This window comes from Macaca mulatta, chromosome 4 (assembly GCF_049350105.2).
Source record: "Macaca mulatta isolate MMU2019108-1 chromosome 4, T2T-MMU8v2.0, whole genome shotgun sequence".
Classification (NCBI taxonomy): Eukaryota; Metazoa; Chordata; class Mammalia; order Primates; family Cercopithecidae; genus Macaca; species Macaca mulatta.
Window position 1 is genome coordinate 141,025,812 of NC_133409.1, and position 140,593 is coordinate 141,166,404.

At 43.6% G+C, this 140,593-nt stretch overlaps 8 protein-coding genes across 63 annotated transcripts; 4 read left to right on the top strand and 4 right to left on the bottom strand.

Moving 5' to 3' along the window:
* Positions 1-2,013: 2,013 nt before the first annotated feature.
* TREM2 (triggering receptor expressed on myeloid cells 2) lies at positions 2,014-8,524 on the top strand. Of its 4 annotated transcripts, none has more exons than XR_013416403.1 (6): positions 2,014-2,087; positions 3,540-3,890; positions 5,175-5,358; positions 6,094-6,287; positions 6,381-6,572; positions 6,692-8,524. XR_013416403.1 is itself a non-coding variant. In XM_077999993.1 (5 exons), exons 1-5 carry the CDS (start codon positions 2,048-2,050, stop codon positions 6,395-6,397), a joined length of 786 nt encoding a protein of 261 aa, XP_077856119.1. In that variant the 5' UTR covers positions 2,014-2,047; the 3' UTR covers positions 6,398-6,650. The 4 variants fall into 4 exon arrangements, 2 of the variants coding, with proteins under 2 accessions (XP_077856119.1, XP_001117305.3); XR_013416404.1 differs by having other exon boundaries at positions 5,268-5,358; XM_077999993.1 differs by lacking the exon at positions 6,692-8,524 and having other exon boundaries at positions 6,381-6,650.
* Positions 8,525-10,873: 2,349 nt separating this feature from the next.
* TREML1 (triggering receptor expressed on myeloid cells like 1) lies at positions 10,874-15,962 on the top strand. 2 transcript variants are annotated; one of them, NM_001194729.2, is given in 6 exon segments: positions 10,882-10,962; positions 11,118-11,450; positions 13,842-13,944; positions 14,318-14,406; positions 14,912-14,964; positions 15,307-15,962. In NM_001194729.2, coding segments are annotated over 6 exon segments (936 nt in total). In that variant the 5' UTR covers positions 10,882-10,919; the 3' UTR covers positions 15,622-15,962.
* Positions 15,963-24,992: 9,030 nt separating this feature from the next.
* On the bottom strand, positions 24,993-67,198 carry LOC719662 (adenylate cyclase type 10). Of its 20 annotated transcripts, none has more exons than XR_003728982.2 (33): positions 65,556-67,198; positions 63,572-64,320; positions 62,639-62,743; positions 59,623-59,661; positions 58,739-58,882; positions 56,301-56,506; positions 55,951-56,041; positions 55,773-55,861; positions 54,946-55,137; positions 53,849-53,970; positions 47,527-47,603; positions 47,244-47,433; positions 46,727-46,782; positions 45,805-45,958; positions 45,453-45,642; positions 44,187-44,273; positions 42,696-42,967; positions 42,028-42,161; positions 41,214-41,342; positions 39,442-39,714; positions 38,150-38,485; positions 35,395-35,458; positions 33,331-33,550; positions 32,846-32,971; positions 31,109-31,281; positions 30,484-30,640; positions 28,287-28,491; positions 28,101-28,197; positions 27,492-27,610; positions 27,108-27,225; positions 26,496-26,694; positions 25,618-25,967; positions 24,993-25,223 (listed from the first exon to the last, which is right to left on the bottom strand). XR_003728982.2 is itself a non-coding variant. In XM_028847587.2 (33 exons), the coding sequence occupies exons 2-32, from the start codon at positions 64,275-64,277 to the stop codon at positions 25,776-25,778; spliced, it is 5,262 nt and encodes a 1,753-aa protein (XP_028703420.2). In that variant the 5' UTR covers positions 64,278-64,320; positions 65,556-67,198; the 3' UTR covers positions 24,993-25,223; positions 25,754-25,775. The 20 variants fall into 20 exon arrangements, 11 of the variants coding, with proteins under 11 accessions (XP_028703420.2, XP_077856126.1, XP_077856121.1 ...); XM_028847587.2 differs by having other exon boundaries at positions 25,754-25,967; XM_078000000.1 differs by lacking the exon at positions 65,556-67,198 and adding an exon at positions 56,983-57,102 and having other exon boundaries at positions 25,754-25,967; positions 63,572-63,747.
* Positions 64,532-91,914, bottom strand: NFYA (nuclear transcription factor Y subunit alpha). 24 transcript variants are annotated; one of them, XM_077999101.1, is made up of 11 exons: positions 90,928-91,316; positions 89,133-89,309; positions 85,370-85,505; positions 83,631-83,714; positions 80,669-80,815; positions 75,121-75,252; positions 74,525-74,630; positions 73,132-73,298; positions 71,753-71,926; positions 70,339-70,440; positions 64,763-67,375 (listed from the first exon to the last, which is right to left on the bottom strand). In XM_077999101.1, the coding sequence occupies exons 3-11, from the start codon at positions 85,442-85,444 to the stop codon at positions 67,322-67,324; spliced, it is 1,041 nt and encodes a 346-aa protein (XP_077855227.1). In that variant the 5' UTR covers positions 85,445-85,505; positions 89,133-89,309; positions 90,928-91,316; the 3' UTR covers positions 64,763-67,321.
* On the top strand, positions 66,934-97,643 carry OARD1 (O-acyl-ADP-ribose deacylase 1). 7 transcript variants are annotated; one of them, NM_001194725.2, is given in 8 exon segments: positions 66,934-67,008; positions 88,821-89,042; positions 89,170-89,252; positions 92,828-92,907; positions 93,227-93,371; positions 94,367-94,425; positions 95,491-95,603; positions 96,998-97,631. In NM_001194725.2, coding segments are annotated over 5 exon segments (459 nt in total). In that variant the 5' UTR covers positions 66,934-67,008; positions 88,821-89,042; positions 89,170-89,252; positions 92,828-92,868; the 3' UTR covers positions 97,101-97,631.
* Positions 97,644-99,537: 1,894 nt separating this feature from the next.
* Positions 99,538-111,326, bottom strand: APOBEC2 (apolipoprotein B mRNA editing enzyme catalytic subunit 2). Its single transcript, XM_015136306.3, has 3 exons — positions 110,996-111,326; positions 102,729-103,293; positions 99,538-100,328 (listed from the first exon to the last, which is right to left on the bottom strand). The coding sequence occupies exons 1-2, from the start codon at positions 111,124-111,126 to the stop codon at positions 102,750-102,752; spliced, it is 675 nt and encodes a 224-aa protein (XP_014991792.1). The 5' UTR covers positions 111,127-111,326; the 3' UTR covers positions 99,538-100,328; positions 102,729-102,749.
* Positions 111,327-120,505: 9,179 nt separating this feature from the next.
* Positions 120,506-125,827, bottom strand: TSPO2 (translocator protein 2). 4 transcript variants are annotated; one of them, NM_001194867.2, is given in 4 exon segments: positions 120,506-120,904; positions 121,146-121,287; positions 121,676-121,868; positions 122,026-122,116. In NM_001194867.2, coding segments are annotated over 3 exon segments (513 nt in total). In that variant the 5' UTR covers positions 121,849-121,868; positions 122,026-122,116; the 3' UTR covers positions 120,506-120,706.
* On the top strand, positions 125,774-138,220 carry UNC5CL (unc-5 family C-terminal like). The gene is made up of 9 exons (XM_015136305.3): positions 125,774-125,910; positions 129,979-130,424; positions 130,934-131,234; positions 131,967-132,229; positions 132,967-133,068; positions 133,356-133,423; positions 134,352-134,452; positions 134,606-134,719; positions 136,512-138,220. The coding sequence occupies exons 2-9, from the start codon at positions 130,040-130,042 to the stop codon at positions 136,732-136,734; spliced, it is 1,557 nt and encodes a 518-aa protein (XP_014991791.2). The 5' UTR covers positions 125,774-125,910; positions 129,979-130,039; the 3' UTR covers positions 136,735-138,220.
* Positions 138,221-140,593: the final 2,373 nt, after the last annotated feature.

A 140,593-nucleotide genomic window follows, 5' to 3' on the forward strand; every position in this document is an offset into this window, starting at 1 on the left:
TTTAAAACCTGACAATATTAACTGTCGACAAGGAAGTAAAAATGGTACAGCCTCTTTGGAAAAGACTTTGGCAACTTTCATAGACTTAAACATACACTTACATGTGACCTAGCACTCCCATTCTTAGGATTTTATCCAAGGATAATAGAAACATACGTCCACACAAAATATATGTACATGAATGTCATAATTGTCCCAAACTGGAAAAAACCCAAATGTCCATCAGCAGGTGAATGAATACGCTACTTGTGGTACAACTATAGAATGAAAGATGGTTTAGCAATAAAAATGAATACATTCTTGAGAAATGCAACGTCACGCATGCTGAATTTATTCTGATGAGTGAAAGAAGACTGATCCAAGAGGCTACATACTGTTTAATTCCATGTCTATGACATTTTAGGAAGAGCAGGACGCTACAGACACAGATGTCAGCTCAGTAGTTGCCAGGCCCTGGATTAGAGAGAAAAAGACTGGCTAAAATGGGCACAAGGGCTCTCGCTTGAGTGAAATGAACCTTTCTATATTATGGTATTGTGTTACATAGACCTGGTGATTGTGGTGGTTGTTATAGAGATGCTTGAGTTTGTCAAAATTTATACAAGCAGACATTTAAAAGGGTTAAATTTTTGTATATGTAAATTATGGGCCAATAAACCTCACTTTTAGAAAAAGACCCTAGAAGAGTACCTACAGAGTGATCTTCAGCCCCCAGACCCTTGGGGCAAGGCTGGGCAGTTGACCCTTTGAGTGGAGGCCTGTCTTCTCCTCTCTATGAACTCCCCATCTCCAAGCACATTCCCTGTCCATAAGGTAGATGCACCGTAAATATGAGTAAATAAATGAATAAAAGAACAAAGAAGTGAGTGTTTGCAGGAAACTAAAGTAGACCCTGACAATCTACAGGCTCCTGCAGGCTTCTCCAGCCTCTTCTGCCACTCCCAGCACAACTCCATTTCCCACTCCTAGAATTGCCTCAAGCCTCCCCATCCAATCCCTGACTCACTGGGCCATTTCACACCTCTGTGCCTTTGCACATGTGGGTCCCTGTGCTTTGATCACCCTTCATGGGAACCTGTACCTGTAGGAAAACACACCCCTACCCCCAGAACTCTGGGAAATACCCTGTCCTTTCCTGTAGGATAGGATGATCAGGAGTTCAGGCAGGTGTGTGCACAAAATAAACACCAGTGTGAGCTTGTGTGCACAGGAGACACCCCACAGTTCCAAGAAGGCTAAACCTGGGCAGAAAACTCCAGGTGGGAGAGAAAATTCTCTGTCTTATAGACAGCCCATTTCCCTTTTCCCTGCTAACTAGGATAATGGTAATAGTTAATATTTGTTGAATGCTGTGTGTCAGGCCCTACTGGAAAGCACTTTACCTGTAGGAACCCATGTGGTGCTCCTGATAACCCTTTGCACTATCGTTATTCCCACTGTATGGATCAGGGAACAGACACAGGTAGGTTTTGGATGTGTGGTTACACACCCAGAAAGGCAGGAAGTCTGGCTCCAGAGCTGTGTACTGAACCGCTGCCACATTGCAGGAATGACGGCCCTGGAGGGAAGAACTAAGAGGGGCTGGGTGAGGGTCCTGGCTTCTGAGGGCACAGCTGTTCTCCAACTTTTGCAAGGCTGAAACCAGAAGACAGCAGGCATTGCAGCTGGTGGAGGGTCTGAATACTGCTGTGAGGATAGTGATTCCTGGGCTAGGCTCTGCAAGGAAACTGAGCAGTGCAGGGCCTTACCAGCCCCAGCCATCTGGGGGCCACCCTGGCTGGCACCAGCAGGAGGGTGGGCTGGCTTCTCAGAGGTCTGGGAGACTCAGGCTCCTTCTGCCAGGGCTGCAGTGGCCGACTCCTCCTCCCCCTCCCTCCCCACCCTGCACCGCCTCCAGACCCCAGTCCTGACTATTGCTTAATCCCCAGGAACCCAGTTCCTGTGGGCAGCGCCTGACATGCCTGATCCTCTCTTTTCTGCAGTTCAAGGGAAAGACAAGATCTTGCACAAGGCACTCTGCATCTGCCCTTGGCCAGGGAAGGGTGGCATGGAGCCTCTCCGGCTGCTCATCTTACTCTTTGCCACAGGTAGGATCTTCTCCGTGCCCTGTGATGCCTTCTTTCCCTCACTTTGAGTATGTGGTTAGGGAGCAGGTGGTGGGCCCTGGGGTGAATTACGAAGGCGGTGGCAGTCCTTGGCATGCCTGAGTGCCCTGTTCTACACTCCTCTCCTCCCCAACCTGCCCATATTCTTCACACCCTCCTTCCCTCCCCAGTATCAAAACCCACCCTCAGACTCTTCCTGCATGTGGACATGTAAGGGGCTGGTGGACTCTGGTTGCATTGGAAGGGAAGGAGTGCTAACAGTGGCATCCCAGGCACTAGCTGGCAGTTGGGGGAAGCTTTCGGGGGGCGCCAGCACTGATAATAGCCTCTGAAATTATAAGCCACTAATTATGAGCCCTTGCAGTTATAAAAGAGGAAAGAACATGAGGATGTTCACCTGCATCTTTGGGGCACTGTCTCCCCTGCTCTGAAGGTCCTCTTGTCCTCAGCTCTCGATGGGAGGTGAGGGGCCTGGAGATTTCCATCACTGAGTTGCGGCGAATTGACACACCAAATTTTTGTACACAACTGCTTCTTCCCACTGAGGGAAGTGAACCTTTTGCTCCCCCACAGCGTTGGACAAACCTGGGCAAGAGGAGAGATAGTGCCAAATGGAGTCTTGTTCCTGCAGCTTTAGATGGTGTGGGGGCGGGGAGGAAGGTGGGGTCCTGAGGCATGGATGGGAGGTGGTAAGGTGGGAGAGGGCCACTGCCCATATGGTCTCTCTAGTTCCAAAAGGCAGGCCACCAGCTTCCCAATCCTATCTTTCAAGCCTCTGTCACAGTAATGGTTGAAGATGGCAGGCAAGGGAGGACCAAGAGAGGAGAAGTCAAAGCAGGGGGCTCTGGGGGCTTCTGCTGCAGCCCCTGCCCCAGCAACAAGCTGGTGCTCTAAGCCCATCTCCCCCGCCCTAAGGAGGGTTCCCAAAATAGCAGCCTCATGTCTCCCCCAAAATATCTCCGAGACGGGTCCTTCCTGAAAGGGGAACAAAGCCACAGAAATAGGGAAGCTGGAAGCTAAAGGTCAGGAAAGTCGGTACCAGTGTGGGCGGCTGCAGAGCAAACAAGAGTGGCGGGGCAGGGAGAGCCAGCCCCAGGCCGAGAGGAGAGATCCTAGTCCCGTATGACAGCAAAGAGATGTGCAGAACAGAACTGGAGGGGATTTTAAGACCAAGTGTCTCCAGAATAGACCCAGGGAGGGTCAGTTACGTCTCCAAGGAGGCCCAGCAAGACCAACTGTGAGAAAACCAAACCCAGGTCCCAGGTTTCCTGGTTCCCAATTTCCCACAAACACATGCTGTGCCACCTGCTCCCAACTTGCATAAGAACCTAAGCTCCTTCAGGGCAGGGTTTTTGTCTGTTTAGGTCACTGCACAGGGCAAGTGTTCAATGCGTATTTGGTAAATGAAGGAGTGAATGAATGTCTCCTCCCCAGAGCTGTCTGGAGCCCACAACACCACGGTGTTCCAGGGCGTGGAGGGCCAGTCCCTACAGGTGTCCTGCCCCTATGACTCCATGAAGCACTGGGGGAGGCGCAAGGCCTGGTGCCGCCAGCTGGGCGAGAAGGGCCCATGCCAGCGCGTGGTCAGCACGCACAACTTGTGGCTGCTGTCCTTCCTGAGGAGGCGGAATGGGAGCACAGCCATCACAGATGATACCCTGGGCGGCACTCTCACCATTACACTGCGGAATCTACAACCCCACGATGCGGGCTTCTACCAGTGCCAAAGCCTCCATGGCAGTGAGGCTGACACCCTCAGGAAGGTTCTGGTGGAGGTGCTGGCAGGTGAGTGGGCAGTGGCTGCCTCTCTGGCCTGCCCCTGTTCCAAGCCTCATGTTTTGGGCATCTGTGTGCAGAACCACCCACTGGGCTCTCAGGAATCCTGGGAAAACCCATCGTGTGGGTCTCATCTCCCTACTCAGGGCTACCAAGGATAGTTGTGCAGGTTGCTCACTGCACAAGAGGGCCAAAATCCACTCCCCAGCCCGGACTCCTTTTGCCAGACTGTGTTCCCTGGTGCAGAGCTGCATCACCTGCAGGAAGGGCACCTTTCTCTACTTTGCATTAAGGCACTCTGTGAACTAGCCTGGCCTTGGCCCTGCTTGCCCAAACAGCTTTATCCATCTCCATCCAGTTAGCATGTGAACATGATGGGAGGTCCTTAAGGAGGAGGAGGAGATTAATTTATTCCCTCACCAACCAACCAGTGGTCCTATCAACGTAAGTGAAGCACCAACCTGGTACAGAAAATCACCCCTAGAAAAGTACACTGCTTGTGCTGGGCAATGTGCTTCCCTTCTCTGGGCCTCCATTCTCTCATCTGTAAATGGAGAGGGTGGTGTCTGTCCTGCTGACCCCACAGGGTTCCGGTGAGTTTGTGTTGTGGGGGAGGGCAGTTGCGGGCAGGGTGTGACATGTGCTCCAAGCCTCCTGCTACTGAACTGTCTTGGGATCGCCATTCCAGGTGGGAATAGGTGGGCCACGGTATCTCTTTCCATCCCCGAGCTTTGCGCAGGGACCACCCTCCAAGAAGGCTTTCTGCTTGAGTCTTCAGAACACAACTGTGTCCCCAAAGGAGAACAAATCTGGGACTACAGAGGCCATTTCTGACTCTCCTCTTTTCCAACCCCTTCTCCCAGTATGGCTCTTTAGCATGGAAATGAGGTCAGGAGTAGTATTTGCCTGATGTGGGGAGGTCAGGCGAGACTGCCAGTCCTAGACACAAACCCCACCTCCACCACTTTTCTAAGGATGGCAGGAGGCAGTGAACTCCCTTAGCCAACTCCCAAGAGGGAGACAGAAAAATGAAAGTAACCCATAGCTTGTGTAGATAGCTTGACAGTTTAGATAGGATTTTCAAGTACATCCATGATTGAATTCGCTCTTCTTAGCCCCTGTGCAGAAGGAGGGGGGAGTTGTAGTTACTGAGCTCCAATGAGGTGCTAGACACTGCCCAGAGGTGCCCTCATGGAATCCTGGTAACCCTGCTATTAAGGAAGTATTCCTAACTGCCCATTTTATAAGTGGGGAAATTGAGGCTTATGGAGTGTAATGACTTGATCCACATAGGACCAGTGCCCAGGGGACCTCACCCCACCCATAAAGGTTCCCCCCTGCCTCAAGGAGGAAGGGGCTGGAGGCTCATGGCTCTGCCTCCCATAGACCCCCTGGATCACCGGGATGCTGGAGATCTCTGGGTCCCCGGGGAGTCTGAGAGCTTCGAGGATGCCCATGTGGAGCACAGCATCTCCAGGTACAGCGATGATTCTTTCCTAAAACCCGTGGGCAGACTTCCACCCTGCAGAGCCCCACAGGGGATGGGGGTTGGGCATCCTGAACTACAAATTACAAGGCAACTAGAGCCTGAAGGGCCCTGGATGTGTCTTATCTAAACACCCCTCCACCAGCTGCTACATGTTAGTTAGTTAGTGTGATTGTGTCAGTTGTTCATTTATTGGAAGACTTCTATAATGGTTTGTAAAGAGCAGCTGCTCTAAGACTCCTGAATGCCAGCTCCCGCCCCTCCACTGGCAGCCCCAGACATCCCCATAATTCAGTAACAATGAAAGTTTTAGTACTTTAGTACAAAGCTAAGACCCCCGATCTCTGCTTCTTTGGTAGGACCAGAACCAGTCTGACTGGTCCATGCCTGTGTACTGGTGTTTAAACGTTGCTCATATAACCACTGAGCACACATGTGTGTACACACACACCCCCATGGCATAGCACTGTATACAGAAGAAAACTGCTCAGTGAGGGAAGGTGGTGTGTTTAAGTGCACTCAGCAGGTTAGTGGCAGAGCATGCCTAGAACTCAAGTCTCTTGACTATGGGCTCTCAAAGCCCCAAAAAGACCCATCCCAGGGATGGTGCTGGGTGGGGAGGTGTGCTGAGGTCCTAGAAGCTCCTGGTTTCTCCCCATTCCCTGAGAGAAGATTCTAATCTGTAGGCCATCTCAAGGCTCCCATCTGCCCTCTTGTCTCTCCAAGGAGCCTCTTGGAAGGAGAAATCCCCTTCCCACCCACTTCCGTCCTTCTCCTCCTGGCCTGCATCTTTCTCATCAAGATTCTAGCAGCCAGCGCCCTCTGGGCTGCAGCCTGGCATGGACAGAAGCCAGGGACACATCCACCTAGTGAACCGGACTGTGGCCATGACCCAGGGCACCAGCTCCAAACTCTGCCAGGTGAGCTTGGAGAGCACAGCCAATCGAAGGTGGACTTGGCAGGGATGGGAGGTGGTGCTGAGAGGGGCCACATGAGTCCTTGGACTATTGCAGGGCTGAGAGACACGTGAGGAAGACGATGGGAGGAAAAGCCCAGGAGAAGTCCCACCAGGGACCAGCCCAGCCTGCATACGTGCTACTTGGCCACCAGGACTCCTTGTTCTGCTCTGGCAAGAGACTGCTCTGCCTGGACACTGCTTCTCCTGGACTCTGGAAACAGGGAGTGTTTGAGGGAGCGGGGAGGTGGTAAGAACACCTGACAACTACTGAACACTGGACATTTTAAACACTCACAAATAAACCCAAGACTGTCCTATTTAACTGGATAGTTGTGGGCTTCATGAAAGTCTCATTTTCTTCCACAGGGGTAAGAAAATGAATCTGGATGAGAAAAAGATAAGAGATCTTGCTCCTTGAGGCCCAGGACCACAGGATACCACATCTCTCCATTCTCACAGGCTTCAATTGCCCAGTCAGTTTTTTTCTTCTCTCTCCTCCCTTCCCTAGATCTGATTGCCAAGTTCTGCCTCCTCCTCTGGGGTTTCTCTAGCATCCAGTCTTCCTCTGCTCTCCTCCCCCGCATTCACCCTCTCCATCAGCTTCCCCTGGATTATGGGACGTCCCTGCCTCAAGGCCCCCTCCAGCTGACTCTGTTCCTCCCCATCAAGGTCAACTCCTGGCAGACTCATCCATTCATCTCCTTAGAACTCTGTTTTTATCATGTCACTTCGCCTTTGGAGAAATGACAAGGGCTTCATAATGTACAGCATATCAAACTGGGAACTGATGGTTCAAGCCCCTCATCATATAGAAGGGAAACTGAGGCTCAACAAGGGAAAGGAACTTATCCAAAATCCCCAGCCAAAATCCCCAGTAGAGCCTGGAAATCCAAATTTCACTTGGCATTCAAGGTGGTCTTTCCTCTAACTCACTCCTACTTATTTATTCAACAAGTATTAGTTTGAGCAACTAGTCTGTGGCGAGTGCTATTCTGAACACTGGAAATACAACAGTGGATGAAGCAGGCGAGAGTTGTGCCCGCACAGAGCTCACTTTAGTGGGAGGAGAGGAGACAGACAATGCACACAGTAAATAAGTCAATCTGATCACCTGTTAGAGGCAAAACGTGCTGAAGAAAAAAATTAAAATCAAGCAGGGTTAGGAGTATGGGTGTGCAGGAGGCACAGGGGATGATACTATCTTAAATGCAGCAGCCAGAAGGTGAGGAACAGTTGAAGGAGGCCACGAAGTGAACCATGAGGACATCACAAGGAGGAGTATTCGGGGCGAGCGAACAGCCAGGGCAGCTCATGCAACCTCATCTCTCTCTTCAACACACACACCACCCTGGCCAAGACTCTGGGGGAAACTGGGAGGAGACTCCCCTGAGGGTGAGCTGCAGGGGAAAGAAGTGAGTCGGCCACATTCTTAGGCTCTCTGGACTGGGCCCAAGAGAAGTGGATGCCCAGGATCCCCTGTGGCCACCACTCACATGGCTGCTTTGCCACCTAACCTGGGCTTGGGCCCCTAAGGTTTAAATCACCAGGATGGAGCTCCCGGCATGGCCCTCATGTTCCAGCCTCACTTCAACATGTCACTCCCCTGGCTCCAGCTGTGCCCCAACCCTGCCTTGTCCACACCCAATGTAAGCTGCTCCATTGGCTCCCTGCCCTGGAGTCTTAGGATTCTGGTCCAGTCTGTGTTCCCATGGCCTGCCTGGCTCAGGGGCACATTAAACTTCCTTATTGTGTCCTGGGGCAGTGCCCCCTTCCTATAGATCCAGGGCACAGGTAGACACCAAGAATGAGCCGAGCCCAAATTGCACCTTCTCCACCTCCCTCCCACCCCAGTTGTGGGCACCAGTGCTGATGACATGGCCTGGGAGGCTCCCCGCAGCCTGCCTTGTGCTCGAGGGCAGTGGCTGCCATCAGCCCCAGCCCAGAATCAGGCTTTCCTCCTCATGGGAGCTTGGACTTTTCTCTTTCCTTCTCTGCCGTGTCAGAGACATTCCCCTCTGGATTGGAATCACCCAGGATCCCCTGCCTCAGACTCTCTGGGAGCACTCTGGACTGAAGGGGAGTGAGGCCATTTGGCCTCAAATTTCAACTCTGCCTCCTATTAAGACACCTTAGGCAACCTCCTCAATCCCTCTAAACCTCAGTGCCCTCTCTTGTAGAAATAAACAAACAAAACAACCACTTCCCCTACTTTGCAAGGTTTTTGTGGGGTTGAAAGAAATAACATTTGTGGCCGGACATGGTGGCTCACGCCTGTAATCCCAGCACCTTGGGAGGCTGAGGGGGGTGGATTACTTGAGGCCAGGAATTCAAGACCAGCCTGGCCAACATGGCAAAAACACTGTCTGTACAAAAAAAAGGAAAGACAAAAATTAGTCGGGCATGGTGGTGCGTGCCTGTAGTCCCAGCTATTTGGGAGGCTGAGGCAGAGAATCGCTTGAACCCAGGAGGCCAAGGTTGCAGTGAGCCAAGATTGTGCCACTGCACTCCAGCCTGGGTAACAGAGTGAGACTCTGTCTCAAAAGAAAAAAGAAAAAGAAAGAAATAATATTGTGAAGGTCCTTGGCCAGGTGACTGGCACATAGTAGGTCCTCAATAAACACTGGTTTCCTCCATCTAATGCCCAGCAACATGATGCCTCTGTGAAGGCCAGGAACTTGCCTGGTCACCTCTGTCCCAGCACCCAGCAGTGGACCATATTCAACACTTAGTCCAGCGTTGAATACAGTTCACCTCTTCATACAACATGCCCGGGTGGCTTGTTAGTATGAAAATAACTTCCCTATAAGGCAATCAGAGAAAGCCTGGTATGCATTGGCAAGACGGATGCAAGCACATCACCAACTAGGGTGACCCGTTCTGGTTTGTTCAGGACTTTTTCAGTTTTTGCACAGAAAGTCCCATGAAACCCCTCAGTCCCAAGCAAAAAGGGGAAGTTGGTCACCCAATCTTCCACTTCTACAAGGCCCAGTTTAACACATTAACTAGTTTTCTTAAGCTCCTGCTCCCAGTTTCCCATTCCTCACTCCCTTGTTCCCAAAGGAAGGAAGGAAAAAGAGGAAAAAAGGAGGTGAGAAGGGAGGAGATGGGAGTGAGGGAGAACGGCCTTTCCAGACCCTTTTCTAGGTCTTACCCTCCAGATTAGAGCAATACTCCCCTGTTAACCATCCCCAGCTGCTGTAGTCTCTTTGACCACTGGTGCTTCCCCTATGTCTGAGGTCAGATAGTTTATTAGGTTTATTACTCACACTTTGTCCCAGTTCCCTGAGCCCATTTCCACAGGGCAACATGAATGAGAGCCAGGAGTCTCCTGTGTAGGCAGTGAGCTTGGATCACAGGAGAGAAACCCCCAAATTATGAGACTTGGAGTTTATATAGAGAATTTGGTGTATCTCCCTCTCTGGAAGAAAGAGAGAGAGAGAGAGAGAGAGAGAGAGAGAGAGAGAGAGAGAGAGAGAAACCTTTACTGTGGAATGTAAACAAATCTCTGGTGAAGAAGAGGAAGAATGCAAGCAAATCTCTGGATGTTGCACTCAAGGCATGTTTGCTATTCAATCACCCGCCAACAAAACTTGGCCAGTACCCTTTGCACGGAAGGACTAGAACATGCAGCAATGTGAAAATATTCATGAAGAATTGTCTTCCAACAGAGAAGATAGAGCATTCATGAAACAAAAATAGTATGCCAGAATTTTAAAATGCTCAAAGAACGAGGAATATCTTGTCTTGTAAATTAAAAATATTTTAAAAAATAACATTTTAAAAGACAAAAATAGAAGGATGGAAGAAAAATGAGGACATCTCCTTGAAGGCAGAACAAAAGAGAGAAAAACATGGAAAATGAGAGAGAAAAGATATAAAAATGAAATGAACACACGACGTTCAATAACCAACTAGTTAAGGAGTTGCAGAAAAAGGGAGGGGGAGAAGAAAATGGACATGTAATTATGAAAGAAATAATTCGTTTCCTAGAACCGAAGAATGTGGATCCAGATGGAAGGGGTCTAGAGTGTCCAGGACAATAAATGAAGAAAGACCCAGTCCAGGGTACAGGATCAAGGTGAAACTTCCTGTTTGAGGTTGTACTGCATGCAAGGACAACCTCTTAAAAGCTTGGGTGGTGGGGCAGCACTCCCAAAGAATTGAGAGTGAGAATGGCATTGGGTGAGGTGCAGGGCACTCTACCTTCCTCCGTCACAGCTGTGCACCCTCAGATTCTGTATTAGGAAGATCCTGAAGATCATCTTTCCTCTTTCTCTCTTGTCCTCCAATTGTCACAATCCTCCCATCTCACCCCTTAGCTGGGCCCCAGCCACTGCAGGCTTCTAGCTTTCTTTGGGTCTTCTCATCCTTTCTTGCCCACCCTTACCCTCAGGGCAGTTCCTGAGCACTGAGCCAACCAGGGCTTGGAAGAACTCCCTTTCCCCACTCCTGGAGGTGCCCATCATTTCCTGTCTCCCACCCCATAGTCACTGAGAACCCCACGTGACTGTCTGAGGCAGATGTTTCCTGCCCTCAGGGGAATGCTGTGTCAGTCCCCAGGCAAGCCCAGGAGTTGACATTTCTCTGCCCAGCCATGGGCCCCAACCTGCTCTTGCTGCTGCTCCTGGGACTAGAAGGTAAGGTTCAGGAGGAGCTGCAGCTCCGGGCCCCATATGCTCAGCCCCATGCCCAGGAGTAAAGTGTTATTGTGAACGCCACACCCATACCAGCAGCTGGGCTGGGAGGTGCTCCCAGCTCCTGCCCACAATTCCCACCTCCTTTTCTTCCCCAGGTCAGGGCATAGTTGGCAGCCTCCCCGAGGTGCTGCAGGCACCTGTGGGAAGCTCCATTCTGGTGCAGTGCCACTACAGGCTCCAGGATGTCAAGGCTCAGAAGGTGTGGTGCCGGTTCTCGCCGGAGGGGTGCCAGCCCCTGGTGTCCTCAGCTGTGGATCGCAGAGCTCCAGCGGGCAGGCGTACGTTTCTCACAGACCTGGGTGGGGGTCTGCTGCAGGTGGAAATGGTTACCCTGCAGGAGGAGGATGCTGGCGAGTATGGCTGCATGGTGGATGGGGCCAGGGGGCCCCAGATTTTGCATAGAGTCTCTCTGAACATACTGCCCCCAGGTGAGTTATCCTAGGCCAGCTACCACCCCTTGGACCTACCCTCCCCACCCCCACCTATTGCCAGGGCTCTTGGGTTCTTGAGGAGTGGGGGCCCCTGGGGAGGAGGCATTCGGAGGAGATATCCTCTTGACAGCTCTGCAGGGAGCGGAAACCAAACTGGGTGGGAAGTCTGAGATAAATCAGCTAAAAACCATCCCCTTCCCCCTTCCACACTAGTGTGCTTCCCAACAGGAAGGCGTGTCCTTCCCACCCCAGGGACTTGGTCTCTTCTTCCAGTATTTTCAACATACTTGATGCTAATTTATTTTTTAATTAGAAATATTTTAAACAATGTTGAATCTGAGTATATAAAACCAGAATTAATTTTTGTAGCTTTCAGTGTTTTATTCCTGTAATAGTGGGCTTGGCGGCTTAAGAATTATGGAATGCATACCTTATTTAATTTTATAAGTCTTCACAGGGCATCTAGTATGTCTCACCTACAAGTGGGTACATTCAGTACCTGAACTACTTCAACTCCTTTCGTTTTAAAAATGGAAAAAGTGTCATTCATATTTTAAGCCAATATTCTTGACCCTATTTTCAGTATTAAAGACACTGTTTTTGCAGGTTTCATTCCCACAGCCCATAACTTTTCTAGTATACAAGCATTTATTAAAAGAAAATTTTAAAATATTAAAAAGTTGGGTTTTTTTAAAGAAAGATAGGATGTTCTAAAAATAAAGTTCTGGAGGGAAAATGGTCAGCTACCTCAAGCACAGACAGCCACTCCTTTTCTTTTATGGAACTGGCCATTTTTTCACCTTTAGGTCTTCCTTTTCTCAAGTATTTTATGCCCAATCCCCAAATAAAATTAAGTAGAACATTTTCCCTTCCCTTGTTTTTTGTTTTGTTTCATTTTGTTTTGTTTGAGACAGGGTCTCACTCTGTTGCCCAGGCTGGACTGCAATGGCAGTATTGGCTCACTGCAACCTTGGACTCCTGGGTTCAAGTGATTCTTGTGTCTCAGCCTCCCGAGTAGCTGGGACTACAGGTGCCCGCCACCATGCCCAGCTAATTTTTGTATTTTTAGTGGAGACGGGGTTTTATCATGTTGGCCAGGCTGGTCTTGAACTCCTGACCTCAAGTGATCTGCCCGCCTTGGCCTCCCAAAGTGCTGGGATTACAGGCATGAGCCACCGCCCCAGCCCCTTCCCTTGTTTTTTTCCCTCTAAATAAGAGGGTAGACTATGTTGTCATTAGAATCCTTCTCATCTCAAGCCCGTGGTTATTGTCTTATATTATAAATATATTGTTAATCCTTGTCATTCTTTGCCCTCCTCATTCCTTGACACTTTGAGTTACTAAATTCAGGTTCTAACTCCCTAAAAGGCAAATTGTGACAAGAGGAGACTCCCTGGGAGGAGGGTCAGGGAGGCAGGGAGCTGGGCCCCCAACCTGCTGCTATGGGGCAGGTGCTGTGGAGAATGATGTTCAGGCAGGCAGGTGGCACATAGCATCCAGAGATGATGTGGCTTGCAGCTCAGGCGAGCATTTAGCTTCAGAGAAGGTGGTCAAAGGCAGCCTAATAGGCACCAGGAGGGCAGGACATGTGCCACAGCAGCCCCAGTTCCTGGTGTGGCATAGGAAGGGGAGTAGGAATGGTAAATCTCTCAAGAACAAGGCAAGGCCCATTCCAGTCGGTCTGAAAGGACTGGCCACGTTCCTAAGACAAGTCTCCAGGCCCAGAGAAACCAACCCCAAGTCCTACAGCCAGAAGTCAAGCACATCCTATGGGTGACAGAAGCCTTGTCCTCAAACTGAGTCTCAGGATCCCAGCAAGCCTCTCAGCAAGGGTCAGTTAGTTAGTGTTGCATCACATGAGGACCCACCCAGATTTCCTTCAGTCCTGAGGGCAGAGCTTGGGCTGGGGTTGCAGGGTTGCAGGTATGTGAGGAGGCCCCATTTAAGACCCATGAGAGCCAGGAGCTATGTCACCCTGAGGATGAGAACTGGAGAAACCTATTCGGGTGGGAAGGAGAGGTGGGTATAGATCATCCAGTAGGTGTTTTTACACAGACTGAACAGCTTGATAAGGCCAGAAGGGTGAGGGGTAGAGCAAGTAAAAGGGAAGAAATGCAGCGGGAGGATGGGGGGAGCTGGTGGTACAGGGAAAAGTGGGTGTAGTCACAACCAGGTAAAGACATAAAAAGCCAGTGCCATTTCCTGACCTGTGGAATGACAGGCCCCTAAAGAACATCCCATCCTCCCCTTTCTGTGTTTCTTCCTGGGGTCCTCTCCTTCCTTGGCTCCACTCCTCCAGTCCCTATAACTCAACAGGATATTGAAGCCTGCCCACATGGGCATGCACTCATTAAATGTTTCCTTCTGACTCCGTTCCTGGCCTGACAGAGGATGAAGAAGAGATCCATAAGATTGGCAGTCTGGCTGAGAACGCATTCTCAGACCCTGCAGGCAGTGCCAACCCTTTGGAACCCAGCCAGGATGAGAAGAGGTACTGACAAGATTGGATTTGGGAGGCCAGGAAAAGGGTGGTAGTGGAGACAATGACTTGTTTAGAGCTCCCAACTAAATCGAAGGGGAAAACCTATGATTCTTCCCACCTCTGGGGAACTTCTGGACAGACGACAGACAGATACATACTTCTCTGTCCTGGTTCAGCAATGGTCCCTTCATGCTGGTGAATCTTCAGCCAGGACACCTTAATGAGTCCCTCTTCTGCCCTGCCTCAGTCAGCCCTCCTCATTCTATTCCATCTCCCTCTCCCAATCGAGAACGTAACCCTTCTGTCGCTGCTGCAGGGCTCCTGGCCAGCAGCTCCCCACAGGCTTCAGGTCTAAGCCTACCTATCCCTTTCTGTTCCTCAGCATCCCCTTGATCTGGGGTGCTGTGCTCCTGGTAGGCCTGCTGGTGGCAGCGGTGGTGCTGTTTGCTGTGATGGCCAAGAGGAAAAAAGGTAGGTGGCTATCTTCCTATCTCAGCCTGGCCCTACCATTCCTGTATCAACCAGTTGTGTAGATAAGGCCAGGAGTCTAGGTCCAATCCCCCTACAAATGGATTTACCTGGGCTTAAGTCTCAAGGCCCCCATATCCTAGAATTTCCAGGGCTGAGGGATGGAGGGGAGGGAAGGAGATTCAACGGGAGCAGCCTGCAGAAAGACAGGAATTAGAAACGGTGGGGCAATGCAATGGGAGGAAAGGCATTGGAGAAGGTGGGGAAAGGGTTTCGGGAGGTAGGCTGAGTGCTGAGGTGAGTTGAAGGGAGCTCTGGAAACCATAAGTGGGTGAGGAGATTTCCAGCAGGCTGGGGAGATGGAAGGGGTAAAGATTTGGTGGTGGGAGTGGGGAAGGTGAGTCTGCAGTAGTGAAGAGGTTTCAGAGGCTTCTGAAGGAAGAGAGTGAGGGAAGGGCTCTGAGCTAGCCCCGGAAGCAGACTATGCTGCTGTTGTCTGTTCTGCCAGGGAACAGGCTTGGTGTCAGTGGCCGATTCCTGAGCAGCAGAGTTTCAGGCATGGTAAGAAGCCTCTGCAGGCCCGCAGCCAAATTCCCCAGACTTTCTATTCATCACACTCACTGAGAGGTCCTAGGATGATGGGGTGGAGAAAGGACTGGGACCTAGCTGGGGTCGAAACCCTCTTCGTAAATGCTGTAAACTTGACACTAATGGTCTCCCTTGGCATCCCACCCTCCCAGACTTGGGGAGAAACTTGGGGCTGGAAAATCTTCACAATGAAGCCCTCTTGCCCACTGACATACTCAGGATTCAAGAGATAGATCTAGTGTGGTCCTGGGCTTCCCACCAAAGGGAGATCTGGGGCAGAGGGAGGCATTCCTGATTTGCCTGCTTTTGTTTCAGAATCCCTCCTCAGTGGTCCACCATGTCAGTGACTCTGGACTGGCTGCTGAATTGCCTTTGGATGTACCACACGTTAGACTTGACTCACCACCTTCATTTGACAATACTACCTACACCAGCCTACCTCTTGATCCCCCATCGGGAAAACCATCACTCCCAGCTCCATCCTCATTGCCCCCTCTACCTCCTAAGGTCCTGGTCTGCTCCAAGCCTGTGACATATGCCACAGTCATCTTCCCGGGAGGGAACAAGGGTGGAGGGGCCTCTTGTGGGCCAGCCCAGAATCCACCTAACAATCAGACTCCATCCAGCTAAACTCATCACACTGTAAACTCATGAGGACCATCCCTAGGGGTTCTATGCATCCATCCAGCCAGCTCATGCCCTAGGATCCTTAGGATATCTGAGCAACCAGGGACTTTAAGATCTAATCCAATGTCCTAACTTTACTGTCAGGGAAAGTGATGCTCAGATATGACTGAGATGTCTTGGGGAAGACCTCCCTGTACCCCACTCCCCCACTGGTTCTTCTGCCATTACACACTGGGCTAAATAAATCCTAATAATGATGTGCAAACTCTTAATGGCTGAATGGGAAAGGAAACTGCCCAAGTTTGACTAATTGCTTGGCCTGTGAACGGAAAAGACTCTGGTCTGAATTTTGTGCTGTATGATCTCCTGTCTCTCGTCAGTGGGGAAATGGTTTCCTTCCCTGGTCAGAACACTACAATGCAGTTTGATTCAAGGGATGCTGAAAAGTCTTCCTCAAAAGTATTTTTTGCTTCTCTCATGATGCCTCCAAGTACAGATTCATTTGCGTGAGTCAAGGAAGTTCTTCTCCTTTCTGCTCTGCACCTTGTGAATATGTGACATGATGCAACACCATATGATGGGGTGGGGGTGGTGATAGGTTAATGATAGTTAAAAGAGACCCAGGACAAATGGTGTATGAGAAATGGGACTGAAAGGAAACAGGAGCAAGGACAGAAATGGAAATAGACACCAAGTCTGTTCCTTGGCAGGACACAGGATTTTCAAGCACTAGAAGACCTTTACAGACATCAGTCTTACCAGAGCTGGCTGTCTCTTAACTAGGTGGTCATCTAGTAACACTGTTTCCCTTGGTCTAAACTCTGGAGCCTGGGAAGGGCCCCATGGAGAAATGAACTGAGGGGAGGGAAAAGGGAATGGTAAAGGAATGGCCATGGTCAAGTGTGAATGAAAGCTAGTTCAGGCTAGGGGTGAAAGAGCCTTTAAGGACTTGCCAGAATTTCTTCTGAAACTGTTCAATTTGAAAATATAGTCATCCCTCCATATCCATGGGTTTTGTATCCACAGATTTAAGTGTGGATCAAAAATACTGAAAAAAAAAAATTAGATATTTCTTTAAATATTAGAAAAAAATGGTTATGTCTGTACTTAACATGTACAGACTTTTTCCTTGTCATTATTCCCTATACAATACAGTATAACAACTATTTACATAATATTTATATTGTATTAGGTATTTTAAGTAATCTAGAGATGATTTAAAGTATATGAGGAGATGTGTGGTTATATGCAAATACTACACCATTTTATATAAGGGACTTGAGCATCCACGGATTTTGGTATCTACAGGGGTCCTAGAACTAATCCCCCCCAGATACTGAGGGGTGTATGTATTTGCCCATATTGGGATGAAATGCTCAGTAACCCAGTCTTGTTACAATCACAAATAGCTAGGCATAAAGAGGTTTTTGCCATCTGGAGGGGCCCTAAGCTTGGCCTAAGCACCTCAGGAAGAAGGACAAGTGGTGTGCCCTGGGCTCCAATTTGCCCACCAATCAACTAATGACTAGGGACTGCCTGCTGGGGAGTGGACAGGTGGCAGAAAAAAGGGCAGAATAAAGACTAAAAAGAACCCTCTGGAAAAACTCACCATGGTCTGAATATATTTAGAACTTTTTAGAACATGTCAGAAGTAAAAAGTGTATTTTTACTTTTGAGTATAAAGGAAAATACTAAGAAAAATAACAATCAATTGAGTGGTAAGGAAGAGGAAATATAAAAATTCCATCATTGATCATGATAGGAAGTCTATGAATACCAACCAAAGTCATAGTTATAAAAGTAACTTCTAAGATGAAAATACTGCCATGCTAAATTTTATAAGAAGAAACACACATGCAATATAAAGCAAAGTAAATGCAGGCAACATGGTGAGATGACCTCCTCATATCAGAACCTTTGGAATTCAGTTAAAGAAGTACTCAGAGGAAAATTCACACTCTTAACAATTAAGCATCTTACTCAAAAAGTTAATTTTATCTTATTTATTTATTTATTTATTTTTGACACGGAGTCTTGCTCTGTTGCCCAGGCTGGAGTGCAGTGGCCGGATCTCAGCTCACTGCAAGCTCCGCCTCCTGGGTTCACGCCATTCTCCTGCCTCAGCCTCCCGAGTAGCTGGGACTACAGGCGCCCACCACCTCGCCTGGCTCATTTTTTGTATATTTTTAGTGGAGACGGGGCTTTACCGTGTTAGCCAGGATGGTCTCGATCTCCTGACCTCGTGATCCGCCCATTTCGGCCGCCCAAAGTGCTGGGATTACAGGCTTAGGCCACCGAAGTTAATTTTAAAAGAGAAAAATGATATAACTAATACATAAAAGAACAGATTCTTTAAAATAAAATGAAAGAGACACTGTTAGGCAACTTAAGACTGAAATAAAAAATGACAAAGGAGAAATAACACAAAGACAATGAAAAATATAATGAGAGTATTTTGTGTCGAAGCTGGGAGTATTGATGGAATGGGAATGATGACAAAGGGACCTGAAATAACTTTTTTGGTTGAAATGTTCTCTATCATGATTGTGCTAGTGATTACATAGGTATATATATTTGTCAAAAACCTATCGCTAAAATGGGTACATTTTCCTAAATGTAAATACTATTTTGATAAAATTGGCCTAAAAAATAGTTGAAAGACTGTTGAGGAATAGTTAAAATAATTTTAGAGAGAAAAGAGCCCTTTCAAGAATGAACCAAACTCAGAAGCCATAAAAGAACTCATACATTAAAACTGATACATGCCAGAGTAAGAACCTGTGAAAACTCTCCTCCAAAAAGCAACAAGAAGGCCGGGCGTGGTGGCTCATGCCTGGAATCCCAGCACTTTGGGAGGCTGGGACAGGTGGGTCACCTGAGGTCAGGAGCTTGAGACCAGCCTGGCCAATATGGTGAAACCCCATCTCTACTAAAAATACAAAGATTTGCCGGGTGTGGTGATACATGCCTGTAATTCCAGCTATTCAGGAGGCTGAGGCAGGAAAATTGCATGAACCTGGGCAGTGGAGGTTGCAGTGAGCTGAGATTGTGCCATTGCACTCCAGCCTGGGTGACAGAGCAAGACTGTCAAAAAAAAACAAAAAAACAAAACAACAACAACAACAAAAAAAACAGCAACAAGAAACAAGAAAACTGGCAAATATATTCAGAATCAACTTTTTCAGAACTCTGGAAATTAACCAAAGACTTGCATCAATAGAGGGAATGTTTACTTAGGAAAAATGTCTTTCTCCCTATCTATTTGATTTAAAAGAGAACTTCATAGATTAACAATTATAAAGCTAAAGTTAAAATTATCTATTTAACACAACATTTAACACAACAGAAGGCAGTTGATGAAGAGAGGCAAAAAGACATAAGACAAATAGAAAACAAATAAAATGGCAGGCATAAATCTAACTTTATAGTAATTACATTAAATGTAAATGGATTAAACATTCTAAAAGGCAGAAATTGGCAGAATGCATTAAAAATACATGATCCGGCCGGGCGCGGTGGCTCACGCCTGTAATCCCAGCACTTTGGGAGGCCGAGGCGGGCGGCTCACAAGGTCAGGAGATCGAGACCACGGTGAAACCCCGTCTCTACTAAAAATACAAAAAATTAGCCGGGCGCGGTTGTGGGCGCCTGTAGTCCCAGCTACTCGGGAGGCTGAGGCAGGAGAATGGTGTGAACCCGGGAGGCGGAGCTTGCAGTGAGCCGAGATCGCGCCACTGCACTCCAGCCTGGGCGACAGAGCGAGACTCCGTCTCAAAAAAAACAAAAAAAAACAAAAAAAAAACATGATCCAACTACATGCTGCCTATAGGAGAAAAACTTTAGATTAAAAAACACAAGCTGGTTGAAAGTGAAAGAATGTAAAAACATATACCATGAAAACTAGCTAAAGAGAGCTGGAATGACTATACAAATATCAGGCAAAATATAGAGTTAAGACTTAAAATTGTTACTAGAGATAAAAAGGACATCATAATGACAAGAAGGTCAATCCGTCAAGAAGATACTACAATTATAAATATATATGCACCTAACTATAGGGTTTCAAAAAATGTGAGGCAAAAACTGACAATTAAAGTAAGAAATAGAAAAGTAAAGAGTAATAGTTGGAGACTTCAATATCTCACTTTAAAAAATGGATAGAACAAGTAGACAGAAAATCAGCAAGGAAACAGTAGACATGAACAACTCTATAAATCAACTAGACCTAACAGACAGTTATAAAACACTCTACCCAACAGCAGTAGAATACATATTCCTCTCAAGTGTACACGCAGCATTCTCTAGGATACACTATATATTAGACCATAAACAAGTATCCATAAATTTAAAAGGACTGAAATTAGACAAAGTATGTTCTCTTACCATAATGGAAAAAAATTAGAAATTAGTAACAGAGGTAAATTTTGGAAATGCATAAATACGTAGAAATTAAACAACATACTTCTAAATGACAGCTGTGTTAAAGAAGAAATCACAAGGGAAATTAGAAACACTTTGAGATAAAAATATAAACACAATATACCAAAACTTATGGGATGTAGCAAAATCAGTGCTTAGAATGAAAGTTATAGCTTTAATCACCTACATTAAAGAAGAAGATCTCAAAACAGCAACCTAATCTTTTACTTGAAGCAACTAGACTGAAGAGTAAGCTAAAATCAAAGCAAGCAGAAGGAAGAAAATAATAAAAATTAGAACAGAAATGAATGAAATGAAATAGAGAGCAGAAAAATAATAGAGAAAAATCAACACCAAGAGTTGGTTCTTTGAAAAGATCAACAAAATTGATAAACCTTTTTAAGCTACACTAGCCAAGAAAAAAAAAAAAAGACTCAAATCACTAAAATACAGAATGAAATTGGAGGGACAACTACTGGCATTAAGATATGAAAAAGGATTATAAAGGAATACTATGAGCAATTGTATATCAACAAGTTAAGATAACCTAGGTGAAATGAACAAATTCCTAGGAAGACACAAATTACTGAAACTGACTCAAGAAGAAATAAAAAATTGAATAGATCTATAACAAGTAAAGAGGTTAAATTAGTAAAAAAAAAAAAAAAAAAAAACTCACAACGAGAAGCCCAGGCCCAGATGGCTTCACTGGTGAATGCTACTAAATATTTAAAGAATTTAAAAACCTACCCTTTACAAATTATTCTAAAAAATAAATGAGAAGGGAATTCTTCCTAACTCATTCTATGAGGCCAGTATTACCTTAATCCAAAAAACAGACAAAGAAATCACAAGAAAAAACAAAAACACTACAGACCAACATCCTTTATCAATGGAGATGTAAAAATCTTCAACAAAATACTAGCAAATAGAATATAGTAACAGATAAAAAGCATTATACACCATGACAAAGTGGGATTTATCCCAGGAATGCAAAGTTGATTTCACATATAAAAATCAGTCAATGTGATATTATACCATATCAATAGAACAAAGGACAAAAACCACATGGTCACCTCAACAGATGCCAAAAAAACATTTGACAAAATCTGACACCATATCATGTCAAAAATACTCAACAAATAGGAATAGAAGGGAATTTCCTCAAGATGATAAAGGCCATCTATCAAAAGCATACAGCACACTTAAAGGTGAAAGACTGAAATCTTTCCCCCAAGATTGGGAACAAGACAGGAATATTCACTCTTTGCCACGTTTATTCAACATTGTACTAAAGGTTCTAAGAAAGAGAAATTAGAAAGGAAAAAGAAATAAAAAGATTCCAGACTAGAAAGAAAGAAAAGCATCTATTTTTAAATGACATGATCTTGCATATGTAAAATCCTAAGGAATCTAAAAAAAAAAATTTAGAGCTAGTAAGTTCAGCAAAGTTCCAGGATGCAAAATCAATACACATTATCTAACTTGTCTGAGAAAAAAAGAAAACTATATATACACAAAAATCAGTTGTATTTCTATATATACTTGCAATGAACAATTCAAACATGAAATTTAGAAAACAATTCCATTTATAATAGTATCAAGAAGAATATGATATTTAGGCATAAATGTAACAAAAGAAGTCTAACATTTATACATTAAAATTATTAATGTATAAATGTATAATATTATTGAAATAAATTAAAGAAGACCTAAATATATGGAAAAGATATCCCAGTTTCATGGATCAGAGGACTTAGTATTGTTAAGATGGCAATTCTTCCCAAATTAATTATAGATTTGATGCAATCCCTATCAAAATTACAGTTGTCCTTTTGGCAGAAATCGATAAGCCAATCCTAAAATTCACATGTAAACACAAAGGACCCAGAATAGCCAAAACAATTTTGCAGAAGAAGAGTACAGTTGAAGGATTCACACTTCCTGATTGTAAAACTTACTATAAAGCTACAATAATCAAGACTGGATGGTACTAGCATAAGGATAGACATATAGACCAACAGAATAAATGGAGAGGCCAGAAATAAACCCATTCACTTAAGATCAACTGATTTTCAACAAGGGCGTCAAGACAATTAAATAAGTGAAAGAATATTTTGTTTAAAAACAAATGGTGCTAGGACAACTGGATAGCCACATGCAAAAGCATGATTTTGTAACATGACCTCACATGATATACAAAAAGTATCTCAAAATAAATTGAAGACCTACATGTAAAAGCCAAAATAAAAAGTCGATTTTTCTCTCCTGGAAGAAAACATGAGTAAATCTTTGTGACCTCAGATTAGTTGATAGTTTCTTAGATATGACACTTAAAGCACAAAGATCCAAACTAAAAAATAGATACATTGACTTCATCAAAATTAAAAACTTACATTTTGCAAAATGATTTCGTCATGAAAGTGGAAAGACAACTTACAGAATTGGAGAAAATATTTGCAAGTCAAACCCAATAAGGGTCCAGTATGCAGAATATATTTTTAAAACTTGTAATATGCAGCAATAAAAGGCAAAAACTCGAATTAAAAAATGGGCATATAATTTGAATAGACATTCTCCAAGAAGATATACTAGTGTCCAGTAAGCTCATGAAAAGATGCTCAACATCATTAGTTACTAAGGAAATATAAATCAACATCATAAGATACCACTTCATACCCACTAGGATAGCTATAATAAAAAAGACAAACAAAAGCAAGTGTTGGCTAGGCTATGGAAATTGCTGGTGAAAATGTAAAATGGTACAGAGGCTTTGGAGAACAGTTTGACAGTTCCTCAAAAAGTTAAACACAGAATTTCTGTATGACCTGGAAATTCCTGGAAATGCCAAGATAGGTATATACTCAAGATAATTGAAAGCCTATGTTCACACGAAAACTTGTACATGAATGTTTACCATAGCATTATTTATAACAATAGTTAAAAACTGGAAACAACCTAAGTGTCCACCAAATGATGAACAGATAAATAAAATGTGGCATCATGTGCCACAATGTGGTACAATGGAATGTTACCTGGCCATAAAGAGTAACCCTACACCATAAATAAACCATGAAAACATTATGCTAACTGAAAGAAAAAGCCATGTATAATAATTCCATTTATATGAAATGTCCAGAATAGGCCAATCTTTAAAGACAGAAAATATATTAGTGGTTACAAAGATTGGGGAAAGAGGAAATGGGGAGTGACTCCTAATGGGACCAGAGTTCCTTTCTGGGGTGATAAAAATGTTCTGGAATTAGATAGTGGTGATGATTGTACAGTCTTACAAATATACTATAAAGCACCGAATTGTATACCTTAAAAGGGTGAATTTTTTCTCAATAAAAAAAGTGCCAAAAGGGAATGCCAAAAAAAAAAAAAAAAAAAAAAAAAGGATGAAGTACTGCAGGGTATTATTACCTATCACCACCATTTGTGGGAAAGAAGGTTGCAGTAACTATATACTATTGCTTACATGTGCATAGAATAATTTTGCTAGGGTACACAAGGAAGTGGTAACACTGATTATCTCTGGGGAGGGCAACTGGTGTCTGGAAGACATAGATGGGAAAGAGTTTTTCACTGTTATACACTTGTTTCTTTTGAATTTTCTACCACATAAATGTAACATCTACTTTTAAATATAAAAGCTGAACCAATAATAATAGCTACCAGTCACTGAGTGCTTACTATATGCCAGGTGCTTTATAATCATTTAATCTTCACATTGACAGTCTTTTGTCCTATTTTTAGGACAAGAGGATATTTTATCTCCATCTACAGAAAAGGAAACTGAGGCATATAGAAGGATAAATTATATGCCCAAATGAATGCAGCTAATAAGCAGCAGAGTTAGAATTTCAACCGAGCCTATCTGGTTCCAGAGTCCTCGTCTGGATTGCTACTCTATATTACCTCCCAGAAATTTAAAGGAATGAGGGAGGAGGACAGAAAGTGGGTGAGAAGAAGAAAGGAAGGAGTAAGATGGGAGGAATGCAAGGGGGAAGATGAAGGGAATAGAGGGACAGGAAAAAGAAAGGTAGCAAGAGGGAGAAAAGTGGAAGGAGGAAATGTATAGATTAGATTGCATGATTTAAAGGGTAAGTGCAGGCCTCCCTTTCATAAACGTCTCCCTTCCTGTCCTTAAAGTTCTGATCTTGGCCATTTGAAGAGAATAGTAAAGCCTGGGTACAGGAAAGCCTAGTTCCCATGAAAGCCTGCATAGCCTAGCATAATCTCTGGAATCAAATCTGAGTTAGAAGCTCAGCTCTATCATTTTGTGGCTATGTTTGTTGGGGTAAACTCTTTCTAGGCTTCCATTTCTTCATCTGTAATATGGGATAATAATAGTACTTGACTCACAGAATTGATATAGGATTTAAACAATGTATTTCAAGCACAAGTAAGTAAATAACGAATTGCAGCTATCATAACATTAGCAAATTCACTCTATGGACACTAGATGATTGAGTTACAAAGTGTAAGAAATCAATGGGAAGATCATACTCAGTGGAAGAAACACCATCAAATAGATAAAGGCCAAAGATGGCAACTCCAAAGAGAAGAAAAAGGGAGAAAGCTAAAGTTACACATACTTTTGGCAACTTCGCAGTTTTACCTGGGAATGGCCAAATCACACAGCACAAAGGAGAAATGGATTCCCACAACCCTTTGTACCTCTCAAAAGACTCCTTGACTTCTTAGGAGCCCATCACCAAATCTGTGCCAAAAGAGGGCAACACGAAGGCACTCGCACTACCAGCCCTCCTTAAGTAATGGCAATTTCTTTATTAGGGTCATAGTTTTTCATCTGCTAATGGATCTCACCTTACAAAAGATGGAATCAGTTCATCTTAAAGCCTTCCAGGCCTCCTGTCTACTCCTGGTTTTAACTTCTGGTAGAGTTGTGCTAATGACTTTTAAGAGTTAAAAAAAATCTAAGCGGCACGTTTTAGAAAAAAATAGTCTTTTATTTTGATAAACATATAGATAGCAGTAACTATAAAGGCTAGTATACTTAATATGTACACTATATATTTAAAAGGAGAATCTGGGGCATTTCCTTGTGTTATATACAATAAGAGAATCATGGTCCCTTCAGCTTATTGTTCTTTTAACACATACATCTTGAGTTTCTTCTGCATCCTTGTTCTCCTTGACATCAGCCACTCTGTTAAATCCTGAAAGAAGGAACATAAAGAATGTGATAAATACAAAGAATGTCCTCAGCAATTACAAAGTTAATAGCGGCCCTGGGAAAGAAGGAGATTTGCAGGGCTCTGAGGAAAGGAACTATATTCTTTCCTCTCCTTTTCTTGCCTAATGTTATCATTCACCTTCACAGACATTACATTGTGACTTCTAAGACCTTTTTCTCTCCTTAGTGACCATCCAGTTATTCCAAGGAAACAACCCAATTGCTTTGGCTAAAAGCAAGGAAGAACTTTCTATGCCTAAGGGTTACCAATACTGAAACAAAGAGCTGAGAGAAGCTGAAGAAATTGCTGTTTAACAATAGAAGGGATTCCTATCTGTCCAGGCAGGGCCTAGCATTAGGAAGAGGATTATACTTACCTCTGGAGCAAGGACTAACTCCTTACATCTGTGTGTCCCTTTTTACTTCAGAAGTGCAGCCTTTGACTGCTCATGAGTAAGAATCTGAGACTGTCTTTATGTCTCTCACACAAGGGTTCCAGGAAGAAATGCTTACTCTGTATTCCTAAATTTCTTTTCTAAGAGTTATTTTCCTGCAGAAATTCTCCTTTTATCCAAATCCTGGTCAAGCAAGTGTCAAAAGGTCTGATGCTGTTAGTCAGGGACATGAATTCTCTCTTTTCACATCTCATTACAGAGGCCTTAAGCTCAGATACCCACTGGTGATAGACAGGGCAGGTCACACATCGAGAGAAGAACTCCTTAAAGTACTGAAAGGAAAGGAAGGTCCATTAGCTCTGGGATTAGTGCATCATTCTCCTAACATGCCACTTCATCAGAACTTACAAAGGTCCTCATTCAGCATATTCACTCATGGCTGAGGGAACAGGGAGGAGTTACTGATGGCAAAATAGGCCTGGAAAACTGGTTTTGGGATACAGAGGAATTGCAATGTGTTTTAGACTCAGAAGGGCTGTAGGGAGATGTGTCAAATTACAGACTGAACCATAGTGTACAGGTCCACTGAGCAAGGCTAAATGTTAATATTTTAATGATACTGGGTAGCAGCTGGCAAAGGTGGAAAGAAACCCAGTCCAGAACTAGATACAATAATATCTGGCAGGATACATAAGGTAGGTGGAAACTTTCTAGGTGGAGAAACAAAGGATTCAAAGAGTAAAGGAAGATAGAACCAGTAAAAGGGAAAACACGGAAGAGATGCAGCTGGTAGAAAGAGCATCACAGGGTAGAACTAAGTGAATTAGGTGTTAGTTGAAGGACAGCTGAGAAACAGGTACCTCAAGGGTTTGGCTGCGAAGCTCTAGAGGAATATGCATGAAGATACCCTCTGGTATTTTCTGTAACATTAGCACATGGCACTCTAGGAATCGGACAAAGCCATGTGCACCAAATAGCGAAGCATTGGTTCTTTTCACCAACTGGCAAGCCTTGGAGAAATAGTGCTCAAACAGGCCCCACTGTGATTCCTGGGCAAACCTGGAGGAAAAGAGTAATAGCTCTCAGCAATATCTGCTGCTTACCAACCATGACTTTTGCTTAAAATCGTCACTTCTTTAAGGCTCTAAGACCTTCTGGACAGTCAGAATTGTGATGCTAGAAAGTGATCAAGGCTACTAACTCACATACAAGGAAACTTAAAAAGAGACCAATTATATTCAGCCTTGCTATGGGTTACTCTAGCAGTTAAGTGTAACCCTAATTGTAACCCTTGACCTATAGGCCAAAACCTGTTAAAGGACAAAAGCCCTTTTAATAAGATGGGAGGGTATGGGAGGTGAATGGTCTTTAAAAGTTGGTTAGAGATGTTCAACAATCCTGTCAGGTGGGGAGAGACAGCTTAAATGACTTAAATGTCTATCCTTTTCCACAACCCTTGAGTAAGACATTACCACATGGCCAGGGAGGAGTGGACCCCCAGCATGACATTGCTCTGAGAGGTCAGAACACGGCTGTGCTCGTAGATTTGAACGAAACGCAGACACTCACTAAAGGGCCGAAACAGCAATCCTGTGGACAGAGAAGGTAACCATGCTAGTATATACTATCAGTGTAGGAACCAGGGTATAGAAGATATGTGATACGGGGAAGGAAACAAGACCCCAAAGGCAGACACCCCTGAATCACAACATGGTTCCCAGACTTTAAGGAGCCAGAGGTCAGGGGCAGAGGCCATGCCTGAGGGACAGGTTCATGACTGCCTGTATTCCAAACCTAGAGCCCCATCTGAGGTCTGAATCCCTCAGGAGTACAGCAGAGACCTGTGCAAGATTTACCTTTTCCGTAGAGCAGCAGATCTAAGCAAGCAGAGTAAAAGCAGGCCAGGCCAAGGACATCATAACCCTGAGAAATGAGCGCCCACTGACTCTCCAGTACATGGACACACAGGCCAAATCTGCCGAGAGACAGAGCCACTGGGACCAGCTAGGGAGTGAGGAGGATGGGTAGGAAAGGAAGGGGTCTTACACCTTCAAAGCAGCCTAACATCCTTTAGATCTCTTCATAGCTCTATTTATATAGAGAACATCTATGCCTGGGATCAGACCTATCTCTAGGCAAAGGAGGTGGGAGACTGCCTCTGAGGCAGTTTCCAGGGTCTTCAGCTGCTGCAATTCTCTATCTCCCTGCAGAGTTTTTTTTTTTTTTTTTTGAATAAAGTTTGTCCATGAGCCCCCAAGTGCTGAGGAATATATAGTAGCTCTGACTCTGCATTTCCACTCCTGATTCTTCCACACTTAAGATAATGTGGCTGGAGTGGCCAAGGGAAGGATATCCCGGGGTGTGGAAATGGAATAGCATCTCCCTCTCCACTCCAAACTTCTCTGGGAAAATATACACACCCCTCTTAGGAAACAAATACAAATGACAGAAAATGATCTTAATACTTCTTCTTCAGAAATGCAGATCTGAAGAGAACTGAGAGAACCAGATTCTCCAGAGCTGGTTTCTTGAGGTGTCTGCATATCTCACGAGCTTGAAAACCTGAGGAGGTTCAAGAGCACCGTGTGAGGTCCAGCTGTGAACATGTACTCTCTAAAAGCCCTAGACCCACCATCCCTAAGTCCCTTTACCCAGCTTGATGGAGAAGTCAAGATGGCCAAGGCAGAGCTTGGTGTAGGCCAGGGCCTGCATGAGCTGAGCTGTGGCCAACAATCCCTCCCTGGAGAACCAACATAAACTGCTTTTCTGAATGGCCATCTGCTCACAGTGCAGCCACTTGTCCTTGATGCCCATGCTCTGGGAGAACTGAGAGAGCTCCACATAGGTAGAGACAACCTGCAGGGAAACAAACACAGGGCAAAATATTCCCATTGTACATTCATGTAACATTTCCATTTTGTTCCTTTCCTATGTAAGAGCCTATTATGATGCCTTGCTGCTCACTCAGTCTAAACTCCTGGTATCCCACAACTTGCCTCCAACCCAGCTAGAAAAATATGCTCCTTCTCACCCCTACACTTCTAACTGGATCATTCTCACTGCCTGTTCTTTAAACAAACCACTTTCTCTACATGCTCCTGCTTTTCCTCTCCAATCCATGACTTTCCCTTTCAAAACACTGATTAAACTACCTCTTCTTTGTTTTCTAATTTAAGACCTCTGATATTTGCTCCATAGAGCTCTTCAAGGCTGCTGCCTAGATCTCTATGTAACTATGTGCACATCTGAAATAGTGTTCTATATAACTATGTGTGCACTTGAAATAGTGTTCTCTTCTTGGAACACTGTCTTCCCTAGCTTTCCAGCATGCCAGGCTCTGTTGGTTTTCCTCCTGTCTCCCTGGCAACTTATTCTCAGTTTCTTTTGCTGGTTTCTCCTCACCACTCTGACCTTTTAACACTGGAGCTGTTACAAAGTCCCTGGAACTTTTCTATACTAATTCCCTTGGTGTTCTCACACAGTCCTGTGACTTTAAACAGTATTTGCACACTAATGGTTCCCATATGTCTATTTCCAGCTCAGACCTCTCCCATGAATCCCAGACTTGAATATTCACCTGGACTCATATTCACCAGACTTGTCTCCACCTCGATGTCTAATGGGCATCTCAAATAAAATATGTCTAAAGCCTAGCTCCCAAATCTTCCCCCAAATCTGTTCTTCCTGCAGACTTCCCTATCCCAATTAAAAGCATCTCTGTCCCTCTAGAAGTTTGGGTCACAACTTTTTGGATTATCCTTGACTCTTCTTTCCGTCACATCCCAGAACTGATCCATGAGTGAATCCTATTGCCTCTAAACCCCCAACCTTTTTTCCCCACAATAATCAAAGCCATCATCATCTCTTGCTTAGATTACTGCATTAGCTTCCTAACTGGTCTCCCTGCTTCCTCCCTTGTCCCCTTCATGTTACTTTCAACACAGCAGACAGAATGATCTTATTAAAATATAAGTAGATACTGTTACCCCTCTTCTCAGAACCCATTAATGGCTTCCCATCTCTTTCAGAGTAAAAGCCAAAACTCCTACAGTGGCCTATCTAGGGTCTGCACCATTTGCCACCCCACCCCTTCCCGGTCCTTCTGACCTCATCTCTTGGTTCACCCTCCTTTTCCTCCCCTCCAGTCACACTGTCCTTCAAACACAGAGGATATGCCTTGAGCATTCACTGTGCCCTCTGCCTGGATACTCTACTCCCAGAAAGTCTGACTTTCTCGCCTCTTTCAGATATTTACTCCAATGTCACCTGCTCAGCAAAGCTTTCTCTGACCACCTTGTTCAAAACTATACCCCACCCCTCACCTCACAGAACTCCATATCCCCTTGCCTCCACTTTATTTTGCTCCACTGCATTGATTATCACCTAACATACTGTATATTTTACTTATTATATTTCCCTGGAGTCAAGATCAGTGCCTGGCATATAATAGGTGTTCACCAAATGGTTCATTGTTGAATATGTGGATAAGACAGAGAGAAAGGTAAGACACTAAAATGAGGAAGACACATTTCCTTTTGTTTTTTTCCTAAATCAGCAGTTTTAAATCTTTTTTAGATCACAGGCTTCTTTGAGAATCTGATGAAAGCAATGACCCCTTTTCTTCCTCCTGCCAGCCCCCAAAGGTTCTTTTGAATATACACATAAAATTCTGCATTCAGTTCTGGGAGTTCACAGATAATCTCATACCTGGAAACCCATCTATAAACTGCAAACTGAGAAACCTCACTTGAACACATGATCAGCGTTGTCTGGGTTATTGGAGAACCATGCTAAACCAGGAACTTGGTTTCTGAGTGAGGTCCAAAGGTAAAGCAAGGACCTGCTTACCTGGGCTTCATTTGCAAACTCCTCGGCTGAATTCTTCTGCATAAGAGTAGCCAGGCAGGCAAACCTGTAGCTACTGGCTGTGGCCTCCAGGTTATAGAGCTGCCAGAGTAGGGACAGGCAATGCAACTGCTGCTGCAGAACTGCCAAATTCTTCTTACTGTTGCAAGGCACAGGGTGGTTAGCACACCCTTATTCTTTACTAATGCCCAAAGTTCCCTCCCTACAAGAGCTCCAAGTCTACTCATCATGGGGCCATCTACAGATGTCCAAATTCAGAAATAGTCCTTGGTTCCCACTACTCCTAACTGCATATGCCATTTTAATTAATCCCCCTTGATCAGGAAAAGTTCAGAGAGAGGTTTCAAAAAAAGATTCATTCTTTAAATCCCTATTTGCTACATGTAATTGGCTGGGGGAGTAAGGTGGAAGAGTTAGAACTGTATGTTATATACTTATTTGTTACATGCATATATATATATATATGTATATATATGCTGACTGTTATATATCTTGTTATCTGCTTGTCTGTTAGATGCTTGAAGATTATTTGATAGAAAAAGAGTAGTTTTAGGTCAAAAAGGCAAAGCTCAGGCTAGTTAACTACAGTCTTAGGAAGCCTTCTCACTTCTCACTAGGGTTGTTTGGAGGTTGGCTCAGGGTACAGGGATGCCAATACTTTTCCAGGAATGTCTGGAAAAGGACACCAAACCAGGTCCAAGGGAAATTCCTTTTCAGCAGCCGAAGGGCTTTCCTAGCCAATTTTTTGGCTAAAGTGATGTGTCCCATGTTGAAACAGACCTGGAGATGGGAAAACAAGATGAATTAATGTAAATACAAGGTTTTGGATATAACACACTGGCTCTTTCATTTTGAGATGTGTAGTTGGGGTTACTGAGGTGCTAAGAGTGAGCTGAGCTAGAGCATAGCCTGGTTAGCAGTCACCCTAACAAGCACCAGTATGGCCATAAGTGAGTAAAGGGTTGAGAAAGTAGGATTATGGAGAAAGTATCCTCCTTTCTCATCTCCCACACATTTGTCAGTGGGCAGTAGAGGAAGGCTGTGATTTAAAATGTGATGCTGCTAGACTGAGAAGGGATCGTCATTTGAGTGGAGACTCAGATGCTCTCACATGACATAGAAAGCATCTATAATATCACCAAATCCTTTATCTCTCTTCCAAAATAGGTTGACTCACAGTAGATGTGGGGTGGGAGCTGGGGAACTACCTTGAAGTTATCCTATATCTTCACATTCTAAGGCTGAATCCCTCAAGAAAGTGATAAAGTCTATGTGATTCTAGAACAAAGCACAATCCTGGGAGGACTGTACAATAACTCTCACTTATAAAGGGAAAGAATAATTATTTAACTTTGCTCTGAAGACCTCTTGGTTGAAGCATAAATAATGCAACAATGTGACAACTCTAATACTCCCTTTGGCCTTCAAGACATTATGTACCTTAAGTTTACTATCCTAACCAAATTATCTTAAGGTTTACATTAAAATTAGTTTACATATACTCCAATGAGCAAATTAGTTTATATCTACTTCAATGAACATGAATGGATAATTCACAAAAAAATACAAATGACCAATAAACCTAGAAGAATGATGTACCTTATTAATTAAGAGAAACACATTAAAACAATATAACTTTGTCTAGGAATTAGCAAGGTTAGAAAAGACTGGTAGTATCTGATGTTAGTAAGGATATGAGGAAATGGGAAAAACTTGAGTTGATACAATATTTTTGTTTGGCAATTTGGTGATGTATTTATGAATTTTAAAATTGTGTCTTAGCATTGCCACCTTTGGAAATTTCTCTTACAAAAACACTCTCACAAGGAGAGAAAGAGATACTTAAGAATAATATTCACTGTAGCAATGTTTATAATAATCCCCAAAATAGAGATAACCTAAATGCACCTGAAGAAGGGAAGAGCTAAGCTATGATCTAGCCAATGGAGTACTTGGCAGTTGTAACTATGTGGTGGATCGGTATGCACACCAATATGTAAATAGGTTCTGTCTGTACTATTAAGAATAAAAGCAAACTGCAGGAACAAGAAAATGTAGAATATGATCCTGTTAAAAAATAATGGAAAACAATGATATGGCTGTGTGTGTACAGTTGGTGGAACATGCATACAATTATTAATTATGGTGGGGGGGTGTAGGATTAGTGGGAGCTCTTTCACTTTCTACCTATTATATATTTCTATATTTTAAATGTGAATAAACCTTTTATCACATTATCACATTTATAATCATACACAAAAAACAATGAAGAGATTTTAAAAGAAATAATAGGGTAACCCTCAAGGAGAAATAGCCAGCACTTCAAGGTCACCCCTGTCCTCACCTCTGACAGAAGACGGCAGAAAGTAGCCTCCTCAAACTGACAGATCTTCACTTTGTGTTTTTTCAAAAATGAAAATGCTGAGGGTTGGCCCAGAAGACTGCTTGCCTTCCTTAAATAAAAGAAGGCCTCCAAACAGGGCAAGGGATAAAGAAACCAGATTAGGATTAGGATGATGCTGGTGTGATTAGGGCAAAGGCTGGAGTAAGGTTATGATGAGGGTCAAGATCAGAATTTGAAACAGATTTGGACTTCAAGCTAGAAACAGGAGCTGGACTGCTTGTGCAAGAGTCAGGGGCAGTGCCAGCACGGGTTGGTGCTATTTCACTACCATATTCCCACTTCATGTTTTTTCCTAAATCCTTTCTAGCTCTTCTGTCTCTCCTACTTTCTTCCACTTTTCACTCATGGTTATGATTGTAAGAGATCTCAATCAAATTCTCAAAGTAAAAGGCTCAGCTGAAGGGCAGATTGCAGAGCCTGCTCACCATATAATTGTCTGACAGGTCCAAGGAGGCAGCCGCAGCCTCCAGCAGGTAATAAAATGCACAGGTCGTTTCTCCAATGACCAAGCAATGCTGGGTGAGGGGTGAGAGCACTAACTTCAGGATATCCTTACAGTGACAAGGCTTTGTGGTCAACAGGTCTTTCTCAGGGCTGGTCTGAGCCAGCTTCCTCTTCACTTGATCTAGGAACTCTTCCTCTGTTCTTTGTGGAAAGAAAATGAAAAACTGAGAGTGGCCACCTTTATTGGGGCATTACCAGGTCTCAAAGTCACTTTTTCCAGGAAGCTTTCCTGTATCATTCATTAATTATTTGTCTATCCTTCTCCTCAATTACTCCATAAAATTTTAAAAGTCAGGGACCAGAGCTGTAACTGCAAAGCTCTATTAGGAATTTTTAAAAGCTGAAAGCCAATCTAAACAGCTCAATCTAAATGGGGAAATACCACACTTGAATAGTTAAATAACAATCTAAATGTTAAATAAAACATAAAAAGGATACAAAGCAATAATAATACATTTTTTCTGATAGCATATTTGAATTTTCTAATACCACATTTTAATATTATTTTATATATCATCATCTAATCCTACAACTCTCTCGTTCAGGCAGGCAAAAATTACCTCTTTTAGGTCATTGAGGCTCAGAGAAATTACATATAGCTTCGTACTGAGAAGTAGAACCAAAACTAGAGCTTACCACTTTGACTTCTAATCTAGTGTACTTTTCACAGGCACGCTGAGCTCAAAAGTCAGATCTCTCTAAGCTATAATGATCTAAAAAAGTGGAGACTGAGGAGGGCCTTGAAGGATGGTCAACATACTGATAGGTGGAGAGATGTGGAGGTCACTCAGCATTTAACAAGGGAGAATTGTGTGAGCAAAGACACACAGGTTAGTGTGTCTTTTTGTTTGTTTGAAAACAGTAAGAAATTTTTTTTGATTTTTTTTTTGAAATTTTTGTTTCAAAACAGTTTTTTGTTTGAAAACAGTAAGAAATCAAGTTAGGTAAGTGGGATGGGAAACTGTATATAGAGTGGCTGGTGCACTCCAGGTAGGGACATTGAAACTGAAAAGCATTAGAGATCCAGGAGGTACATGGTTAGGAAATGTATGTTCATTTTAATATCATCTGGGCTAAAATAATTAAGAAGACAAATCTATAGCTGGAAATAAAAATGCTACCTATAAAATGCACTTAAAAGCTATTAAAAGGCTGGGTGTGGTGGTCCACGCCTGTAATCCCAGCACTTTGGGAGGCTGAAGCTGGTGGATCACCTGAGGTCAGGAGTTCAAGATCAGCCTGGCCAACATGGCGAAACGCCGTGTCTACTAAAAATACAAAAATTAGCCAGGCGTGGTGGCATGCACCTGTAACTCCAGCTACTTGGGAGGCTGAGGCAAAAGAATCGCTTGAACCTGGGAGGCAGAGGTTGCAGTGAGCCGAGATGGTGCCACTGCACTCCAGCCTGGGCGACAGAGACTCCATCTCAAAAAAAAAAAAAAAGGAAAGAAAAAAGTGTTTTTAAAAAGTTTTTCTCAACCAGGCGTGGTGGATCATGCCCGTAATCCCAGCACTTTGGGAGGCTGAGGCGGGCAGATCATGAGGTCAGAAGATTGAGAGCATCCTGGCTAACATGGAGAAACTCCATCTCTACTAAAAATACAAAAATTACTAGGGTGTGGTGGCACACGCCTATAGTCTCAGCTACTCAGGAGGCTGAGGCAGGAATCACTTTGACCTGGGAGGCAGAGGTTGCAGTGAGCCAAGATCACGCCGTTGCATTCTAGCCTGGGTAACAGAGTGAGACTCTGTCTCAAAAAAAAAAACAAAAAACAAAAAACAAAAACAAAAGAAAAAGAAAAAAATAATAATTTCCCTATAGAGAATCAAAAATTGCCTTTCCAAATATTCTCTGTTAACCTTAATACTGGGCTTAGTACAAGAGTCACCACTCCTCAACTGCAAGTGACATAAGTGGCTTAGTTTAATGGTCATCTTTCTGTCACTTTGGTCCCTCCATGTTCACCCTCAGCATTTCTGTCTACCTGCAGCATTCACTTGAGAAGGCCTCCTGAGTTCTGGATGGTTTCATCTGGAATGGAAAACTATCTGTAGGGAGAAAAAAAATATGATTAATTCTCCATGTTTGGATGAACTGAGGACATTTTAAATTCTTGACTACCTTTCTTCTGCAGTTTACAACACAAAATTAGGATGGTAGTTTGTAAATTCCTTCACAACTACTTGTGATCAAATAGTAACTCTCATCATTCCCAAACCTTCAAACTAGTTCTGATTTTGAAGGAGGCACTCAGTATTTTCAAGATGAAGGAAAAATAAAGAATGTGTCCATCCTGGTTTGCTGGCTATTTCTAGTAGTGGAAATCCCTGAATACATATGGATCAGGGTCATGACCAGATCAGAGTGAACTGTAAAGGCTAAAACCAAGTGAAGAAAATTGTGATAGTATAAGATACCACAGTTCCCTAGTCAGTGACCAAGAGAGCTTTCCAGCTTTATGTAGCAGGCTTAAATAGCCTTTATCCTACAGATTTGATTCTTCTTCTGAAGCTGCCTTCTAACAGATAACAGCAAATATTAGGAATGATGTTGAGATGTTACCCATTGCAACTCACAGCATGGATGGTGGGACTGATAAGGAGTCTAAGAGGACTGTTTTAGGGAGAACTTGGGTTAAGTAAAAGGACTGGCTTGCTGATGATAATGTTAAATCACAGCTAAGATAACTGAGGATATTGGCAGCTCTACTGCAGTACACAACTCCAAGAGGCACCCTCATATCATAGCCTCTGTAATAGTCCCCTCTGGAGTCAGGCAATGCCAGGTCTGCAATGGCAATGCACAAAGGCCTCGGGTCTGGGAAGCCTCCTCAGGGTTCTGCTGGGCTGAGAAGGTCTTGAGCCTTTTTCCTATGGATGGACCAGGCTGTCTAATCCAAAGCAAAAAAAAAAAAAAACTGACCTTTTTATTTATTTATTTATTTATTTTTTGAGACAGAGTCTTGCTCTGTTGCCCAGGCTGGAGTGCAGTGGCTGGATCTCAGCTCACTGCAAACTCTGCCTCCCAGGTCCACGTCATTCTCCTGCCTCAGCCTCCTGAGTAGCTGGGACTATAGGTGCCCGCCACCAGGCCTGGCTACTTTTTTGTATTTTTAGTAGAGACAGGATTTCACTGTGTTAGCCAGGATGGTCTCGATCTCCTGACCTTGTGATCTGCCACCTTGGCCTCCCAAAGTGCTGGGATTACAGGTGTGAGCCAACAGGCCGGGCCAAAACTGACCTCTTAAAAGCAAAAAAGTCACACAGGAAATATGAACAATAGCACAGTTTCTTCACAATACCAGACTTTGGAAAGCACAACAGGTACAAATGGACATAGAGCTCATCAACCAATGACTAATTGCTCCAAGTCATTGGTCCACCTTCACAGTCATGATGTTATACCTAGAAGAATTGTATCATACACCAAATCCCTCATTTTAGCCTTTTGCCGACAACTATCTACCATTTTCCACATACCATCACCCCAGCCCCAATACCAAACCAACTCCCTTTTATCAAAGTAGGGAAAGAGGATTTGGTTGGGTCTTGATAGCTATCTTCAAGTATGGAAGAGGGTATAACTATGAAAAATGGATGAAGCTACAAGGAGGCAGCTTACATCCTGATGAAATAAGAAACTTTCTGACAGCTGGAGACGATGAGTTGTTCTGTAAGGTAAGCTAACTGAAAAGGCTAAACAAAGAGGAATGACCTCATATGTTTAACAGGCTATGGTGAGTATCTATTAACCAATAAAACCTTCTTCAGGTAGCTAACTCCTACTTATCCCTCAAGACGCAATTCTGACATTATCTACTTCAAAGGAGAATCTTCACTGACATATTTCCCCAGCTGAGTTAATGGCCCCGTCTCATTTTCATTGCTTTTACCATGCCATACTAGAATTCTCTATCTATATGTGTGTAGTAACCCCCAAAACAGATAGCTTCAGAAGTGCAAAGAGCAAGGCTTATTCACACCATATTCCTTGGTGTGAATAGAATCTGACACACATAAGGACTCAATATGTGTGTACTGAGCTGAAAAATAATAGTAATAATCAAAACAATAGCTAAAGGGTATTGAGCAATCACCATATGTCTGGCACTGTTCAGAGCACACTACATATTTTAACTAATTTAATCCCCACAATGTCCCAGTAAAGTTGATATTATTATTAATTAATTTATTTATTTATTTTGAGACAGAGTCTTACTCTGTTGCCCAGGCTGGAGTGCAGTGGCATAATCTCGGCTCACTGCAACCTCTGGCTCCCGGGTTCAAGCGATTCTCCTGCCTCAGCCCCGCGAGTATCTGGGATTAGAGGCGCCCACCACCATACCTGGCTAATTTTTGTATTTGTAGTAGAGAGGGGGTTTCACCATGTTGGCCAGGCTGGTCTTGATCTCCTGACCTCAAGTGATCCGCCCGCTTCAGCCTCTCAAAATGCTGGGATTACAGGTGTAAGCCACCGCACCCGGCCCGTGAAGTTGGTATTGTTACTGTCCCCAATTGATTGAGGTTAAGTAACTTGCCCAAGATTGCCAATCAGAACAAATATGATCTCTAAGGTAGTCTTTAACTCTGAGATTACATTTTTTAAAATCTCTAGTACTTAAAGAATAAATAAGTGGTTCTTTCTACCTACTTTTCTCCTTTAATCTGATTTCAACTTTTTGATGAAGAATTCCAAGTACATGAATACCCATATATCCTCTTTCTGTCTCCTGGGTTTACCTTGGGGAGAAGGCAGCTGTAATTTTTCTGTGATCACTTGTGTTAGCACTGAGCCAGTATCTCTGTAAGGACAGAATCGAGAGGTCCCCTTGGAATTCTTAGTAGAACAAACTGCAAAACGGTGAAAGGGGACAAAGTCTCCTCCATGGCAGCTCCCACAGCGGCAGGCCAAAACTTGGAGAAAGCAGGCACATTCGAGGTGTAAAGCTATCTGTTGTTCCTTGGGCCAGAGCTCCCAAGCAGCTGCCCGTAGTAGAGGCACTCCAAATTCCAACACCTCAGTTTGAGGTAGGGATAATTCTTCTTTTAGCCTGAGAAGAGAGGCTGAACCACCATCTGAAATTTAGGAAAATCTAAGTGAGATTTTCCCTTATAATCCTTTGTGCTTCAATATGGCAAACTCTCAAGCACATGGCTGCTAGTGTGTAAGAAAATTCTATTTACAACCCTAGGCTAATATTACTGCCTCCTTTGTATAAAAAATTTTGTACCATTCTGAGAGTGATACTGACCATATCTTGTATAAAGTACAACAGAGAAGAAATGATCAGTAGTACAAAAAAATCCTGTACTTCTATACCACTGATTTCTTAATTGTTTCTCCTAAATTGAGATTTTACTTCAAATTATTATAAATGTCAAATCATAGGAAATGCTCTGTTCAAATATAGGGCCCAAACATATTTCAAAGTCAAAGGGAAAGTATTTGTGAATTATATGTGCTTTGGGTAGTCCATGTTACAATCTTATTCTTTCATATGGAGAATTTGAGATTGCAAACTATTTATATCTTGCTTTGTTCATGTCTGTTTCAATTCCACATGTGTTTGTCTTCCTTGTGAGTTTCTAAAATTAGGGATGGTTTATTCTTTTATCTCATTCTTTGTACCTAGAAGCCAATAAAAGATTATGTCAATATTTTCTGAACCAAAAATCAAAACACAAATACTAACACCTGGGTTAAAAAGGAGCTAGAATTCCTGAAATGAAGACAAGTCTGAAAAATACAGGATATTTTTTCACTACATCCATGTCTCCTTCATGGTTTAAATGATAATTTTCTTTCTGTTTCTTAGCCATAGGCTTTGAGAGAGAGACCCTCAAACTGGGTGTGGTGGTATGCACCCATTGAGCTCAGGAGTTACAGCCTGGGCAACATAACAAAACTCCATCTTTAAACAAACGAATGAGAGAACCCCTTGATATATGATATTGATGGTCTTTCTGAACACAGATACCCCCACAGGGACTCTTTGTTCAGACCTGAGTAAAAGGGAACAGCCCTTTCTTACCTAACTTTGTTTTCTTCTCTTTGGTTTCATCAATTATGTCGATAGAGGAAGGCACTAATATGGGTTCAGCAGGAAGCTCTTGGCTCTTGTCGGGCCAGCAGAGCACATGTATATCCACAAGAGCTCTCAACACCTGAAGTAGCTTATTTTTATCCCAGCCAGGCAGGAGGTGCTGCAGCAAATCTATATGGAAGGAGTGCCCAATGATTGCAGCACACTTGACCAGCAACTGTTCCTCTGGGCTCAGTTGATCCAGTTGGCTTACTGCTATTTCTGCCAAAATCAATCAGTCAATCAGTCAAGCAGCAGTGAACAAGATTTCTACAAATCTAGAATATATCATGTTGAAAGTCTGTACAGTTTTTTTAAAAACAAAGATGTGCTTTTCATCTACCCATGTCTACTGCCCCCACCTCAATCCTCCCTACTCTACTTAGCCAAACTTCTTTGCTTATGCTAAGAATAACCTCTGCTTGGGAAATTGAATTTGGACTGGTAAAACTGAATGAACTGGTGGTAAGCCACAGATTTGGGCTTCCTTGGGTATAATCATTCTTGTAAAAGGTCATGCCTCTTGCAGAGCCTGAAAGCGATGCCTGTTTGGGCCATTATAAGAGATACGGCCTTTAGTGGGTCCATGAGGCCTCTAAGCACCCATGAGTCATAGTTTCATTCCCCACAGCTGAGCTATTACTTGAGGCTCCAGAGAATAGCCCCTGGAGTGCTATGTAAACTCCTGTGAAAACTCTCACTGAAGAAGAGTACCTGCTGCTGTCCTGTTAGCATCCTGTATTTCCTTCTGAGTAAGAAAAGCCATTGCTAAGCATGGTCTATCACAGCTGTATCAGTGTAAACTGTCTAGTTGAACCTGAAACCTCCAGAGTAAAGAGCTTATAATATAATAGCTAACACTCATGGAATATTTATTATGTGCCATAATTTATTTAATTTAATCCTCAACTAGCCCCATGAGGCAGGGACTATTATTGTCCTCATTTGACTGATGAGAAGTTGACTAACTTATTCAAAGTTCCATAGCCAGTAAGTGCAGGAGTCCATGGTGCCCAGGGTTTTCTGACTCTAGAGCCCTGGCCCTTAACTACCATGGTGTCCTGAACTGCTGTTTCATGTGTGTGTCTTATTTTCTCAACAAGACCACACTGTACTTGAAGGTATGCTTGTTCATCACAATATTCCTCAAGAGGGCTTAGTATTAGTACCTTGCCCACCAAACACTTGAATAAAATATTAAAATAAGAAAAATTCATTTCTAAGAACATCCCCTCTCCAACTATGCCTACCCAATTCTGATAGCTTCGTTATTCTTTATGGCATCAGTCATTCTACTTTGCACTCTTCCTTTTTATTAAACTCTTGCTATGTGCGTAACACTGTATCTTCACTAACACCATAGATTTTCTTAAATCTTAGCAACATCATCTCCTTTGCTTACTGTCTACTCTGGAAGAAGAATATGCACAAAGGGAAACTCTGGACCTATTTTGTATTAAGTAATTGGAAAACTTTTCTGGGTCATCAGTTAGCCCCAAAGAGAACAATAAGCTCATTTAAGTAAAACTTTACTCAAGTAGCCTTACAAGTCTTCAAAGAGCTCTTCAGGCAATGCCAGAACTTATTTCTAGAAGGTAGATTTCTTTTTTAGAAGAAATGAAGCCAGAATGATAATGAGAGACCTACACTCAACTACTCACCAAATTACTAATTGCAATGATATCTGTAATTGGTTTACTTGAGGTCTTCAAGGGACTTACCTTTCAGAAAGGGTGGGAGAAGTACTGTATCCAAGTTCACATCATCCTTGACTGTGCAGACATAAAGTTCCTGGCCTTCTTCAGAGTTGGCAGGAAACATACTATACATTATGGATTTCATGGCATTGGCTATAAAGAAAACAGGCTATGACTGAGGAAAGCACCATTCTCAGTGACTGTAGTTCCAAAGGCACAAAAATATAATAATTTAGTCAAAAAAAAAAATCTAAAGGATGAAGATGACTGGAGTGTACCATGGTTTAAAGTGTTTTACCCCACCTGTCTGCCTGTTCTCTAATTTTCTCTTATAAACTAACAACATTCTCTGTACCAATCAGTATCTTACAACTAATCACTATTCCTGTTCACCTTATAACAGCTCTTGCTTCTATTACATCACAGCTCTGGGATGCCTTTCTGCTTTTATACATACTTCTACCCTTTATTCCTCTCCTAATTTCCTCCCTTCTCCCATCCCCCATCCAAATCCTCAAGTCAGCCTTCTCATCAATAGTGTACAATTCTTTTTTCTGGACTTTCATGTTTATAAATCCTAATTTCCTAGTCCCACCTCTTGGGCTGCTTATAAAATGAACTATTGTAGATTGATTGGATTAAGTTATCCAAAGCAAGTCTTGAGTATTTTCACCCTAATTGTATAAGATTTGTACAGTGTGCTTATGTGGGAAGGCCTAGTGTGGCCCACAATGTTAGCAAGGAAAAGGTATGTACCTCGTAAAGGCCAAGTGATGTCATGCTGGAGAATGAACTTCAGCAGCTGGACCAGCGTAGAACTCTGGGAAGCTAAGCTTACCTGAGAGGGTTTCCCACTTGCTGTTTTCCTCTTCCTCCTTTTGTAGGTCATGAAAGAGCAACATGTCCTTAGAGAGAAGGTCCTGGCATAGGACCTCGCAATAAAGGGGATTTCCAAAGCACCTGTGAAGGTAGCTGCAGGGAGGTAAGTAAGGGATTGCACATTAGAGATGACCACTTTAGGGGAGCCAAACGTAACGGTACTTCACTCTGAGGAATCTTCTTTTGTTAAAGTCAGCTCTTCATGACGTACACTAACAGAGGGGGACAGAGGCACAGAAATAGAAAAAAGTAATTTCTGATTGGCCTTGAAATGCATTTCGGCAATAACTTTTCTTTCTCAACTATTTTTCTTTAATTGATGTTGAAAGGAACTAACATTCCCTTGCTAAAGGGTCCGGCAGAAAGGGGCCTTATCACATATAACTGACACATAAAGCAAGCCACCCAAGTCCTAATTGTCTTGTGAAAACCTGGGTGGATAGCCCAGGGAGGCAGCCCCTTACTTGATTACAAGAAGACTGTCTCCCTTAAATCTAGTCTTGGGGCCTCATCATGGTTACTAATGCTATTCTCTCCCCCAACTCCAGTAAGACCTGTGCCTTCTCATTTATATTATGGCACTGGTTCCTCCCTTAATGAAGTGCTCAGTTAGTCCTAGCCACTCACATCTGCAGCTCTTGGGGGATGCTCACCACCCCTAGCTCCCAACATGCCATTCTCAACAGCGAGGTTGTTGCCAACTTCGTAATAGGCATAAGGATAGCTTGAGGGCTCTGCAGGAAATGCTGGGCCCAGCCACACAGGGTGAAGATAGGGGTCAACGTCATCACCATGATGATGGGCATACTGGAGAGCAATGTTTCCAAAAACTCCCAGGAAGCTGCATCCATATACTGGGCCTCATCAATGAGGAAAATCAGTGGTGTTTCCCTCGCTGCCTGGAAAGAACAGCAAAGAAACAATAACCTCTGATTAGAAATGAAGTCACCTGGTTTTCAAATCTACCATAAATTTCCCATCAATAATTTAAATAAAATGTTAACACAGGCTAGAGTTTTCGGAGTAAAATATATTCTAAATCCAGGTAATATTTTCCTTTATAAATATAAAATCTAGTTCCTAAAAAAAGTACTGGGTTTCTGTGGACAAGAAAATATTCTACCTGAAACATGAAATACGCATCAAAATATTCTCCAAATCAAACTTGAAGCTTTCAAATATTTCATTCTGGCAAAAGCTTCATTTGTGTGGGAACTCATAATACCTTAAAACAGCAATTTCCAAATCAGGCTATGCACTGGAATCACCTGGGAGTGCTTGCCAGCACTCCCAATCACCAGGCCCCACTCAAAGAGACTTTAAAGATCTATTTACTTTTAATCACATTTGGAACTCCCACTCCACTCTCCGCTACCTCAAGTGACCATTCTAATGTGTTCATTGCATAGTTCTTTGTTTCTATGGTGTTCTTATAAAACATGCATTGTTGTTTTGTCAAGTAATTGTTTTTAATGTAAATGCAACTGTATTACAGATCTCATTATTTCTCTCTCTCTTTCTAACCAGGACTGTGTTTTTAAGATCATTTCATATCACTATGTTTTTATATATTCTCCTGTTTCTAAATTCTGCATTTTATTCCATCATGTTCATGCATGCATTCATGCCGATACCTCCCTGGCCTCCACACTGTTAAGAACATACTTGTTGAGATATATACCCAGGAGTAGAATTGCTGGGTCTAGAGGATACATGTTATTAAAATTTGACTAGTTGCTTTTAGATTGCTTTCCAGAATGGTTATATCAGTTTCTACTCATACAGATTTTTGATTCCATAATCCTAGGTTAGAACATGAGTATCTGCATTTTTAACAAATACTAGATAAAATAGCTATATAATTGCATTTAGAAACTACTATTTTAAATTAAACTACTAAAATTTTATTTAGAAACAGGATCTGGAAGAGCAAAGATCTTTTCTTGTATGCCATGCTGTGTTGTAGGATGAATCTAAGCTTAAAAGTAGAAAATAACAATGAAGATATTGGCAAATAGGCAGGCCAAGAAATGCCTGAATCAAAGTGTGATGTGGACAGATTAAACATAAACTATCTCCACATATTAAGAGTTAGTGACATGTAGTGAAAGTACCCACCTCCTGAAGTACTTTAATAAAACATGCTTTAACCTTCTTTTGTCTGGCCACGTCATCCATGTGCGAAACTTTGAAGGACAAAGGAAACTGACCAGGAAAATTATTACATGTTAGCATTTAAAATGAAAATCCAATAAAAACATGCAGGTTCTCCAAAGGGAACACAAGACAATTCTATTTTGACTGAGAATGGGTTTCTGCAAGTTTGAGCACAGAGTTACAAGGGCCAATCCAACATTAATATATAGTTCAAAGGATGAGACAGAAAGTTCATGAAGGGTTAGAGACAGATATCTATCTCCTTTCCATACCAGACTCTAGTAAAACCCTTAAAGGGTTATGACTAAGGAGTAAATGACAGGTTGAACTTAGCAATGCCATTTTGGGCAGCTCCAGTATCCCAGTTATTCCAAGTATACCAGGATGAAATCTGTACATGAGACTTGTCAGAATAAGATGCAACAGACATCACGTAACATTGTTTCCTGTGCTAGGCTGAGGCACATGAACTACCAGGAACCTGAGAGCCAAAGTGAGATGACTGCTAATCTATGTAGGCAAGGGTTTAGAGACCCAAGCAAGGCCTGTCTTAAGAGAGCGGTATGTTGAGGGATTAGACAGATCTTAGGGTTCCATTCCAAAATACTCTGCAGGGTGGGTAGATTAGGAGAAGTGATAGAGGATAAATAAAACAAATTGTGGACCAGTGAATTTTTAGCTTGTTCACTACTGGATACCCCATAAATCCTAGACCTCTGAAAGCTTTTGAGATCCAGATGCTGGTTTCAAATGATATATTCTGTGGTAAGGGAACAGGAAGGTAGGGTTAAAAAATAAAGAAATTGTAACCAACTCAAGAACACATGGATATAATTCCTGGGGATATGCCACTGGTGAGGGCCACCTTAATGTATTTAGCACTTTAAAATATACAATGCAATCTCTTAGATACCATCTCCTTTAAAATTCACATAAAAACATACAGTACTATAATTGTTATTTCACAGATGAAAAAGCTATGACTCAGAGAGGCTAAGTGATTTGCTCTAGGACATACAACTACCAAGTGTCAGGTTCAATACTAGAATTCACTCTCTTCAAAAGGAGAAAGCCTGAGTTTTGGTGTCAAAGGAATTCCAAATCTTGGCTCTACCATATATATAAAATATGTATATCCTCAGGTTACTAGATTAGAAAACAATCCTAGGTCTGACTTTCCACAAAATATAACAGTAACCCAATTCAGAAAGCCACTGCCTTCATTACCTTCACAAATAAGAGGTCATTAAAAAGGCAGTGAAGTTGTTCTTCCACTATCCCACGAAGGTGTCTTTGTAGGCACTCTTGCCGGTAATAGGCTGGGCATGTATCAATTTCAAAGAAGATGGCCATGAGGGTCTGGATGGCATAGAAGCACTGCTTGGAATCTGCTTCCTTCAGCATCAATGGCAATACCCTGGTGAATATTACTATGGTCATCAAGAGTCCCCTGTATGACACGTAGGTTACTCACTTCACCAGTCCAAGAATGCTGAATCTAATGACATAAGAGTCTCGCTAACAAGGGAAAGAGGCCTCAAGAGAAGTAGGTTCTGACTAAGAAAACAGGAGTCTTTACCTATGCCCTTCCTTCTGTGTCAGGAAGTTTATTTCAGCCAACAGCTGGCTTTTTCCATAGCCTTTTCCACCTTCATACAGAACTGCTTGTCCCTTCTTCTGGTGCAAACACCTCTGCTGTGCCATTTGGAAGGCTTCCAATTCTTTCTCCCGGTCTGTAGAGAGACAGGGAGCACCTAACACTCCTGGATATCAATAATCAACATTATTGATTGTTGCAGGCTTTTTGGTAGATACTCTATTGATTTGAATCAATTTGCAAAGCTAACTCTCAGAATGGCTTTTTTTCTCCAGAATTCCTGGAAGAATCTCATTCATTGATGGGGCTTCATATCTCCTTCCAGAAAATCAATTCTGAGTTAATATATGCTGGTCTTGAGGGCTTATTCCAGAGCCTAAGTAGTAACATTCAGAAAAATTAGGCACCTTGTAGACACAGGTGTTTCTTAATTTTTTGTAAAAATTTTCTTAGTAACAATTTAGTCTTCAAAATCTGTCACTACTATGTAAAAATAATGGACTAATAAGTATAGACTAAATATAAAGATAGGGGATATACAGTGTGGGTGACAACAGTCTTGGTGCTATTTTCATTATTCTAAGGATTATGAATTTTTCTCTAAAGATGATCCACAATAAGCTGTCTGATCTTAATAACTAAACTCTAACTTACAAAGATTAAATATTACTAAATGTTGGTGTTTCTCAGGCAGTTATAGGACTTCACCTGAAATTTGAATACTTGACATGGAAAAGAAATAGTAAATCCTCTTCAAAATGAATATAATTTCACTAAGAAAGTTGCTCTCTATTTTTTAATAAAGCTTAAAAGCATTTAGTCTTACACTGTTTTGTTTTTTTAAATCACATTTAGCTGTCTATAGCTGAAACAAATATGATTTAAGTTACAAAAGAAAACATACCTAACAAAGGGCGATTTTTGTTTCTCTTTCTTGCCAAATGTCTTTTTCCAAACATTCTGGGAAAAAGAACAAAGTGAAATGTATCTGTTAAAAATAGATTAGGAACAACTATCTTCATAAACAAATACTTTCAGATAATTAAGAAAGTACAGAGTTCTGAATAAAAAGGTTTTTAAAAACTAAAAATCTGGGGGGAGAGGGAGTAAAGAGGGAATATTATTGATTGTTCCAGGCTCAGGGAAGTAAATGAATGGTGAAGTACACAAAGAAAAAAAGAACAAAGATCTGGATTAGTGACCTATTGCTATTCTCTTCCTGTTGGAGAACAGGATATTCACTGAAGAACTAGCTAAGAGCTAAACATAAAAGCTAAATCTCCCAGACACTAAACCCTCCTTTTGTGTGTCTTATTTTAGCATGCTAGTACTAGCAGTATCTTTTTTTTCCAATTTCATGTAATCAAAAACTTACTGTTCTGTAAGAGATGAGAATGAACCTATCACACAATGATACTCACATACATCTTCTGTGGCCAAGATATTCATATATCTTCCCTGGGTTGGAGATGTTTTTCATCATTTTCTCTGGTAGTTTCTTGAAGTTGTAAGCAGGTAGCATGGATCTTAGATATGTTATCTCATCACAGGACACCAAACCTGGATAAGCAGTTATCATTCTGGCCGCAAGACTCACTTTTGGACCAATAACTGTGTCAGAAAGACAGGTGGAGAATTTTTGGACCATGTCTTCCACCTTCCTCCCTTAACTCACAAAGATAACAGTCCAATGTCCTATTCTACCTGTATATTCGTGTCTTGCTACTGCTCCAACCACGCCACAGAATACTGGTCCATTGGTGATACTGATGGAAACAAGTCTAGGGATCAGAAAAGCAATAATGGATAAACATACAGTCAGAAGCCTCCAAGTCAGGCACTAGATCTGCCGCTCCCTAGATCCAGAAGTCTAGTTTTAGAGCTTAGAGCTTAGAATGGAAAATGCCAGAGGTTGCTGTTAGTCTATATAACATGAGGGGTACAAAGTACTGAATATTACGGAGAGAACCAAAAGAAACAGAATGGTTCCCCTAATTCAGGAGTTTTAGTTTTAGTTGGGGGTTATAATTAGTAAAATATTTTTTCTTTTTTTGACAGGGTCTTGCTCTATCACCCAGGCTGGAGCGCACTGGTGCAATCTCAGTTCACTGCAACCTCCGTTTCCTGGGCTCAAGTGATCCTCCCACCTCAGCGTCCCAAGTAGCTGAAACTACAGGCACACACCTCCACATCCAACTAAATTTTTTTTTAATTTTTGGGAGAGATGGGGTTTCATTAGTTGTCCAGGCTGGTCTCAAACTACTGGGCTCAGGCAATACACCCGTCTTGGTCTCCCAAAGCACTGGGATTACAGGTGTGAGCCACCACACCTGGCCAGTAAAAAATTTAAAAAAATTTTACATCTGGGCCAGGCGCAGTGGCTCATGCCTGTAATCCCAGGACTTTGGGAGGCCGAGGCAGGTGGATCACAAGGTCAGGAGATCGAGACCATCCTGGCTAACACTGTGAAACCCCATCTCTACTAAAAATACAAAAAATTAGCCAGGCGTGGTGGCAGATGCCTGTAGTCCCAGCTACGCAGGAGGATGGCATGAACCCAGGAGGCGGAGCTTGCAGTGAGTGGAGATCATGCCACTGCACTCCAGCCTGGGTGACAGAGCGAGACTCCATCTAAAAAAAAAAAAAAAAAAAAAAAAAAAAAAAAAAAAATTTACATCTGTGGTAAGGCAAATATTTAAATACCATTTGAGAAAAAAAAATTGAAGGGGTTAACTTTCCCAGAGTTATATAGCAAAAGCCAACAGTAAAGTCAGAATGAGAATCCAGGCCTCTTGCCTCTTAGACTGATATTATTTTTACTATACCATGTTGCCTCAGATAAAACTGAAAAATGAAAGTAGATCAAGAGATATCAATACAGGGTTAATGGATCAAATAATGCTAGAATGTCATAGTTAAGGAATAATCAGAATGTCAGGACTGCAGACAGAAGGCTTTCTGAAGTAAATTTACATTTGGAACAAAATTTTTCTAATAAGTAATATTTTAAAAATTCATTCATGCATACATACATTCATGTCATTCACTAAGCACTGAGAAGTGTGCAAAGTACTGAGTATTTGGCTGGATGTTTAAAATATCCTGCCCTAGAGAAGTTAAGTTTGGGAAGGAGGGTGGTAGGTTTGAGGGAGGTAAAGAGATACTTATATATTACCAAGACAAATGCTCCATATTAGAGACTGATATAGCACATTAGCAGAGCAAACAGAACAGATGCACTAATTCACACTGAAGAGTAGATACAGTATTCATAAAGGAGAGGACATTTGGTTGGACCTTGAAAGTTGAAAAAACCGATAAAGTGGGGGAATGGTACTATCTGGTGGGAAAAGGTAAAGGCTTTGAGATGCCTTGTATGGTCATGCAAAACTAAGTGCTTCAAGAGGGCTACAGCACAGACATGAACAGAGGTGTTTGGCGTAGAGAGAGGTAATGGGAGAAGCAGTCTTACCTCTGTAGGGACGAAAGAGTATTAGATAAATGAATTATTTTAAAAGAGGGCATATACTGTTCTAGGTGAGGCAAAAGCCCAAAGGTGGCAAGGAGTAATTCATACATAACAAAATAAGTAGATTTACTCACTGACATGAAAATTTCATGTGACAGGTAACAAGATATGCAGGTGGAGAAAGATATGCAATGACGCATAGTCTCATATTAAATCTATAAACAATTTTCAGTGGTTCAGAGAGAACATGAAAAGTAGCAATCATGTTAACACTATTATCTCCTAAGCCATCAAAATTATTTGTCTTCCTCAAAAGACAGGATTAAGGGCTCTTGGCTGGGTGCTGTGGTTCATGCCTGTAATCCTAGCACTTTGGGAGGCCAAGGTGGGCGGATCACTTGAGGTCAGAAGTTCGAGAGTCCAGTCTGGCCAACATGGTGAAACCCCATCTATACTAAAAATATAAAAATTAGTGGGCGTGGTGGTGTGTGCCTGTAATCCCAGTTGAGGGATTCTGAGGCAGGAGAATCGCTTGAACCCAGGAGGCAGAAGTTGCAGTGAGCCGAGATTGCACCACTGCACTCTAGCCTGGGCAACAGAGTGAGACTATGTCTCAAAAAAAAAAAAAAAGTATCTTACCATTCATTCACTCAGCTCACTGCCCCCAAGGTGAAAAAAAGAGACACTTAAGACAAGAAGACCATGCTGTCAGTTCTGCTGCCATATGAAGAGCAAGACTAAAAATTTTTTAGTATTTCATGATGCTTCCTCTGCCTAAATACCCTTTCCCATCTTCTCCATTTGCTGAACTACTTTTCTTCTCAACCTGTCTCAAAAGTCATCTTTATAGTCAAGATTTCTTTGGTGCCTCTGGGGAGAATTAACCATTTCTTCCCATAGCACATTGTTGTAACTCCTATAGCATTTTATTTCTGCACTTCAATTTCATTGTATTAAAGTTAGTTGTTTACTTAGCTGAACTGGTAAAATCTTACTTCTCTTTATGTCCATAGCACTAACACAGTGCCTGGCTCATAACTGTGTCCAAGGAATGCTTGTTGAATGAATGCATTTATGCATGCCAGAAATTCAGCTATTAACAAGTCAATCATGAACAAATAATACTTTTATCATTTAGTTATTTCTTATTTCTTTCTATTATACTTTATAATTCCTCCTTGCTTTTCTCAGCAATCCATATTCCTTCTTTCCTTTAAAACCTTTCTGCATTGATAAAGAATGTATTCTTTATTTGATACATGTAATTGTATATAAAGTATTTCTGGTACTGAAAAACCATAATAATGACATTCTGAGACTGCACTCCCTATATCTCAAAAATATCCTGAAGAAATACTCAGGGAATCATCTTTCCTCTAAATGAGCTAAAAGCTGAAGCTATTTCTCAGATTAGAAAGAGGAACTCAGAGGATGTCTCAAGGTGAACAGGGTCTTTGAAAAAGAAGACATGGAAAGTAGTTTTGGGTCTGAGAGCTGATGTGATGCAGAGAGAAATGAGCAATGGTATCTGCTACCGAGGCCATGTAGGAACCTCTGAAGCTTTAGCATCTGCTCAGCATTTCCAAAATTATCTTCCTTAGAACATTAGCTCCTCTGGATGTTTATAGGTCTTTCTGGAGAAAAGTGTTTGATGACCAAGTAAATTTGGGAAATGCTGACTAAAACTAAATATAACACATTTCTTTCCCATAACACTACTCAGAACCTTTGGTATGTTAATGTTCATTGTGAACCTTGAAGAAGGAAATATAATTTGCGACACTTCCCAGACATATTTGGTCATGAAAATCTTTTCTTTTTTCATGAGCATATTAAGGGATTAATAACATTCTAACAAACACACTTTGGGAGATACTGAATTAGTAATTATCTTCAAGGAAAAAAATCACTGACCTTGAAACTTAGCTTTGAGGCTTTGACATCTGTTTGACTTAGCAGCATAACCTTTCTGGATCTTAGTTTCTTTAAAGAGGTCAAATTTGATGAACTCTAATACCCCGTCTAGTTCTTTTTTTTTTTTTTTTTTTTTTTTTTTGAGACAGAGTCTCGCTCTGTCGCCCAGGCTGGAGTGCAGTGGCCGCATCTCAGCTCACTGCAAGCTCCGCCTCCCGGGTCTACGCCATTCTCCTGCCTCAGCCTCCCGAGTAGCTGGGACTACAGGCGCCCGCCACCTCACCCGGCTAGTTTTTTGTATTTTTTTAGTAGAGACGGGGTTTCACTGTATTAGCCAGGCTGGTCTCGATCTCCTGACCTTGTGATCCGCCCGTCTCGGCCTCCCAAAGTGCTGGGATTACAGGCTTGAGCCACCGCGCCCGGCCTAGTTCTTAACATCTATTATATTCTAAACTAAATAAGATGGAAATGACCAAGTTACAGCCTAAGAGTGACAGAAGACATTCTTAAGGGCATTGTAAGACAGTCTCTAAAGGCCAAAGAAATGACTCTTTTAAGAGTAAGGGCCAAGGGTGGGACCCTTGAAGGCCACAGGGCAATACAAACTTCAAGAACAGAACAGACCAGCACTGGAGGGGATGGCCCATGTGATGGTTAATACTGAGTGTCAACTTGATTGAAGGATTGAAAGTATTAATCCTGCATGTTTCTGTGAGGGTGTTGCCAAAAGAGATTAACATTTGAGTCAGTGGGCTGCGGAAGGCAGATCCACCTTTAATCTGGTGGGCACAATCTAATCAGCTGCCAACGAATATAAAGCAGGCAGAAAAATGTGAAATGAGGGAGACAGGCCTAGCCTTCCAGCCTACATCTTTCTCCCATGCTGGATGCTTCCTGCCCTCAAACATCGACCTCCAAGTTCTTCAGTTTTGGCATTCGGACTGGCTCTCCTTGCTCCTCAGCTTACAGACAGCCTATTGTGGGGCTTTGTGGTCGTGTAAGTTAATACTTAATAAACTCCCCTTTTTTAATATATATATATGTTCTATATAATATATAACATAATTATATGTAACTATATATATATATGTATTAGTTCTGTCCCTCTAAGAGAACCCTGACTAATACTGCCCAGCATATCCACACTAGAGACAAGACTGGGAGGTAGGATGTAGGAGTATCTGCAGATCCCACCAAACCTGAAAGAAGTGTTAACAGCGTTAACATGTATTTGCCTTGGGCAAAGAGTCTGAGCATCTATTAAGCAACTGTAGCATCTTTCTTGTTTCTAAAATACGGCTTGGATCAGATCATCTCTAAATTCCTTTCCAATATTAACATTCTATGAGTGTGTATCTATAATTATATCACATTAATAGCATATTTGATTCTTTTGGGGAGCATTTGCATTTTATAAGAGGCAGCTGGGGGATAAGTAATGAAACAACACAGGATTTGAAGACTGAAGATCTGGGTTTCATTAAAAGCTCTGCTATACGCTAGTAACTTCTCTTCTGTGACCTTAATTTCCTTAATGTATAAAAGAGGGGCATCACACCTATAGTCCCAGCACTTTGGGAGGCTGAGGTGGGAGATCACTTGCACTCAGGAGTTTGAAACCAGCCTGGGCAACATAGCAAGACCTTGTCTCTACTAAAAAAAAATAAAATAAAATAGCCCAGTGTGGGGCGTGTGCCTGTAGTCTGAGCTACTTGGAAGGATGAGGTTGAGGATGCAGTGAGCCGTGATTGTGCCACGGAACTTTAGCCTGGGAAACAGAGCAAGACTCTGTCTCTAAAAAACAGCAAAAAATAAAGAGGGATACAAATTTTCACATTGGTAGCATATACTAAAGTATTCTATAAATGTTAAAGCACTATTTACATGTTTGATACAATTTTTATCCATTTTGAATTAAGTTATGGCAAGCAAACCAATCTGATTCAATGTTAACACTGGAAGTAACTATTTTAAAAATTCATTCATGTACACACTTTCTCCATAGCTTTCTATTTTAAAAAGTCAATCGAAAACTTCCAACCAACTTTATCATAATGCAACTAGTGGGAAAATAGATTTTTCTATACCTTCATCTGGGTTAGGTTTTGTGAAAGGTGGTTCGGTGAGGGGTGGATGTGGAAGAGGGAGATCAGTTCAGTTTAAGGGCCAGAAAAGGCAATAAGATCTGTGAAAGACCCAGAATGAAAGCCAAGACAGCGCTAACCAGCTATGGTTCCTTACTATCTAGGTAATTTCTCCACAACTTCTCTCATACTCTCTCTTGTAGACAGGCAGCCTTTATTCTGTATCCTCTCCACAGGGATGTTATTTGCATCATATTAATTTACACATTTGCTTGTTCCTTTGCAGTGTTCTTGAATCTTGGTATGTTTGTTCTGTTTCTCTCCTTTTCCTGACCCGCTGAATGGGAATGTATCTTTATTTCCCCTGGGTATTCAGTACAGAGATCTGTATCTGGTGATTTCTTAATAGATCTTGTTTGCTCACTTTCCTTAGCATGTTCCCTTCACATTAGGCAAATTCTGGACTACTTGAATCCCTGCCACTTGTTACTGCCTCCTACCCTGCCTGAAGAGCCCCTGGGGCCTGAGAAGCTCCTCTCTGCCCCACCTTCCTCCTTACTTGGTCTTAGCAGGATTCTCCCAGCAGAAGCTAAAGATGCTGAAGGAGCTCTCCAGGGCATGTGCACACTCGTCTGGCTTCTTATCACCAGGAAGGCCGAAAACACAGAGGAACATGCAGCCCTGGGATAGATGACAAACAAAGAAATGAGACACTTACCTGGGAAAGGAATATGGCTTGCCTAAACTAAACCAGCTCCCCTGAATGAACCCAGACCCTATCCTTGAACACTCTCCTGTTGGAAATATAGGATTCTACATGATTCATAAAATGGAAACTCTGGGCCACAGCAACATAGACTTTTTTTTTTTTCTTTTTGAGATGGAGTCTCGCTCTGTAGCCCAGGTTGGAGTGTAGTGGTGCGATCTCGGCTCACTGCAAGCTCCGCCTCCTGGGTTCATGCCATTCTCCTGCCTTAGTCTCCCAAGTAGCTGGGACTACAGGCACCCGCCACCATGCCTGGCTAATTTTTTTGTATTTTTAGTAGAGACAGGGTTTCACCGTGTTAGCCAGGATGGTCTTGATCTCCTGACCTCGTGATCTGCCTGCCTTGGCCTCCCAAAGTGCTGGGATTACAGGCGTGAGCCACCGCACCTGGCCAGCAATGTAGACATTTAAAAAATCTTGATTTCACTATTCAAAGAGCTGAAATTTAAAACACAAGAAAAACTGCTATCAAGAACTTTTCAAAAATTTAATTTCTAGTATATACCTTGAGCTAAGTCTATCTGCCCACATTTTCATCACTTATAACGTCAAGTATTAAGATTCTGCTTTTTTTCAAGATCCTTAATTATCTGAGAAAGACCTGATTACATTTACTTTACTACTAGAACCAGAAAAACATTCTTTATGCTTCACAAGGATTCTTCAACAAGAATTCAATAAAAAATGACATGGAGAGTAACCCTCAGTAACCCTGAAAATTAAACTAACAAGAACATCCCATTTCTTAATTAGCATTAGTTGAAGTTTTAATGTAATATAGCTTGTTACAAAATAAGTAGCAGGGAATTTGACTTACACTTGTGTTATGTGGGAGGACATCACTCCTCACTCACCTTTAATGCTGATGGGTCAAGTTCCCTTGTACTTACTTTCTCAAACATAAAGATCCGACTCAGCTGGCCACCCCCTTTCTCAATGACTGTGGAGATGTATAAGGCAGACTCCTGGATAAGATGACACAAATGCAACATCCATGCTGTCTTGTGGAACTCCAGGCTGACCAAAACCAGAGTCACCGTACGGAATTCAGATACATACTCTACAGGCTGGCCTTCATCAATCTGCAAAGACACATTGAATTACCTACCTGTATTTTCAACTATCAGCATCATGTTCAGGCATTTTCATTATGTATTTCATGGTATATATGAGAAAATAACTTAAGGGTCTCAGCAAAAACTTAAAAGAAATTTCAGTATAGAAGATACACAACCCAATGCACTTGGAACTAAAACTGACTAGGCAGAATTCACTGATGAAATCTGTCAAGATTTATTCTCTAAGAGTTAATTTGACACATCCATTAGTCATTACACTCTTACTAAGGAATTCACATATATGCGTATATATATACAATCAGTCAACTTATATTTACCAAACATACACACTATACCCTTCTTACAGTGTACTAAATTGTTGAAGAACAAATTAAAAAACAAATATGGTTTCTACTTTCTAGGATTGAGAAATCTAGCTAAAGGTTTAAGACATGTTCATCACCGTATTATGTTGGCACAGATGGGTAAATCTGCTGGAATTACAATGGGGTGCTGGAGATTAACTGAGTAATACAAAAAAGTTGTCACTTACAATTGTACACCTAAGTTTATATGCACGCGTGCACACACACACACACACACACACACACACACACACACACACAGACTATACGAGGATTCAAGAACTAGGAAATAACCTTCTTCAAAAGGTTTTTCATTATGTGTTTCCGCAGCTTTTGGTCAAGATCAGAGTGTGGATCCAATTCCAGTGCAGTTCTTAGAGTCTCTGAGAAAAGAAAAATAAAAGGTCCCTGGCCATGTGGAAAATTAATGTTTAAAATTTGGGGCTTAGGTAGAAAGGACAAAGTAACTTACCAGCACTTGTACGGTAATGTGGTAGATAATCGAGGCACTTGTCAAAATGCTCATCAAAATCAAATGGGTCAATGATCCGCATATCTCTTAACTACAGAAAGGAAACTGCTTAATTCTGTGCCCCCACACAAGAAAGGCTGAGGATTCTATCACCCTTGTTTGCCTTTTATCTCCTCAGCCTCACTGTTCTACCTCATCCATCTTCATAGGAGAATATTCCCAACCTCCCTCCTAAATTGAGTTCCAATGGTCGTTGGTTTGGCCAGGCAATATGTGAACACTATCAGAGCATTGCCCTGTGTAATAGGAAGGCCTTTTCAGGATGTGAATAGATGAAGCTAGCCTCCTACCTTCACAGCTTCATCCTCCCTCATGATTTCCACTTCAAACATATACTGCTCGCAGAGCATCCAGCAGTTCCAGGATAGGACAATCTCATTTGCCTGAGCCAAACGCTGAGCTAACCGGACATCATCTACATCCCGCCCAATCACCAAGAGGTATTGCTGTCGCTCATCTCCAACAATAACCTGAGAAATCCGACCCGCAGACAGACCTATCCAGAAAAAATGAGATAAATGGAGAATAGTCAAACTCAATTGGGAAACTATGCAACAGGAGGGGTCTGGAATCCCCACATGGCTCTATGCATCATGCCAATCTTGTTACTGCCCTCAGCTGCAGAAGTCTTAGGTGAGCTAACCTTTAAAAATAATACCTTACGGGACAAAAAACCAAACACTGCATGTTCTCACTCATAGGTGGGAATTGAACAATGAGAACACTTGGACACAAGAAGGGGAACATTACACACTGGAGCCTGTTGTGGGGTGGGGGGAGGGGGAGGGATAGCATTATGAGATATACCTAATGTAAATGACGAGTTAATGGGTGCAGCACACCAACTTGGCACATGTACACATATGTAACAAATCTGCATGTTGTGCACATGTGTCCTAGAACTTAAAGTATATATATATATATAAAAAAAAAGAATGGAAAAACAAAAAACAAACAAAAAAATAACAATACCTTACGACCAGGTGCGGTGGCTCATGCCTGTAATCCCAGCACTTGGGGAGGCCGAGGCAGGCAGATGACCCGAGGTTGGGAGTTCGAGACCAGCCTGACCAACATGGTGAAACCCCGTCTCTACCAAAAATACAAAAAAAAATTAGCCAGGCATGGTGGTGCGTGCCTATAATCCCAGTTACTCAGGAGGCTGAGGCAGAAGAATCGCATGAACCCTGGAGGCAGAGGTTGCAGTGAGCTGAGATCGCGCCACTGTGTGCCAGTCTAGGTGACAGAGCGAGACTCCATCTCAAAAAAAAAAAAAAAAAAAATTCTTCCCCCAGATTTCCTTCTCTTATGTAATACACCTGGAGATGGACATTTTGTCTGTCTGAAGATGGTGAAGGAGAGTAGTGGAAGAAGAATGGACAAAGGGGCACAAGGAGACTTTTTGAGTGATAAGTATGTTCACTATCTTTATTGTGGTGATGGTTTCAAAAGTGTATAAATATGCCAATGTATAGTATCAATTATCCTTAATAAGACAAAAACCAAAAGAAATGAAAGATGGCAGGACAAAAGAGATGCCATATAAAACAGAATATAATTCTTTACCACTGCTCCTCAAAACATAAAAGAACAGCTGGAGCCAACTTTTGCCCTTAAAGAGGTTTCTGAACCCTTGTGAAGGAGCTTTGTGTATTGAACTTCCCCTCCAATCCTGACTCTGCCGTTGGTGAAACTTTGGCCTCTGTATATAGCTTTCTTTTATTATATTGTGTTATATTTTTGATTCTGTCAAGCACTAACATAGTTCAAAAACTAAACTATAAAGAATATATATTTTAAAATCTTGCTTTACCTACATGCCCATCTTTACTATTTTCCTGATATTAGTAATTTTATTAGTTTCTTGTATATTTTTCCAGTGTTTCTATTTTCCTCCTTACACAGATGGTAGCATACTAAACATGCTGTTTTGTATCTTACTTTTTTTCACTTAACTATATCTTGGAGATACTGCCATGTCAAGACATCTTATTTTTTTTAAAGTTGCAGATAATCTTATTGAGTATACATATTATTTACTTAACCAGTCTCCTATAAATAAGTTGTTTTCAATGTTTTAAAATTACAAACCATATTACAATCAATAACCTTGCATGCGCAACATTTCATATGTGTGTAGGCATACCTATAGGATAAATGTCCAGAAGGATTGTGAGGTTAAGGAATAAATGTACTTGTAAGAGTAAATAGTATAGATGGTATGTAAGTGAAAACAAGACTTTTTAATATATATTTTTATATGGTTTAGTTTTTCTTGACATAAAAAGTACAATAAAGACAATAAAAATAAATATAATAAAGATTGCCAAGTCACCCTTATACCATTGTTCACTCACAGTAAGAAAAAGCTCATTCCTCAGACTCACCAGAGTACATTGTCCAGCATCTGAAGTTTTGCCTATCTATAGGTAAGAAAGGTAGTCAGTGTACTTCCAATTGGCATTTTTCTTATTAAGAATGTTGATCATCTTTTGATGTGTTAAAAGACATGAGTTTCCTTGTCTATATACAATTTACTCATGGCCTTTGTCTATTTTTCTCTTAAGAATATTATTCTTGATTTCTAAGTGCTCTTTCCCTAGTAGAGCCATTCACCCTTTGTCTATATGAATTGCAAATATTTTTTTTCCCAGTTTATCATTTATCTTGAGGTTTTTATAGTGGGTTCCCCCTCGCCCAGTTGGATCACTCTTTTAGGAGGTACTACCTATCTTTAACTGCAGGTCCTGGCCTTCTCTGGTGTGATAGATCCCAAATTTCTCCTGTATCTCCAGACTGCATTTTGCCACCAAGGTAATGATGTCACTCAGTTGATTTTGTTCTACTCTCCAGAGTGCCAGGAGCATGTTCCCTGCAGAGACACAGGATAGGCTGACGGGGACCAAATATCTAGTCTTACTTGGTCCAGGGCAAAGTCCCAGTAACGTAGAAGATCAACTTGACCCAGTGTGGATATTATGTAAGTTATCAGGCAAGGTTTCTTGGTTATATACATTATGCTAGGTTAAAATACTGCTTCAGATCCTCAAAATCATCCAGTACATAAAAACATAACTAGGTAGAAGTTTAAATGATCCTAAGGATATTTTTGGTAATCTTCCTTCCACCAGTACACTAACAGAGGAGGAGAGGTACTAGCAAAAGGTTCATAAAAAGTGGGTTCAAGTTCATATCTAATTTGATGGCTGGTTTTATTATGTTTAAATAAGGAGACAGGCCAACTCCAGGGCATACAGCTGTTAGTGATCTTGAGTTCTCCAGATAGGACATGCTTGACTCCTCCCCATCTCATGCTTAGCTTCTGCTATTAATGACCAAGTTTCTCATTAGTTTTCTCAAGAATGCTTTATTGGCACTTATTTTGCTGTCCTTCAATCTAAACAAAAATGCAAAGCATGTGAGAGTTTAATTTGGGCAAAGCTTTTCCATTAGACTGGGGGATCCTTTGAGGCACAGACTATGTCTTCCTCATCTTGGTATCCAGTACCTTTTAATCAAACAATGCTGAATAAACCAATATGCTGAATTCCACCTAAATATAGTCCTCCTCACTCACAGTCTTTTATGTATTTAGAAAAACTGAAAAAATACCTGTGATATTTAGGATATCCCCTCCAAAACAGAGAACATCTGAAATCAAGTAAGAAAGAGAGAGGAAAATGAGTCAAAATCAGATATAAACCAGATCAGGGCAGAATCATATATGGTCAAAAGAATGGCCTACTGAGTTTATCCTCATGTCATTCTTGTCCATTTGCTCACTCCAAGACTCAGGTTCCTTCTTCCTTCTAGTCATTTTCTCCCCAAATCTATCTGCACCTACATACATCTTTTCTAAAATGGAAGTATTCCTGCTCTCTTCAAAGCCACCCCATTTGTGATAGGAATCTTATCCCCTTTTACCTTCTCGAGAACTTCACACTGTTCCTAATCTCTCTACTGAAACATTCTCATCAATAGCAAAAAACAAAACCAAAACACACAAAAATAACCCACATATTCTTGGCTCTACCTTCTCTTCTGCCTATTAGCTCCATTTTTTTTCCTGCTATATTCACAACAAACAAAACCCCAAATCTCAAAAAGTTGGCTACATATATTTTCCTCATAAATGTTTTCTCTGCCATTCTTTTTCTCAGCTTACTCCAATCTGACTTCCATCTCCACTACTTCAAATTATCAAGGTCATCAACAGCATTAATCTTGCTAAATTCAATACTTCTCTGACCTCACTGTACTTGACAGCTGTCATTTTCAACCCAGCTAGCTGCAGCTTTCTTCTAGAGACACTACCTCTCCTTTGGCTTCAGGAACACAATATCCTACCTCACTTGCTGTTTGTAGTCTCTTTTTCAGGTTCTTTCTCCCTTATCATAATCCTTCCCTGGAGTTCCTCAAGCCTCAGCCAAAGGCTCTTTCTCTTTATTTACGCTCTTCCAACATGAACTCAATCGGTTCTTAAGTCCCACTTTATGCCATCAACTCACATTTTCATCTCTAACAGGGATCTCTTCTCTGAGCTCCAGGCTCAATCATAGCTGGATTCTCCAATTGAATGGAGTCATTCCCCACTTGAAAGACTTACTGGCATCTCAAACTCAACATATTCAAAACAGAACTCTTGATTTTCTTTCTCAATGTTCAGTCTTTCCTGTCTTGGTAAATGACATGATCAATTCATTTATGAAAGCCAAAAAACTGAGTCCTTTTTCTCACCAGTTCCCACTGAAATTTAATGTATTAGCAACTCCTGTCTGTTGAACCTGCAAAATATATTTCAGGTTAATCTACCCCACGCAGCTCCCCTGCCATACCTCTACACCAACAATCTTCAGTCTTGACTGCACATTGGAATTGCCTATGAAACTTTAAAAGATCTTATTCCTGGGCCAACCTCAAGAAATTCTGATTTAAATGGCCTGGGGTGAAGCTTAGGCATTAAGATTTTTAGTTAGACAAGGTGGTACGGTACCTGTAGTCCCAGCTATTTGAGAGGTTGAGGCAGAAGAACCTTTTAAGCTCTAGAGTTCAAGACAAACTTGGCAACATACTGAGACCCCAGTCTCTTCCAAAAAAAACAAAAAACAAAATATAGAAAAAAGAATAAAACAATCAAAAAGCTCCTCAGGCAACCACAGCTGAGGTTGAGAACCACTGCTCTAGACCAAATCTCCATCATCTTTCCAGGATAATTGTCTCTTCCAGCTTCTATTCGTAAATTCACTCTCCACCAGCATTCAATCTCCACACAGTAGCCAAAATCAGTTTTAAAGTGTTAATCAGATCATATTACTCCCCTGCTAGACCTTTCCAGTTTTCCTTTATACAGAAATATATAATTCCAACTCTTTACTATGGACTACAGAGCTTGGTGATCTCATAGCTACCAACCCCCAACCTTGCCTCAAACCACTCTTCACCCTGCAAGCTACATTTTGGCCTGCACTGGCCTTCTGTTAGCTCCTGGAGTGTGCCGAGCTTTCTCCTGTCTCAGGACCTTTGCACTTGGTATTCTGTCGGAAATGCTTTACCCCTAGTTCTTCACAAGCTGTTCCCCTCATCCTTCATGTGTCAGCTTAAATAATACCTCCTCAGAGGAGACTTCTATGACCACCCTGTCTCATACACTCCCCTATCCTAAAATTATTTTGTTTTTTTTTATACCACTATACTATGTTTATTTCCTTAATAGAATGTAGAAGCTACAATTATTGTTTACTTATTGTCTGTCCCACTAAAATGGAAACTAAATGAAGGTACTCTGTCTTACTTTGCCCTGTATTTCTAGTACCCAGCAGTTGCTGGTATTAGAGTACATACGCGATACAGAATTTTTATCTTCCCCTTCATCCAAACCTATGAGAAAAAGCAAACACCCTTCCATATGTATTCCTTAAGGATAAGAGGTAAGTCAAATAATCAAATTCTTAATGGAGATGCCACAAAGTAATTATTCTGGTGAATCTCAGAATGATGGATAGAAACATATAGCGAGCTGTCAGTAAAGGATGAGAATGTTACCTAAGTACTAAAAGGTATAAGGTCAGAGTAATTTCTGTTGGGTAGGCCTAACCAAAAAGTCCAAGAGTGGGTTCTTGCCCCGCCTACACCTATTACAGTCCATGTCACAGAGTAGGTACTCAAAACATGGGTACTGCACAAATGAGTTTTCTTCCAGATACTGGAAATTTGGCAAATATCTAAAAGCTTAATATATGGCAGAAAATAAGAAAACATCCTATTCCTTCCTCACAGGATCAAAATATAATAATAGAACAAAAAGATGTTTTATAAATTTGGTCTAAATACACACTTGAGATACATTATTGTTAGAACACTTTATTTTGAAATAAAATACAAATGTGCAAAGTAAATTAGCTCCTCCTGCCCCACCTTTGAACAATGAGTCAATAGAATGTAAGACTGGGTAGAATGGCAGATAACAGGCAAAGGTCTAGCTTTTCAGTGGCAACTTGAAAAAACCAAAGATGAATGATGCTAAAGGAATGACCCTTTAGTACCTGTTTTAAAGTACTTCTGGTCACCTTCTTTTATAAACCCTCGGGAGCCCAGCACCACACCTTGTTACCCTACAATGATCACTCACGCTCCACGATGTCACTAATGTAGTAACTGAAGATGTGGGCCAGTTTGTCCATGTCACGTTCCGACTTGCAGGTCAGGCTGAACCTGTCCATTAATGCTGTAAACCCTGACCAACAAAGCAGAAATTACCATGTTAACTCCAAATCCTAACTTTTTGGCCCCTTTCTCCCCACACATCAGCCTGGTGTAAAGGAAACAGATCTCTTCAAGCTGAGTAATTCCTTTATCCATTAACATGGTGTAACTTAGAAACTACTAAGGGCCAGGTTGGTTGCCGCTGCCACTGGGAATCCAGAGGACCACCCTCTCTGCTTCCAGGAGCTGGAGATGGTGCCCTTTTCATCTGGAGCCAGCTCTTTCCCCCACCCTCTTAGGCAGCTGCCTGGCTATGGGAAACAACAGGATCCCTCCTCACGTCTGGCCAGAGAATCACTCACACGGTGAGGACAGGCACCTGGTATTACCCATCTTCATATCCCTGACACAGAATAAATATTTGTTAAATGAACAACTCTAGGAGTGGCTGCTAGATAGCTACGGCCAGAACAATGGCAAGCACATACTTAACGACGCCAAGAATGAATTAATTGAAAGAATAAAATAACTGAAACAGAATGCTTAATAGAAATTGCTCGGGGTTGGGAGACACGGGTTCACAGCCCGCTGCGTGGTCCTGTAAAAATCCTTTCCTCTGAGTTTCAATTTCATCATCTTTGAGGTGAGCTCAAGGGCTGGGCTGGTTCATCCCAAAAGATGTCTTCCCACGCTAAAACGAAGACCCTCAAAGTTTCCTGCGGAAGCCGCGGGACGAAGTTAAACTGTGCCTTAGCTCGCGGGAGGCTAGGTCTGTAACCGTCGCAGCCTCCAGGGGCTTAGACCCAACGGCCGCTTCTCCCGCAGGCCAGGAGGCTGAAGTGCCGGCCATCGCCCTCACCCGTCACATGGACGCCTAGGAGGACTCCCTGGGCCGTGGCGAGCTCGGGTTCCGATCCCCTGGGCTTCCGAAAGACCAGTAGGTCGGGAAGCAGTGCCGCCAAGCGGGCCTCCACCGGCCACACAGGCAGCTTCGCATCCCGCCTGCCAGTCACCATAGCTGCCCGCCCAGGTACCGGAAACAGGGTCCAGCAGCGTAGCAGCCAATCCGCATGGCAGGCTCTGTTGGGGGTCCTGCCGCCAACCAATCCGCGCAGGCTTCCTTGGGGCAACGCCAATCGGAAGCGGCTGCAGTCCCCGCCCCACCACCTTCCCACAACCATCGCGGGCCGAGTTCCGCGGGGAGAAGGGGCTGGAGGTGCTGCAGTCCGCGCTTTCAAAGGAGCAAAGCTGTCTTTTCTACAGGAAACGGGAGAGGTGTAGACGCTCCTGCGGTAAAGCCGTTGATGTGAGATAAATATCGAGAGGTCTTTCCCCCATACCACAGAGTAGAATCTTGGGTCATCTCTGAATTTGTTAAGGACAGGTTCTACTGGCATAAATCTAAGCCAAACCTCAAGCACAGTTTGACTAAATCTATCGAATACTGTCAGTCCTTTTCCTTCATTGTTGTGGTGAGTTTCTCCTTTTATCTGCCAGGGCAGGTCTCCTGCTCTCATCACGCATGCTACCCGGGGCTGTTTGTCTCTCGTGTGTGACAATGGCATATCGGAGGCTTCTAGTCTTTTGTTGCTTAGATTACCAGTGACCCTAAGGTAAAACAGTAACAAGGTGAGCATGCTGTGGATTTTTAACCATCAGAAAAGTACTTTTGTTTTGGTGTTCTGCCAAAACAAAATCTAACAAAATGTAAAAAGTATATCTTCACTACCTGTAATTCTAGAATACTTAATCAAGGCTGTTTTTGTGATAAGGGCCAATTTTCGTCACATTTTGATAAACACTTTCAGTAGTAGCATCAAATGTATGATCAGCCTGCAATTGACAGAAAATATCTCCTCAACAGGGTGGAAGGGCCAAAAGGGAAGAAATTAAGGGGAGATAAAGCTAAGAGGCCCAGACATTACAAGTTAGATACTGTTTACAGAGACACCGTCCATGCAGACATGTCTTGTTGGCAAAGGTCACAATTTCAACACTGGAAACACAACCTAGAACCCAGGAGTTGCAGATTCCCCAAAAGTCACATTACTTTTTGGTTATTTTTATAAATTTATTTTAAAAAATAACAATTGCAATGACATTAATGATCGATCACCTGTACACCCCCATACTGCTGGGGGAAAAACCTTCGATATAGTTGAGTCCCAAAGAAAAATCAAGACATTATTACCAGGCACCCTATAGCCACAAAATGCTCTGTTGGTCCAGTGGCATCGACACTGACATGTTCAATGTACCAGTGCAGTTAAAATATATACACTTTAAATTATCCTGCCAAAAAAAAAGCACTCAAGTTGCATAACTAGGCATTAAACCAATTATTCATTCATCCATTCACTCTTTCTCCATCTGTGAAGTCATCACTACAGTCACAAATAAAAATCAATAAAAGAACTAGAATCAAAGAAAAAATCCAAATGTCAATACCCTGCCCCCACTTTGTGGGCTACTATGGTGTGCTAAAGTGACCACAAGAAAAGGGTCATGAGCTATTTGAAATGCAATGACAAAATGACAACTGAAGCATTTCAAACAAAATTCAAACTCATCCCCCACAAATAAAAAATTCAGCAACAAGGTTGGCATTACTATGTACAAACTTACAGACACAAATAAATAGCATCTTCTAACTGTTGGCGGCTTAAGCACTCAGTTAGGTCTGAGTAATTTCTTTCTGAACTCTGCATCTTAGACTCCTAAATTAACCAAGGAATATAAATTCCTCATTGTTAGTAATCTATCCTCTGAAAAACTTGGGACTTACTGAATAACATTAATATCCCAAACTCTTGTAGAGAGCCAGAAGTTTCTAGTGAGCTTACCAAAGGATCAGCCCTTTGACATCTGGAAGCCAGGACAGATTACCAGATCCCTGGGACTAGATTTCACTTCCTGTTTCCTTTGCATAGCTCTGTACCTCTATTTCTATCATTACAATGATCTCTCTTTGTGGTGTTTTTAGAGGGCTTAATTTCTGTCTTAATACAGTTAAGCTGAAGTCAAAGAACCAATTTTTATTCTTGGTATTTGACCCCCAATGTTCCTCAGAATTATTGGGTTTTCCTTGTTTCCAGAGAAGGCAGCCAACTCTTCTGAAATATCATCTTAGTTCTCTCAGGGTTCAACATCTAAAAGAGAAATAGAATTCTGAGGCACAACCCATTCTGGGAACAGTGGCCCAGTTCCTGACCCTGCAGGCATGTTTCTTTCTAGTCTGCAGTTTATTCTCACAGTACGGATGCAATGAGAAAACCTTTCTGCACAAGGCCTATGGAGAAAACATGAAAACTGGCACCAAAGAATCAGCTGCCATGGGAAGAATGAAAATGCTCGCTTTCTAGGGCCAGCATTGTGCTGCGGGAGTGAAGCCAACATCCACCTCAAGCTTTAGTGGGTAACTTGGACTCTGTTCAGGACAGCGTGACTGATCAGTGCTTTCCAGAAATTGCCAAGGACCAAATCTCAGGCTTCTTCCTTTCAGTGCTTGTTAAAGGTTCTAGAGTGTGAATTACTCTCTTCATCTTAATGATCCATTCCAGGTATCCATCCACTGGAGAATCGTGCTCTATGATAACATATGGGTGTACATGCTCTCTCTCTCTCTCTCTCCCCCACTCTCTCCTCCTAGGATGAAACACATGAACCTTTCAGCTCCCCAAATGCTGTCACAAAGTCTATGATTGAAAATCTCTAGTTTGGCTCTCCCTTTAGGAGTACTACAAATGTCCTCAGTGCTTCAGCAAAGAAGTTGTTGAATAGTCTTGTTCTCTACTTAGGAAAGGCAGTTTCAAGGTTCAATATCCTCTACATTGTCTTAGAAGTAGCCACAGCAAGTACGATGGTCCAGATGACCAGTCAACAGAGGGACAAGCAGGCCACAACTTTTCAAAGCTAGAAAAAGAGATTCGGCAATGTATATTTTTAGTGCTTGAGGCTTTTATCATTCTATCCCCAGAGTTAGCTTTTTCTTGGCTAGAGTCCAGAAATACCAACCTACCATCTAGGCAGACAGGAATTCTTATTATTACCACAGATTAGAAGAATGTATCTCAGAAATTTATTGTTTCCATATCACAAGATAGAACTTCCTTGCTTGGAAGCCATCTCTGAATACAAAGCGTCCATTCAGTTAGTCAGTGTGAGATTCCCCCACCAGAGGGATAAATACTGTCTAGATTCCATGGGAAGGAGTGGGCTGCTGCTTTCCTGATTGCAGTTTTGGTTGAGAAGGCTGTTTTTCCCTGCTGAGATGGCTGGCTCATGTCACCAGTCAACGTAAGTGCTTTGTGTACTGCTGGGGTGGCATGTGTCTCCTTGCATCATCCGAATCCATGAAATGTCAGTGTGATCAACAGTCTGAAATAGGTCCTGACTGAAAGAGTAAGACAAAGGCTTGCAACTTCAATTTGCCAGGCATTGCTGCAATTGTAATACTGAGCCACTTATGAAAAACTAAGTGGTTTCCGTCCTGTAGAAAAGGGCAGAATGTGATCGTCAATGTCCCATTGGAAGAGTTGATCAATTTCCTGGAACAGTGAGAAACTGGTGAGAAACATGACCTTGATCAGCTCCATCATATGGCCTGGGGTTAGGACACTCGGATGATCTGTGTCATTGCTTCTTCATCGGCTTGGTTTGGATCCTAGAGACAAAGATGACACGATAATTAAAGTCCTTTGCAAAAGCAACAGGACTGATGGCTCACTACTTATCCTCAAGAGAATACGCATAACTTTATGAAGTAAATCAAAGGCTTGTAATATATCTTAAGTCTGCATATATGGCTTAAGTGCAGTCCCATTAGGAAAGAAGAGACAATAAACCTTATTCTTAAAAGAATTTGAAGTCTGGCCTGCGCGCCATGGTGAAACACTCCGGAACTGTTAGTGTATCTCTTTCCTAAGAACCTTGTGTTGTTCTCTATACTTAAGGGTTAAGAGTATTCAGGTGGCTAAGGAAAAGATTCAGAAAACCCATGTCATGCTGTATTTTTGTCACTGTTTTTTGATCATCATTTAAATACTAAGTACTTAGCAGGGCTGGAAAGAATCATTAGAATCTATACACTTTAATGTACTCATTTTACAGATAAATCTGAAGGCCAGATGGGTAAAGTGATTTGCCTGGACTAGGGTCAGGGTCAGAAAGTTAGGAGCCCAGCAAGGGCTAACTCCCAAATCTCCTGACTCCCATTTAATCTTCTTTCCACTAAACTCTATATGCTGTTTCTCACTTAAGACCTACAGTGTTAACACAAGGATAAATCCTTGGAAGCTTTTTGCAACACTCCGCAAGAACCAGCTTTAGTTCCCCCATACCAAGGCTCTGAAGCCTTGGTAGGCAGGATCTGAGAAAAAGCTGAAAGACTTCTGGAGATGGAAGACTGGAACTGGGTCTGGAACAATGAGCAAAAACAACTAGCATTTACTGAACTCACCATGCACTAGGTATGGTGCTACATAGATGCCTAATGTGGATTACTGAATGAAATCTCTACAACATTGCTATGAAGTATCAACAGTATTCCACTTTACAGATAAAAATAAAGAGGCTGAATTGACCAAGATCATATTGTTAGCACAAAGAATGAGGAGAGTTCCTGGCACAATGCCCTTCTATAGCTGTCAGGCCCACATTCATACACTGTATGAATGAACAGCAATGAGAAAGGAGGGGCTCTCACACTACAGGTGAGGACTAATAGCACTGAAAGAGTTGTTAGTGTTCATGTGTGGGGACACCGAGGAAACCTAGTTTGACTGTTGAGAGGGGTGATAAGGCAAAGTTGCTCAGACGTTATATAGAAATAGTTTGAGATTTGATGCAGTTAAGAAATGAGGAACTATTAATAGCATGCATTCTTGACCTGGGGACTGGCAGGTTAAAAAACACACTTTAACCATCTGGCAGTACTATATAAGGTCAATTAGAGGAAACTGGAGATTAATTTAATGGATATTGCAATAGTGCAAGTGGAATGTGATGTTAATATAGAATGGAGTATCAGCAAATGGGAGGAATCTATTAATTCAAGAAACACTGATTGCTTGGTTCAGAACTGGATACCAAACCCAACAAATACATCTAAGTCAGTACTTAAATACAACTTACTTAAATAGAACTAAGTCCAATAAATATAACAGAGAACAAAACAATCCTGTATCCTCTATACAACTTATAGTCTAGTGAAGGAAACAATCTCGAAAAATTCAACGACTTAATTATTATTACACTGTAAAGAAAAGGGCCAAGTGCAATGGTGTGCACTTGTAATCCTAGCACTTTGGGAGGCCGAGGCAAGAGGCTTGCTTGAGCCTAGGAGTTTGAGACCAGCCTGGGCAACAAAGTGAGACTCCATCTCCACAAAACTTTTAAAACTTAGCTGGGCATGTGGTGCGTGGCTATAGTCCCAGCTACTTGGGAGGCTAAAGTGGGAGGATCACTTGAGCTGGGAGGTCAAGGCTAAAGTGAGCCATAATCACACCACTGCCTCCAAAAAAAGAAAAGAAAAGCTGTTGTAAGAAAATACTGAGAGAGAAGAGACCTACTCTAGATAGGGTATTTAATTAAACCCGGACCTAACAGATGGGGAGATAGCCATGAAAAAGATAGAGCAAAGGGCATACAGACTGAAAATTCTAAGGACAAAGGCCCATGGCAGGAAATAGACCAATGAACAGTAAGCAGCAGCATAGAGACCAAGAAGTAGAAATGAAGTTAGACAGGAGCTGGAGCATGCAAGGCTTTGCTGGGCATAGTAGTAATCACTTTGGATGTCAGTCCAAGCGCAAATGGGAAAGGGTAAGCGTTGAAGGAGCTTGAGCAGAACAGTGACTTGATAGGATAAACATTTTAAAAAGATGACACTAGGATGTGGAGAGTAGGCTAGAGGGGGACAAGAGTGGAAGAAGGGAAACGAAATTAGGCAGCTATTTTATAAACCTAAGCCAAAGAAGAGAGGATAAGACCAGGCTCACATCAGTTAGAAGGGAAAAAAGTAAACATTCAAATTATATTTGTGATAGGGTAATAAAACTTGCTCAGTAAAAATAAAACTTGTTTCTTGAAAATTAAGAAAAGTGTGACTTTCAAGAAAGAATGGATAGTAATAACTGACAAAGATGAAGAGCAAAGAAAGACCACTGGATTAAAAACCTTTAGTACTCTTTCTTTTTGAGACAGGGTCTCACTCTGTCACTCAGGCTGGAGTGCAGTGGTGCCATCTTGGTTCACTGTAGCCTCAACCTCCTGGGCTCAAGTTATCCTTCCATCTCAACCTTCCAAGTAGCTGGGACGACAGGCATGCATCACCAGGCCTGGCTAGTTTTTGTATTTTTTTGTAGAGATGGAGTTTTGCCATGTTGCCCAGGCTGGTCTTGAAATCCTGGGCTTCCCACTTCAGCCTCCCAAAGTGTTGGGATTACAGGCATGAGCCACCAAGCCTGGCCTAGTGATTTCAAGATTAAAGAGACATAAGATTGCATCTAGTTTAGAGAATGTGAGTAGTCCTAGAGTATGAAAATAGCAAGAGGACACTGCTGAAGTCTTCAACTCAAGTCAATACAAGGTAATAAAGAGAAAAATAAAAGGTATATGTATTCCTACCTGCATATGGGGACTATCCTTTTCCTTTGGAGAGAAAAATCGTCCACCTTCACCACGCTTCCGTGCCATGGCATGACGGTGCCGAGACTCATGCAGGTATTTCTAAAATGAGAAATAAAACCATTTAACTATTAATACTATCCAGAACCAGCACAATTATCTAGTGCACAAATTCCATTCTCCAAAGTTTAAGACAGCTGGGATCAAAGCCACAAGGGACAATTATGACTTAGAATGATGATGAAAGCTTTGGAGAAAACACCTAGTAAGTAAGATAGCTAACCATATATAATTAGTAAGAATGTAAGAATGTGAATGCTTACAGTATGAATTTTTTAAAAAAAATAACAGATTACCACCTATACTTCCCAATATACCCTTCCCTCTGCTTTAATAACAGGCCAAATTTCATTTGAGCAAATGAGTGTTCAGTAAAAAGACTTTCCTAGCATTAAAGTTTATTATTATTATTATTTTCTAGAAACAGGGTCTCACTCTGACACCCTTGCTGCTGGACTGCAGTGGCATGATCATGAATCACTGCAGCTTTGAATTCCTGGGCTCATGTGATCCTCCTGCCTCAGCCTCCCAAGTAGGACTACAGGCATTTGCCACCCCACCTGGCTGGACTTCCCTAGCCTTATCTGCATGTTAAGTGTGATCAGGTAACTAAATTCTGGCTAGTGAAAGGTACACGACTTCTTGAAAGTTTCCTGGAAAGAAAGGGTACCTGGCCGGGTACGGTGGCTTACGCCTATAATCCCAGCACTTTGGGAGGCCGAGGCAGGTGGATCACTGGAGGTCAGGAGTTCGAGACCAGTCTGGCCAATATGGTGAAACCCCACCTCTACTAAAAATACAAAAATAAGCTATGTGTGGTGGCGCGCACCTGTAATCCCAGCTACTCAGGAGGCTGAGGCAGGATAATCACTTGAACCTGGAAGGGAGGTTGCAGTCAGCTGAGATTGTGCCACCGCGCTCCGGCCTGGGTGACAGAGCAAGCCTCAGTCTCAGAAAAAAAAAAGAAAGAAAGAAAGGATACCTTTCTTGTTCCCTTTCTTCCTAGGCTGGAGTCTAAGCAGGAATCTTGGACTATGAACAGCACACTAGCAATATTAAAGCAGTGAAACAGGTCTTGAGAACTGTGAAAATGTGCTGCCAGTCCAAGATAATTTATCTCTGGACTACTTTTATGCATGAAAAAGAGTAACATCTTATTTAAGACACTGTTTGTTTTCGTTGTTATAACTGCAGCTGCATACAGTAATAACAAATGCTAACTCTTACAAAAGAGATAAGTATCTAACGTCAATTTTTTGGAAGGTACATGAGAAAACAAGCCATATAAAAGATAATTTCAAAAGTAGAACCCTGCTATTCTCCTCTCCTATATCCTTCCCAATGTTATACATACCCTTCTTTCCTTTGGAATTTTCCCTTCTGCCTCTAGTTTAGCCCGGGCTTGCCTCCTCTTAAGAATACGGTGGTATTGTTTGGCATTCACGTAGAGAGGCTCTTCTTCAAGCATCTCTGCTCCAGGTAGAGGGATTCTTTGGATAGCAGGCACAGAGCCAGCCCCAGGAACCATCTGTGTGAACAGGAAACCAGAGCTTATTGGTGGCATGAAGTATGGACATAGAGTTTCTTGGTTTCTCTTCATCCATTTTTTTCTAAATGCCACAAAAAGTAATTTGTATAGGGTACTTGGGTAAATGCAGATCCCTGGAGAAATTTAAGATCTGTACTTTAAACAAACACCCCAGATAACTGTGTCATAGGAGGTTCAGGTGCCACTCTGAGAAACTATATAAGCATGCCCTAATTCATGTCTACCCATGGCTGTAGATATTTCTGCTGCCATCTAATGGTCAGGAACAGTAGTCATAAGACAAAAAAACAGCACAAAAATAGATGAGACCAAGTGCTACTAAATGCCTATATTTATAAAAATAATTTAATAGTTAACTTATAGTTCAATCCTAATTTTTCTTAAAAAACACCAAAACACTGTACTAAATGTGAAAACAAGTAACAGAGTCCTGTACCCCACAGCTCTTTCCCAGATACAACCGCTTTGAATAACTATATTAATCTTTTATAAAAATTATTTATTTATCATTTAGTTCGTAGAAACAAGGTCTCGTATGTTGCCGAGGCTGAGCTCAAACTCCTGAACTTAAGCCATCCTCCTGGATTAGCCTCCCGAGTAGCTAGGACTACAGGTGCATGCCACTGAGCCAGGCTTGCTTCTGTTTCTTTTCATAGCTTCCTCCACCTCTGTGCAGACTTCTGTTACTCATTCTTAATCTATGCATTTTAACATCCTATTTTGACATATGAGGATTTAGCTTTCACTCACACCACCCAAGTCTTCCTATCTTCCCAATACATTTATATCATACTTTTTTTTTTTGGGTTTCTCTATCAATTACAATCTTTCTAATTTTTAGCTTATTTCTTATTTCGTCCATCATGGGCAATACTACTCTCCACTTCTCAAAGATTAATATATTATTCCCTTCATTATTTGAATTCTGAAAAGAATTGCATAAAATCATTATTTATCCATTGCTTGATCTCCAGCATCTAGAATAGTCCCTGGTGAATAGTCCCTGGCACACAGTAGGTGCCCAGAATGAATTATGGTTTGTCATAATGTTATTGTAAAAGTAGATTACTGACTGCCTTAAGGATCGATCTCAATCCCAAGAGGTCAACATAATAAATTTTAGGAGGCATCAAGTTGCATGTTCAAGAAAATTTTGAAGACAAAGCTGAAAAATATTTTCTTACCATGACCATCCCTCCTGAATTGACCACATTGCCTGCCACTGGTAGTGTCACAGTGACAGTCCCTTGCCCACTGCTGGTTGTGTTGGTATTGGCTCCTGTCTGAACAATCTGTGCTCCTGCCAAACTGGCTGCTGGGATAGTGATCATGCCTGAAACAGGGACTGTAACTTTAAGAAAACAAAACATAAAACAAACAAAAAACAGGCACACAGAACAGAAAGAAGGGAACATAGTTAGTCCCTCTTCTATCTGGCACACACTCACTGATCCTGGCAAAACACACTGAAAAACACAAGGGGAGAAAAAGCACTCTCCCACTCTGGTGTGCTATATATAATCCAAGTAATCACAATCTTTGAAATTCTATTAACTCTCTAGGTCCCAGTTTTGAGTAACTCTATCCTTAGCAGTTTTCAAAAGGTGAAAAGGTTTGGTGGTCTCTTCTTCTACAGGTCAGTCTGACTATAGCTGTACCTACTGCTCTTGTACATATGAGCAATCTGCTTCAGGACAGAGATTTTAAAACTTATACTTCGTTTATCTCAAACTGACAATGAGTCAGTTGTAGTATTAAAACTTAAAATTAAACCAAACATTCCAAGTCCCCAGACTATCAACAGCAGCACTTCAGGATTTGTTCACCATTCTGTTTGAGCTCTTGCCTGGGCTCAATCCAGTTCAGGGCCTCCCCCGAGTAATACAAGAGCACACAGTGCACTCTCTGGATCTTGTATATTGCAAATTTTCAATCACCAAGTCATGGAATCTAACAAAGATGTCCTTTTTTGATTTAACTATTTGACTAACAAGTGCTTCCAAAAGCCTTCAAGTTCAGTTTGTGCACTCCTCCTCCCAGACCGAACAGATCTCTCTATTATTTATGTTATCTATTCCTAGAACATACTTCCATGAGGGCCCTGCATTGTATTTATTTGTTCACATGTCTCTCTTACTAGACTAGAGGCTCTTTGAGAACTCTTCTAAGTAAAAGTGCTGTATACGTAATAGTCATTTAAAGTAATGGAGTGACCCAGAAAAAAACATAAGCAGCAACAGCACTCTAAAGTCAACTTGATTTTTGATCTATTTCTCTCTTTCCCAATAAACTCCCTATTTCTAATCTTCTGTTTAGAAACACTTCTTCCCTAAAAGCTTACACAATCCCTAGATTAGCAACCACTGTAGAAACTGCTACACATGGAATCACTGTTGGTCATGGATGGTGACAAGAAACCAACAATCAATGGAGAGCTAGAGGAAATCTTTTTTTTTTTTTTTTTGTCCAAAAAATATGCAGTGTCAAGTTCACCACTCAAATTCTAAAGGTATCAGTTGCCTAAAGGACAAAAAAGTTGCCCCAAGAAGTCCTAGGGAAACTTATGGGTACACTTACCTTGCTGGAGAATGGTGCCATCTGCATTAACTGGCTGATAGACAATGGTCTGCCCTTCAGCAGTCTGTGCCACTTGCTGTCCCTGGACAGCGATCTGCTGCTGTGTCTGGAGGAAATAAATAACGACCCAATTCAATAGATCCCAAAGATACTAACAAAGAACCATGTAGTCCTTAAAAAAAAAAAATTATTTTTTTTGGGACGGAGTCTCACTCTGTTGCCAGGCTGGAGTGCAGTGGCACAATCTCGGCTCACTGCAACCTCCGCCTGCTTGGTTCAAGTGATTCTCCTGCCTCAGCCTCCTGAGTAGTTAGGATTACATAGCATGTGCCACCATACGCAGTTAATTTTTGTATTTTTACGGGGTTTCACTATGTTGGCCAGGATGTCCTCGATCTCTTGACCTTGTGATTAGCCTGCCTTGGCCTCTCAAAGTGTTGGCATTACGGGTGTGAGCCACCATGCCTGGCCAAAAACAATTTTTTTTATGGTTTTCATCCCCTTTTCTATATACATGCTATACATGAAATATCTGACAAGTTATCTGACTCTTCCAAATCAGTTGTGCTCCTGTGTGACAGAGCTAGTGGAATTACCTGAGTCTGGCCAGCAGTGACGGCCGTCTGGGGCTGCTGGATGATGATCTGCTGTGTCTGGCCCTGCTGGCCCTGCACCTGCACAGCCTGTCCACCCTGGATCTGGATCTGTCCAGGTGGGACCAACTGTATCTGCAGAAAAGAACATAAAAAAGGATTGTACTCTACTGACACTGGTCTCCTTTGGTCCTGAGAGTTATCCACATTTCTCTAGAAAGCAGAAAATATTCTGAAGAGGAAAAAAGAAGTCCTGCTCTGCCCTCCATTATGAAGTAGAGACAATTTATTTTCCATTTATGAAACAATCAGGGAATTTTGAACACTGTCTGGATACCTGATATTAAGAAATCAATCTCAGTTTTCATAAAAGATAGCAGTGGTATAAACATATATACTGAAAAGCATGTATATTTAAAATACGCTCTGGGCCAGGCGTGGTGTGGCTCATGCCTGTAATCCCTGCACTTTCAGAGGCCGAGGTGGGTGGATCACTTGAGGTCAGGAGTTTGAGACCAGCCTGGCCAACACGGTGAAACCCTGTCTCTACTAAAAATACAAAAACTAGCTGGGCACGGTGGTGCATGCCTGTAATCCCAGCTACTTGGGAGACTGAGGCAGAAGAATCACTTGAACTGGAGGCGGAGGTTGCAGTGAGCCGAGATCACACCACTGCACTATAGCCTGGGCGACAGAGTGAGATTCCGTCTCAAAAAAATAAAATAAAATAAAATAAAATAAAATATACTCTAAAGTGCTTTATTATTATTTTTTAACCTTGCCATTTTGGTGAATAATGAAGTACTTTTTTACAGAGGAAATAATATATATATTAAAAATGTTGACAGCCAGGCACAATGGCTCATGCCCGTAATCCCAGCACTTTAGGAGGCTGAGGCGAACAGATTAGGTCAGGAGTTCAAGACCAGCCTGGGCAATATGGCAAAACCCTGTATCTACTGAAAAATACAAAAATTATCCAGGCATGCTAGGACATGCCCGTGGTCCCAGCTACTTGGGGAACTGAGGTGGCAGGATCATTTGAGCCTGGGAGGCAGAGGTTGCAGTGAGTCAAGATCTGCACCACTGCACTCCAGCCTGGGCAACAGAGCGAGTACCTGTCTCAAAAAAAACAAACAAAGAAAAAACCCAAAATGTATTCTACCCTAGTCAAATGTGACGACTACAGCCCAGGACAACACCTTGATAAGGGGCTTGAGAGGACCTTGAAAGAATCCAACAAAGCTGTGTCAGGATTCCTAACTCACAGAAACTATCAAATAAACTTTTTTTTTTTTTTTTTTTTTTGAGACGGGGCATCGCTCTGTTGCCCAGGCTGGAGTGCAGTGGTGTGATCTCGGCTCACTGCAAGCTCTGCCTCCCAGGTTCATGCCATTCTCCTGCCTCAGCCTTCCAAGTAGCTGGGACTACAGGCGCCCGCCACCATGGCTGGCTAATTTTTTTTTTTTTTTGTATTTTTAGTAGAGACGGGGTTTCACCGTGTTAGCCAGGATGGTCTCCATCTCCTGATCTCATGATCCACCTGCCTCGCCAAATGTTTGTTGCTTTAAGCTGCTAACTTCTAGGATAATTTGTTATACAGTAATAGATAATTAAGGCAGTGTGACACATTATATTCCTCCTATTAGTTTCCAATAACCTCACCAATACTTACTACTGTCATTAATGTTTGTCAAATTTTTGTTGATTTAATTTGTATCTCCTATTTGGTCCTAGGATTGGCTAGCTAAACCTTAGAAAGCAATTATGGAAAGCAAGGGATCATGTGCTATCCAAATCTATCTTCTTTCTTTTTTTAATGGCTATAGCCACTTTATTAGGAGTATTATCAAAAACCAGACAAGAATCTTGAAAAATATTTCTCTAAAATTTGGAACTAAAAAACTGCAGTACAACCCTTTAAATGTTGGGTGTACAAAATCCTATTTTCATATAACTAGTGGATACATTTTTTTTTTTAAGTACAAAAGAGAAAGCAGTGAGGAGAGCCCCAGAGCTCAAAATTTCTAGTATTTTATATTCAAGAATACCTCCTAAACTTAAAAGCCGGAATGCATGGCTACTACTAAGTAACCTTTTCTTTACCTCTTTGACCATTAATTCCATCAACAAACTTTTTTTATTTGAGCATTGCTTCAACAGAGATGGCAGTTTGGAAGGAGGATACTTTCAGAAAGCTAGATTTTTATAGCCAGGTCACTTTCCATCTACAATTTCAACTTGGGACCACCTTGGTCTGGAAAGAAGAACATGTCTAGAATCTTAAGTTATCACAAAGTCTACCAGCTGATAGGAAAAAGGACTACTGATGGAAGGAAGGTGAAAAAAACAGGTCAATGGGTTCCACGTCTTAGAGACATTCATGGGTCCTACTTTGTTAGGGGATAGATTGCCTAGGTTTTCTTAATTATTTTTTCCAAATACTTACCTAATTGGCATTTAGAAAGTATTGGCAAATAAATAAGTAAACAAATTTATCTGGTTATGTGAACCAACTTCATTTCTAAGTTTATATTGGCTATTAGGATTTCCTCTATCTATTTATATTCTTTGCCCATTTTTCTATTTTTGTATAAATACATAAAAGTTATTTATACATATTCTGAATACAAACTCAGTTATATGTATTAAAAATATATTTTCCAAGTTTTCACCTTGTTTACTTTTATTTGATGTATTTCAATGCATATGATGTTTTAAAATAGTCAATTTGTTTTTAAAAAATCCTTCTCTGTAGCATAAAAATTCTCTTATAATTTTCTTTTGAATTTTCCAAGTTTACTTTTCTACAATTAGATCTTTAATCCACCTAGCAAATATTTTTAAAAATACAGTATGAAGTAGAAATCAATTTCTTTTCTGTATCATTCTTCAGCCATTTCTTCACTGATATGTTTACAACACTTTTATTATATGCCAACTTCCAATATTCTTCTATCTATTTCTTGGCTCTCTCTGGTTCCAGTGTCTTTCTCAGGCCAAGGATTTTAATCTAAAATTATATGCAGAATTTTTCATGAGACTGGACATCTGTACTTTTTCTTAGAGGGTGCAAGCTTTACTAGGATTCTAAAATAGAGAATACAATTCAAAAAAGGTTAAGAAGTACCCTTCTTTAAAAAATGGCTATGCAAAGAACACTAATGAGGAAAACAAAAAACAAAAAAAAAACTCCTATACAAAGGGGAGTAAAGCCTTAAGCATTATAAGGGAGGCTATGGAATCTCACGTAGAGAGCTTTACTTATGTAACAGAATATATTTTTTTCAGCTTGGTTAGTTATAGCCTTATTGGAAGCAGGGAAATAACTCTTTGAAGGTTCCTTATAGCAAAATAAAACCCCATAAAAATCACAGAATTTAGAGCTAGAATGAACTTTAGATATCATCTCATATAAATTTTATTTTTAGATGAGCAAACCAACAATTAAATAACTTGGCCAAGATCAGAATGCTTATTTAATGGCAGACCTGGTAATGAAAGCTGGATCACTACACTCACAGTATACTGATCCTAACAATACCACACTGTCTCTACTCAACAGTGGAGAAGGCGCAGCAAGCGGGGCTGGAGAGGAAGCAAAGAGAGAAGAACAGAAAGGATATAGCAATAGGGAATTGAGGAAAGCACATGTTGAAAAGATATTTAAAGCCTCATATATTTATGCAAGGAGAAATGTGAAAACTATTTTTAATCCCAAGTACAATTCTGTCTAGGCAAAAATATGCCAATGGGCTCAAATATGCCCTTACCGTTTACCCAAGCAATCCCCAATCCAAAGAAATTATCCTGAGAATTCAGTTGAAAAATAAAACTATTGTGCCCAAATATGTTTACCTACAAAAGCAAATGAAAACCAAAATCCTTGACTATATTTTATAAATTAGAAATTCTGATTCATCAAGGTGACTGAACATTATGAAAGGATTAAAAAACAACAACAACAACAACAACGAAAACACAACCCCACATGCATGGTACAGTTATGCCCAAAAATTATGCATGAAAACACAAGAGAATACACAAAAAGTACAAGTTTGATTTATGAGCAGTGTGATCATGGCTGCTTTTTTCAACTTAAAATTCCTTCAGAAAACTAAGACATTAATATGACTGCTATAACTGTTGAAACAATACAAAGATTTAGATAGAATAACTAATAGTTCCTCTCATACTCCCTTTTACATGACTATAAACATATACTCATGAGGGGTTGGTCATGAATTACAAAGATGAGATCACACACTATTTCTCTGCAAATTATTTTCACTAAAAATATTTCAATATTAACCCACCCCAAGTCAACAGTTCATTTCTTTTAACGATGATGCAATATTCCATGTGAATATATTATGATTTATTCCAATCATTTCCTTATTCTTATTAATGGACACTCAGATTACAATTTTATTTTTTGCTAGTACAATGCTATGAAAAGTGTCTTTATAATTTCTCCCTACTATTGATGCTTTTCTTCCTATAGGACAGATTCTCAGAAGTGGGACTGCTAGCTCAAATGTTCGTTGTATTTAACAGATAGTGAGGTGCCTTTCCAAAATAACTCCACAGTTTGAAATTACCAAAAATAATGATAATTCTTTTTCTCCACATCCATCCTAGCAGTGGATATAATGATTTTTTTTTTTTTTTGCCATCTTGATGAGAAAAATCTAATTTAAAAATTTGATACCAGAGTTGTATGTAACATTTCTACATATTTCTGTTAATCTCTTCTTTTTTTCTTTTCTTTTTTTTTTTTTTTTTTGAGACAGAGTCTTGCTGTGGTGCCCAGCCTGGAGTACAGTGGCACAATCTTGGCTTACTGCAACCTCCGCTTCCTGGGTTCAAGAGATCTCATGCCCAAACCCCCCAAGCAGCTGGGATTACAGGCGCCTGCCACCACGGCCAGGTAATTTTTGTATTTTTAGTAGAGATGGGGTTTTGTCATGTTGGCCAGGCTGGTCTTGAACTCCTGGCCTCAAGTGATCCACCTGTCTCAGCCTCCCCAAATGCTGGGATTACAGGCGTGAGCCACCGTGCCTGGTCTTCCTTTAATCTCTTCTACATCTTTGCTTACTTTTGTTTTCTGTTTCTCAATCAGTCTTTCAACTGGATTTACCTGTTTTATTGGTCTGCTTAAATAATCTAGATTTTATATATCCTTTCTATACGTCAGTTTTCTACTTAATAAATTTGGACCCACTTTTTGCTCATTTTGTTATTTTTCTAACTTTCTAAATATTCATTTTTGTTTCTTTTAAAATAAAATATACTATAAACTAGATTCTAACCTCTTTATATACTTTACAGCAATTCAAGATCATGTCTAATATCTTGGTCTTTACTGGAGCTGTCCAATTTCTGCATAGTTCTAGTTTATATCACTGGTACTATAAAGGCAGAAAATCAACTGAATGCAAAATGTGGGTTAGAAAGCAGTTAAATGCATTATCAATTATCAGTTTGTAATAATCTATTCTTTGAAACCTCTCCTCTGATATACTGCTCAACATTTTTAAATACTACTCACCTGCTGCAAACCCTGTGTTCCAGAAACAGGTACTTGCATGATAGTTTGACCTTGTCCACCAGGGACAGCCTGGACCATGATGGGTTGGCCAGTTGATGTGATTAGCTGGCCTCCACTGACCTGCACCATTAATGGCTGCCCTTGGACCTAGAATGAAATAAAATAAGAACAATGAAATAACATAAGACACAAAATGGTTTTTACCAAAAGACAATCACTGGAACTATTCTGCTGTCTTGCTAGAAAAGGAAAAGGTAGAAAAGACTAAGAAAATATATGTCTTAAGTCCTCAAGTTATCTTTAAATATCTATGATACCTGTTACTAAATGCCAAGCTCAATACTTTAAGGTCAGACTTAATGGAGAATATCCAGAGTCTTTGAGAAGTCTCAGTAGATATAAGGCATTTGTCACCAAACACGGGCTAAATCCATGATAAACATTTAATCATAATGGCAAGGTTAGTTGCCTGTTTAAATCAATCCAGGGATGGTCTCTGTAAAGGCTGGAGAGGAGGCAATGAGAGGGAAAGGTGATGGTGGTGATGGTGGTTGAGTACAAATTCTAAATAAAGTGAAGAAGGTAAATAAAACTGTACCCAGCAATGACTCCAGGAGGCTGGGTAGCAAGCAGCTCTAGAAGCTCATGTAGAGGATGACCCTTTTCTCCCTATAGTTTCTCAAGCTAAAATGAAATATCAAATGTATACCTTTACCCTGCTCATTTTACTCTGTGAATTCTAGATATGTGTGTTGTTTAAAGAGCTCACTACTAAAGATTTCTTAAAAATACTTTCTGGTCAGTTTGCAGTCTCCATGGTGGAATTCCTCACACTGGCCTCTATAATATCCACATGGTTATTTTAGCTTTATCAGAAGCAACAACAAATATTGAAATTACACAGAGCAGTCAAGTGTACAAATTTCAACCTCCTATGAGTAAACAGACTACTGTAGGAGCCAGGTCACTACAAGTGCTCTGTCACATCTTAAGTCCCAATACAAAAATACCTAATAGAATGCTTTCTGGAAGTGCTTTAGAAGTGAACTGGAATGATCCATGGAATAGTCCAAAACTTTCATTTTCAGACTCTATCTTTGACAGAAATTACTTAGAACAGAATATTCATGGCTGAAATATTCACACTTAATGTAAGTATGTGCGAGTAACAGCAATTAGTTAAAAGATCATTCTGTCCTAGATGAGTAGGTTAGATAGTGAGGTTCTCCTACAATCACCACCACCACCGCCACCGCCACTAATGTATTAAAATCACCAGGAATGCTGAAATCCTAAGTTTTGTTAAACTGTCCAATGAGAGCCTTTACTTTACTTTTTTAAGGACTTTACAGCCTGACTCTCTCATGCTATCTCCTTCCCTTATTTCCCCATTCCCTTTGCTACATCAAATGCTTGCATATTCTGTATCAAGAGAGATTTCTCAGAATACATGCAGCATGAATAACCAAAATAACTATTTAAAATTCTCCCAAAATAATCAGATCCCTAGAGGAAAGGTTTCTATTATTTCCATATTGTTTCCACTTATTTTAAATAAAATCTATGTAAGTAGGAAACACAAGTTTTAAGATACAACTATTAATAATTTTCTATCTATTCATCATCTTAATTTCCTCTCCAACTGATGTGCTATTCATGCACATGATAAATGATTTGAGACTCCAAAGAGCTCACTGTATTTACAACAGAAAAATGTTACAAAGACACATGCATCAAACAAGAAGCCATACAGTTAAGAGCATGTTACATTCCTATTCCACAAGGGGTTAATGACAATCCAAAATACTGTTTTATATATGAGTAAGATGAAGCAAGCATGAAAAACATTAACAAGCTGTTGGACTGTGAGATTTGAACACAGTTTTGGAGTGCCTACAAGCTCAGTTTCTTTCAGCTTAATTTATTTTCAAAGTTGGTTGTATATCATTACCAAACACTATTGGTGGCAGGGGTAGGGGTGGGACTGAAAGGATAAAGTGAAGTGATAACAATAAGAGGTAGTTATCTGCAGGATGTTTAGCAGCACTAGCAATAAAGTGAGATGCCAGTTCTACATTCTAGATTCTACTTTGAATCATTTCCAATTCAATGGAGGGAAAAAGTAGGGTACCCAAATCTTGCCAATTTTTCAAAAATACAGTCATTTTAATAAAAGTAACCTACAGATACAGAGTAGACTAGTGCTCCTACTCCTGTTTCTTATAGGAACTGGTCAAATTAGAACCCAATTTAGGATACTTAACTTAGCCATACACAATGCTAAAGAACTGTATTGATTAACCAAGAATTATCACAGTGGCTTTAATACCTAAGACTTACAGAAAGCATATCCTGCTTCTGCCTAACCAAGAGGTATCTGGGGTAATCTTTGCAGATCTAGTAATAAGACAGGTCACTATTTCCCCAGGAAAGGTAGTGGAAACAATAGCAGTTAACAAGAGATTAACAAGATTCAGTGCTTAGATAAACCTTGCCAAGTGTAATGATTATTTTTCAGTTGAGTTGCCCCTTGAATAAAAATAAAGCACAGCCTAGCCTAGCTTATGTGTGTCTATATATGTATATATTTCCTTCTCCATTATAACGCAAATACACAAAATTTTTACCATGCAATTAATTGGATCAGAGTTTGAGCCCTGAATAAATTCTAATGTCACTTATAAGAATTTCTTCCTGTCACTTACATCATTTCTTTTCCAGGCGTTCTCAAAGAAACATGCTAGTCAAATCCAATTCTCAGAAAGTTGATATGGGGTCTCTATATGACTTGGCACAAAACATTAGGAAACTGGCATCTTATAAGCCTCAAAGACAAGTTAGCAGCATCAAAGACATGCAACTGACTTTGCCATTCCTACTGGAGATCCTAACACAAACAGCACCAGACATGAGGAGAGGAGAAGTTCATGCAGTGCTCACAGAGAATCAGAGAGGGTACCACTACCTGGAGGGTCTGGACTTGCTGGCCTGAGGCGGATGCCACCTGGGCCTCAGTCTGCAACTGCACAGCAGTGACACCACCCTGCTGCTGAGAACAGGAACAGGAAGAGCTTGAAATATGTCAGGAAGGAAATGTGTAGTTCAAGACATGAGATCACCTTACCTCTTGGAGGAGAGGGAGGGAAGCCTGAAGGACTTTCAAAATGTACAGACTCCCTATACTGAAGCTGTTTTGTTGAAGGTAGTAGCATTAAAGATATTAGCCCTTTGTCTCTAGAGTGGACCTCAAAATGTGACTCAAAAACTCAAAACAGTTGTCATCATTAACACAAAGATTTGTAATGCAATCTTTCCCTCCAGAAACAGGAATCTGATGCTTCTACTTACACAATTATTTAGTGCTCTTTTTATCTCCTCAAATGAGTTCACAAGAAAAAATGACTAGGTTTTAATAGCCCTGAAACTACCATAAAAAAAATTCTGGGCTTAAATGCAGTCACAAAGAAAGGAGAAGTAATCACTGTGAACCGAAATCATCTTCAATACGTCAATGCTCTTATGTCCCAAAACTAAGATTCTTTTTTTTTTTTTAAACTTTATTTATTTACTTATTTCGAGATGGGGTCTTGCTGTTTTGCCCAGGCTGGTCTTGAATTCCTGGGCTTAAGCCAAGCCTCCAGAGTAGCTGGGATTACAGGCATGCAGCACCATGCCCAGCTTCAAAACTAAGATTATTTCTACCCAACTGGACTGCTTTAAGAGCCATTTCAATGATTCAACCTTATTTTTACATCCACTAATGGCAAATTCTGAAAGAATAAAAACCCACCCTCCAGAGTACTGGTCTGAATGGAGGGCCCTTTGTGGAATCCCTTTCTCTAAAAAGGCAGTTAAAGGAACCTGCCAGGGCCACAGCAGCTGTATGGAAGGGAAAGCTATCAAGGGAGTTTGTCTTTTAATTAAGAGTAGCTCCTTCCTTTTGATCATTAGATGGGAACAACTCATCATCAATACTTCCTTTGCTTTCCCTACTATCTTTCTATATTAGCTAAATTCCATTTTGAAAACAAAATATTTCCAAAATATCAATCTTGGCCTAAGGTCAAATAGAAGCATAATAAATTTCTTCTAGGGGTGGGAAAAAAGTGAAATTTTACTATAATAAACCCAAGCATAAAGCATCAGAAAATTTAACCTGTGTATAAATTCAAGAAAGCAATCTATTAATTAGGAATAAACCAGCAGCAGGGAATTCCTTTCTAATATGTGCTTATCCATAAGAACGACTGTCTAAGTATTATCCTAATGTTAAACCAGAGCTTTTCTGAATAAAAAATGTGGCAGACCAAATCAAAGAACAGAAGATTTCTTGGAAGTTATATTGGTTTGTCTGTTGTGGCCAAAGCCTTACTAAATCACAAGTTAGCTCAAACAAGAAGAGAAAAAGACCAAATAGAATCCAGAAAAATTTAAAAGTCCAAATTTCCATCTGAAAACCAGACTAGATGTTTTTACTTATAATGAGATAAAAGAGGCAATTTACTATAACTAGGCACCCATGAAGAGTAGATTCTAAGTGGTCATGGGCTAGACATGGCATTTCAGCACAAGCCATCAGACCCAATATTTCACAAGATCTGGTACCTTTCAAATAATTCCCCAGGGAAAGAGACCAACCAATTGAGTGGTGCTGTTATCAGTTTCATTGCTGTGATGTTTAAAGCCATTTTACTTCCATACCTGCTGCTGAATCTGTCCTGCCTGGACAACAATCTGCTCTGTCGAACTATTGCTGTTTGCTGTATACTGCTCCATGGTCCCTCCAAGTGAGATTCCTGTCGGCTCTGGAGATCCTAGAAGGCTGTGAGGTACACTCCTATTAGAAAGGTGGGGAAAGAAACTAAAGTGAGATTGTCAATAAAGGCCTTACCAGACAATTAACCTGGATAATTTATCACTGTACTTTATTTGCAAGAAAACAGGATAAGAGAATAGGAAATGCTTATATTCAGTATCATTTTTAACTAGGATTATATGGCACAATCATAACATAGTACTATTTTCACGTTTCTAAAATGCTTTCAGTCATTTCTTATTGACAACCTTACCTTTCAATACTGTCAGAGCACTACCTGCACCTTAGAGATACTCATTAAGCTGCAACATCACTTTGATACAAGGCCTACGTAACGCTGATTTTCAAGTTTGCACATATACTTTAGAGAATAAAGGTTCTTTAAAGTTGTAACACATAATTGCTTCCTACCAAACAAGTTACTCAGGTCCACTACATATGGTAGCCAAAATTTACCCTTCTCATAGAGTTGAAGATCTGCTTTCAAAAATAAGGATACAATTAGATAAACTGAATGATATCTGAGAAGCTTATTAAAGACTTCAGTAAACAAAATGATATAAATTAGCAATGGGTAACTCATCTTGGAAATATGGGAGGGAGGACAGATATATAAACAAAAATGTAGATAGGTCTTTCTGATTTTTCAGTAGGCCCTCATAAATTCCAACATCTGAATAATAAAATGACGTGGCCTAACTGAGCTGCTCATTATAGTGGCAAAGCAGAGTACCACTCTCCATAAGTCCACACATGCTGGTGGAATTCATCATTTGCAAGGTGTCTCAAGACAGTCTGAAAGAAGAAATCAAAATACGTGCAAGTATATGTCCAGCTATTTAGAAAGAAGTGTATTGATATCTAAAATTTACTTTGAAATGCATTAAAAAAATGGATGAATGGGTGGAGAAATATCTGGTAAGGCAATTATAGTAAGATGTTAATAATAGACCCTAACTGGCAGGTATACAGGTGTTTATTTTCAAATTTCACTGCATACTTGAAAATTCTTATTTTCAAAATAAGAATTTTGGGAAATTCTTATTTCCCAAATGAATGTTGGAATGTTGGAAAAAATATAACAAAATTTAATCAAAATAAAAATTAATCAACCCCATTACTCATAATCAAAATGGATACAATATAAGAATCTATGAGCCATAAATAACAGGCTATGTCATCACAGCGAGAGGACTTGCGGCCATATGGTTCTCCAAAGCACTGCCCTTGATCTAAGGGAATGCTCACTAGGTAAATATCTAACTATAATTTGGATTTACATATAGATTGGCCAACAGGGAGCAAATATAATCAGCAACATGAACAACTGGTTTTCTGATTTTTACACCAGTCTCTTTGGAATTGGTTGACTAAGTCTGCTCCTCAGAGATTCTGGGTATAGAACAGAAAATCAGGTTTTCAGCCAGACTGTGAATCTGTTAGGGACACTAACAGCCTTCCCTAAATTCTATCTTGTCTCTAATACACAATACATTTATGTCTGTAAACTAATGAAATTAAGGTTATGATGTAAAAGAATATATATGATTCCATTTATATAAAATCTCCAAAAGACATCAGTAATCTAGAGACAGAAAATAGATCAGTGGTTCCTTGGGAGTGGAGAATACAGGGAGACAGGAAAGAGGGAGGTTGACTGGCACGGAGCCTTAGGAATATTGTAGGATGATGAAAATGTTTTATATCTTCATTGTGGTAGCGGTTGCACAGGTGTACAAATTTGTCGAAACTCATCAAAATGCACACTTAACATTATTACACTTTGTATCTAAACTATGTCTCAATACATTTATTTTAAAAATAAGGATCATGAAAGGAATGTCTTTTAAGTTTCAACACCTTCCCAACTCCAAATTTCCTTCTTATATGAGATTTTTTCTTTGATTAATATCCAGAATTTTACATCTTTACAAGACTAAAATATAACTTGAAGCACATGATAATGACTAATAGATGTAACATATTTTCTTCTTAACTAGTTTATCCTGGTAATACAAATGAACCAATTTAGCAATATTTAAATCTATACTTTGAAGAGTATAAAGATTTGAAGAGCAGCTTCAAATCTGGCAGCAATTCTCTCTCACATTAATGACAGTGATTTAGTCTGTATCATGATATTGATACTATTAACGGTTAATGCTATAAGCAACTGGCTTCAGTAAAGTCGTATATTCCTACAACTGTGAGATTCAGTTAGCAAGACTGCAATACAATTCAATAGTCTTTCCCAAAGTGCCTCTTTGCCCAAGATTATGACAAACTTAAGTTAGCCAGATTTAGTCTGTCTAGCTCTTGCTCTTAACACAAAGTTTTGAATGGTTTTTCCTCAAAGAGAGAGAAACAAATAATAAGAGTGTTTATTCTGGCTAGCATGAAAATTATCTTCCTAGTGCATTCTCTTCTCAGTGTAATTCTCTTTGCCCCACTATTCCAAGGTGCAAAAGCTGAAATTTAAACAACCACTCACTAGGAACCCATTCTATGTGGACCTACACACACTCCAAAGCTAAAACCTTCAGAAACTCAACTAGTGTAAGCATATGAAAAGACCTAGGATAACCACAGCTGATAATCACTACCAGGCAAAGCCTAGAACAGTAGCTTTTTAACTTTTTTGATCACAACCCTTAGTAAGAAACACACTTCATTATCACAACTCAGTGCACACATAAACATAAAACGTAACTGAAATGAAAGTTTCAAGTATTTACCCTTATACAACACAAGATGCACTTTGATATTTTCTATTCTTTTTTTTTTTTTTCTTTTAAGAGAGGGGGTCTCCCTATGTCACCCAGGCTGGTCTCAGACTCCTCAGCTCAAAGGATTCCCCCCCTTGGCCTCCCAAAGTGCTGGGATTACAGGCGTGAGCCATCATCATGCCTGGCAGACATTTTATATTCTATTATTTTAAAATCCCCAGCATTGGCTCACTGAATTTCTTTCACAACTCAACAAGTGGGTCCTGATACATGTTGGATGAAAGACTAGACTACAACAAAGGGCTGTCCAGCTTCCCCATCATCCTACAGATTTCTGGATTGGAGCTTTCTAACGCACTTCTCTCCACTAACTATATACCATGTGCCAGACACTGTTCTGAAGGTTTTAAAAATAAAAAGAAATCTCTGATGAAGAGTCTAACTTCAAAGAGTCTTTAAGTTTAGTAATGGAGTAAAAACCTATACTGGAATCCTAAGAGATAAAGTGATATGGGAATTTGGAGGACAGAGATTTGTTCCAGCTGGGGATAAATCAACAAGGCTTAAAAGAAAAGGTACTATTTGAACTTTTTTTTTTCTTTGCTATCAGAGGCCTGCAGGACGAACTGGTCTTAAGTGTGAGAAAGATTTAGCTATGTGATGATGTGGAGGAAGGTGAAGTACTACAAATCAAGAGAGCATAAAAACAAGAACAGAAACATTTCAGCATGTGAGTAGCAGACTAAACGGGAAGAAAAGCTTGGGGCCACACTACTGTCTCTAGAAATGTCAGACAAAGAAATTCTTCTGCAGACTGGTGGAAGCTTGAAAGGTACTTAGCAAAAAAGTTACCAGATTAGAATGCCTTTTAGAAAGATGCCAAGCAAAAGTATTTAGTGATTTTGAAGTGACCAGAACATACCTATGTTTAAATACTAAGGTTAAAACATCTATTTCAGGCCAGGACGCAGTAGCTCATGCCCATAATCCCAAAGTTTTGGGAGACCAAGATGGGAGGATGGCTTGAGCTCAGGAGTTCCAGGTTGCAGTGAGCTATGACTGCGCCACTGTATTCCAGCCTGGATGATAGAGGAAAGCCCTGTATCCAAAAACAAATGAACAAAATTTCCAAAGGCAAATATACATGCTTTTTAGACTATTTAAGCCCTATCATCTCTTCTGCTAATGCGATAATGTGACAATCAAATGAATTAAGAAAATGATTTAAGCAACAATGAAAAACTCATCCTAAAAAGTGAAAATAAAACCTGTCCCCGAAGCTTCAGTAATGAAAGAGCACTGGAATACTGGAGTTTTCTGAAACCTACCAGTTGTATAGCATTAAATGTGAATTTAGAAATGGGCACCAGATACTGAAGACCTCTATGTGCCAGGGAATGCACTAGATGATTCATATGAGTAAAAATAATTTTCAGAGTCCTAGGACAAAAGTCTTCTCCTCTTCCCCAAAGAACTCAGCCACTATCACGGGGCAGAACCCATAAAACAAGTCAGAAACTTGTTTTTTCAATCTTATGAAAAAAATATAGCTCTAGATTCCTTCTACTTGAACCTCCATACAAAATAATAACTGTTTCCAAAATATTCCTTACCAAGATATACAAGTATTTTACCAACTGGACCTTTCCCCCCTAAACTATCACTACTACTGCCCACTTCCCTATCCCATCTTCCTGCTGTGTAATTTGATTCCTCCGCACATGCTTTTCTTCTCTTCAAGCAATGCTCTTCCATCTTGTGGAAGAATTACCATCATTCCTCAAGGCCAGTCAAAAGTGCGGCGGTGATAAGCCTTTCACGGAGGCTAGCTCACGCATCGATACTTCACAGCACTGAACTTGGCCCCTTTATAGCCCTAACCGTTAGGTATTAACTACCTGTTCACCTGTCAATTTCCATCAGGTGGGCACAGTTCTTACTGACCTCTACGGACTCGCTCCCCAACACATGGATTATACCTGGCATATACTGCTGGATAATTGGTTGCCAACAGCAACCTCTCACCCTAAGGAAAACTCCACTACACTGTTAAAGCTTCTAAACATCTGCTGAGAAAACGTTAACACAGCATTAGAAAGTGTATCAGAAAAACATAAACCAAGAGATGAGTGGACTGGGTCAAGCCTGATACAAAGTAACATAGAAAGGCGAAAGCAAAAACAAAGGAAAAAAAAAAAAAACCCGAAACTGTACTACATTTCCAACGGAGGGAGATTTCACAAAATGAGCAGTGGATAAGATTAGTAATATGAACTGCAAGTTGTGCAGCCTCCGGGAAAAAGAATGCGCAAGGGTATCAATCTTCTAAGAGTGAGGTTCCAGGCACCGAATGGACTAGTCTTACAGCCCCGACAAGAAAGGGAGACCGCTTGGTTGGGCTCCAAGACGGAGGTGTGCGGTCCTGCCACTGCGAACGGGGCGGGGAAGAGAGGAAATGACGAGCCAAAAGGGGTGGTAACGGCGCCGGGCCGGAGACCCGGGCGGAGCGGGCTGGGAGGAGGGGCGCAGCGGAGCACGGGGAGTGGGCGAACTAACGGCCCCCTCTCCCCACCAGGAAGACAGCAGGGGCGGGCCTGTAGGGCTCCGAGGCGAGGGCGGGCCAGCCCCGTTGCCAGCCGCACTCGGGACCCCGCGGCCAGGGCGCGCACCCTCCCCAGGCCTCCCTCCCGACCTAGTGGGGCTGCAGATAGACAGACCCGGCTCGCGGGGAGCGGGGGGCCTGGGGGAGGCTTCCTGCCCCAAGGGCCGGAGAGTGGAGAGAGCAAGGGCAGGTTTAAGTTTGCGGCCAGAACGACCAGGAGGAAATCGCCGAGGCCCAGGGCGCGCATGTGTCCCCTAGTGTAGGGCCATTCGTGGCCCCGGGCCTGGGGCCTGAGAACCTGGGCCTAAGAGTCGGGAAACGGGGACGCATTCCCAACTGATCCTGGCACCCTGCGAGGATCGGAGCCCCGAGATGCCTGCTCCCCGGGGCGCCATCCCCGCGCGGGGCGGCCCCTGCAGGCCTCGGCCGGGAGTGCCCCGAGGCGCTCGCAAGCCCCGGGCCGGGGCCGCTGGCCGCCCTGCTGGGCTAGGCTCAGCTCGACTCCCCGGGCTCGACGGGCGCCTGGGCCTCTCCTGAGTGGTCAGCGAGACCCGCCAATCGGGGCGCTGGGGCCGGCTCTGGGCCGCTGGATATTGGCTCCTCACACTCACCGTGCCTCGCTCCCCCGGTTCGCTGCCCGCGCTGATTGGCTCCAGTACCGGACTCCGAAACCCAATCAGAGGCTCCAGCCGCCGCCGCCGCCGCCACTGCCGCTGCCTAGCAAAATGGCGAACCCGAACAAAGGGGAATCGGGCCTCCCTCCAACCGCCTCCGCGCAGGCGCCTCTGAGACCACGCCCACTAACTCCAGTTCTGGGCTCGCCCCACCCCTTTGGGGGAGCAACGCGCAGGCGTTCCCTGCAGCCACGCCCGCCTTCCTGATTTGACACCACCGCCAGTCGAAGGAATACGCAGGCGCCTTCGAGACGCGCCAGATCGTTCAACTCAAAACGCTCCCTTGAGCTTAGTACTACGCAGGCGCTAACTAGCCCCTTTGCCAGCTGCCCACCCCTTTCCAAGTAGCCACTAGGACACACCCGTGCGGCTAATGCGCAAGCGCCACTTTTCCCGACCCGTGGTGGGCAGTTTCGTTACGCATGCGCGGGCGGCGGCGGGACACCACGGAATTTACTGCCGGAAGTTCGGCGGCCTTCGCCAAAGAGTGTGGGCTCGGCTAGCAAGCTAGAGGGGCTCGTTTCCGCCCCGCTACCGGGCGGGGGCGGCCATCTTAGACGCGTGCAATTAAGGGCTTTGGTGGGATTGGCTCAGCGTTTGGGCTGGTCCGCTGCTCCCCACCTACCAGGGTCGGATCCGGAGCCCTTCCCCGCGGGGCGGGGACCTCCAAACAACCGACTCCTTTCCAGGTGAAGGGTGACTTGGGTACGTTGGGGCTTTGAGCGAGCCTCCCCGCACCCTCCCATAGGACCCCAGGACAGAGCCTGCGTCCTCGCTGACCCGCCCTAGGGTAGGAGACAGAGAATGGGAGGCTTCTCTAGACTCTTTCCTTCTCCTACGCACCCCCCAAAAAAGTGGGGGGCTGGACGTTCCTTGAGAGGCGGCCTTCCTTTCCCCACACGTGGGGCTCAGCACGCCAGTACCTTGTACACTCTGTGGTTGCGGCTTAACGGGACTATGGCCAAGTGCCTTCTGTTTTTTTCCTAAGCTAAACCCACTGGGGAACTACTTTTGCGTCGTGCACAGAAAAGGGGAGCGTCCTAAATCCGCCTTGCTCGGGAGTGGCCCTGGAGAAAGGAGGAGGCGTGTCTTGGGGATGGGCTTTGCTTCCGCTGACGGAGCGGGGCGCCCCAGGAAAGCGCGAAATGAGAGCGGGTCGCTAAGCATTCTTCCTCTTTTTTGCCCCAGAAGAGTTTTGTATTACGTACCTGGGACCGAAAAAAACTCACATTCATCGATAAACGTTGGGGAAAAAAGCCTATTAAGCGGGTGTACAGGGCAATCAGAATATTATGTACTAAGGCTGCCTAAGCATTTTTACTTCCTTTTCCCTTCTCATAGCTGAAGAAACACTTAAATTCTGGAAATAGCGGCTCAGTATCATGGCCAGCAGCCTTAATGAAGATCCAGAAGGAAGCAGAGTGGGTAACAACTGTTAACCTATTGGTGAACTGAAATTCGTAATCATGGAGGTCAAAAGCATAAGCACTTTTTAATTAAATTAATGATTGAATTATCTTTTTTTCTCGCTAGCTGATTTACTTAAGAAAGGCTCAAAATTCTAGGCAGGGATCATTCATTACTTTCCTTTTACACATGCTGTAATTGATTTGGCTTTAAATCAGATTGCAGGAAGGGGTGCCGGGAGAGGTAGTCGTGGGGGACACGAAATACAGAAAAATAACTTAGTATTTTTTTGTATCTAATAAAACTTTGTCTTTTCCTTTGCACCTTTTTTAGATCACTTATGTGAAAGGAGACCTTTTTGCATGCCCTAAAACAGACTCTTTAGCCCACTGTATCAGTGAGGATTGTCGCATGGGTGCTGGGATAGCTGTCCTCTTCAAGAAGAAATTTGGAGGGGTGCAAGAACTTTTAAATCAACGTGAGTTTTGGAAAGCACTTACCTGGTTTGCCCTGGCTAGAGCACCTTTTAATCTGTTACATTTTAATAAAGAAAACATGCGGGTAAAGAGGGGATTCCTAAGAACCAAATGTTTTTAGATTTTCCTCCCCAAGAATGGCCTCTAGTTTGGACCTTTATAGTTATCAAACCTGAACTCCTGTGAATGTTTTTAATCTCTTCCTCTTGTATCATAAAACTTTCTTGACGATATTACTGCACTTCTCTGAAACTTGAAATAACTCTGAGATGCTTAGTCTATAGGTTGGCATTCAAGATCCCCTCCTTACCAATATTCTGCTTTTTCTTCGAAGAGGAATTTAGAAACCTCTTCTTCCTTACAGACCCCTCCCATCACTTTCTACGGGTGACTTTAAACCAAAAATGTGCGCTAGAATCCTACGTAAAGCTTCTGAAACAGTCTCTCAGACCACATTCCAGGCTTAACAGACTCATTGTCCACAGTAATTCTTAGCCTTAGACAAAAGCAATTCTTACTGCTTTGTATTACAGTTATTTGTAATGATGATACCGTCTCTGGATTGAAAACTCCGTAATAATTCCTTTTTTCTGTGTCTATATTCCTCTTAATGCCTTATACAGCTCTTTGTATGTAAAAAGATAATTATTGAGTAAATACACATTTGGCAAGTAAAAAACTATACATTATAAAACAATTTCAAGGCAATAGACAAAGTTTGTGGACAAATGAGGTTATATTTGAAAGTAGTAGTGGGATCAAAGGTGGGTTGTGAGGAGACATGATTGTAAGAAAGCTGTAAGTTAAAGAATATAGTCTTTGGGAATGCTGATAAAAAGCAGAGTGTTTATGGGAGACAATAGATCTTCCATATTCCCTTCTTCAGTGGTGAAAATTCTAGTTCTGAAGTAAACTCAGATCTGTAAAGATTTTAAAATCTTAGAGATCAGTGTTTGGTTTTCTTTTTCATTTCTACTATTAAATAACTTTTTCTTAGAAAAGAAATCTGGAGAAGTGGCTGTTCTGAAGAGAGATGGGCGATATATATATTACTTGGTAAGATGGGCCAATTCCTTTTTTTTTTCAGGGCCAATACTTAATACATTTTGAGGATTTGTAAACAGATGGGCTGTACTACATTTGTGTTGATCATGATGGTCCATTCTAGACAACTAAGGATGTCAAAAAGCTTCCATCTTATGACAACTCCAGTACAGTGATGGCGGCTACCTGGAGCACTGGGTTAGAAAGAAATGTGAGACTGCATCCCAGCTTTGTGGGAAATTCCTGTGCCATTTACCATAGGTCTGTTCTAAGACTTGGAAAAGTTAGGAACGCCTGCCATACTGTATTTCCTAGGCATTGTGAGATAAAAACAATAATGTCTCAAGAGACAGATTTCCCAAAGGAGCTTTTCTCTTATTCCGTGTCAACTAGCACACTGCTAGCAAGCGGGTGAATAAAAACAAAATAAAATAAGTACAGTCCCAAATAATACCTAGCTCCTCTCCTAACTACTGCCTGAATGTGGGGTTCTTCGACAGTCCAGGATGGCATTTGGTTCCTGAAAGGGGGTGACTTCCTTAGTGGTGGTGGTGGGTAACTTACAGCTAACCCACTACAAGCCTGATCTGGATGGCAAACTGAGTGGGGAGATGTCCTAGCCCCTTTGAATTCTGTCCTTAAAGCTTATGTGGCTTCCAGTGTTTTAACTTTGGGACCCTACCAGTTTTTTCTGTTGTTTTATATAGAGAGACAAGAAGCAAGCAAGCACAGTTTCTAAATAAATAGAGGCTTTTAGCAGGGAATTTTCAGGTGGTATGCGTTCTTCCCTGTTACAGATATGCAGCTTATCTCTTGGATGTGGCACAGAGACTTCACTTACCTTGCTTAAAAATATTGACAATAGGCATCACTAGCTAATCTCATGGGTTTCCTAGGAAAAGGAAAGATTACTACGTGGCAGAGTCTGGGTTTCTCCGTCTCTATTTAGTGGATTTTCTTGAGGCTCTCTCATAAAAATGTGCTTACTCTTTTACTTATCAGGATGTTGGGGCAATGTGATGACTTTTCTTTGGCTATCATTTTGGGATGATGAAAGTTTGAATTCTTTGTGTTCAGATTACAAAGAAAAGGGCTTCGCACAAGCCGACTTATGAAAACTTACAGAAGAGTTTAGAGGCAATGAAGTCTCATTGTCTGAAGAATGGAGTCACCGACCTCTCCATGCCCAGGCAAGGAAATCCAGGCCCTAAATGGAGATTTAATTGATTGGTGGGGTTTACTGTCTTACCCAAAGACAAACAAAAGCTTAACCCAAAATACAGATTTAAAGGTGGACAAAAGTCAAAATTTTGTAAAACCACCAGTGAACCAGTTGTCTGGTCTTAGGCCAAGGCACAGCCATTTTCTAGCTTGAGTTGAATGAATCAGGACAATTACCTTGAAATATACATCTGCCTCAGCCTGCTTAGCCGAGAGCGACCGTTGTCATTCAGCCACATTTGTTGAATTCTCAGCACCCTCTGCTTGAAGCTTGGCCTTTATTCCTGAAGCAATATGAGCTAAAGAATCAAGACTGAGCAATGGTGGTTTCCCTCTTGGACCACTTCCCATCTCCCAAACCTATTACTTTGTGTCAAGAAAGTTGTAAATTATCATTCCCTTTTATACTGCATGCTTCTTTTGGTCAGTATGGGTAACAGCCAGAGGATCTGTCCCTGATGTAACTTCTTAGACCTTAGCTATTGGGAACTTAAGGGAATGACATTGAGGGTTCGTTCAGTAGTCCCTTTACTTTCTTTTCAGGCAATGGGCCTTACCTCTTTTCTTCCTGTCACCCTGGTAGATTTGAGTCAATGCTGAGCATACATGCAATTTTGTCTCAAGCCCCACATTACTTTGAATGTGGCCTCAATGTCCGTTTACACCGGTCTTTGATATATTTATGGTGTATGTGTCAGAAACTATTTTTTTTATCACAATTCCTTACGGACTTAATTATCACATTCTGACATGAAATTAGCAATTTTAAGTCTCTGTTCCCTAGGGTTGTTGAAGATCACTAGAGTAACATCTTGGGAGGTGCCAGGTAATAGAGTTTTATGACTGAGTTTATTCTCACCAGGGTGTTGAAAAGACCTTACTCCTGGATTGCAACCATTTTGCCATTTCCCAGCATTCCATCTTGACTTTTTTTTTTTGTGGCTCCTGTACCTCATTCCTCTTCTCCTTATTTTCGTTAACATTCTGTTACCATAAGTGCATTTTAAAAATACCAACCTTTCCCCATCCATCCACAGCCAATTTTAGTCAGTAGTCATAGAGGGATAATGAGTCTCCCATGTCATGACAGTTATACATTTCTAAATGTAGCATGAAATAGTTGGAAAGTGGTATTTTATTAGGCAAACAGAAGTGATAGTTTTTGGATGTCAGAGCTGTCTAGGAATGGTCTTAGATGACTCACAATAAGAACTGACTTCCAAACTCCTACCATGGTTGCCTATAAAGGTGTCAGACTAGATTATTTGTTTTTATGCTTTGAGTGGATATAACTTGAAAGAGAGAAGGAGCAGTTTCCTAGACACTTTCATTACCATCAATGGAGATATTTTGTCTTTTTCAGGATTGGATGTGGTCTTGATCGTCTACAATGGGAAAATGTATCTGCGATGATCGAGGAAGTATTTGAGGCAACAGACATCAAAATTACTGTGTACACACTCTGAACCAGTGAACGTTTTGGATGTTTCCGTGTTCTCCTGTGTCATCTCTACTGGGCCATAGGACTGGGCAAACCTACCGTAAAATAGGCAGAGGAAAGTTTCATGAGAAGTAGTGTGTTTAACAAGACAGACTTTGGTTGCTGTATTCAAGTATTTGCACTATGACTGTGGAGGAGGGGTTGCTTAGGATATGTTGCTGTGTTTTTTTTTGAAGAAAAGTAAGGAGTAGGTGGCTTGATAATAGGCAGGGAAACCAGATTGTTGGGACTATGACCTTCTTCTCCAGTATGCTACCTGATTTGTTTGGCTGGCCGCTAGGTGGCAGCATTGGTTCTACTTCTCTGCTTTTTAAGAGAAATTTCAGGAAGGATGATCAGTTAGTTTGGCATTTTTTGTCGTTTGTGCACCTAACTTGGTGTTATTCTTATGTCATCAGATTCCTCCTAGGGGAGAGTTTTTGTTTTAATTACAAAGTTAAATTCTACATTGTTAAGAAATTTGTGGTGATAAAAATGGAAAAATAAATATTTGGGGGGGTTTAGTGAGGTTCTGTGCTTATGTGTGTGTGTTCTGGATGTGGGTAATGGAAGATTCACCTACAACTTAATTTCAAACAGTCAGACAAAGGGTCCAAGTGGGAGGAGAAACAAAGTGAGAAATAAGAGATAAAACTGGACAAGTCAAAAGGCAGTTTTTTAGAATCTCCTCATGGTGAACTTTTCCTCTCTTTTGTCCACTGCTTGGTTTCTGTGATTGAACCTGTCTGAATTTAATCATGAAAACAAGTGAAATAATACATGTTAAATGCCTGTTAGAGTTCTTAGCACAGAGTAGTGACCCAATGAATCAGTGATTCTCAAAAATCCTTATGAACCTTCTTTAAAAAAATAAAGGCCACTTCCTCTCAAAAAATTCTCACATCTGTCATCCCAGCACTTTGAGAGGCTGAGACTGGAGGATGACTTAAGCCCAGGAGTTTGAGACCAACCTGGGTAACATAGTGAGACCCTGTCTCTACAAAAAAAAAAAAATTAAAAATTAACTGGGCGTAGTGGTGCACACCTGGAACTACAGGTGTAGTTGAGTTGAGGTTGAGGCGGGAGGATGGCTTGAGCCCCAGAGGTTGAAGTTGCATTGAGCTGTGATTGTGCCACTGCACTCCAGTGTGGGCAACAGAGCAAGACCGTATCTTAAAAAAAAAAAAAAACTGGTGGTGGGGTGGGATGGCCACTTTTGTGTTTTTAACCTCCATAGAAGATTTGGATGTACAGCCAACTGGGGACTAAATATTAGTCCTCGTTTCTTCCAAAGCTGCAAGGACCAGTCCTCTATTGTGCTTATGGTAGGAAAATAAAGTTCATGGATTTAGCCAATGGTTCAGTATCAGAGCTATTTGGGCAACTAGACGTTTTCTTTTTTTCCCCTTACTGTGGTATTGAGAGTTAAAACGCCAGACTTGCTATTGATTTTCTCCCTAGAGTGACTTTGGGTCTGTCACAGGACTTGCTGCTTTCCCAGGTATAAAAGAAAGAACAACTGTATTTTAGAAGGGGCTGGTTAAAACACCAGGAAAGTACTGGTTAAATATGATCTTTGTACCTTAGACTGTGTTCTTATCACAAATCAGCCTGATAAGAGGCAACAGTTTCAAAAAAGTATTGCACTTTTGTTTTTCTAGGTGGAACAGACATTCTTCATGTTGTTGGGGTAGGGGCAGTGGAGGGTCAAGTTCATTATCAAACTTTTAGATTGAGGCTTTTCTTGAAGCACTGCGTTTGTCCACATAAAATTGAAGGGAAAAAGGAAGGAGAGATTGTCTAAATACAAAAAATTGAAAATGAGAGTGGGGGATAAGAAACTTACAGTATTTTGCTTAACTCTGCAATTACAGATGTTCCTCAACTTATGTTAGGGCTATGTCTGGGTAACCACATCTTAAGTTGAGTTCAGTTGAAGAGTATACTGAATGTGTATGGCTTTTGCACTGTTGTAAAGTCAAAGAATTGCAAGACAAACCATTGTAAATTGAGTACCATCTGTAAACCTTAACACAAGTCAAAACATGGATTTTCTAGGCTTCCTTTACTTTTTTAAAGAGATTATGGTTATTATTATTATTTTTTTTCCGTGGCGTTTGAGCCTTGATTCTTTAAACAGAACCTAGTCTCATCCAGGACTGGCTGTCAGTGGAATTCTGGGACTCAGCAGGAATGTGATAAAGCACTTCTTCATTTGCTGATAGTAGTCTTGGGTCAAATTCCGACGACTTATCACACTTGAAGCCTGGGGAAAGGAGGCATGTCCTGGTAATCAGGGTGAACACATTATTCCTGGAAACCTAGTTAGAGTTTGGCAAACACCCAGAAATTCACCTGTGAATTTTTGCTTCCACATAGGACTCAAACAAACCTTTAAAAAAAAGAGAGACTTGACATCATTCTGCCATTACCATCAAACATCATGTATTGAATACTTTTAAATGAGTGTATATCTGAACATTAAACTACTACTTTTCACCCGCTCCTCTCTAATAAAGAAGCTAGTTGCTTTTTAACTGGCATTTGGGATGTGGCTACCATAGATTTCTCATGCTTTTTGTTCCACCTTCTGCCAGATTACTTGCCTTCAGAGAAGGGAAAGGCCTTCATTTGATTGTCGTAAGAAATCTGTATGGGAGAGTTATTCTACATTGTCTAGGCAAGTCCTGGTTTAACCACAGCTTGGTTCATAGCCTGGGGTGTCCCCGTGTCTGGAACTGGCTCACTGGTCTGTGGCAACTTCCAAATGTTCGAGTTTCTTAAAAATCTGGCCACGGGAAAAACACACCACTTCTTTTATTAATGTTGCTGTTTTTCTTTTTTTAAAAAATACCCAACTTAACATAAACTGCATATTTCAGAAATCTAAACCTTGGGTCTGAGGCTGTTTGTGTTAAGCAGCCCCCTTGGTTGAGCAATTAGGACCTTCAGTCCCATAGTTGACTGGAGCCCATGGATGGTTGCATTTCTCTCCTTGCAGGTCGCTTTCGTCCTTCCCAAGAGCAGCATTAGAGAGAGAGGCACAGCCTAAATGAATTACAGCATGAGAAGTATATTTCAAGTCCTCTAAGGGCCTTGTCCAGTATGATTGGTTGGTGTCAAATGTTGTCCAGCTCCAAATGGTATTAGGAAGACAGGCATGTCCCAGATGGCTATACATGTCACTGCTGTCTCTTGGTGGCAACAGGAAGACCTTGGTAAAATAAACAAACAAAACGTCTTACTGAGATCCCTGCTGACCCCCAACAATGACTCGTTTCTTTTTGAACTAAGGCTTCAGTGTGCCCTTCCCAACAAGTCCCTTAATTTCTCCTCCAGAGTTTCCTTTGGTTTCTGATTTACCCAGGATTGACTAAATCAGAAGCCAGTCTTTTGTTCATGTTTTGATGTAGTTTACACAGAAAAAGCCCCAGAAGAGATCTGCTTTAACTCTGGTCTTTTGACTAAATATAGGATTAAATACTATTTTGTCATTTTTTTAAAAAAACAAAAGATGAAATAAGAAATGTGTAAAATAAGACACTTTATTTAACAAATGCTCATTTCTCAAGATTATTTTAAGTAAGCAGGGTTGTTCTTTTGGGCTTTTAGATTACAACTGTATCTCATGCCAGTTTTTTTTTTGTTTTTTTTTTTTTTTAACTTGGTGTATCTTAACCTTTCCCTTCAGAAACATGAGCAATTCAAATAGAAGACAGGGAAGCATGTTAATGGGTCCAGATAATATAGTTATATTTAATGGAAGGAGGGTTATAATTGAAGATGTCTAGTAATATTTTATTTAAAAAGAATCTGACTTATTTACTTTTTCCTCAGTGATTTATTTCTTTTACTTCTGTTTAGATTAGTATAAGATACAACCCTCAATCCAAAATTTAAACATATTTTAAATCTTCTTTGAAATGCTTAATTTTAATGAGAAAAAAATCACTGAAAAAAAAATTTTAAAAGCCCTAAGGACTTGCTAGTTAGGCAGCTGGGTCCTTGACTCTGAAAGCTGTTTGAAAGGAAAGTATACTGGGATTAAATTTTAAGCTGCCGGTTAAGTCTGTAGAATCTATGTTGGGTTTATAATTACAGTGATAGTACATACACTAAGAACATCTTCAAGGAATTCTAAAAGTTAAATTTTATATTTTCAGAGGGCACACTGAGAAATCTGTTTTGACTACTGTTCACCACTACCAAGTGTCTTATTTTATGTGAGCAGAGTTCCACACAGTATACCCTACCATAGGCTCACTGACTTCACTGACTGAGTCCTGCTTTTTTAAAGAAATGGCTGAAAGTTGTATCTTCATGGGTTGGCAAATGCTCAGCTTGAGAATGATCAGGTGCCCATGCGCATGTCTGATAGAAAACACCTGTCAACATCAAGCCCTGGAACACTGATATTTCCTAAACGTGTCTATGAAGTGACATCTTCTCTTAAGTGTGTTAGGAGTGAGAAAGACCAAAAGTAAATTATCTTCATGGAAGCATGTTGTTTTCATGTTTTAGTAATATGTGAGTTGTTGCAGAATTAAAGTCGGGTAAGAGTGTCGTGAGGACCCCTCCTCTATTACTGGAAGATTTTGATCAGTAACTGGGACCTTGCAAGGGGGGCTTAGTCATAGCATTTCTGTAGGTGCAAACTCCATCAGACTGCAAAAAAGGATAGTAAAGGATCGTTTAGCCCTCTTTCCTGAGGGTAATTGGCCTGTTTCTGTTAGAGTTTAATTTACCCTCAGCAAGGGGCCAAATTGGCCTTAATTGTGTCCTAATTATTTGCTTAAATAGCTAATCTTTCTCCTATCACCTCTTGATATCTGTGAGAGGTTACTTCTGAGCTGCTGCCTAATTTACAAACATCTTTTTTAACTCTTTAAATATTCCTGCATGGACCAGCTTGTTACTGTATTATCCCCATTCCTGCATTCAACATCCTTCATGAATTCTGCTGAGGTCTTCTCAACATAAGGAAAATGTTCTCGTATTATATTTTCACTCAGCAATTATTGGTCTCCTTCAAAGTGTAGCCATTTGTTTGAAAACATGAAAGCAGGTCTGGCTAAAAAAAAGTTAAATACCAGTACATTTGGGGAATTTCAAAATTACCATAAGTGAAAAAATTGGCCCTGAAGGACTGAAAAACATTCATTAGAGAAAAATGGAATGGTAAGATTGCCAGTGGATATGGGAGTGGGACATCTAGAAGGTGTCTAGAGTTAGTAATCTCTGACATGTACACGGGGGCATACTCAGAGGATTTCAGCATCTTCTCTGCTGTGGTTCAGTAGCAGGTCCTTGCACATCTTAATCTTACCAAAGAAGGTCATCTTGTCTCATGGAAGTTTTAGGATTCCTGTCAACCTTGAGTATTGTAAGTTAGGGGAAAGTTACTTTGATACGGAAGTGTGGGAGGGAAAAGTTTAGAAAGGGATTCAGAGTAAAGAGACATGATGTTCTAAACTATATTTACAACCAGTCAAAAGCAGAGAAATGAAACCCTTCCAAAGGAAAATCAGATGTATCACTCATTCTACCTGACCTCACACCTTCTACTGGAGTTAACATCATAAAGTGATGGTGCCATGGCACCATGAAAACTCACGTGAGGCCGAGCCCAGTTGCCCTACTTCAGGATGTCTGCCAGCTTCTCCTCATAGTATAGGAAGTTCTCCTGAACGTCTTCCCAGGGCTGAAAGGCCTTGGATTCACCCTCTTCTTGCTCCACAAAATTCTGCCAGACGTATTCGAAGTCCTGGGGCTTCATGATGCGCAGTTTACAGCCAGCCTCCTTCAGCTTCTTCAGAGCAGCCTGGATCTCCGGCTCCTCCCACATGAAGAGTCGCCCCACCAGAATGAGCAGACGCAGGTTCTTGGTCTTGCTAAGGGTTTTGGTAATGCGGTCAGCGCACGCTGCACAGGGGCTGGAGGACACATACCAGGTGACATTGTACCGCAGGGCTGGGTCAAAGGCTGGCAGGATGGTGTTGAAGAAAGCTTCCTCTGCATGGGCAGCCGCATGTTCATCCTCTAGGTATCCCCGAGATGCCTGCACTTGGCCCCCCTTGCCCTGTGCTTCAACCACATAGCAGAGGAAGGTCTTGTTCCTCCCGGAACTGTACTCCACATTCCGGAACTGGAATTTAAAGAAGTTGGCAGGCAGCCGTTCTCTGTAGGTCAAGGAGACAAAAGGACAGGAAAGAATAATAAGTTCTTGTTTCTAGAACCAGCCTAGAGTAGGTAGCTCTTCCAGATCAGTATTTCAGATACGCATTCACTCTTACTAGAAATAGGTCTTGCCTGTGGTAACATGAGTGACCAAAAAAAAAAAAAAGTATTAAAAAATCCAAAAGGGTCTCTCTGAAGGAGAGGAGAATTTGGATTGAGGTGTGCATTCTGGTCACCCTACTAGGAAGAGTCTCCAAACATTGTCTCCACCATCTCTCTTCCAGCACAACACACCCCTACATTTCTAAATTATTGAATCTTTAACCTGCCTATACCTTAGAATCACCTAGAAGACTAAGAATGTTAATGCCTGGGCCTCATGCCAAACCAATTAAATCAGAACATGTGGAGAGTTGGTCCAAGCATCAGTATTTTTAAAAAGCTCTTTGGATGATTTCAGTAAGTGGCCAGGTAAGTAGCAAGCATATAAAATTTCTCAAGACAGAGCAAGACAAAGATTTTGCAGGCATTTTATGCTTGCTTTTCTCTTCCTTGTAACTCATGTAAATTGCATCTTGGCGTGAAATGGCCTAAAACTTGCAATACCATGCTCTCCTAGTGACTACTTCTCAAGTCTGTGTTAACTTTCAGGTAAAGGGATTGTCACATGGTAAGTGTCCAAGAAATTTTGTCTGTGAGGCCAGACTACTCAAGGGTATCTTGGGATAATTAAGCCTGTATTTAGTATTGAGTCACTTCAAAATCTTAAAGGACTTGGTGTCTGCCCTCCAGATGCTTATAATTTAGCAGCTAGATTGCAGCTGGACAGAGAAGATGTCAATGAAACAGCTGAGAACATTACAAGACTGCTAAAATTGGATAGGTACAGTAGGGGAAGTATTATGAAGGTTCTCGAAAGTATAGCCTTGATTCAGGAGGCAGTAGAGAATTGTTACAGGTTCTTGAGAAGAAAAACAATAAAAGTGATGTCCATGCAAGATTACTCTGGTGGCAATAGGCATATGGTGTGAAGCTGAGGAAAAGCCTCAAATTGAACAAGTTCAGTAGGTGTCTTAGGACACTAGACTCGGTGATGAATTGTGTGGGTGCCTTTGAGGAGGAGATGGATGGTTAGGAAATGAAAACAGCAGGATTTTTTTTTTCCAGAACATTCTACCATCAGATTTGTTTAAGTAGCATGATAGGTCTAAGTATCATATTTAACTATAGCGGGAAAAGGCCAGGAATTCTGAAAATTTTGGTAATAACAAGGAGAAGAAAAAAGAGTTGAAGATTGTTTTTACTTTTATGTGTATGTGTGTGTTTTTCTAAAATAGGCAAGATTTGTGCAAGTTTGAAGGCCAAAGAAAATGAAGTTTTAATAGGAGAGATGAAAAATGTCAGGAGAGGAGGAGATGAGTACCAGCTAGAAAGACTCAATGTTTTCCTTTTTAAAAATGTAATCTCTCTGGCTACCCCAAGAGATAGCTATGGCACCATTGATTCTACTATTGCCTATCTCCACCTCTTCTCTTTACGCAAAGAAGTCACCAGACTCCTTGGGCTGCAGGGGAATCCCTGGTATCCCAGGGCCTTGGCTGCCTAGGGATAAGCAGCAGATGCCAAAGATATGAGTAAACTTGACTTATTTCCCTGCAGGATTCCCTCACCCCCGCCCATCACCAAAATGTGTCCACCACCCAAGTTTCCATGTCCCTTGCTGTCAGGTTCGTTTTCCACTGTGGAGATGGATGTGTTTGAGGACCCAGCCCCAGGATTCCTTTAGGTACTATACTTAGCTCTCTAAGCCCCTCTGTCCCTAGTTGGAGGTGTTTATTGTTTACTTAACATTTTAGGAGAATGGATAGCCTGATGTTTCCCTGCTCTTCTTCTCAGTCCCTGTTAGGCGTTCACTTATAGTGAGTGCTCCCAAAAGGTACTCACCCCACCAGACCACTCCTGAACTTTACCAGTTGCCAAATGGTCCCTTCAGTTCCTGGAGCGCCTTTTTGCTTTTGAGAAGCACAGAGCTTACCTTTCCTGCCCAAACTTGCTCTTCAAGCCCTTTTGCCCCCCTCCCCAAGTCTAATCCAGGGCCACCTATATGATGGATTGTCAGGTGGAACCCTTGCAAGTATTCATGGCTACTCAAATAGCTTGGAGGCTTGAACAGCAGTTGCTGTGTGGTCCCTCTTTTCCTTCTGAAGCTCCCAAAAGCATGGCTCCAACTTTGCTCAGTATAGCCCAGCTGAAAGTATGAATTTAGGCCAGTGTGAATTTGGCCCAGCATGCAATTGCAAATTGGCTTGGATGGTTGTGAGGTGACTGTTTCTTTCTGCCCTTCTTAAGCTCTGACATTTCCCCCTTCTCCTCTTCCCTAGGCAAGAGGAGAAGACCCAGAGAAACTTGAAACCTCAGGGAGAGGAAGAAAGGTCATCTCTATAAATACCTGTTTCCGACCCCTCTGGCGAGCAGCCCTAGAATCTACTCTGTCCCTCAGCAGAGCCTTCTGGACTAGATGCCTCAGGAAAAGAAGTGCTTTCAAGGAGCAAAGGAAAGGCAGGGAAGGTTTGGTTCCCAGTCGTTCCCTTGGGCTTGCTCAGAGACTAAACTTGCTTGATTTCTGAATGGGTTTCTTGGTCTTCTAGAAGGAGCAAAAAGGTCAGATGAGATTCTTTAGGCCTCTCACATACTGAAATAGCTAGGTCCTGGGGGAAAACCAGGAGAACAGAGGTAGTAGAGGTCTGGAATTTCTACAGGGAGCTAGACAACATGGCCATCTCGGGCAATTTTGTAGACTCACAGAATAAATTAACACTATTATGCCCACTAGTGGAAGGAAGTAAATAATGACACCTGACTTGTTAAATAATCACCAGCAGGTTTTTTAAAGTAGCATGATAGGTCTAAGTATCATATTTAACTATAGTCCTTTACATTTAACCCAGAAAATATTTTACCGGTAGAGGTGTGTGTGTGTGTGTGCGCGCGCGCGCGTGTGTGTGTGTGTGTGGGGGGGTGGTGGGCTGGGGGTGGTGGCGGTGGTCAGGAGAGAGATGCTGGTAGATTTCTTTCCCTGATCCAGTCACTTCCTCATGCATAGAAAGCTACAGCCTGATTTCTATTCCCTCTCCCCAGCCTCTGATAGCACCTTGTTAAGCACCGTTTCCTCATACTTTCTGCAAACAAAGCCAGTCACACTTCATCTACTTAGACCCAGGCTACTGGGCATTTCAATTCACTTGGGAGGAAACAGAGAGTCCAAATATCTAAAAAAAAAAAAAAAAAATGGGAAGATAATCTGCTTGATGGAGGGAGAAGGAATGTGAGTAAATGTAATACATTTTTCTCAGGTTCACGTTCAAAACATTTGAATTTTTTAAGCATAAATCTATACTGTGAAAGGAAGCAGCCCAGAGGGCAGTTGAAGCTGGGCTGAGATTAAACATTTGCTCTAGAATAATCCATGAGTGGAAAAATCTACTCACAGGTTATTATGTGTTGACTTGTTTCAGCTTTCCCTCACTAGACCTACTGGTGACTGGCGTGAAAGAGGGAGGATTGCTGGTTTCATTGGCCTTCTGCTTTCTCAGAGCACTTTTCCAAGCAGATATCAAGGAGTGGACATAATCAGAAAGAGTAGTAAGAGCAGGAGCAGAGCGTTCTAGCAGCCTGACTCCCTAGAGCTGAGAAGGGAGCTCCGGATTGTGGGACTGGATGGGATTTTGCCCAAGGGAAGCCCTGGACTTGCCTGTTTTCCCTGGGAGGCATGGTCTTTACACCTGAGCTTTGACCTGCCCCCAACCCACTGTGGAAGGCAGGTTGGCCAGTCAGTGGATTGCCTTCTTTTCTTGATGACACACCACCCAGCGTGCTCCAGAGGCCAGGGTGAGGGTAAAGGGCTGTGTCTGATGTTAACTGGTGTCGAAGTCCTCTCACTCCTTATCTCGCCCTTCTCCTCTGGACACTGCCTCTCTGTGTTCCTTACATGGCCAGAGTAAACTACTGGTAGCTAAAGAAGTGGTTAGAAGAAGAATCATTCTGTGTGCCATTTATCTTTGTTCCATAATAATCCCTTGGATAGGAGGTTCTGCTTTCTGTAAAAACATACACAACATAACTAGAGACAAAGCCAAGCTCACATCAAGGGTGTTGCCAGGCAGAGTCACAGTCACTTCTCACTGGGTTGGAAAGCTGGGGAGCAACCAGCTCTGGTGCCCCAGAGCTCCACTAAAACGTGCTGTGTCCAGAAGCAGGCATGAGCCAGGGGAATTCTTACCTAAGCCTCATGCTGCTGGATCTTCATACACCCTGAGCTGCTGTCCTCAAGAAACCCTCCCCCAGTTCACTCCCTATCTTGTCTGACAGAGAGCCTAAAAACCACACAAGAGGTTCTTATTCATTAGGTCATTCATTTATTCAACAAATACGTATTGAGTACCTATCAGGAGCTTGGTGCTAAGGATAAAGCAGTGAAAAAGACAAAGTGCTATCCTCGTAGAGGTTGAATACTAACGGGGGAAACAGGCAGTAAATTATCAACTCCTATTCAGTAAATATAAAAAGAATCCTCTCTGGTTTTTTGGATGCAGTGTGATGATTTGGAGTCAGACAGTCCTGGGGTTCACATCCTACTCCATCTACAAGCTTTGGCCATATGACTTAATCCCTCTGAGGTTTAGTTTCCTCACCTGAAAGAGTGAATAATCCAACTTCTAAGGTTTTGGACAACAGTAGACACTCAAAGCTAGTCTGGGCACAGTGGCTCATGCCTGTAGTCCTAGCACTTTGGGAGGCTGAGGCATGAGGATTGCTTGAAGCCAGGAGTTTGAGACCAGCCTGGGCAACACAGTGAGAACCCATCTCTATAAAAAATACAAAAATTAGCTGGGCGTGGTAGCATTCACCTGTAGTCTTAGCTACTTAGGAGGCTGAGGCAGGAGGATCACCTGAGCCCGGGAGGTTGAGACGACAGTGAGCTGTGATTGCACCACTGCACTCCATCCTGGGCAACAGAGCAAGAAGCAATACCCCATCTCCAAAAACCAAAAAGGAAATTGATGTATGATACATATGATGCCTTCTCCAGGCCTCAAATTGTATCCTTTGGAGCTCCATCTTAAGCATTACCAAACTCGATCCATTTTCCACTGCTCTTCTTCTCACTTTCAGAGGTTTCTGGTTTTCAGTGGTGTGCTGGTAAGTGTAACGCTCAGCTCTCTGATAGAAGGAAGAATCCCTGATTTCTAAAGTTTGCTGATTTCCATAAGGTAAGTACTCCCATTATGGAGATTTCAAGCTCCCGAGGTGATATCACTGGATGCAGAATTGGGAAGAGACTTATAAACCAACAGGAGCTGGCTTCAGCACGCTACGGCAGTCCTAGGCCCTTTTCCAGAACATTCTACCATGTTATTTTGTTAATGTGCTCAGTTCCACTTTCTATCCTGAATGCCCTATTCAACCATGAACTGGGCATCTCTCCTTCCTACCAGCTACCCCCTCCTCATGTCAGACTGTTTCCTGAAAAGCCACCTGCTCTTCTGCTAGTTTGTGGCCCAAATATAAGGAGCACTAAAGATCTTCACTATTGGAGACCAGGCTAGAAAAGGAGCTGCTTTGGTGACCCCCTTGACTCCAGGAGGGATTCCTGGGGTGAATGCATCTCAAGAGGGAAGGAGAGGAAAGCTGTTCCCTCAACCTGTCCCTGTACAGACCCAGCTGCACCTCTGGGCTATTTTAAGCCATCTGTTTACCCAGAGGAGCCCAGGAGACAGCTCTCCACAGCCGTTACTTGTGGCCAGGAAACACTCAGGGCTCTACCTCCCACCTGAACTGCTCACAGAATGCTCAGAACGCTGCCCCTTCTGTGCCTCTTTTTCTGAGCCTTGGGTCCTAAGAAGCCTCTGATCCTCTCTACCTCCCAGATGGAGGTAACGTGGAGCTCTGGGAAACCTGGAACCCAGAATGAATAAGAGACCAGTAGAAAGGATACTTTGCTGGGAGTCAGAAGATGTGCCCGGTTCTGTGGTTTTGGACATATCATTCAATCTCCCTGAGTGTCAGTTTCCCCCTCTGTGAAGTGGCAATAATACATCTCCTTCTCCTACCTTTGTGCTGAGTGTTGAATGGTCTCATGTTCATGAAACTATGTTGTGATTATAAAGCCCTGGACAAATAGAAGTTATGTCAGTGGACTTAACCCTTCAGGATCCATTGCTCTGGGACCCCCTAAGCATGTTTAGCTCAACAAACAGTCTAATTCTGTTCTTGACCCACCTTGCCTCTGTGTTGGAATGCCACACAGAGTGTAGTGTGCACACGCGTGTGTGTATGACTAAGGATAGTGTGTACCAGCATGCTTGAGTGTTAGAAAAAGGCTCTCCTTCCATAAGAAAGCCACTGGAATTGAGGACTGTCGTAGCCAGGCTGCCCTAGGCTTTCCCTGTGTCTATATTAATCTGTGCCCAGCTGCTCCCTTAATCCTAGGATGAGGGTGAGATTAGTTGGGTGGGCATGGGCAAATGGAAGTTCAGGGGCTACTCTTGCCTCAGGAAATAGGGTGCATTTTCCCTTAGGTTCTCTTGGAAATCAGAAAACATCTGAGCTGGAAGGGACCTTACTAGTATAGGTTCTTCATGTTATAAGTGCTAAAACTGTGGCTGACTTGAAAATCACTTGCCAAGCTTGAAATATCAAGTCCAAATTGCCATTCAGGGCTTCCTTTCCCCCTTGAAAGCATCATGCCTCCTTTCTTCCTGAAACTTCTCTTAGTCTCGCACCCACTCTGCCTGTGGGCATTCCTGGACACCCCATGAAGGAAACGTTTGGTTCAGGGAGGAAATGTGGCCTTATAGATTCCTTTATTCTTTGCTCAGGATTTAGCAGGGTCTTCCACTACAGGAATAGAAAGGGAAGAGGAAGCAGCCTACTTAGTTTTCTTCTTGGAGATGACATAATCTGGGAAAGACAGAGGTACCCTGCACACAGCCCCCTCCTCGCAGTCTGTAGAACCTTTTCTTTGGGTCCCAGTTCCTCTAGGCAATGCCTGAACATGTTGGAACAGCTCCTGTGTCCATAAGCTCCTGGGCTGCGTTATCTGCATGTAATTTCCCTGTTTCTCTATGGAACAGCCCCTGAGGAGACTCAGAATAGATTTAATAAGAAAAAAGCTGCTTCTGAGTCTTGGGAAAGGATGGATCTATCTTTCCTGTCTTGGGAGCTTCTACTCCAGGAAGGAGCTCTAATGAAAGGGCTAGAGGCCTATGGCTAGTAGAGAGACCCACTCAGGAACAGAGAGAGAAGTTGAGGGGAAGGGGTGCTTTGACCGGAGCCACATATAGATGTGCCAGTCTCATCCTCTGTCCTCACCAAACTCCCTAGGACTAAGCCTCTACCCAGAGAGGTAGGTGGCTGTCCCAATACCAGGAGGCCTGAAGGGTGGTTTTATTTTCTGGGCTCTTGCCTCCAAGGAGCTCCTCCTACCTCTCCCTGATTAGAGAGCCCAAGATGTCACCCTAAGAAGCCATGAGAATTTGCTGCTGGGTCCCCTACCACCCCTGCCGTGCCCACTGGTGCACTCTCACTGCTGCAGGGTTGTAGCTGGCCCTGACGCCTGATAAAATACCATCCTGAATTTCCACAGCCTACCCCAAGCCTGCACTCTTCCAGGGAGCAGAACCCTGGCCCACATCTGAGGCTTACCCTGTGACAATCTCAAAGGGCGGCAGCTCAATCAGCTCTTTCAGCTTCTCAGGGTCGTCCAGGTTCTCCAGATCCTCCCCATTCTGGGAGGCAGCCTCAGCGGCTGCAGCAGCCTCTTCCTTCTGGGCCATGGAGGGTCTGTGGCTCAGGAGTCACTGAGAGAAAGGAGAGGCAGGCAGATCTGGGCCAGGCTCTGGCGGCAGAGTCCCAAGCAGCTGTCAGCAGCTAAATCTGGCTGGGGATGACGGGAAAAGGACCCAGCAGGCCAGACTTCATGCTCTCCCCACTTAGCCACAGGCTTTATAGCCAAGGCCTCCTGCCCCTCCCCCAGGCTCTCTCCCTCTATCTTTTTTTAATTGAGTGACGGCGGGTGCTGGGGTGGGGGAATGGAAAATCTGGCCATTAGTATCCCCTATTTATCAGTAGGCAAAGACAGGAACCTGGCAGGTGGGTATGGCTTGGCCTGCTCTCCTCTCCCTCTCCCTTTCAGCTCACCTCATGTTCTCCCCTTTGTTTCCCACCCAACTTCCCTAGCTCCACTGGGGGAGAGTGTGGAAGGGGCCCCAGGGCAGGCATCTTGAGATTTAGGAGGGTGGCCTTCTGAGATTTAAGCAGGAGGAGATGTGTGTGAAAGGGGATGACTGCAAAAAGACCCAGGCCATTTCCTCTGGGGGTACGTGGGTTTAGGAAAGGAGGGGCCCGGGAAGAGGTGGGATCAAAACTGACAATTTGGGGAGAAAGTGTGTGAGTTGTGACTCAAAAGTGGCGGGTGCTGATTTGCCTATTACGAAGCCATAATGTAATGTCAAATCGATCAGGAGCCTCCCTGAGTAACAATAGCTGCCATTTACTTAGCTCAGAGATTTTGAAATAGGCCAGGCAGTGGGTTTAGGGGTTTAGATGAAATCAGATGTATGCTTGCCACAGCCGTGGGAGGAGATGTGTATTATCCCACGTTACAGGTAAACTGAGACTCACAGAAGTGTGCAGAGCCAGGATTAAAACGCAGGCCTTTGTACTTCAGGCCAAATATTCAACCTCTGTGCTATGTGGCCTCACAGTCAGTCTTTTATTCATCTTAACAAATATTTATTGAGCATCTACTCTCTGCCAGGTGCTGTTTCAGGTACTGGGAATATGGCAAAAGAACAAAGCAAATGAAAATCCCTGCTGTGATGATTTGTGGAGCTTGAGGGACTGGACAACAAATAAGATAAGTAAAATACATGGTCTATTTGGTGCTGATAAGTGCCAAGGAGAAAAGACAGGAAATGGAAACAGGAAGTGCTAAGAGGTGGGGTTACATCCTTATAGGATGGCCAGGGTGAAAGACTTTGAAAAGGAGACAATTGAAGAAGGTGTGACGGAGGCAAGGGAACTAATCATTTGGATATATAAGAGGAAAGCATTCCAAGGAAGGGAACAACGAGCAAAGGCTCTGAGAAGGGAGCATTCCTGGGGTGTTTGAGGAACTAGTGAGGACATCTGGGTGACTGGAGAATTCTAAGAGATCAAACCAAAGAGATAACAAGGGTAAAAGGGACTGGGGCCTTATGGGCTGTCATAAGTACCTTGCTTTTTCTCTGAGTGAGGTGGGAAGCCTTTGTCTCTGAACAGATGAGACAGGTGGTCTGAGCACTTGGGAAGAGCAGAGGCAGGGGACCAATGAGAAACCTACTGAGGCCGGAGAGAGATGATGGGGTCTCCTAGAAAAGACCCTGAGCTGGAACAGCAGCAGAGAATGGTTAGATGATTTTTGCAGCTCTCATGATGGGTACTTAGCAGGGGCAAAAGTCTTTGTGTTTAGAGCAGTGCAAACACTCTAGGCCATTCTCAGGGAAGCAGAAGGAAGGGGTCGGGGTCACTTGTAGGTTGAAAATGAGGAACCCAAGAACACTGGGGAGTGGATCTGAAAATAGCTCCAAATGGGTTTGGCTGGTGGAGATGAGAGGGTAGGGTACCCTTTAGAGGGTCTGACTAGAGCAGAGGAGTCAAGATGGCTTGGAAGATTTGGGCTCCCTCCTCCAGAGAGTGAGCAGCAGAGTGCTCCGTTAGTGTGATGCCCAGCATTTTGTTTGCCAGGATGCTCATGGTTTCTTCCTGTTGTCCAGACATAATTACTAATAGCACCCCTTTACTCCCAAAGGTGTCCCGCTGTGAACAATAAATTATATGGTCCCCTACCTTTTGGATTTACTACTAAAAGCTTTTTTTTTTTTTTTTTTTTTTTGAGATGGAGTCTCACTTTGTCGCCAGACTGGAATGCAATGGCACGATCTTGGCTCACTGCAACCTCTGCCTCCCGGGTTCAAGTGATTCTCCTGCCTCAGCCTCCCAAGTAGCTGGGACTACTGGTGCGTGCCACCATGCCCGGCTGATTTTTGTGATTTTAGTAGAAACAGGGTTTCACCGTGTTGGCCAGGATGGTCTCCATCTCCTGACCTCGTGATCTGCCTGACTCGGCTTCCCAAAGTGCTGGGCGGCATGAGCCACTGCGCCCGGCCACTGAAAGCATTTTTATCCACATCTTATTTTTTCAAACATTTTTCCAGGAGAATAAAGCACAGAGTAGAGGTAATAGTTCCTGTGTCCACAATAAAAAGACAGTGGCAGCTGATAAACTGCAAAGAATGTGTTATGACACAAACATCCCACGTTTAAATGCAAAGAGTTTACTTTATTTTCTTGTTCAGTCAACATTTATCAGAGGTTCCTATGTTCCAGGTGCTGTGGTAAATACCAAGAGTACAGAGATGAATAAGGTGCTGCCTCACCAGGGGCTCCCAGCTTTTATCATATTTGGGGCATTAATCAAGCACTCAAGCATGCATTATCTCATTTAGTCCTTACACCAGTCTCACATGGGTGTGAATTATGGACCTCATTTTGCAAGTTAGGGACTTGTGGCTGAGAAAGGTGAAGTGATTTGTATAAGATCACACGGGCTTCGAGTTCAGGTCTTTGGAGCCCAAGTTCAGCCTAGTCCCAGGGCTGCACACAGCTACCTTTGATAAAACATCTCTGAAGCATTATAAATGTGCATCCGTCTCCCACTTCCCAGGCCCAGCTACGGTGATATGCCTGGATCAACGGAGGAAGAGTAAAATGTCTTGGGGAGGAAAGCAAGGAGGATGGATCCTTTCAGTTCACTGTTCTCCTGCAAGAAAGACTTCCTCCCTGAGGACAGGGCCTTCTATTTTGGTTGTCATGTATAACCCTGGATTAGGAGGCAAAAAATATTCTGTGTTCATATCCCCATCTTAGCCCCTGATTCACTGTGTGATCTTGGACAAATCACTTGACATCTCTGAGCCTCTGCTCTCCCATCTGTGACACAGGCTGTGCTATTGATTTCTATTTCCAAATGGTCAAAAAGCAGAAAATAGGGCGCAGAGTGGGCTTGTGAAGACCACAGGTGAATGGTGTGGCGAGAATTTCCTGCCTCTCTCAACAGCTCAGAGTGAATGGTGCACAGGTGGTCTCAGCCTGGTCCTTTCTTAAGAGTTGACCCCTTTCTTCTATCTTACAATTTTCCCTTTGACCTTTGGGAGAGGGCCCTGGGTCTGCCCCCAGACTGATGACTGACAGCTTCCTTTTTCACTGCTTCTTTGAGCCTTCCTCATCTCCCAACCTGCCATCCCTGGAGGCCCTCTGATCTGCTCTGGCTATTTATGGCACCTCCTGGGGGCCTGAATTCCTGGCTGGTCTCTGGCTCTCCTTTCCAAGTCATACCAGTTTACCCTGCTCACCCCAGAGTGCAACAACTAATCTGGGGGATCAGATGCCAGGAGCTTGACTCCTCTCCCTACAGCTGCCTCTATACTCTTTAGGACTCGCACACCCCATCCCCAGTGTTAACCCTGTTGGGTCAGGTTCTATCAATAGTCCCCCTCCTGCACAGGAGGATACTGGGCAGTAAGGTATTTCATTCAAGGTCACATGTGGAGTCAGTGGGGTGCTGGGATTTGAACCCAAATCTGTCAGCTCCCAAGTTCCATGCTTCTCCTACTGTGTCATATTCCCTGGAATTTAGTAACAAGGAGAGCTGACATCCTGACATTGCCCTAAAATATTATGTAGGTTAACTCATTTATTCCTCACAAGGATGTTTGGGGTAGGTACTATTATTATCCTAATTTTTCTGGTGAGGAAATTGAGACCAGAGAGGTTAAGTGACTTGCCCAAAGTGATGCAGCTAGAGAGGGCAGAGCCATGTGCTTCCAGAGTCATGTTTTACCTTCTTCACCATTCAGTCTCAACTGCTGCCAGCACCCCTGAGGCCCAGCTCTGGGAGAAGGGAAGGACAGAGACCAGTGGGAGTTGAAGGGGCTGAGAAGGAGTTCTTGCAGGAAGAACAGACTCTAGGAAGTAATTGGTACATGAAGGGGTGTGTGTGTGTCTGTGTGTGTGTCTGTGTGTGTGTGTGTGTGTGTGTGTGTGTGTGTGTATGTATCTCTGTGTGGTGGGGGTACAGGTTAAGAGACACCAGACAGCTAGTATCTGGGGATGGAAACCAAAATTGGAATTCTCCCATCCTGTCTCTACCGGTCATTGCCCCCTTCTTGTTGGGATGACAGTGGCTGGAAGGAGCTGGGTTAGGCCTGGGATACACTGCAGCATGCCTCTCCCTGTCCCATTTCCCACGGTCATTTCAGAAAACATTCAGAGATTCCAGGAGGTGGTTGAGAAGGAGAAGACAGGGTCAGGCACGGTTGTTCCTTGGATCTTGGCCGGACATGGAGCTGCCCTCATTGGGAAGGGAGCAGAGAGGCCAGGAGGGGGGCTGGTGGAAAATAGAAGTCTCACCAGAGGAAGGTTTAAATTCTCACTCCCTGAAAGAGGATACCTCAGGGGTGCATTGATGGAGTTGGTGCTTTATGTGCAGGGACAGCTGGGACCCCAACAGTGCGTTGCCCCAGAGACCCAGCCCAGGCGTGCCTGCCCCTCCGGTCACTACTGAGACGAGGTACACAAACAACAGGCCTCGGGCACCAGACACCCCTCTGGAGGGCAGGAGGCTGCTTCCTCTAGCAACGGCTCTGTTGATATAAACACGAGGTGTCCAGGGCTTTGAGCAGCCTTGGCCAGTGAAGAGGGGAGGGGGCCAAGGGTCTCCCAGAGTCTGAGGCTGGGATTGGAGAAGGCACCAGAATCACAGGGCAGGGCAGGGTTTACAGTCTTCTGTACAGGACACAATCCTTGCCTTGCCATGTGGGACACGCCACCCTGGGTAAAATGGTGACTCCCGGGACTTTAGTCCTGGTCACCATGGTTTCCATTCCAGTAGCTACTCCTGGCACTGCCCAGCTACTGCGGCTGGCACTTTCAGTCTTTGAAGAAAGTGATCTGATAAGGATCATGGACATTAAGGTGACTAATAGTATTCCTCTTTGGCGCGGTGGCTCAAGCCTGTAATCCCAGCACTTTGGGAGGCCGAGACGGGCAGATCACGAGGTCAGGAGATCGAGACCATCCTGGCTAACACGGTGAAACCCCGTCTCTACTAAAAAAATACAAAAAACTAGCCGGGCGAGGTGGCGGGCGCCTGTAGTCCTAGCTACTCGGGAGGCTGAGGCAGGAGAATGGCGTAAACCTGGGAGGCGGAGTTTGCAGTGAGCTGAGATCCAGCCACTGCACTCCAGCCTGGGCGACAGAGTGAGACTCAAAAAAAAAACAAAAACAAAAACAAAAACAGACAGAGCGAGATTCAAAAAAATATATATATATAGTATTCCTCTTTGAAGGGGTGTTTGCAAGGCCAAAGAACCTACTGGGAGGAGGTGACAAACTACAGTCAACTTTTGAGAGGAGAATTTCAGCCCTTAAGATGAGAAATGTGTTGGAGTAGGTGCAAGTGGAAGAGCTAGGGGGATTTTCTGGTGCTTCTCTTAGCAGATAATCTCTGTGTGGGTCATGGGACCTTGGAAAGGGATAAATGAGGCCCTGATGAATATGACCGAGGCCCTGGTATGACCAGGGATAGCTTCCCCTGGCTTCCATATCAGAAGAAGAGCCTAAATGTATGGCGTGTCCTCGACTTTGTAGGGGTGGGGGGAGAAGGAGTCTGGGAGGTGGGTAAATGTTTTGGTGGGCTCTACCTGAGGATAGAAGAGGCAGGTGGAGATCTGAGGAAGTTCTCAGCAAAGTTGGGCTTTGGACTGAGTACCTTGTGAGCTGCTGATGAGAATCAGCGGTAAAATCCTTCAAAGGATTGTGTGCTTGTGTTCTGGAACTACAAGAAAGGGGCCCTCTGGGAAGACTCTGAAACTGGGCTTGGGGTGCAGGGGAACCCCAAGAGATAGAGCAGATGGTGGCCGTTCACAAAAGAAAAGAGACTTTGGAGCCCTGGCCCAGGACTGACAACATTCAGGGGCCTCCAGGCTTCTCCTACGAAGCAGCTCTACCTGCCTGTAGGTAGGAGGGGCCAGAGATGTGCAGAATAAATACATCCTGCACTCTGCCCCGTTCCTAGCCCAGCTGACCAACCTTTGTCCACTGGGCATACACCTACTAGTCTGCCATCTCACCTAGCCCCTCTATGTCTCCATTCTGCAGAAATTGGCAAAGTGAGGAAGAGTGAAGGAAGAGTGAAGGTTTAGAGGAGGAAAGGATGGACTAGGATACAAAAGAATGAGATATGACACCTCCTGGATCTGCTGTTTTACCTAGTAGCTCTGCAGCCACTGGATGGGAGATCTGCAGAGCCTTATGATCTTGTCTGTCTCCGACTCACCAAATCAGAGGCAAATGGAAAAATACTGCCTCAGAACAAAAATGTGCACACAATCTGAATGGTGGAATCCTGGGACACACTTGCAAAGAGAAGAGGCAGCTCCAAGTCTATTTAGGCACAGCTCTTAAGTAACAAGAGGGCCAAAGGCAGGTGTCCACTAGGCTGGGCTCTGAACTGGGAAGTGGGTAAGGGGAAAGACAAGAGTCCCAGGAAGGTTGGGAGACTGTGGGATTAGAGGCTCCCTTCACCCAGGAGCCAAGGAACTGGGGCAGAGGGGGATTTTAAGGACAACTTTGGAGTCAGAGGATAAGAGTTTGGAGCTGGGATTCTGCCCTTTCATGCTGAGTTTCTGCACATGGCCAAAAATCTCTTTAGCTTGGCTCATGCTGTATCAGGCAGTCATGCCAGCCCAGGGCTTGGGACACTGCCCAAATTAAGCTTTCTTCTAGGGCTAAGTCCAAAGCTAGAGGCATGGGTTAGTGGTTCCAGCTTGCCTTGGGGAGGTCAAAGTAATACCATAGGCATCGTACATCTTTATGGAGGTTCCGCCTAACTTCTAGAATTAGCTGGTAATGAATAAAATTGGTAGCAAATATTACAATGCATATATTATTATGAGATGATAGTAATGGTAATGGAAGATAAAGTCTGGAGTACCCACTTGCCAAGATCACACAATGGTAGTAGAGCTGGGGTAAGAACCCATGTATTGTGGGTTCCTAGCCTCTCCTCTGTCAATCAGTATTTATAGCTAGAAGTTGCACCAGGTTACCAGTTAATAGATAACAGAGTCAGTATCCAACCCCAGGTTGGTCTGACTCCACGACCAGAACTGCAAATCACCATGCCCTATTGCTCTCACTCCCCAAGATGATCTGATTTCATGGGTCTGGAGTCCCAACAAGTGTCTCAGGAGGTCTCTGGGGCACATTTTGAGAAGCAGTGTCCTGCCGCAACGGATCTCAGTTTGGTTGCACATTAGAACCAGGAGTTTCCAAAATGATTTAAGCCTTTCCATTCTTTTTTCAGTTGTTCCAGAGTAGGGGTGGGGGTAGGGGTGGCGGCAGGGTGCTGGTCATCATTTGTTTTTGAAGTATGACAATGTGTTCATGTATTCATTAAATTAATCAACAAATAAAAACATACAAGCACCTACTCTGTGCTCTGCCCTGCCCTGGGGCTGGAGATACAAAGGTGGGTGGGACACTGTGTCCTGGGGTGCCCGTGACCTGACCCACTGGGCTGAAAATGCCCTTGGTGGAGGAGGGGAGGCTGCAGACTCCCTCTCTTGGGTGAGCTCTGGAAAGAGCCACTCCCCTTCTCAAATTATGCTGCCCTGCTGGCTTCTCACCTGAGAGCACACAGTTTGTTTCAGCTCTAAAACTCAGCTCACGAAACCTCAGATTGTCAAGGCTAAACGGGCCCTGATAAATGATCTGTGCCCAAAGCACTCAAACTAGCTAGCAGCTGACAGAAGTGCTCAGGAGGTTTTAAATCTAAAGATGCCAAGAGCCCACCCACAATGTTCTCATTTATGGGTCTTGAGTGGGGTCTGAGGAATATGCATTTTTTAAGAAGCTCCAAACAGCTGTGGTTCTTAGCCTTGGCTGCACCTGGGGAGGTCTCGGGACGTTTTAAAAATGTTGATGCTCAGGCTTCCTCCCTGGAGAGGCTGATGAGGATTTTTAAACACTGCTGGTGATCCCATCATGCAGCAGGTGGAGACCCCCTACTGCAAGGTGTCTGGGTCTTCCAGCTGACCTTGTTAAAGATTTGAGGAGGCATACTCAGGGGCAGTCACTCCTTGCCACCATCAGGGCTTTGAAACAAGGACAGAAGAAAATCAGAGAAGGGAGGAGACAAAAATGAAAAAGCCACTAAGAAGGTTTAGAAAAAGAGAAGCAAGATAGAAGGCTGAATAAGAAGCTCTTATGAATTCACCTGTCAGCACTCCGAGGCATAATCTCTTTTTTTTTCAATGTTCTTTGCCTTATTCTAATAGTGATTAATTGATGTAAAATAAAGAAAGCATAGGAATATATGAAAGCAAAAAAGAAGGTCTATAATCTTATTTATCAGAGATGCATCACATATATATCATATAACGATAGTATATGTTATAACGAGATACTGCATCATAAATCTGATATATAAATTAATGTATAATATATACTATATAACCTTAACATGTATAATTAGTATCCCCACTTTTTTTTGAGATGGAATCTCACTCTGTCGCCCAGGCTGGAGTGCATTGGCATGATCTAGGCTCACTGCAACCTCCGCTTCCCTGGGTTCAAGTGAATCTCCTGCCTCAGCCTCTTGAGGAGCTGGGACTACTGGTGCGCACCACTGTGCCCAGCTAATTTTTGTGTTTTTAGAGACAGGGTTTTACCATGTTGGCCAGGCTGGTCTCGAACTCCTGACCTCGTGATCCACCTGCCTTGGCCTCCCACAGTGCTGGGATTACAGGCATGAGCCACAGTGCCTGGCCCTGTAGTACCCTTTTTATAAAGTGTATTTTTCTGTTTTGGCTTTTTTGTCAGTTTAAAAGCCTTTTGTTTTTCAGACAATTAAACATCTGAGTGCTAAATCTTTATGCCGGGGGGGGGGGGGGGCATGTGAGTGGAGGTGAGCTGGTGTGCCCACCCCTCCCCCATGGGCCTTCACACATTCATTCACGCACACACACTCACACACAGGTCCAGAAGCTTCCATCCCACTCTGCCGCCCTAGGCATCATATTATGCATTCAAATACACACTTCACATCATACCTTCAGAGTTACTAATAGGATTTTATTATTTAAGTGTGAAATCGCTTTCCCCCCTCTTTCCCATTTCTTTGATTTCTAAGGAAAAACGGCACCAGGGAACCCAGGAGGGTGGTCCCATTGGGGTGAACCCTAGCTCCACAGCCCTGCTTGCAGACTCTTCCTCCCCACCCTGGCCGTCCCTCCTCTCCCGTGCCCTAAGGCCTCAGTCGCTCTTCTCCGTGGGTTGAGGCTGGTGCACTGGACAAAGGCTGTCCCTCCACAGGTGGTAGGTGAGGGCTGAAGTCACGGTGAGCCAGGCTAGGTAGGGCAGCAGTAGCAGGGCAGCCAGTTTGTTGATCGGATGCCAAATCAGTGCTGTGCTCACCACCAGCCCATACAGCAGCAGCAGGTGCAGCAGGGCCTGGGCACAGGGGCCGGGGGTCAGCTGGCCGCCCAAGAACCAGCACCTCCACCTTTCTGCAGTGCCCAGCCCAGCCACAAGCTAAGTCCCTGGGGCTCTGTGCACACCATGGAAGTGCAGAGAAGTCTGCCCATCCATTACCTGCCTGCACTCAATTGCTCTGCCAAATTATGTGCTTCTGGGGCCAGGTGGTTTCACCCTCTCCCACATTACTTCTGCTACTGATCCCCGTGTGCCTTACCAGACCAGGGTTGTGGACTGTGAAAAAGAGAACCAGGACAGCCCAGCTGATGGTGAGCTGAACAGCATAGAGGCCAAGAGGCAGGGCCAGGGGCCACCCCAAGCCCCCTCCCAGGTCCTTCCACACCAGGTAGGAGGCATAGCTGTGGAGAGATGGTGGCAAAATCATTCAATGGGAGGTTCCACGGTGAATGGAGGAGACTCTCTGGCATAAGGACTCTTGGATACCCTTGTGGGCTGAAATGGGGGCGAATGGGTCTAGGCATCATTTAAGGGCTAGGGAGGGAGTTGGTGGGAGGAGCTGGGCACAGCGAGGTTGGAGAGGGGCTGGGAGACTTAGAGAGGGTGGAAGAAGGGCTAACTGGAACCCCAGGCAGGCATAGAGGGTTTCTTACTTTCTGGAGGACCCACCATAAGAGGCAAGCCAAAGTGCCTGCCTTTGGAGGCCAATATATGGGAGTAATTCAGATACAGGGGACTTGTTCCCACCCCACTGGGTACCAGGGCCATGTGTGAGAAACAAGTACTCACCCCACGACAGAGTAGATGGCTGTCTGTACAAGCAATACGACTTTGTGGAGTGGGCACCAGGACAGCATCCTCGGGCCCTCACACCAACCAGCCATGTGATCACGAGTGAACAGCCAGACCAGGATGGGCCCCAGGTGGGGCAGGAGCACAAAGATGGCCCCTTGAAGCTGCATTCACCTTTAGGAGGCAAAATCTGGGGAGGCAGAGAACACGCTAGTGATGAGCCTTCCCCTGCAACTCCTCGTCTGTCTCTGCCTCCTAACCTGACTCATTTCCTGGCCTGAGCCCCTCAGAGGAGGTCTAGTCATGGAGGTCCTTCCTCTCTCCCTGGTCCAGCTCCAGTCCTGTACCTCTGAGCTCTCTCCAACCCCAGGCCCCACGTTGCCCATCTCCTGGCTTCCATGGACTTCTTTTCTCCACAGCATTCCTCTGGCACTTGGAGGACACTGCCCAGCACTGGTAACTGCTTCTGAGTGAAAGACCTTCCTCCAAGTGCTTCTGACTCCTGGAGATAAGGTCCCGGGTGACCAGCTTTTCTGCCTCCCACAGTGGGCAGCACTTAGCCAGGTGTGTAGCTGGCCCTCATTGAGAACTGTTCTACCTAAGCTGATCTACCAACCTGGAAAGATCACAATCTGAAGGCAGGAGCCAGAGATTCCTGGGGGCTCTTTTCTAGTCACAAATACGGCAGCCCATCTGTCCCAGGCTTATCTCACCATATTAGACTGGCACACTCATGGGGCACACCCAGGCTTATCTCCTGCCCAAATTCAAACTTGGCCTGTTGACACTGTGGATTCCTTTTTCTGAACCTTTAGCTCTCTTCTACCCCTGGATCCAGGGGGGATGAGCTTCCTGCTCAGTCTTTCCATTCCCAGAGTGTCAGGATGTAAGCACAAGTGTTCAGGTTAAGTGTTCAGGTTTCTTGTGGCCTGACTTTTCAAGGAAACAACTGCCTGGTCTTTGATTAAAATGCTGCCATGCTGATTGGCATGTTGCTTTGCATGTCATTTGCATGCGGGACAATGTACAGACCTTCCTACAACCAAGGCCCCTTTTGACACAGAGTTTCATTCTTGTTGCCCAGGCTGGAGTGCAATGGTGCAATCTCGGTTCACTGCAACCTCCACCTCCCAAGTTCAAGTGATTCTCCTGTCTCAGCCTACCTAGTAGCTGGGATTACAGGCGTGCATCACCATGCCTGGCTAATTTTGTATTTTTAGTAGAGACGGGGTTTTGCCGTGTTGGTCAGGCTGGTCTCGAACTCCTGACCTCAGGTGATTTACCCACTTTGGCCTCCCAAAGTGCTGGGATTACAGGCGTGAGCCACTGTGCCCGGCCCTAATCCATCCTTTTCTGTCAAGGGTCGAGGACACTGGTCCTGGAGGATCTGGGACACAGCTGAGCAGCGTGCCCGCCTGTGCATATTTCTACTTGTCTTTCTCTGCTCCTCACTGTCCACTTGCTCATCTTCTGCCTTCCTGTTTTTCTACATTTCTGTCCAGTGGTGGAGGCCCCCTCCCTGCCCCTCCTTGGCCCCATCCTCTTTTCTCCTGACACCTGCCTCTCCCAGTACCTCCTCGTTCCCAGGCCTGTGCTCCCCTTACCTCTGGCAGCACACCTTCCTGGTGGGGGGCCTGACGACATATGATGTGTGGAAGGCAGAGGAGGGTGGGGCTGGGAAGAAGGTGGGGCTGGGAGGAGGGTGGAGTGGTGCTCCCAGCTGGTCTGCTTTTCTCAGATGAGAAGGGTGGTGACACTGGCTGGGAAGTCCAAGTTGCTGTTTCATGGCCCCAAAGAGTTCCTCTCAGGAGGAGCCCCCTGGCCTACTAGACTCTCCTTGGTGCCTGGCCTCTGGAGGCTACCCCTTGATGGAATGTTTGAGGGTTTGTGGTGAGGGTTTGACACTGAGAGACCTGGCCCTACTGTGACAGCCCAGCCCCCAGTTATAATGCTATTGATGCCTGTGGTCTCTGCATCCCATGAAACAGCTCTGTGGCCATGGGAGTGAGTGGTATGAGCCTTCAGATTTCTCCAGGAGCCTCCTTATAATTGGGATTGTCCCCAAGAGTGGCAAGCACCAGCTTTGGAAGTGAGTTCATAATCCATGAACACAGCCCCCGGTTATAGCCTCCTGGTTGGCATGACCTTCCTGGCTTATAACCCTAGCTCGACAGATCTTTCACAAACCCCTAGGACTTTATGACTCAGAGGAGAAGGGAGCTGACAAGTGGAGGTGGGTGGGGAGTCAGGGAGGAGTGACCTGGCGCCCTGGCAGAAAGTCCTGCCTCCCAGCCTCCCTAAAGAGGGGTAGGGAAGAGTGTTCCTATCTGTTGGCAAAGTCCAGCCTCCTGTGTGACTCAAACAGAGCTTTGTTAAAGACGAACACCCCTACCCCACTCCCTTCGTTCCCTCTCAAAGTTCTGACCACCCTTCCTGGCTTGTCTTTAGGCATGAGGTCTGCTTCCCAGGTTGCCTGCTCTCTACCCATTCCTTTGATACATGTCTGCACTTTGGGGTACTGGGCTCCTGTGGGAGGTTTATTCCACCCTCTCACCTCCACCAGGGAAGGAAGCAGAGGGGAGGGGATTGCAGTCAGAGACAAGAGGCTAGAGAATTATTAACTGAGACAAAAGCAGAGGAAGTTACTTATTTTCTACGGGAGATGATAACTAGTGGCCTAGGGGCGTTCACCACGCCTCCTCAACTGCAGGAGGCCAGACCCTGGTGATAACAGTTACCATCTATTGACCACCCATTCAGTGGTGGGCATTTTACATTTATTAGCTCAATAATGACAATTATTATCTCACACGAGGTAGATATTCTTATCTGCATTTGACAGACAAGGGAATTGAGGCTCAGAGAAATTAAGTAGCTTGCCTAATATTACATAGCCAACCTGTCGCTCACCTGGGCTCAGTGTCGGTCACTTGGATCCAAAATGCATCCTCAGGCCGGGCGCGGTGGCTCAAGCCTGTAATCCCAGCACTTTGGGAGGCCGAGACGGGCGGATCACGAGGTCGGGAGATCGAGACCATCCTGGCTAACACGGTGAAACCCCGTCTCTACTAAAAAAATACAAAAAACTAGCCGGGCGCGGTGGCGGGTGCCTGTAGTCCCAGCTACTCGGGAGGCTGAGGCAGGAGAATGGCGTGAACCCAGGAGGCGGAGCTTGCAGTGAGCTGAGATCCGGCCACTGCACTCCAGCGTGGGCGGCAGAGCAAGACTCCGTCTCAAAAAAAAAAAAACAAAAAAAACAAAAAAACCAAAAAAAACAAAATGCATCCTCTTCCCTCTCAACTTCTTCATTCACTCATTCAAGACATCTTTATTGAACACCTTCTATCTATCAGGCTGTACCAGGAGCTGAGGAGACAGCAGAAAACATGGGAAAAGTTCCTCTCCACAAGGAGTTTTCATTCTGTGGTGCCATCGCTCCTAGTCAGAGTTTCTCAGAACTCAGAATGGCAAATGGCCCCAAAGTTCAGCCGTCTCCCAGGCGGTAGTGTTTCTGCCAACTTTGGGTGGGGGAAGTAGAAAGCACCTGGTGTAAGGAACAGATATGGGTACATCTCAGGTACACCAGCAACTGGTGAGTCATTTACCCTCTCAGTGCCTCCATTGTCTTCTCTGTGCAGGGAGCGGGTGGAACTAGATGCTCTCTAAGCTCCCTGGACCGGTTGCATTGGCATCAGCTGGGAGCTTCTTTGAGCTGCAGAATCTCAGGCCCCACACTAGACCGACAGATTCAGAGCCTTCATTTTAACAAGATCTCCCAGGTGACTGCGGGGCACATTATAGTTTCAGAAACTCAGATGAAAGTTCCCTCCTCCTCCTATCTGCCATTTTAATTTAATAATAGCCTCTGGCTGGGGACAGCCACTCACCAGCAGAGGGCACTGTAGGGAGGGGTTTCAAGGTGCAGCACCTACACCCAGGTTGTCTCCCTCCCTCCCTCCTTCCTTGCAGACCTAGACTAGCAAGGTCACTGACTTCTGGGATCCTCAGCTACTCCCTTACCTGGGCTGGACTTTGCCAATAGAGAGGGACATTCTCCTTCACCCCTCTTTAGGGCAGCTGGGAGGCAGGACTCTGCCAGGAAATGCCAGGCCACTCCTGCCTGGATTCCCCGCCCACCTCCACTTGTCTGCTGGCCTGTCGACTGGGTCTGGCTGATCCGTTTCTCAGAGAAGGAATTGGACCAGCCAGCAGCCTCTAAGAGCACCTAGACGGTAAGTTGAGCACCCCCTTGGGGCAGCTGGAGAGGGGATGGGCATTGCGATGGGGTTACCTGGAGCTCCAGGGAGGAGCCAGGCCAGCTCAGCCTGCCTGCTGGAGTGTAGGGACCCTCTGCTGGAGGAGGGGAGGAAAATGGGACTTGGCCAATGGGTATGAGGACCACTGGGATGATCTGTGTCCTACGGAAATGTCTACTATACTAACAAATGCTGTTCATGACTTGTGTTTGGATCATCTATCCCAGTACTTGTTATGTTCTGCAGTAACTGGACATCTATCAGGCATTGGGGAGGCACAGAGAGAACCAGTGAAGTGGAGGAAGGGTTGAGAGTTTTCTTAAAGGGTATGAGCAGAACTTTGCAGCAGGAGTTTGGATCTTTGTGCTGGAGGATGCAACTGCCTAGGGACAGGTGATGGCAGCATTCTAAAGAACTCTTGTTTCGGGGACCCGCTATCCAGGGTGATCTGGGGTCTGGGGCAAGACAAACTGGAGGAGTGGGTAATGAGGAGTCCAGCATGGGGTTGGGAAGCTCCAAGTCACACTTGAATGGCTGCAGTGCTATAGATGCCATTCAACCAGACTCGGGACCTTTCCCCATTCTGGGGCCACAGCGGGGATGGAGTGAGGGCCAGGGCAGCCTGGAAGAGCTGTCAGCCTGGGAGACCTGGGGCTGGCCCAGGAGGAGTTATCCTGTTTCAGGCCAGGTAAAGGAGGGAGCTCCCATGAGAGGCCCAGTGGGGCTTTGGGAGTGGTGCGTGCCAACTTCTCCAGGGTCAGAGGTTGAGCCAGGGGACTCTGCTGCACCACCCAGTGAGGTGCACCTCACTGGGGATCTGGACTCTGGTCTTTGGTGGCCCCAGGCAGGTTACTGCTGTGTAACCGAGGTGGGGCCCCTCCTTTCATTCCTTTATCTATTCCATCCCCTGCCACTGGTGCCTTGGTGGGTGGGGATGTGGGTGATGGGGTAGGTATTACCACAGAACTGAGGATGTACCTTTAGGTCCTTCTATTTGTTTTTACTTCACTTTTGCTTCTTTCTCTTCCAACTTTATTTCTTCTAGAGAAGGAAAGGAAGATACTTGGGGAAAAAGAAGGGGTGGAGAGAGAAAGGGGGTGTCTCTGGAAGGGTGTTCATCTTCGCTCCTCTTTCCTGCCTGTCTTCAGTTGTTTAGTAATTCCCTATCCATCCTCACTGTGGGGAGAAAGCTCGGATTCCTTATCTGTGAAATGGGGATAAAAATAACACCTCGCTCCTAAGGCTCCTGTGAGGATGAGATGAGACAAGCCGTGGAGAGAGCTTTAACACAGTGGCATTGAGTAAAGCTCTGCCAATGTTAGCTATTGTTATTACAGTTGGAGTTATAATTATTACTAATGTGAAAGAACCAAAAGGAATGATGGGACATCAAGGGTAGCTTGCTGCTCCAACCCCCTTCTCATCAGCTTTAGGGCACTGCCAATTTACCTGGTTCACCTGTGTGCCCTCTAAGAGGCCTGGTTGAAAAAGGCTAGTGCGTTGTCTGTCGGGTTGGCTCTTTAGGCAAAGAGAACAATGCCAATCCCCCGCTTCTTATTCATGCTTTCAGTGAGGACATGGAGGAAACAGGTACTGCCCCAGTCTTCAATCCTGAGGATATGGTGGAGGTTCTGCCCCAGTCTAAGAGGCACTAGGAAGGGGCTTTAGTTTTCATGCTCCTGGGGATGGAAGGAAGAAGGTGGGCCAAGCCTCAGTTCCAGGTGGGTAGTGTGAGTGAAGGGCATAGGGAGGACTGGACACTGGAAGCTCTTCCATTGCAGTCTCTAGTGAGTTATCCAGAGGGGCCTCCCAGGGCTCTGAAGGAGGACGTTGTGCCTCACAGAACTCAGCTACCAAGCCAATGAATTCCATTTCTGTAGAAGCTTCTTGAGAGCGGAATAAGACGTCATCTTTGGCAGGATTGAACTTCCCACAGTGTCCGATACACAGCCAGTGCTTAGAAAATGTTCATTTGAGTGGGAAAATCACACATGACAGCACATAATCAAGAATGACTCAGCATGGTGGGATGGCTGTGGAGAGAGATTTTGTGAGCTGGAGGCTGTCAAAGGCTGGTGTGCCAGCGGGAGGCGCTATTGAATGGGAGGGTCCACATAGGGAGAAGAAACAAGTGGGGAGAGCAAGTGAGTGGAGAAACAGAAAACAGCATGAGCAAAAGCCAGAGGCTAGAATTAAGCAGGTGTGGGAAGCCTGGGCAGGCTGCAGGGCAGGGGTGTTGGAAATTGTAGGGGCTGGAAGAGGGGAAGTAGGAGGAGGCGGAGGTGGGTTCTGGAGGGCCTCAGGAAGAGCTTCTGGGAAGTCTCAGCCTGTGGCCTGGCTGGGTAGCCAGGTGAGCAGGAGGTGAGTGTTTGCTTTTGCCCTGCCTCATTCCAGCTTCACTGTAGGCTCGCAGCTTTGTTTTTCATCATCTTCTTCTTCTTTTTTTTTTTTGCTTCCAGTTTTAGCTTTTGTTACTCCTCTATGTCACCTGTCCCTGTGAGCTACCTTCAGGCCTTTCTGGCGGAAGGAGGGGCATAAAGAAACACATACATTTGGACAGTGCTTTCTCATCTACAAATACTTTTCACATGACCTTATGCCATCCTCACCATTACCCAAAGAGGCACTTTTTCCCCACTTTTAATAGCTTCAGAAAAGAATTACAAAGGTAATACAAACTACATGCTTGATGTGAAAAATTCAAAGTACAGAGAAAAGGATTTTTAAAAATACAAAGTTTTTGTTCACACCTTCCACCTTCTCAATTTGTCATGACTCATGGGAATAGTTTGGGGGTGTGTCCTTCCAGACCTGCACAGTCTAAGACCAGACTCATTAGTACACGTGGCTACTGGGCACTTGAAATACAGCCAGTCCCAAGTCAGCTGTTCTATTCATATAAGTTACACATGGATTTCAAAGACTGGGTATGAAAGAAGAAAGTAAAAATATCTCATAATTTTATATTGATTGCCTGTTGAAATAACATTTTGAATATATTGGGTTAAATAAAATGTATTAATTTCTCCTGTTTCTTCTTTTTAATGTGGCCATCAGGAAATTTAAAATTACATGTGTAGTTCACATTATATTTTTATTGTACACCACTGCTCCAGACCTTTCTCTATACCTTTACATTTACATATATAACCCATAAATACGTATTTATATGCAGTTTTGTTTTTCACATTAATGAGCTCAGAATATTTTATCTCTCTGTGACTTGCTTTTTCCACTTATAGATTTTTTTGTATCAGCATTTGTAGATCAAGGTAGATATTTGGACAGATGAGGAAACTGAGGTACATTAAGCAATATTGAGGCAGGAGGAGGAAATTGATTCCAGGCCAGATGGAAAACTGGCTGGAACAGGGAAGAGGCACCAAAAGCACCTCTCCATAAGACATGCCCACCAGTGCCATGACAGTTTACCACTGCCATGGCAATGCCTGGAAGTTACTGCCCCTTTCCATGGCAGTGACCCAAAGCTACCATCCCTTTTTCTAGAAATTTCTGAATAACCCGCCCCTTATTGCATGTAGTTAAAAGTGGACATAAATATGATGGCAGAAATGCCCCCAAGCTGCTACCCTGGGCACATTACCTAGGGTTAGCCCTGCTCTGCAGGGAGCATACCTCTGCTGCTGCTATATGCTGCCACTTCAGGGAAAGTTGCTGTCTAACACCACTGACTCACCCTTGAATTCTTTCCTAGGTGAAGCCACAAACCCTCCCAGGCCAAGCCCCAGTTTTGGGGCTGTCCTGCCTTACATCAATATGATAAAACTTACCCAGCCATAGTGACCAAGGTGGCATTTGAACTCATGTTCTCTAACTGTAAACCCAAGCTCACTCTGCTTCAGAGCAGTTCACAGAGAGCCAGGGTAGGTTCTCGAGTAAGAGAGACAGGTTAAAAGAATTGGTGTGACTAAAGTGTGCAGGGTGCGCTGGAATGAAGACAACTTGCAACTAGGTGGAAGTCAAGCCTTGACCTCCACAACTTAAAAGGGCTTACCCTGACACTGACCCCTTCTTCCCTACCAGGCCTTTGGCTTTGGCTGGCACAGGGGTGAAGGAGAGCCAGCAGCATTGAGTGACCGGGCGAATGTGCTTCCAGGAGAGTTCATTCCAACCCTCCCAGTTCCTACTGCTGGTGGGGGTCCCGGTGGCAAGTGTCCTCCTTCTGGCCCAGTGCCTTCGATGGCACTGCCCTAGAAGGCTACTGGGGGCCTGCTGGATGCCGAATGGTCAAGAGGAACCAGTGTCCCAGCCTACCCCTCCACCAGAAAATGAGGTCTCAACGCAGCACCTGCCAGCCACACTGCCAGAGATGGCTGCCTTCTATCAGGAGCTGCACACACCCACTCAAGGCCAGACCATGGTCCGCCGGTTGATGCACAAGCTGTTGGTGTTTTCGGCTCGAGAGGTGGATCACCGCGGCGGTTGCCTGATGCTCCAGGATGCAGGCATCTCCTTGCTCATCCCACCAGGTAACAGCTCCCGGCTCTCTTCTCCACATACAGTTGCTCAGACTGTACATTAGGTCACCACATCTGAGGGAGCAATGTTCATAGACACTTTTTACTTCTGATAATTGTTGTATTGTGAGTATAGTTTTATTGACTTCAGGGATGGACATATTACATATCTTTTAGGACAACTTCCTGGCAGGTGGAAGTAAAGTGCCTTGTTCTAATGAATCAGTATGCTGTGACAATTCTCCAGTAAAGGGAGGCAAGAGCACCATTTGCAAATTCATACTAGGCACACTATGGGCTAGCAAAAGCCTGGGTGGAAAGGGGAGTGTCTTGCTTAGGGTTACACTACAAGTCAGCTCCACAGTCATCTTACTCTTGTTCATACCACCGCCCTGTGTGCCCTGCTGGGGACGTCTCTCCTGGGCTTCTGCCCCACCTCCTTTCTCTCTGGCCTGGCCTCTTTCAGGGGCAGGGGTGTGCCTGCCTACCAGGCCCATCTCATCTCTCCCTGTCCTCCCCAGGTGCTGTGACTGTGGGCCGCCAGGAGCGGGTGTCTTTGATCCTGGTGTGGGACCTTTCGGACGCCCCATCACTGTCCCGAGCCCAGGGGCTGGTAAGCCCTGTGGTGGCATGTGGCCCCCATGGGGCCTCCTTCCTGAAGCCTTGCACTCTCACGTTTAAACACTGTGCCCAGCAGCCCAGCCATGCTCGTACCTACAGCAGCAACACTGCCCTGCTCGATGCCAAGGTATGGAGGCCCCTGGGGCAGCCGGGGGCCCACGCCTCCCGGGATGAGTGTCGCATCCACCTCTCCCACTTCAGGTAGGCACATGCCATTGGCCTGTCTTCCCACACCCATCTCTCTGGGGACTGTCTTTCCTGCCCACTTTCTCTGTCTGCCTTATCTTCAGCTCTCTGTATAGAAGATGGTCTGCAAATCCTTTATACCCTGGTGACCCTTTCTGGCCCCTCTGTCCTAATGTCTGTAGCAGTTTTTCTCACACTAATCATGTCCAGGACTGCAAATCCCACCGCTGTATCTGTCTGTCTGGAAGTGTCTGACTCAGCCCCATCTCTCCACCTAGAAGGGACCTGTCCTTCTCCACCTCTCTCTATCTCTCAAATTATCTCTCTCTACTGTGTGCCTCTTTCAGGACTGTCCCCAAACTTAGTGCCAGTTCTCTAAGACTCCATTCCATCTTTGTCCTTCATCTCTTTGTCTTTCTAGAGTCTTAGGTCCTCTGCCTCCCAGCCTCCTTCCTAGCCATTGACAGGAGTAGAGCCATGTGCAGGTGCCCTCCCAAGCATGGTCACCCTGAGCCCACTTCCCCTCTTTCCCCTGCCAGCTCTCCTCCCCATTCAGTCACCAGTCACCATGATGTACTCACTTTTCATCCCCCCCTACCAGTTCCTCCCTAAGTGCTCCCCTCGAGTGCTCTCCGAACCTCCCTGAAGGCCCCACAGAGGCCCCTCAGGTGGCAGGAGGCTGGTGGCAGTGTGCTGGTGTCTTAGCCTTCCCTGCACATGAGTGCCTGCCAATGGCTCCCTCTGCAGCCTCTACACCTGTGTGATGGAGGCACCTGTGGGGCGCGACGCTCGCAAATGGCTGCAGCTGGCCGTATTCTGCTCACCGCTGGCGCCAGGACAGTCCCACCTGCAGCTGCGTATCTACTTCCTCAACAACACGCCCTGTGCCCTGCAGTGGGCACTGACCAACGAGCAGCCCCATGGTGGGCGCCTGCGTGGGCCCTGCCAGCTCTTCGACTTCAGTGGGGCCAGGGGTGACCAGTGCCTGAAGCTCAAGTACATCTCAGAGGGTGAGGGAGGCAGTGGCCTGTGGGAAAGGATGATCAGGAGCCCCACAGGAATGAAGGGTTCTGGGGCTCCCCTGGACATCTGGAGATCTGGGGACCCCAAGTCTCTTTATTTTTTTTCCCTGAGTCGGAGTTTTGCTCTGTTGCCCAGGCTGGAGTGCAGTGACATGATCTCGGCTCACAGCAACCTCCGCCTCCTGGGTTCAAGTTATTCTCCTGCCCCAGTCTCCTGAGTAGCTGCAATTACAGGTGCACACCACCACAGCTGGCTAACTTTTTTGTATTTTTAGTAGAGACGGGGTTTCATCATGTTGACCAGGCTGTCTCGAACTCCTGACCTCAAGTAATCTGCCCGTCTCGGCCTCCCAAAGTGCTGGGATTACAGGTGTGAGCCACCGCACCAGGCCCCAAGTCTCTTTGTGACCTCTGGGCCAGCAGTAGCCTCATGGAGCCCCCAGGACTTTGACCACTCTGCTGTCTACTGAGCCCTTGCCACTCACTCCTAGGACAGGGTGATGCCAGGTGGGAGGCGGGAGGAGAGGGGTTATACCCCACAGAAGCAGGAAGGGATGGAAGGCTTTTACAGTGCAAGGGCCCTCTTGGGGTCCCTGCCCAGGCTCTGGGGATTCCCATCCCCTTGAGACCCTCCTGCCTTTGTTCTGTCCTCATGCCTCCCCACAGCCCCCTTCAATACTTGTGGAAGGCCCCACTCTCTGAGGCCCTCTCTGCCTACTCGCCAGGTTGGGAGAATGTGGATGATAGCAGTTGCCAGCTGGTTCCCCATCTCCACATCTGGCATGGAAAGTGCCCATTCCGCTCCTTCTGCTTCCGGAGAAAAGCAGGTAGTCCGGGAACCCTGTGTGTACCTCCTCCCCTCTCTTTTCCCCTCCCGTCTCCTCTTCTCCCCTCCCAGTAACCCTGGAGCTCTGCAGACCCTGATGCAGCCATGCACACAGACCTTCCCTGAAAGGCCAGGAGCCACACAGATCTTTGCAGAGAGAAAAATGGAGTGTTGGACCCCAGCTTCTTCAGATTTTCCAAGTCTTACTATAGAGTCCCTTACCTTCTCCTCTTCTTGCCCCAGGCCATTTCCTCACTCACTGGCCATGCTCTCACCTTCTCTTTATAGTCAATGAGAATGAGGACTGTTCAGCACTAACCAATGAGATCATTGTCACCATGCACACCTTCCAGGATGTGAGTTGGAGCTGAGGGGCAGAGGAAGGGCAGGGCCTGGGGGGACTCCTAGGCAAAGTGGGCACAGGGTATGGTGCCCAGTAATTATGGTCTTAATCACATAGGTAAATATGGCATTTTCCATAGAGACCCTATACCAGCTCTTTGAGGGGCTCAGATCATCTGGGCTCCAAGTTACCCTCATCCCTGACTCTCCTTGTCTGTCGGTGGATGAATCCAGCGGGAGGCTAAAAGAACCAAACCCTAGTTTAACCCCTTCTCTCAACTCAGAGAACTGGGGCATCAAGTTGATATGGTTTCTTTCTAGGTTGATTGTCTACATTTGAGAGATGATGTTTTGTATCTTCAGTGTGGGATTTGAGAGACGATGTTTTGTATTTTCAGTGTGGGAAGTGGCCAGGAAGAGGGTCTTGAGTAGGTGGGATGGGAGTTAGGTATCCCTCCTCTCCTGCTGCACCAAGGGAAGATGCGAAGAAATCAGAGTTGAGAGTCTTTGGGGAACCATAGTGGCAACTTATTGGAGGGCAGGCAGATACCCTGTTGTCACTTGGAGAAGAGGCAGGGAAGGTTGGAATGGAGGAAGGGAAACATATGGCTGAGATCAGTGTCTCTATGGTTGGATGACCTCCCACTGCACCATGGCCCCTCCCAGGATTTCCCCTGGTGGCTCAGGATGCATCCCGTTTGGTCTTCATGTCCCAGTTCCCAAAGAGCTCAGTGGGCAAACATAAGGCTGAAGGTGGGGTTCTGAAGTCAGGGAGACAGAGGGTAGAGGGTGCTGGGTGGAGTGGGGTTGTATCTCCTGGTAAGGTGGCTCTAAGTGACAGACTGAAGGAGAGACATGAGGAATGGAGGCAGGACTCCAGCTTCTTACTCAAGGGGATGCCTTATGACCCCTAAGTATGTTCCCTGCCCTGTGTTGACTCAGGGCTTGGAGACCAAGTATATGGAAATCCTCAGATTCCAGGCATCAGAGGAGGAATCCTGGGCAGCGCCGCCCCCTGTCTCCCAGCCGCCCCCATGCAATAGGTGAGATGGGGGTTGCTTGGGCTGTTGCCTGGGGGATGTTGGGTTCCTACCCTGGCACCCACAGGGTGACTATAGCATTTACGATGTATATGGGAGAACCAGAGTGGGTCTGTTTGTCCCTTTCTTCCAAGAACACCTTTTTCCCTGCCTCAGGCTGCCCCCAGAGCTCTTTGAGCAGCTGCAGATGTTGTTGGAGCCAAACAGCATCACAGGCAATGACTGGCGCAGACTAGCCTCTCACCTGGGGCTTTGCGGCATGAAGATCCGGTAGGAAGAAGGGTGATGTCTGTGGATGGTAGAGGAGGGTGGGCTGGGGCGGGGGTCCTCAGGACACTCTGGAGACTGGATCATAGGCAAGGGAGTGACTTAAAAGTCAGAGAATGGCTACTCTCCATCCTATTTCCCATAAAAGGGCAGCTCTATTAATCACTGTATCATCAGTACCTAGAATGATGCCTGGTGCATAGTAGGTGCTCAATTAACATTTAACAGTGAATCCATTAACATGGAAGTTATTTGGTACATGTTGACTGCTTGCCATACTATGCCCTGAGGAGGAGAAAGACAGATTATAGGATAATGTGTGTAAAGTATGTAGCGGTGTGCCTGACACTTGTTAATTCAATAAATGTTAGCAATAATGGTGACAGTGCAGTCATGATCCCTGTCAAGGAACTCAGAAAGCAGTAGAATACTGAGCTAAGCTCCAGAAACTACACTATGAGTGCAGCAGTCAGGGAAAACTTTATCCAGGTGATGGGGCTAGAGCTGGACCCTGAAAACAGGGTGGATTTTTATTTATTATTATTACTATTATTTGAGATGGAATATTGCTCTGTTGCCCAGGCTGGAGTGCAGTGGCACAATCTTGGCTCACTGCAGCCTCCGCCTCCCGGGTTCAAGTAATTCTCCTGCCTCAGCCTCCCAAGTAGCTGGGATTACAGGCATGCGCCACCACGTCCAGCTAATTTTTGTATTTTTAGTAGAGACGGGGTTTCATCAGGTTGGCCAGGCTGGTCTCCAACTACAGGGTGGATTTTAAAATAATTCATTTAAGCCTTTATCAAGTACCTATTATGCCCTGGAAACTGTACTAAGCACTGTGATACAAGAGGAATGAGGCATGGTCCCAGCGCCTAGGAGTGCACACACTAGTAAGGGGTTCAGAGAGCTTGAAAAATAAAGGCAAGTGTTCCTTGTGCCTTCCTGTAAGAATCCAGTGTTGTGTAACACATCGAAGAGAGACAGAAAACAGCTGAAGCAAGAATAATAATGAACTGTGGGCGTTATGATCAGAAGTCTGAACTGAGGGGTGCAGAATGGTCTCTTCCACCTGGGAGGGGTGAACTAGAAAGGGCTTCAGGGAGGAAGTGATGGAGGAGATCAGCCATTCTGTTTTGGGGAGCAGCAGAGGTGGCTGTGGGTGCAGTGTTTGCAAGGTGAGAAAGGGAGAGGCCTGAGCTAAGGAGGTTCAGGATGGGAGAAAGGAGAGAAAGCATAAAGACAGGGCAAGGCCAGGTGCTGGATGAGCCGGAAAGGCTCATGGAGCATGGACTAGTTAGGAAGTGAGAGACTCTGGAAGGTTTTTGTGGACGAGAGGATCGTGATAAAAAGCCATGGTTTGTGGCAACTGTTTCCTTAGTAGTGAGCAGGATGTTGTGGCCTAGAAGAGAGGGAGGAAGGAGGGAGTTAGGAGGCTAGGGGGAGGCTAGGGCTGTATTTGGAGTGGGGGAGGTAGAGAAGGCAATTACAGAACATCAGAGCTGGAGCAAACTTAGAGGTCCTCTTATCTAAGCCCTCAGTTTAATGAGAGGAAACTGAAGCCTAGAGAAGAGTAGGGCTCAGAGAGTTAGCCTCCAGGCGAGGACAATCTCAAGTTTCAAGGGCCTGGGGCTTCCCACCCCCTGTCCCCTGAGAGGCAAGCAAGAGCAGGACGAGGACAAAAGCTACAGGGTCGGGGAGGGATGGACCTCGTGCTGCGCAGCTGAGGGAGCCTGCAGCAGGGAAGGAGCCCCTCCCTGCTCCTTCCCCCTTCTCCTCCTCCCCTGCCTCGGGCCAGGTTCCTGTCCTGCCAGCGCAGCCCCGCAGCGGCCATCCTGGAGTTGTTTGAGGAGCAGAACGGCAGCCTGCAGGAGCTGCACTACCTCATGACCGTCATGGAGCGGCTAGACTGCGCCTCCGCCATCCAGAACTACTTGAGCGGGACACACGGCGGCAGCCCAGGCTCTGAGCGCGGGGGGGCCCGGTATAACCAGGGCCTGGAGCTGGACGAGAAGCTCTGAGCGCCCAGCGGGCAGGGCTGGAGGAGGTGTGGGGGCGAGAGGGGTTGTTCCCCCACGCCTATGAGGAACACAGCAGCTGTTCCCGGCTGTGCCCACCACCCTTCCCAGAACACTCGGACGGTGCCCGGGGCTGCCCGCGAAGCCGGAGCGTCCTCGCCAGCCTCCCAGCAGCAGGCGCGCCCTTCGGGCCGCGATCTGTCCCGCGTGCGGGTCCCCTCCTGGCCGGCAGAGGGCGCAGGAGCCCAGGAGATGGCCTCAGCGTGGCCCGACTGCCGAAAATGACCAGGGGACGGCCACGGTCCCCGCGTGCACTTTAGGGCCAATCAGGCCCCGAGTATTCACTGAGCGCTCAGGCAGACCGGACACTGGGCTGGTGTCATGAAGAATACTGGAATATAGGAGGCAGGGACTGGAGCCCTGACAAGCACACAGTTCTTTTGCAGGAGTCAAGATGTTCTCATAGCAGCCAGGGGCAAACTCGAAAACAGCCCTGACCTGTGGTTGGGGGGATGCGTGTGTGGCTTTAGGAGCTGAGAGGGGAAGAGCTGAGTGCGGGCTGGAGCCCCGAGAATGCTTCACGGAGGATATTGGGGAGAGAGGATTTGACTTGCTGAGTGGTTTGTAGATCTTTAGGTGCGGGTGGGGGAAGAGGGTGGCTGGACTTAAGGTAGGAGCCGAGAGTGGGCATGGGAGCCCAGCCCCATGGGTGTGAGGCCTGGGTAGGACGAGGCTTCCCGGCTAGGCACGCCTGGCTGTCTGCCTCTGCCTCTACTAACTTCCTTTCTTTCTGTATCCTCCTGCTCAGGTCTTGTCTTCCCCTCTCTCTGCCATTTTCTCTATCAGAAAACATTAAAGCTGAGTAGAAACTTCAAGATGATCATTCTGGCCCAACCCTTTTATCTCTTTATCTCCAACGGTGTGCGTTTTAAGTCTCTCTGACTTGGTTTTTCCGTCCCTATCTCCCGCAGTTGTTCCGTCTCTGCACCTGTGTTTCTGTTTCTCTCTCTCTCTTACATCTTTTTGTTTCTGCCTAGTCTCTGTGCCCTGTCTTTGTTTCTTTCTCTGTCTGAAACCCTCCCTCTTTTCCCTTCAGGCATATGTCTCTAAACCAATGTTATGTGTCAAAGACTGTTGAAAGAGACAGGGCTACTCTAGGAATGGATGGGTGGGGATATTTTCCTTCCCCATGGATTAAGATCCAGTTTAGGGTCAGGAAATAAAGGATAGGGATGAAAGAGCACCCTATTCAGTCAGCAGATACTTATTCAGCACCTACTATGTGTTAGATACTGTATACAAAAGACATGAATGGGCTGGGTCCTGAACAGAGAATAAAGGGGTTGACTCCATTCTGGAAATGCTTTTGTTTGCAAACAGGTGTTGTTAATTTGTTCAAAGGCAGGCAAACAATCTCTCTGGCAACACAATTTTCTTCTGTATTTAATCAAAAAATATTAAAGCTTTTTTTCTATGATGAATGATAAAATATGAAAATTGCCTTTCTTTGTTACTATCTGTATTTTGCTCAGATTGGCAAATTTGGATGTGAGTATGAATGATTTTATTTGGTAAAATTGTACCTATGGGGATGGGTTGGAGGGAAGCATTTTGTAGACTGTGCTTCCAGGATGAAAATTATCTGGGTCCCGCATGGTAAGTCAGGGAGGTTCCCTTCTTTTCTGTTAGATGCAAGCCTTCAGAAGCAGGCCCTTCCATCCCTTCCCTGTTCCCCTAGTGCCACCCGTCTTCTACCCTTCTCATCTGTCCTCCTTACCCCACCGGGGACTGCCAGTCATGCCAGATTAGTGCCCTGGCCTTTTCCCCCTTCACTTAGCTCAGGATTGAACTGTGCAGTAGCCTGGCACTGTTTAGCCAAAGACATCATTGTGTTTCTTCCAACCCTGGAAAAATCATTTTAAGAGTTTCACGTCTTCTGGAGTTGCAAATAGAAGCCACAGAGATTCCTGTGATGGGAATAGAATGCTTTCTGGCCCCAACTCCAATTTCTCAAAATGGGTTTCCAGTGCTGGCAAAGGGAGGCTTGGAAATCCTGGGGTAGTTGCAGGCTGAGTGATTCCTATAAGGCAGACCCTTCCTTTCTCACATCAAACGCAGTTGGCATGTTATGTATTGGCACCTAATGCTGAGAGATGGTGTGCCCCACTGGGTATCAGGAGACTTAACATTTAGCCCTGACTCATACTAAGTAGAACAGCTCTTCTTTTGGGCTTTAAACTCTTCCTTGGAATGAAGCTACCATGTTAGAGGCTGTCCCAGGGCCTTTGGTTTCACAGACTTATGCAGAGGTGGCACACTGGTAACCCAAGGAATGTTCACTTGGGGATTTTTTTTTTTCTTTTTGAGTTGCCTTCAAATAGAACAATTGATCACTGCTTGTGGCCTTACTTCCAGCCCTCTCCCTGATAAAAAGCTGCCTAAATCACCTGCCTAAAAACACCACATTTGTGACTTCTGCTCTTTCACATGCTGCAGAGGCCCACATCTACACTTCCTCCTGCTGGATTTGGAGTCTGGGGAAAGGGGTTGGGGAAATGAAAGGGTAAAGTTGGGCCTAGGTCTGTGGGGTTGGAGCCTCTAGCGCTCAAAGCAAATATGTGTCCTTGGCATCCCCTTTGACCACTGAGCAATATTTATGCTAATGTTCAGATCTGTGCTAACAGAAATTCAATGAAAGCCACATATATAATTTTACATTTTCTAGTAGTCACATCGAAAATTGTAAATAGAAACAGGTGAAGTCAACTTTAATAAGTTTCGTTTAACCTAATATATTCAGAATATTATTTCCACATGTAATCAATATAACATTAATAGTATATTTTACATTCTTTTTTATATTAAATATTTGGAATCTGGGGTATACTTTGCAATTACAGCACATCTCAATTTGTATGCTAATTTTTCATTGGAAAGATTTCATCTGTATTCAGCTTTTATACAATTTATAACTAAAACGTACATTTACATGCGCAAATTAAACAAGCCAAAAGTTTTCCAAAAATGGAATTAGGTATCAGTTTTTAGATTTTAGTTCACTGAGATAAAATAAAAATTCAGTGCCTCAATTGCACTAGCCAGATTTCAGTTGTTTAGTGGCCATGTGTGGCTAGTGGGTACTGTTAATGGACAGCACAGATCTGGGTTAGGAATCCAGCTGGGTATAACTTTATAGTATACTTGACCATTCACTTATTTGTTAATTCATCAAACATTTGCTGAATACCTACTCTGTGCTAAGCCCTGCACAAATTGTTGGTGATCAAAATCCAATGAAGAACAGCATTCTTGTTTCGTAGGAGCTCCTGAGAAGCTGGGCGTCAGAAGGAAGGACACTTTCCTCCCATCCTTCTTTGTACCTGACTCAAGAAGGTAATGGGAGATGAGGTTCAGGCCGATACTCTGGGTTGCAGAAATGGCTCACACTGCAGCCTGCTGTAGAGGCAGTAGATTCAGGGTCAGTGTTCCTGGTTTACCTAGTACATCAGGTGGGTTGTTGGTTGATGACAACAGGATTCACTCTAGCTGGTTGAGGCAGATGGGATTTATTAAAGGAAACTGAAGGAAAAACAATCATTTGGAGGGTGGAGAAATAGATTTGGGGTAAAGTGTCCAGGAACAATGCCCTAAACTGTACTGTAGGACTAGATCATGGAGGGAAACTGGTATTACTATGGCTGCTGCTACTGAGCACTGGACACCAGGAACTTGACTTTATTACAGCCACTCCTGCTACCACCACTGATGCTATCTCTGAGTCAGGAACCAGACTTCACCACCACTTCTTTTTTTTTTTTTTTTTTTTTTTTTTTTTGAGACAGAATCTTGCTCTGTTGCCAGG

What these genes read in the sequence shown, in the direction of transcription:
- TREM2 (XM_077999993.1), top strand. Translation starts at nt 2,048, where the DNA reads ATGGAGCCTCTCCGGCTGCTCATCTTACTCTTTGCCACAG. An exon ending in CATCTTACTCTTTGCCACAG is followed by an intron (nt 2,088 to 3,539) that starts GTAGGATCTTCT and finishes TCTCCTCCCCAG; the next exon opens with AGCTGTCTGGAGCCCACAAC. An exon ending in GTGGAGCACAGCATCTCCAG is followed by an intron (nt 5,359 to 6,093) that starts GTACAGCGATGA and finishes TGTCTCTCCAAG; the next exon opens with GAGCCTCTTGGAAGGAGAAA.
- TREML1 (XM_015136276.3), top strand. Translation starts at nt 10,920, where the DNA reads ATGGGCCCCAACCTGCTCTTGCTGCTGCTCCTGGGACTAGAAG. An exon ending in TCTGAACATACTGCCCCCAG is followed by an intron (nt 11,451 to 13,841) that starts GTGAGTTATCCT and finishes CTGGCCTGACAG; the next exon opens with AGGATGAAGAAGAGATCCAT. An exon ending in CCCAGCCAGGATGAGAAGAG is followed by an intron (nt 13,945 to 14,317) that starts GTACTGACAAGA and finishes TCTGTTCCTCAG; the next exon opens with CATCCCCTTGATCTGGGGTG.
- LOC719662 (XM_028847587.2), bottom strand. Translation starts at nt 64,277, where the DNA reads ATGCCATTGTCACACACGAGAGACAAACAGCCCCGGGTAGCATGCGTG. An exon ending in TCTCCCACCCTTTCTGAAAG is followed by an intron (nt 39,715 to 41,213) that starts GTAAGTCCCTTG and finishes TGATTTTGGCAG; the next exon opens with AAATAGCAGTAAGCCAACTG. An exon ending in CCAAACAACCCTAGTGAGAA is followed by an intron (nt 30,641 to 31,108) that starts GTGAGAAGGCTT and finishes GCCTTGCAACAG; the next exon opens with TAAGAAGAATTTGGCAGTTC.
- NFYA (XM_001117262.5), bottom strand. Translation starts at nt 85,444, where the DNA reads ATGGAGCAGTATACAGCAAACAGCAATAGTTCGACAGAGCAGATTGTT. An exon ending in GAACACAGGGTTTGCAGCAG is followed by an intron (nt 75,253 to 80,668) that starts GTGAGTAGTATT and finishes TCTTTTCTGCAG; the next exon opens with ATACAGTTGGTCCCACCTGG. An exon ending in AGGATAGTCCCCATATGCAG is followed by an intron (nt 67,376 to 70,338) that starts GTAGGAATACAT and finishes CTTTGTCTCTAG; the next exon opens with GATCCAAACCAAGCCGATGA.
- OARD1 (XM_001117219.5), top strand. Translation starts at nt 92,869, where the DNA reads ATGGCCAGCAGCCTTAATGAAGATCCAGAAGGAAGCAGA. An exon ending in GGCGATATATATATTACTTG is followed by an intron (nt 94,426 to 95,490) that starts GTAAGATGGGCC and finishes CTTTGTGTTCAG; the next exon opens with ATTACAAAGAAAAGGGCTTC. An exon ending in ACCGACCTCTCCATGCCCAG is followed by an intron (nt 95,604 to 96,997) that starts GCAAGGAAATCC and finishes TGTCTTTTTCAG; the next exon opens with GATTGGATGTGGTCTTGATC.
- APOBEC2 (XM_015136306.3), bottom strand. Translation starts at nt 111,126, where the DNA reads ATGGCCCAGAAGGAAGAGGCTGCTGCAGCCGCTGAGGCTGCCTCCCAG. An exon ending in CCCTTTGAGATTGTCACAGG is followed by an intron (nt 103,294 to 110,995) that starts GTAAGCCTCAGA and finishes CTTGACCTACAG; the next exon opens with AGAACGGCTGCCTGCCAACT.
- TSPO2 (XM_077999097.1), bottom strand. Translation starts at nt 121,848, where the DNA reads ATGCAGCTTCAAGGGGCCATCTTTGTGCTCCTGCCCCACCTGGGGCCC. An exon ending in GCCATCTACTCTGTCGTGGG is followed by an intron (nt 121,288 to 121,675) that starts GTGAGTACTTGT and finishes ATCTCTCCACAG; the next exon opens with CTATGCCTCCTACCTGGTGT. An exon ending in CAGTCCACAACCCTGGTCTG is followed by an intron (nt 120,905 to 121,145) that starts GTAAGGCACACG and finishes CCCTGTGCCCAG; the next exon opens with GCCCTGCTGCACCTGCTGCT.
- UNC5CL (XM_015136305.3), top strand. Translation starts at nt 130,040, where the DNA reads ATGTGCTTCCAGGAGAGTTCATTCCAACCCTCCCAGTTCCTACTGCTG. An exon ending in ATCCACCTCTCCCACTTCAG is followed by an intron (nt 131,235 to 131,966) that starts GTAGGCACATGC and finishes CTCCCTCTGCAG; the next exon opens with CCTCTACACCTGTGTGATGG. An exon ending in CCATGCACACCTTCCAGGAT is followed by an intron (nt 133,424 to 134,351) that starts GTGAGTTGGAGC and finishes GTGTTGACTCAG; the next exon opens with GGCTTGGAGACCAAGTATAT.